This window comes from Triturus cristatus, chromosome 1_2, assembly GCF_964204655.1.
Source record: "Triturus cristatus chromosome 1_2, aTriCri1.1, whole genome shotgun sequence".
In the NCBI taxonomy this organism is placed as follows: domain Eukaryota; kingdom Metazoa; phylum Chordata; class Amphibia; order Caudata; family Salamandridae; genus Triturus; species Triturus cristatus.
In genome coordinates, this window is record NC_140580.1 from 671,610,811 (window position 1) to 671,754,989 (window position 144,179).

Sequence of the window (144,179 nt, forward strand, 5' to 3'; positions counted from 1 at the left end):
CCCATTCACAATGTCTATGTAAGACACTATGCTTATTTGTGTCAAACACTATTTCAGTTCTTTTATTCCTGGCCATCAGTTTTGTTCAGTCTGAATTATTTATAAGCATTTGACCTCAGCTCAATCTGTACTTAGTATGGAATCACAGCACTTTCACTGATCCAGGCTCAGATGTCTTCATCGAAGACTGGAAACCCATTCAGCTTGTGAAAAATACCAATAGTGTGAATGGGTTTTATCCTGTGTTAGATACATAGGTCAGGTTACAGACGTTGAGTACGAATATTCTAGGTGTTTAATGGGTGAGATTTGGAGGGTTATATCGAATCAGTAACACATCCTCATAATATGGTTGAAATGCTCATTGCACTGAAAATATATGTGTGTGTATGTGAGAGCGCGCGTGTGTGTGTGAGAGTGCGCACGTGTGCATGTGTGCATACATGTATAACCCACGCTGAGAGGACTGAATCGGTCCTCATAGCGTGCTTAAACCCTAACAGAACCAGACAAACACTAAATTTGTATGGACTGGTCCCAGTAGTGTGTTTAGGTACTTTCAATTGAGTGTATCAAAAAACCTAAGGGGCAGATTTACAAGAAACTGACGCATCTGTAGAGATGAGTCAGTTTACCTGTGCCTGCGTGATAAACCCTTACGCCCCCATATATACGCCGTATTTACGATATAGCCCACTATGGTGCAAGGATTGACAGATGCGTCAGAAATTCTGACGCATCTGTTGGTGGCAAAGTCACGCATTGCTGGAGTCGTGTCGCAAGCACGACGCAACTCCAGCAATGCGTGTTGCGGCCTATTCCCAATACACTGCATCACTCCTTATGCCAAGCAGGCGTAAAGTTTTGACTCAGTGGAGTCCTAAAAGTCATGTAGATTTCATTGCGTCACTTTTACGAGGATTTCCTGCGAGGGAACGCCTACCCTGCATACATTACACCTGACACAGGTATAATGTCACGCAGGGCTTTACAGCGTGACACATCTACCTAGATGCGTCATGTTGTAAATTTGCTGCAATTTTTACGCCGCCGTTGCACCACAAAAGTGACGCTACGGCAGTGCAAAAGGGCTTGTAAATCTGCCACCAAAAGTGCAGTTCTGTTTTCCTCGGTCAGCTTTATAACCTACTCTACTATCAAAGTGTGCCTGGAGTTACAATAGTAAATACACACTTCATTATGGTCAATGGACCGTCCGCACAGTAATAGGTATGTTTTGTGTGTGTGTGTCTTTCTGTTTCCTCTCAGACTACCATCTTTGCTCACAACCACTCTTTTCTGTTTACCCTCATGCTCCCCATTTGAGATTTCTCTGCATTAAAGCAACCCGGACTGTTCCTGGTTGCAAACTAGGCTTATCAACTGACTACACACGACTCTGAGCTGATAATGTGAAATCACAGGTTTGAGATTACAGAATGTTATGACCAGAGAACCTTGTGTATCATATCGCCATAAAATATAATTAATTTCAGGTTCTCTGACAATGGATAAAAGCCCGTCTCAGGACAGGAATTATGAAGAATGCTCTTCTCCGAAAAGAGACATACTGCTTACCGTCTCAAGATCATCTGGAGACCCCCATTCCACTGTAATCACGCGCAACACCCCTAGGGGGGATGCTTGGGCCGTATCCAAATTTGTTGCCACCCTGACACCACATAACGAAATTAATTTCTGCCTCCGTGAGTGTTTTTAGATTCTCAGTGCAGTGCTAATCATAACTGTATTCCTACCGTGCCATCTCTCTACACTGGACGCATCGCAGAGGGTTTTGCAAGACCTGGGTCAAAACTTCAAGAGAGTGTGGGCACACAGGACAGCACTTGTTTGTGAGTTTGAAAAAACACGTCCTGCAGTGGAAGAGAGGTTATGCTATGTAAGCATCTGGCATCCTTTTGTGGTATTAGCTGCCTCGTCATTAATAAACAGATAAGGCTTTTTAAAAATGAACAAAACCAAATATTGCCAGACGAGCGCGGGGCCTTGAAAAGCCCAGGACCTGAGTAACAATGCCCTCTCTGCCTCTTCCTGTCTGATGGCTCCTGCGAGGCTGTGACACATTCTAATGCCAAGGAGGTCCATGCAGGGTAAGATTTATATCAATGGTGTGTGTGAAAGAAGCCTGTGCTGTCACTGCCTGATCTCTCGGCGCATGGAATAACACCGCTTTTCACTTTCCACTGCTGTCATTCAGGCACTGCAAATGCAGAAATAATTGAATAAATGAAAAAAATCAATATATAAATAATACATAGACATGGGTATTTGGCAGGTTAGTGGGAGGACGAGGAATGTCAAGAACAAGGTTTCTGTGCTAATAGGAAGTGATCATAAGATTGGACGAGAGGTTCTAAATTATATCTCGTTAGTGCTGACAAAGAGCAAGTCTGATTCCATTAGCGGGTTTCCAGCATGCGATTGTTTTTGACTCGACAATTTTTGCTAATCCAATGAGCGGTGTGTAAGTACATGCGGTACTTCATCTCGTGCACAAACTGTGTGTTATCAATGGAAGGGTGCATTCTGTTTGACAAGAGTTTTTTATTACAAATTCAATACAAATGTGCATCGAAAACCGATTTTAGATTTAATGAAGATATTTTTTTATAATAGATTATATTTATGAAGATTTTAGGTGTTAAAGGACTAAATGGTCCAAATAAACTTTTGTTTGAACTGAAAAGCATCGAAGACCGAATTATAGACGTGAGAAATTTCTCACAAACCTTTAAACTTTTCGCTAAAATAACTATGTCAAAGTGAAGACGGTATGCATGAATGGGGTATTGTGATTTCCAGAACGTACTTAACGTTTCTCTGATCTGGGTAGTAAAGTAAGGCAGACATTGAACTGCCTGTTTCCCACCCCCTCCCATTCATTCCTCCCAACTCGTGTCACCTTAAAAAAAGCTAAGCCTGCAACCCTTCTTTTGAACAATTTTCTCGGGTGAAAAACACGATCCCTTTCACATTCAACCTTGAACACAAATAATGACCAGGCAGGATAAATGCTCAGTTGCCATGATGTCCTAGTCTACATTCTAAAATTTACTCTTCTGACACCTCTCTCGAAAAACAGCGGATCCAAAGGTCCTGACTAAACTTCATACCCATTTTCACCGTATCATATCTCAGCAAGACATTGAACAAGCATTAAAAATGCAATAAGTCTCGCCTTTCATTAAGTTAAAGCCATTTGCTTTGCTATACAATACCATTAGCAAAGCAAATGGCTTTAACTTAATCAAAGGCGAGACCTATTGCGTTTTCAATGCTTGTTTAGAAAGTGTCTACACTTGTATATGAATACCCTTGTCTACACTGTGTGCTACAAAGTGTGAAGGGTACAATGGGTAAATGGTACACAACACAGAAGGCGTACCTAATGAAGGTAAGAGCCGTGGGTTAGAGGGAGCTAAATCTTGCAAACCTTTAATGCAGTCTCGAGCTTAGCAACAGTTTCTGAAAGGAAGATTCTAGAGTCCTCACTGTGAGTAATGCCGAGCGCGGACTTCGGAGACACGATCAGTGTTTATTTATTCAACGGTAGCTGCCTTTCATTCAAAGACTGATCATGACGGATTGTACATAGTTTGTACATTACAGTACGTGTCAACTGTGTGTGTGGCATGTACACTACAGTACGTGTCAAGTGTGTGCGTGGTGTGCACACTACAGAATGTGTCAACAGTGCGCCTATGACTACCGATGTTGTTGACACGTTGTAGTTGTGGAACAGCTGCAGGCTTGCATTTAAAACAGAATTATTGTATTTTTTGGTGGTCGGTGCCCCTCCTCACATGCCTGACATACTCAGATTCCTAACGATCACAGCTGTGAGGAAATGAGGCGCCCTCCCTTGTTCACCTCACAGCACTGCGCCTGCTCCTGTAGCATGCGACATAGCGCCAATAGGAGTAAAGAGGAGCTAGACATCCAGGGGAGTTTCAGTACGCTGAGAAAGCGTGTGGCCGGCGACAGAGGAAAGGTACACATAGGAATAGGTGTGTGGCTCTGGAGGAGTACAGAGTCGGAGGCTGCAAGTGAGTGTTACAAAGCTCGGAGGGTGAGCGTCGAAGCACTGCCCTCTGTGGGGACGGCATGTGAAACAGCTGGGAGACACAACCAGTGTTTATTTATTCAATGGTAGCTGCCTTTCATTCAGAAGACTGAGCATGACGGATTGTGCGTAGTTTGTACATTACAGTTCGTGTGAAGTGTGTCTCTCGGGTTTAAACAAGCATCGGCATACAAATAGAACATGGTGACCAGTACGGGGTTGTTTGCTCTCCCCCACGCCCCAGTGACACACTCAGGAGTGACACCCTCAGTAATGACACCCAGTAGTGATACATCCAGGAGTGATAACCTCAGGAGAGACACACAGGACTGACAAACTTAAGAGTGACATGCCCAGGAGTGACACACTCTGGAGTGTAAGTACAGGGGCCCCTGTCCCTGCAGGCTGGACTCATTAAGATGTGGCCTAACTGTAAGAGCGAATGACCTCGAAGCTGGGTTACCAGGTTCGAGTCTCTGCGGCTCAACCTCTTGTGATTCAGGGCAAATCACTTCATCTCCCCACGCCTAACAAAACATGGATGTGCCCGTCTGCAACAGCTGGTGCTCGTGTATAGCGCCATGATACCTCCGGGTTGAGTTCGAGCTCTATAAAATTGCAAGACAAAAAACACGGCTCTGCGGATCTCACACGCCCATACACATGCACTCACTGTCACGTGCCTCAGAGGTACTCTTGTGCTCGTGGGGGATGCACTCTCTCCCCTCCATAAGTGCCTCTCTCTGCCAGAAGATTCACGCACTTCCTGCTGGTTGGCGAAGACTGAGACACAAGTTCTCACGTGACAAGGTCAGGGTATAGCGCCCACCAAGCGCATCTCGGGTTTAAACAAGCATCGGCATACAAATAGAACACGGTGACCAGTACAAGCAGCTAAAGTACACAAGCGCTCGGCATGATGTATTTGCTCGGCTTTTTCTTCCGGCCTCGCCTGCTAAAAGGTAACTTGTCTTTATAGGGCCATGTGTTTGAAACACATGGCCCCATAAAGATAACAAACCTTTTGCGACCAACGTAATTCAGGTGAGCCCGTCCAAGTGGGACGGCTCAAAAAGCCGAGCAAATACGTCATGCACAGCTCTGTTCCAATGGCTAGCCACCGTTTACCATAAACGGTGACGCCAGCCAATGGATCAGAGGAGCGGGACTTAAAGCCCCTTACAGAAAATACCTGTTAACATTAAATCTTGCCAGCGAGATTGCACATGCGTGCAGCCTACGCCAGGCAAGACCTAAAAAGGGGTCATGCAACAACTCCGGAGCATCCAGAACTAAACCACATACAGGTCAACCATTGCACCAGATCCACTCTGGTGAGCAAAAGTGAGGAACTCCTAGGGTCCTTACCTTACATGAAAACAGAATTTCATCTCCCATGCTCTTTAGGAAGCATAGAAAATTATGGCCCACAACCTCCTGTGGAGTGGAATCAAAGATTAGGCTGGATTTGAGATGTCTGCCCTGTAAAGGAGCCAGTCCATCCTTTCATAGTGCAGTCATCTGGTCTATATTTGGTCAACAAAATCCTCCGCTCATCCTGAAACATGCAAAGTAGATAACTGCTCCTCTTTATCAAGACTGGCCATTGATGTGTATAGGCGCCTCCTAAATCAATGTGTTAAACAATCACAGGCAACCCTGCAAATGTAAGCTAATGAGACCTACATTCATTTTCAGCAGAGAGACAAGCCAATGAACCAGGTGCACATCAGTGTTTGCTTGAATAACAATGTCAACCAGATGGAAAAGATTTTCCTGGGCTTAAAAAGCGGAAATGCTGAAGTTCTGAAGCACGGAAAAACAGAAACATAATCAATGGTAGTAGAATGGTGCTCTAGCATTAGTGCTCCACCAAGAAAGACGCCAAAAACAAAGAACATGGCAGTAATATTCAAATTAAAGATATCTTTTATTTTACCAGTAAAGGTGCTGGTCAAAACATAAATCTCCAGCTCTCCCTCGTCTAGGAAGCCGTTGCAATCCTCATTACTGATCTTCAGGAATAGTTAAGGAGAACCTTGGCTATGGCATGGCTTGGTTACTACACAGGGCTAACAAAGAAGCTTAGCTATAGGCGTCAACAGCACCAACATCAGGTGTCCAGTACATTTACAAACATGAATAGAAGCGTACATAACCAAAGTAGTTATAAAATCACCTAATAGGCCAGCAGTTCCCCAGAGAATGTAGTTGAAAGTCCTCTACACCCTCCACAGGTCATATGAGAAAATGAAATAGTAGACCTACAAAAAGTGGCACCCAACTACACATCTAACCATCTTATACACAGCTGAAACAAGGGAGGAGATCATTAGGAGTCCAGATTCTCAGGCTGTAGAGTGTTTTGATTCCAAGCCACAGGGCAGAGAAATGGGTTTTATATAGGGCCTGAAAACTGAACTCTTCTAAGTTGTCTACATAGTGAACTTTTCTCAAATGGCAGCTGTGACTGAAGTATATGAGAGCTAGGTCCTTCTGGTACTGAATGCACTTTTCAGCCACCCCAAAAACCTGACTCTTAATTACAGTTAGAGCACTGAAGTAAGTCTAAGGTGATGTAATGCTCCTTGCAAACGCCCAAATAATTCATACACAGTAGTATTTGTAGCAACCAAACCAGACAGATCTTGAAATAAGTGCAATAGCAAGCAAACCTTAAAATGCTGACAATATTGTGCGAGCTTAGCAATAATGTGCGTATTCACTAGCATTAAGAAAAATAACCATTTTAAGAAGGTTAATTTGATCAGTTGTGTTTTAAACAATTACCATTTTTGCATGTTGGGAATTAAAAATTCCCAGACGGGATTTGAAATAATCACTATGTGTGTGGGCAATAATGTAAATATGATGCAGGCTACAAATACTCTCTAACTCAACCATTAAGGGAAAATTTCAGAATTCAAAAACAAAGTCAGGAAACAGAAGAAAGTATTTGGTAGAATGTAATAATGAAAATTTCAATGGCCTAATCTAAAGATTGGTGGTGGTCCGGCATTTGTCAGGGTGGTGGAGGACATTACATTTTACACTCTGACAGACTACTGCCTGCAACCGCTAGAGATCCCAGCGATGATCTATGTGCGTTCCCAGGATCTACCACCACAACAGCTACAGTGAAAGCACTGAAATGATGTCTTGAAGAGTGCTGCTGTGTTTCAGGTGGCTATTCACCAAACTTTTTTTCCCCAAAAATAAATTACCAAAGCGGGAGCTTTTTTTTGTAAAACAAATACCTAATGACCCTGACACAGGGTGTAGGGTCAATAGAATTTTTTTTTTGTTTGGGACTGATGGAGCGGGTAAAACAAAATGTTGTATACCCCCCCCATTCTGCATGTTCATACTAATTAGAATAATCTATTAATTATAAGAAGTATTAATGTGTTTGTTTGCTATCTAATCAACCCTACCAATGTGTGAATTACACGTGGGATTTGCATTTGCATGGCTAAAATAATTTGTAAACTAATATACGTATGCATGCTAACACTAGAAAATTAGAATATTACATGGTATATGTTGCTTTTGTGTTGTAATTATAAGATGCACCAGATGACATCATTGGGTGAGCATAAAATGCTTTAAATGTCGCCAATATGCTAGATAATTACACACACACAAGGGAATTAGTGAGGGTTAAACATTTTATTCATTATTTCCATGTTTTAATTACTTTTTGTGTTTGTTTTGCTTAAGCTGACCAATTTGGCCTATGATAAAATGGCCGACTCATGGACGCGACGAAACAGCTACCATTCCATGAGGTTTCTGACTAAGTGTGCATGCTCCAGGCTTCTGAACAAGTGGCCTCCAGATGACCCACACAGCCTGTACCCTGGTCATGACTGGACTACTGCCAAGAGCTTTAACAATGGACAATTTTCATAAACCGGATGGATCATGTCTGACAGTGTGACCTCATAGACTTTGGGAAACCGAAACGGATGATCTTAACCATCCAATCAGAAGTGCCTAAAACTGACTTTTGCTACATTTTGTCATTAATTTCATTATAAAAGGAGGTAGACTAGTGTGTTAAAAAATCCCTTTTTCTTTTTCCTGACGTTATGCTGACGGAGAGGACGGTGACACTGCAGGACAGCTGCTTCCCTGAATCTTTGACAGACTAAATTGCTGCCCATTTTCCTGATGAACTGAGGACTCTTAGACTGATGGGCATTGATTGATGCGGACACGTTTATGGTCCAGACCCAATCTTTGGGACTGTAGCGTGCTGCATGACGAATTGATTGACTTAAGAGGACGACTAATAGCCAGAATAGGTAGCTATGATGTTCTGTGGATTGATTCAAATTCTTACTAAAAATTTGCATTTATTAGATAAAAATATTATTGATTAACAAGCAAATGTGTTGGGTTATTTATTATCATCTGAATCTAAATGAAAAGGATTAGAATCACTTTTCCAAATTCAACTAAATTGATCCATCGACTAAGTGGAAGGAATATCTTGAGATTCAGGATCAAGATGTGCTGGATTAAGGATATTTAGTGTATGTTTATGTAAATAGAATTTCATTAGATTATAGGATATTCTTTTCACGCCAGCGTTTGGAACATCTATCGCTCCTGTAAGAACAGAACAAATGAGAGTGTGTGAGTGTTGGTGTTATGGGCCCACCAATGAATGTATTGAGTGAAAGCTTTAGTATGGTATCTGGTTTATGACGAAGGGAGGATAGGAAATTCCACGCCGGAGCAGGACCACCAGGTTTCTCTTGATTGTCTCGAACAGCAAAAATGAAAATCAAACTATCCTCTCTAAATAGAGGGTTGGTCTACTGCCTGCCAAACTTAATCAGGCCACACCTCTAGGTTTTTGATGGAGGGACCAGAGAGGCACCGCCACCGAAAACCTGATGATATGGCTGAATATTACTAGACAGACAGGGTACTCCTCATGTTTGTGTCAGACTACTCTTCTCCCAAACTCTGAATTAAACTCTAAATGATCAAATGATCATTTGAGGCATGGCAAGCAAAATTTAAATCGCATAAGAGTTAAAGTAATGACCATTATTATAATGTAGACCTTATAAAACTGGAAGCACATATACACACACAATCACATACAAAAAAACACACGCACAAGCACATGCCCTTGCACAAATGTAGGCTGATGGAAAAACACAGGCCCAGGCTCACACAGCCTGTACAGATAAAGAACCAAACCCTCTTGAGACCCAGATTGCCCCCCATAGCCACATTCTCCCACAAAGAGGGCAAAAGCTCACATTCTCCCCCATACACACATATAAACATATAATTTGACAATTTTAATAATAAACTGCATGATTACTTAAAATCTTTACAGTATAAGATAAAATAAAAAAAAAAAAAAAGAAAAAGAAGCTTTATGAACGTCCCGACTCACCCCCTCACAAGTCCCATCCACACATAAAAGTGAAAGTCACTTTGGGTTAAATATTAACATATTAGTCCTGATTAGCTGTCCAAAGCAGAGTTCTTTTAAAAGGAGTGATGTTTAGGTTGTACCAGTATTTCCCAACTGATAAGGGGAGGCACATGAAAGTTCGGTAGAGTCAATACATGTACCAAGGGCTGTTGACGAAAGATGGATTCTTCGTGGGTCTTTAAACCAGCCCAGGTTAGATAACTGGGGCGGAAGGCTTCCAGTTACTTTACAGACAATGCCGTTAAGTGGGAGTCGAGTGCCATTTTTACCTGGTGTATAAATTTCGCAACTCTGGCTATCAAACAGGTCGTGGAGACTGAGAGGCACCAGTCCGAAGCCTCTCTGCAAGTTCTATAGTCCGTATTCCGTAAAATCGGAAGCAGCAAGCGATGGCGATCATTGGCCAGCTTTGTGCAGCAGCACAGCAAGTGTAGCCAGGATTCTCTGCGGTAATTGCATAGACGACAGGCCAGGGTGCCATCCGTACGGGCCCATTTGGGGTTGAAGTCCATGATCCTGAGGGCCAAAAGTCGAAAATACAAAATTTTCTTTCTCGCGCAAGTGGATACTGGATCTTGCAGGTAAGGTTGGGGTTTACCTGGAATATATGATTTGTCCAGGGCCTGAGTTAGTGGATTTTGCCGAAGAGATGCAAGGTCAAGTCCAAAGGAGATGATCCGGACTTGGCGCTTAACTGCTTGGGCCCAGGCTGAGAAAGGAATTTCGTGCAGGGGCAAACTCCTTCTTTCGATTTTCAATGCTGCAATAGCTTGTCCTACCTTTGAGTACCAGGGGGAGCCCACCTCATCAAAGATTATTTTAGCCATGCAAATGCAAATCCCACGTGATAAACATATATATCTACCCATGAATAAATAGACTTTGCCATGGAAGCTCCTACAAAGAGAACCTTTATCTCTGTAGTACTCTCTCACATGCATAGTTACCCCCACATCCATGAACCACATGCTGACCTGCACAACACCCATGGATTCCTACAGCAAAAATGCCAATAGAATCCAAATACAAAGAGACCCTCCACACACAAATCAACAACACCCAGGAATGCAGAGATACATACAGAATCAGGAAGATATACACACAAACACAGAGCACCCCAGTAACATTCCCCTTCCCACCTTTTCCAGGGTATTTGCAGTGGTTGTGCTAATTCCAAACCTTGAGAGTTGACACTAGGCAGGAAGGTACAATATATGTGTGCTACATCTGAGGGTGATCCACAAATCTGAAACATGCCATTAGACTATTTCTCCAAAGTAGTGAGGTTAACTGATAAGCTATGCATTCAGGAGATGAACCAGGTGGATTCAGCTCTTGTGTCAGCTCTGGCAAGGGGGTAGATGGGGTGAATGGTGACATGGCATTAATGAAGGATACATCTGTCAAGTGGTAAATGTGGTGTGTGTTGGTGAGGGATCCGTGGTGAAGCACCTCTGGCAAGGGGTCAGATGTGGAGAAGTGCTAGTGTAAGATCAGTCAGTGAAAGAGCTGGCAGAACAGACAAGTGAATTCTGGTGTGGGTTAAATGGTAGGAGATGTAGTTGAGGTAAAGATGAGTGAGTGCTGTTGTGGCATATGGGATGAATGTGCCTAAGAATGATGTGCATTGGATCAGTTGTAGTAGGAGGAGTGGGTAATGAAAGTCTGAGCTTAACCATTCTGCCAGACCATACATTCTTTGCCTAAGGGATGAATGCAGGGGAGCTCTAAAGAAAAACAAGAAATAGAACAATGCAGACCACTGGGTATTGCATAGGACCCAATAAAAAGAAGATACATGTCATGTCTTTTGTAAAGTATGCTAGGGGGTTGAAATTGGCTACAGGTTTTTGCAAGGAGGTGTGTGCTGAGGAATGTGTGTTCATTGATAAATAATGAGGATCAACAGGGTGAAGGGTTCAATATCTGAGAGAGCACTGGCTTGGTGCTGGTGAATTAGAGTTAATTGTGTGAGGAGGTAAATCGCTGTGTGGTACTGTGTAGAGGACGCTATGGTGCCAGAATAGTCTAGTTATGACCACTCGGGTTGCTATGGGTTAGTGTGGTATAGATTTATGGTGTGATGCCTGGACACCACATTGGGGACTGGGTAAGGATGCACTGTTCATCAAATCCATCTAAACTGACATTGGTAGAGATACAGGGCTTCAGAGGGAAAAGCTGTTTTTTTCTTGGTAGAGGTAGAGAATGCTCTCTTGCAATTAGTCATTGGATGCACTGGCAGAATCTGCCTATATGTGTCAGTGGGTTTGACAGCATGCTGGCACTTCTGATTCTCTACTACCTAAAAATTGAATGAATGAATGAATGATATGAGACTTATCAGATCACACCCTTACCTGAAGGCATCAAGGCACTGAAGAGTAGGTAGATCAGATATGTAATGGAAAACATTATTCTGAGATATACCTGCAGGATTGCATAGTGAAGAGCCAAGTTTGTAGTGCTTTCTGAAGGGCACATGGGTCTCCAAGCTAGAGTCCTGCTGAGGAAGAGCACTCTGTAAGTTGACTGTAGCAACTGAGAAGGCTCTGCCTCCCCGTCTGGCCTTCTGAAATTTTGATCTAATTACTAAATTTTGAATTTGCCAAATGCAGATGTCTTGTGGGGAGATACCACTGGAACATAGATCTCATTGCTCCAGGATACGATTTATGTAGACCCTTGTGTGCAAGGCACAAAGCTTTAAAAATAATGAGCTTTGGTACTGGTAACCATTGCAGCTTAATTAGTTTGGCTGTTACTGACCGGTATTTAGAAATGTCTAGAATTAGTCTTTCTCTTGCATTTTGTACTATTTGCAGATTGGTCAAAGCCGACTTGTTGGTACCAAGGTAGAGTGCATTACAGTAGTCAAGCCTGGACAATATGAGTGCCAGCACTACTTGTTTATGTGCCGATATGGGAATGAATGGGAAGACTTTGCGAAGGATTCTAATGATTTAAAAACAGGTGGACACTGTGCAGTTCACCTGCTGTTGGTCAGGAATCAATCTCAATTTCCTGGGATGAGCCAGTGCATGCCCTGACTCATACACCCAGCATAGCAACAATGGAGATAAAAGGCCTGTTGTATGAATTTTCCATTTGCAAAAACTGTCTACAAACTGCCCACCAACATTTTGCAAATGCAATGGAATTTTGCAATCCGACCTATGTAATAATAGGTTGACTCAAAAATTCTGAATTGTTGTGGGTCACAATTCTACCTTCCTCATTAATATGCATGAGGAAGGTCGCAATTGTGACCCACTATAACTGGCTAGAGTCACAGACATGGTGGTTTACCGGGGTCAAACAAAGCAAACACAAAGAGAAAAGCAAACACAAAGAGATAATGGACGAGCGCTGAAACTTTTCAGATACTCACCCCCATTCACAGATCTGGGTTGAATCCATCATCGTTCTTTAGCTCACTGCGCCATCCCAGTTCAGACCCAGCCATATGCAAATCAGTCTTGACCCTGTTCCTCATGGGAACAGTCCAGCCCGAACTGCCAAGCCAGGACTTCGCTGGACTGGAAACAAGCATCCTGGGACCGGTTTCAGTGTAAGACCCCTCATCAGCCATGCTAGCTTGAATCCATTAGCAAAGTGAGCAGGGGACCCACGTCTGGGCATACCCTGCCAAAATAGGGCTAGCAAAGCAAACACAAAGAGATGATGGACGGAGTGCTGAAACTCACCCCCAGTCAACTGATCTGGGTTTAATCCATCATCATTCTTTAGCTCACTCTACCAACCCAGTTCAGACATGGCCATATGCAATCAGTCTGACCGTGTGCATCATGGGAACAGTCCAGCCCAAACTGCCAAGCCATGTGTTCCCTGGACCGGAAACAATCATCCTGCGACTGGTTTAGTGGTTCCACCCCTCATCAGACAGGCTAGCTTGAATCCAGTGGCAAAGTGAGTAAGGGACCCACATCTGGGCATACCCTGCCAACTAAGGGATATTCTTTAGGAGGTTTGTCTGACTCAGGCTTTTTCCTTTCAGTCTGTCTTTCCTCTTGTATAGTGCTATGATTCCTCCTGATCTAATATGCTCTAGAAAGAACAAAAATGTAAATAAATACAAATAGGGAAGGGCACAGGGGGTTAAAAACCTTTACTGTTTAGGGATGAAGGCCTCACCCACCCAGTAGGTAGCATGCTTCATCCTCAGGACCCTCATTTGCACCAGTCCCATGACGTAAGGTGCTAGCTACTACCCCCACCTTACTGGGAACCTTAGGGGGAATTTCATCATGGATATTCTGCTATGCCACAAATTTGGTCAAAAAATGCTTGAGGGTGATGTGCAGAGGGGAGACGGTAATGCCACCTCCTAGGTGGAATACTTAAAATGTATTACGAACATCCTGTGGTAAAAAGGTGGATATTTCTCCCTACTAGCGGAGGTCGACATGATTCTACCTACTCAAAGCTCTAATGCGGTGTCAGCAGCATTCATCAGGACTAAAGTCTCCCTCTCTGTTTGAAAATTGGAAAACAAAACATGTATTCTTACAACCTACATTAGAGGAACTAAAATGATGTCAGGGGTATCCCTCACAAGTACATAGCGACTTGTGACATGAATGTATTTTAATTTAACAATACTGTCATAAGACTCGCATTAGGACTTCTACTATTTTATCATTTCCTCAGAACTTTTGCCTGAGACATGTTTCCTAAAACATAAGTGGTACACACGCTGTAATATCCCTATTTAACTGGGCTAGTGGATAACATCTTGTGAATACATGTCACTGAGACATTACCAAATACTTTGTGCAGGTTTACAATAATACTGATTCTATTGCACAACATGTGGGTCAGAAACAACTGTCATGATCACAGTATCCTGGTAGTAATTACTTCCAACAGAGTCTTGTCGTATATTTTAGCATATCCAGCCTGATTACTCCTTTCATACATGTCTAACAAAGAAAATTGGAATTAATATCTGGATTACGTATAGTTTTGTTATCCGATATTCACAGTTGTAACTAATTTTTTTTGCCTATACATCCTTTCAAAGTTCTGATCTATAAACTCCAGCATTGAGGAAACAATGAATTCAATTAAAACTATTGGTCAGGTACATTAATAAGCATGCATATGTACCACTAGCTTGTAGTGCAGTGTGCATTCACTATCCACCTCATTTTAGTATGCATCACGATGTTTCAGACACAATTTGGTCACACAATGTGTTCACATAGATATACATTGCCGCACTGTATAATATTGAAAGGTGTCAGATGTTCTTTTCGTTTCAAACATACCTATCAGATGACTGAAGGCTATGCCTGACATTATTTATTTAATTAGATGTGAGTTTCATGACTAAGGTGTATATGTACAACAGAAGTGGCAGCGTGAGGTGTTAGCCGTTATGGGTTAACGCCTCACTCCGCCACTTCAGAAATGCAGAGCTGCACCATATTTACAAGGATATGGTGCAGCCTTTCATTTCCCCCTGCGCTGGTGCTACACTTAGCAGTGTTTTACGTCAATCTGTTTACCTCTGACTCCATTGATCACACGTTATTTGATCTGCTAGTCTATTTAATGACTGCGATTAGAAACAATTGTTTTCTATACTTCATCAATTTGTACTGGACGAACACTACTTCATCTCAAATTGCACATTATAAATACAAAAAACAGTGATAAATATTTACATTTGTACAGTGACTTTTTGTACAGTGACTTTTTGACATATCAAACATAACATTGCAGTGAATTTGAAATTAATCGAAAAGTCAATTTTTTTGTGTCAAAACAATCCGAAAATCAATTAAATCATTTGTCCGATATTGGGTTATCTTTTCAAGAACTTTAGCTGGTTGGCTCCTATAGTTCTTACTATAATTGCGGTCCTAAACAGAGTCAAGTTCGAAGCTTTGTAAATTTAAACGAGCAAACTTGGTTGTTTTAATGTGTGTGCTCGGGTGGGCGTTATTTTGCCTTCGTATCTCCCACCATTATTAATGATCTCTGTTTGTTTGCCAAAGCGTTTCGACCTTTGACATTGGACCTATGTCTTAGTTGTTAGGTCGTCTTCAGGGCTGGTGTTTTGTTGGAATCGGACGTCTATCTCTGCAAGGACAAAAAATGTCTGTTTTAATTTTTATGTACAATTGGGGTGTTGTGAGGGCAATGGTTTTGTGCTAACTTACGCTCATTAACGGGTATGGAGACTTTTCTTCTTTTTCTGTAATAAATAAATGAATTGTAAGTGTGGTGGTACTCTTGGTTATCTTGTGGTTATTGAATGGGTATCATAATACGTGTCCTACCTTGCCGTTCTGGTTGTGGGCTGCCGGCTCACGAAGTTAACTTGTTTTTTCAAGTCCGACTGGTTTCTCTCTGGGGGACAAGAAATGAAATGGGTACTAACTTCTACCTGTTACTCGCGCTGTTGCCAATCAAGCCTAAGCTTAGCTGTGGTCGATTAGTCACTACCTCTCTTTTTTTGTGATTGTTTCCATGATGCTATTGATACGTAGATTTCCTTGGTTTACGTGCCTCGAACTCGGTATTCGCGCTTTTAAAGCATAATCAAACAACTTGCATGTCGGTCAAATTGCCCGCATTAGGGAATTTCTTTATCTTATTTCTTTTATCGTTCCTCTTACGCGCGTCTTCTTTAGCGGTGTTCTAATGTCCCTACATTGTGCTTCCTGGCTCGTACCTTTGTTAGTGTTGGTTTTTTCCGGACTTGTTCGATATAGCGTCGTAGCTTCCGCGTCCTCGGCTATTCTCCCATTTCCTGCATGTTCGGAGTGCTTGGAGAACGTTCTTGGCGATTGGTTCGTCTATATCGAGGTTGTTCCGGCGTGATTACGTAGAACGTAGTCATGGTTACGGAGATGTTGTTATGGAAGACGAAATTTTTCTTTTTTTGTTGTTGAATAAAACTTTATTGTTTGGCTGCAGATTCAAAGTTGATTGTACTTCTGTGAGAAAGGACCATTCCTGGTTTTCATTGACCTGTCTTTGTGGATGTTTCTATTTGATATATCTTTTACTCTCTTTCGGTGTCTTAGGCCGCGAAATGGTCGGTGTATTCAATATTGTCTTCTGTTGTTTTTACCCTTCTCGGAGATTTGAGGCGTGTTGGATTTTTGTAGACCTTTTGTCAATCATATTTAGACAAGGGTATCATCTCTTTCACATCGAATGCGCTTTGCCTTTTTGTGGCGAACAAAACATCCACAAAGACAGGTCAATGAAAACCAGGAATGGTCCTTTCTCACAGAAGTACAATCAACTTTGAATCTGCCGAGGACGCGGAAGCTACGACGCTGTATCGAACAAGTCCGGAAAAAACCAACACTAACAAAGGTACGAGCCAGGAAGCACAATGTAGGGACATTAGAACACCGCTAAAGAAGACGCGCGTAAGAGGAACGATAAAAGAAATAAGATAAAGAAATTCCCTAATGCGGGCAATTTGACCGACATGCAAGTTGTTTGATTATGCTTTAAAAGCGTGAATACCGAGTTCGAGGCACGTAAACCAAGGAAAGCTACGTATCAATAGCATCATGGAAACAATCACAAAAAAAGAGAGGTAGTGACTAATCGACCACAGCTAAGCTTAGGCTTGATTGGCAACAGCGCGAGTAACAGGTAGAAGTTAGTACCCATTTCATTTCTTGTCCCCCAGAGAGAAACCAGTCGGACTTGAAAAAACAAGTTAACTTCGTGAGCCGGCAGCCCACAACCAGAACGGCAAGGTAGGACACGTATTATGATACCCATTCAATAACCACAAGATAACCAAGAGTACCACCACACTTACAATTCATTTATTTATTGCAGAAAAAGAAGAAAAGTCTCCATACCCGTTAATGAGCGTAAGTTAGCACAAAACCATTGCCCTCACAACACCCCAATTGTACATAAAAATTAAAACAGACATTTTTTGTCCTTGCAGAGATAGACGTCCGATTCCAACAAAACACCAGCCCTGAAGACGACCTAACAACTAAGACATAGGTCCAATGTCAAAGGTCGAAACGCGTTGGCAAACAAACAGAGATCATTAATAATGGTGGGAGATACGAAGGCAAAATAACGCCCACCCGAGCACACACATTAAAACAACCAAGTTTGCTCGTTTAAATTTACAAAGCTTCGAACTTGACTCTGTTTAGGACCGCAATTATAGTAAGAACTATAGGAGCCAACCAGCTAAAGTTCTTGAAAAGATAACCCAATATCGGACAAATGATTTAATTGATTTTCGGATTGTTTTGACACTAAAAAATTGACTTTTCGATTAATTTCAAATTCACTGCAATGTTATGTTTGATATGTCAAAAAGTCACTGTACAAAAAGTCACTGTACAAATGTAAATATTTATCACTGTTTTTTGTATTTATAATGTGCAATTTGAGATGAAGTAGTGTTCGTCCAGTACAAATTGATGAAGTATAGAAAACAATTGTTTCTAATCGCAGTCATTAAATAGACTAGCAGATCAAATAACGTGTGATCAATGGTGTCAGAGGTAAACAGATTGACGTAAAAATTATTCCAGATTCCAGCCTCTGTTACACCTTATTGAATCTCCCCCATCTTTTCATATCTACACTTAGCAGTGTAGCGCCAGCGCTTAATGCAGCACACATGGAAGTTACAAAATGTCTTTTTTTAAAGGATTGTTTATGTGCAGGAAGGGTCACCTTCCCACACATAAACAATCCAAGGCATTTTGCTTTTTCCATGTGTGCTGCACAAGGCAGCATTCATGGAAAAGGCAAACACGAGGAGAAATAAAGCACTTCTCCTCGCTTCGCCAAGTTAAGATCAGGTTTTCCCTGCTCTTAATTTTTGTGCTGCCTCCTATTTACTCTGCCCTTGTTAATAGGGGGCAGCGTCAAAATCAATAGTTGTTGCGGTGGAACACCCACCGCAACATCCACTGCCAACCCCTTTCACGCTAAGCATAGCGTGAAAGGGGGCTTTATTTACAAGGCGTTAAGCCACGTTAAGTAAATAAGGCAAAGCCCCTATTGCCACGGAAGAGTCACAAGAAGTGGCGTTCCCGTGGCGATAGGGGCTTGTACACATGCCCCTCAGAGGCTTATTTACAAGCTTCTTGCACCACTGGTGCGTCACTTTTAATGTGGGAAAAAGTGACGTACCAGCGGCCCAAGGGGCTTCTAAATACGCCCTGAAGTCTTTTTGTTTACTCTTTTTTAAAAAGATGGTGACTCGAGTCCTGATGAATGCCCCCAACACCTCATTAGAGTGTTGATTGGCAGAAACATTTCGACATGTTGACATGATGACAATTGTACCATCCAATTTTTTGGGGGTGAGGGGCATGTGCAGGTGGCTGACAGTGACAAGATTTTCATTCCAAACACACTCCCATCCACTGCCCACCACTGCCATGCAAAGCACAATGTTCCCTGACCTCGCCCCTATACCCAGGCCCCATAGGTGGACATGGTAAGGCATTTCACCTGATAAATCACAAACGTATGGTGAAGAGGTCTCTTGCCTATTTTAACGGCAAATCAGAAAAGAGCATTAATACTTCTCGCAATCTTACTGTTTCTGGTTTCCAACTGCTGGTACCAAGACCAGTGTTGTTGAAGACCATACTGAGATAACTAAAATTGTTACCTTGAGTGACTTTTGAGTGCAAGGTAAGATTTTTGGGTTTAGTTTTCCGAAGTGGTTTCCCACTGGCCCCACACACCCAGAGAAATATTTTTTGATTTTTAAGAACAAACTACCACTTGGGGAGCCCTATTGGCCTTTTCTGTCATCAATGGACCACCTCAGTAGTGACTTCATTGCATCCAGAGAGCTCCTCAACTGACTGGTGGATTTCTGTAAGCATGCTGAGATGTCCTCCATCAGGAACGTAAGGTGGAGGCGATGGCTTCTGCCGATTCTGCCGATATCGGGGAGAACCCACCATACATTAAATAACCCCCTTAGTCATGAAAGAGCTCTGTCTTTGGCTAGGACACTACATGCCAATAAACATACCTTTTAGTTACGTTATATAAGATAGTCATCACTATTGTAGTAGCAAGAAAACAAACAAGGTAGTCTATTATGCTCTAAATACCTCCTTCTCTTCCAGAAAAAGAGACGGTGAGTAAACTGTAAAGGTGGGTGATAGGCACAACTTAAGAATGATGATTCGATTTAAGTGTAAGGGCCTTAGTTAGGTGAAGGGTTGTGCTATAATGTAATATAAAAATGAATCATACAAATGTAAATCTGAAAATAAGGTCTAAAATTATTCAGAAAACAATAATATTAAACATAGTGAGGTTCCGTGTGAGACGGAACGACACTTTTTGAGTGGTGACGAATATGGATGAGTTTGGTGTCTACGAACCGCAAATGACGAGTATAGTGGGTGTATGCAGTTTCGCTACGCAACCACGTATGGTTCGTCTCATTTTTGGGTTTGTTCATCCGAACCCTCGGGTTCCATTTTAGATACGACATCCATTTTGTTTCTTGCCCTCAAGTAGCCAGCGAACGGACGTTGCCCGCTTCGTGACCCTGGGACTCCCAAGCTTACATGAAGGACACGTGTTTCTTCGAGGGTGACTTTTATGATAAGGGAAATGACACGGCGAAGGCAGATGGCCCCGCTCGGGACTCATCTTGCCGTGCTAGCCTATTGTTTCAGTCATGCATGCATTGGACACGAGGTCTTTGATCCTGTCATCAAGTTTCCTTTATTACTCCCGACACTCTTCTTTAACCTGTTGTGCATCCTTGTCCTTTCTTTGCATCTGTTCTTGTCCTCTCTCCTAATGTGTTTACGGTCAGAATGGAATGTTTTTTATTGCGGGGTAGATATGTTTTTACAGTTGGGAACCGGCAATGCTGTTGTAATTATGTTCCGGCCTCCTGAAACATGAACGCGACTCTTTTGAAGTTTATTGTGGGAACTGAGTTGTAACTTTTGTTCGCCATACTGTGTAATGGCAAAAACGTGTATAAAAGGAGCGATCCACTTTTGCAATTTGAAGCAGTCTCCGAGAACCTACACGTTGTGTACTTCTTGTGATCTCTGTGTCCCTGCAGTAAATAAACGCTGATCTCTGACGTCGCTGGAAGTGTCCCGTGTCTCTGTGTTTCGTACGCCAGAACAGGTAACCCACGAAGGTTTCAGGTGTTGTTCCCTGGCACCGCTGGGTCTTAGAATAACCCAGTCCTTCAATAGAATGTGTTAGAAATTAGGTTTCTGGTTGGCAGAAGTGTGCACCCTGTCCAAGCAGGATCCACAATTCGATTCAGGGTAAGTCAAAACACTCCCTAAATGATCCTGTGCTCACCCTCTGGTAGCTTGGCACAGAGCAGTCAGGCTTAACTTTAGAGGCAATGTGTAAAGTATTTGTGCAACACAAAAAATAGTAGCACATTGAAAACACCATAAAAAGACTCCGGAACGGGACAGAGTCAAGAGTTCAGGCTGAGCATGATAAAGCGCAGGCCAGATACAGGGACCTACTTAGGCTAGCTGAACAAAAGTATCTTGATCTTTGGTTTGAGTGGACAAAGATGCAGAGTGCAGCCAAGTGATTTTTCCCATGTAGTTGGGGTGATGTGCTGGGTTTCTCCATGCAACAGTCATGATGCAAAGTGCGATGCACCAGTTCCAAGGTGCAGAGGTTCCGAATGCGATGCGCCAGGTATTTTCCACGCTGTAGAGGTGATGCATCGATCTTCTCCACCCAGTGGCGGCGATGCATTGGTTCCAAAGCAGAACTTGTGGAGGCGATGCAGCGGTTCCAAAAGCGATGTGCCAATCTAGTTCCCACAATAGCAAAAATGGGTTAATTCTGCTCTTGCAGCAAAGGATGTGTTGGTTTCTCTCGAGCAAATACCTAGGTTCACTTCCAACGGTCCAGGACTGGGGTGGCACCACTTGGCTCGACAGACTCACAAGAAGTAGGGTCTAAGTGTTGAAGCAGGATGGTTGTAAGTCTTTTGCATCCCTAAGACTTAGAAAACAGGAAGCAAGCCAGCAGGCCCTTGCAGTTACCCTGGGTTCAAGTGATGAAGTCCAGTCTTTCTCACCAAGGTAAGAGAGAACAGCAGGTAGCAGGGCAAGACAGCAAGAAAGGAGTTCAGCAAACAGTAGACCCGTAGAGTGGCAGTCCTTGAGCAGCACAGCAGTTCCTCTTCTTCCTGACAGAGGTCCAGAAGTATACTGAAGTTGTGGTGTCAGAGGCCAGTATGTATATTGAGTTGTGCTTTAAAGTGCACAGAAGTCCTCCCTACCTGCCCTGGCTCCATGTTCATTACAGGGGGTATGCAGCCCTTTGTGTGGACAGGACACATCCTATTCATATGTATTTGTGAGTCTATGCCCAGATCATCCCTCCCATCACCCAGGATAGGTCCATCAAGAGACACCTAAGAGTCCTTTGTGTGTGGCTGTCTAGAGGAAATACATAAAGCCCAGCTGTCATCCAGCCCAGGCTGAAGAGAGACAGGCAACAGGCACCAACTGTTACGAGTGTTCTGTCTCATGCCCGTCTTTTTCCCTGTCCGCCCTGAACAAACCCAGTGTAATATGGAGCATAATAACCTTGTACTGCTTTTGGCAACTTTTAAGTTGGATTATGTTCATGTACTTGACTTATGCATCTTGTCATGTATTTTCACCCTATGTAACTCTGTAAAATAAATCAGTGAGACCAACTGTTGATTTGCACTGGCATAAAAATGTGTATTTTAATTTGGAGACCGTTCCAAATTTCCAGGCAACGTGCACTTTATGAATAATAAAAAGATGTGTATCTGAGTTCAGTCACGAGCCCCCGTAGCCAGAAAGACAGTTTGCCTTATGAATATTCATAAACACTCCACACGAGGCAACAGCCGAGGCGCGTGTATGTAAATTGCCGCCAACATGAATGAGAGGGTATTTAAACTGCCTTCATTCACCATTCAGCGCTTGGCCTCATTTCCCTCCAATCACTTACCTGGCTCCAGCTCTCCGGATTGGCTCCGCATCAGTGATTTCAGGCTTCCTGGTTCCAGGTGGTGATCTCCAGTGCGACGGTTTCTCTGACCCTTCTTGACACAGCGCATTCCCGTATTTATTGCAAAAGCAATAATTATTTACAGTCAAAAGATTAAACATTAAAAAATCACCAATTCTGACCATCTGGAGAAAGTTCGACATTGCGTTTCATCAGAAAATTGATTTTTTGGACTGTATAAATAATGATACAAAATGTCTATTGGATCGTGCCTCATGTTGAATAACCAATTTTTAAAGCCTCACAGTGAACAAATTGCCATTTTTACAGACTTTTCCTCCTACTCAGAAGCTTCTATTTTGACCCATTTCGGGCAGGAAAGGCGCATTGAGGTATCTGCAAATCTACAACTCTACTGTGAGTTTTCTTAAAAAAGCAAACTAAAGATATCGAACTACAAATCAGCGTATATCTCAAGAGACATATTTCCCTGAACTTGAGAGGAATCAAGTTCTCGAACACACTGTGCCTAATTACCGTATTTACTGGAGACCACTGACATCACAAAACACAGACTAAAAACTTCTTCATTGTGATATTAAACGAAGGCTGTGTGTGAAACAAAATACCCCGAAGCAAATTCAGCTTCAGGGATATAGTATTGCTGATGTAATTTTCTTGCTGCACTTATTGTTTTGTTAGTATTATTTTTTGTTTTCCTTTTATATATTATTTTATTGTCAGAGTGAAATTAACGTTGTACATGAATCTCTGAAGAATCGTGGCATCTAATCCCAGGAGTGCATAAAAGGATTCAGGTACCAATTTATTAATGGTTGTGAAATAATCAGTTCAATAATTGATTAGATGTGACACAAATTATTAATGATTGCATTGTCTATTCCAGATTGCTCAACTGCTAACTAGATTGTTAAACAAGCAGTAAACCTGTAGCAACCTACATTATTGTAAGGTAAGAATTAATGAAGATTGTGTTCACTATTTGTGATAATTGTTAAGGGACCAATTTAGTGGATTCACCCATTGTTTATTCTCTGTACTCGGTATGTTAGGACTCTAGTGGAAGGCTCAAGATACTATTGAACCCCCAGTCGCATTCCTGTTCATGGTATCCAGTGAACTGTTCAGTCCCGCAGAATACCTATCCCCTCCAGAGAAGATCGCAGGACTCTTCTTGTCTCTTGTCTCTCTTTTCATCCCAAACTCTTTTCCCACTGGAAGCTATCAGATTGACGCTAAGTCACCTACTTTGGTGTCACGCTGCTAGTTTTTAGAGGGCTTGTTTGGGACATTGTTGTCATTCAGAAAGCATCGTCAACAAGGTGAAACAATCTGGAGCACAGGTGAGTGCCTCTTAACAGAAGGCCAAGCCCAACTTGTTTCACCTTGCGAACTGCCTAAGTATGGATGTCCCAGATCAGACCTCGCAACTAACAGATTTCATTAAGAACCTACAAAAAGAAATGCAGAAAATCAAGCAAGAAAATAATAACTGAAGAGAGGAGTTATTACAAAGGTCAGAGTTTACACAATGGAGAGAAACCAAAGGCTCAGACCCTCCCTCATTCTGAAGAACCAGGGCCTTATGGGCCTGGCGGCGCAGGGCACGCCTTAATCTCCTGAGTTCACCTGCTTTGTTGAACAGAGACAAAGGACATTCTGTTGAGCGTAGAAGATCAGGTTTATTAGCTGCAGCTAAGTACAGTTGTCCCAGAAGTACACTCAGTATGTTCTTAGGAGACTGCCACTTTACTCCGTGGCGCACAATCTTTTATAGTGCATAGATTCACTAAGAACACTCCCAATGCATACATGGTTATCCAATGAGAAGAGTTTGAAAACAAGATATAACCAATGAAAAAAATTTGAAAACCAGATATCAAGTAACCCAAATAAACCTCTCTTCCAACTGTTTTTGTCACCCCCCCCCCCACAAGTTAATCAGTGGTAGTGTCTACAACTCAACTTGCAGGTGGCAGGACATATTTGTATGCTTTGGAGGACAGTTGTGAAATGAGAGAATACAAGTAGAGAATAGCGAAGGCCAGAAGATAAGATAAAGTCAGGAAAGAATGGTGTGAACCGACAGACAGTTGAGACAGGGTTTAGTCAAACCAGACGAGGATTAGTGGACTCAGCCAGTCCCTGACATCAGTCTCGTAAACAGAGGCAGAAGGTTATTTGACATGTCGCAGTAAGATCAGCAGAAAAACTTCGTTCATTGTGCTGCCTGAGTGAGGGCAACACAAAATGGCGGTGGAACACAACTGAATACAAGCGAGATTGAAAATCGAATTTCCTCTGACCCTCCTTTTGCCATAACTCAGGCAAAACACACAGATTCACGTTAATCTGAAACAATGTCAACAGCCATGAGGTCGTCCAACTGTTGTTGCAACATAATTTTAATGTTCTCTGTTTTCTGTGACTCAGGTCTTGGGACACACAGAGTGGCACAAAGACCGCAGATGGCGGGGCCACACTGCATACAGAGACAACAGGAAAAATGATGGCCAAAACCACTCCAAGGAAGGTTAGTACCTTCCATCCCCATTTAGATAGTAATCCCCAAAACCATCCTAATAAAGATCAATCTCCTTCGTCTTGATGAATCGATTCGGAGATCATGTGTAATTTGGAGATGGCTTGGTATACCGTAGAGGCGTCGTCAGGTATATAAATACAACAGCTAGATCCGATCAATTTACAGACTCCACCACGATCTGCAAGAATAACATCTAGTGCAATCCGGTTCTGCAAAGTCATGAGACGATCCGCCTGAAGTTCAGCTGTGAGATTACTCAAGGCTCCCACAGTGACATCTATGGTAGTCTCAACAACACGAACCAGCTGTCTCATGTTTCTGCTGTTGGCCATTGGGCCCCAAAAAGGAAGAAATCCTTTGAGGAAATCACTTCCCTCTTGTCCTGCCGTGTCTCTAGAATCAATAATCACTCTGCCACATCTGTTTTTATGATGGACTGAAGCAGCAGTGTATGTAGGAGGGAGGAGAAAAGCTATATAGCATGTTCCTGAAAAATCCGTTGGTAGCCACGTGTAAGCTCTATCGTGGCAGACAAAATATGTGCCCTGGGATGTCACTAACGGCGGTGAATTCTGAGACGTGTAGATATATGTATGGGAATAAAAGCTTTTTCTTTGTCCAGTGTCAGCAGTCTGGCCATTCATTTGTAAACAGAAATTACCTTGATGAGGGACAGTCCAAATTGGTGGAGATTTTCCCTGTTTAGTTTTATCTGTAAGGCTAGTAATGTAACGAGTCACGTTCCAATTAGTATATGTTTGTCTCTCGTCAACAGGAACCTTATTATTCTCCACAATTTTAGTCATAGCCACCATTCCCTTTATCAGAGAATTATGACTAAAATCTGGCTTACTACCATAGGAACCAACTGGACGTCTAAATCAGCACTGATATGCATTTGAAAATATTACAAAATAGGCCCAAGCGGAACCTTCATAAGAAAATGGAAGGACTAAATATGGCATCCCTTTATCTGTGGTATGAGGCATAAGTCCACACACCCAACAGTCGGTTGTGTTGACTACCAATTGGTGTTGGTGCAACAATTGGATAAATGATTTATTAAAATATTCTGTTCACCTGATTAGTTCATGTTGGGGAAGTGTATATAATTGATGTGGGGAGATAGTAGAATGAAGAGGCAAGGAGATAGAATTAGGGACAACTTTTTGCTGCATAGCATGAATAACCCAACCTACACAAGCCAATAAGATACACAAAAATATAGAAACACACAATGTTACGCCACATCGACTGTACAATATTTTACAATATTTCTTTCTCATCTCTTCCTTATTATCCTTCTTTCCTAATTTAACATCCATCCTCTAAAATTGTTGCTCACGGCAATCTTCCTTACTCACTTGGCTGTGATTATTAGCCGTCCTATGACACTGCAAGTCCTGGGGGCCTAGCCATTATGCAGGTCACAAACCAAGACTCCTACCGTGACCCTGCAACCTGGACAGATGATAAATGTAGCAGAAGAGATGGAAATCTCAGGTGTCCTTGACCAATCTAGGTCTTAAATTGTATCTAGTCCTTGTTGGTACAGTTTGGTCTTGAAATAGGGTCTGTGGCTCTGTAGTGTTTAATCAGAGATGGGAAGGTACTGCTTCTTGTAAAATGTCGTCATCTTCTTTCTCCGATCGAGTTCCATCCAGGTGTGCACTACTGAAAGGTATGAATCGGGGGACTTTTTCTCCTTCAGAATCACCTATACCCTTACGAACCCACTGATCAAAAGGCAAGGGCAAGGGCACTTTCTTGCAGTGCACGCCGTGGATCCAGTTCTTTTTCCCTTCGACTTTTACTGCTGTGCGAGTTGTCAGGAGAACTTGTCAAGGCGCCTTCCAGCGAGGTTCCAAATTCTTTGTTCTCTGAAAATTTTTCACACAGACCCTGTCTCCAGGTTCGATAGAATGACCTGGGTCTGTGGAGGCTTCTGGTAAAGCGTTTTGAACCTGTTGGTGAAGAACACGTAATTTAGTGGTGAGGTCATGTAAATAGTCAATCAGCATTGGATACTGTATATCAGAATACTTTCTAGGGCGAGGGACTCCCCATACATTAGCTGGGCGCCCGAAAACAATCTCGTATGGGCTGAGTCCCAAACGAGAATGTACAGCTGTTCTAGTGGACAGGAGAGCCAAAGGTAAAGCATCGGGCCAATTAAGACCTGTGCTGGCTTGTACTTTTGCAAGCTTAAGTTTGAGAGTGCCGTTATAGCACTCTACCAAACCTGTGGACTGAGGATGATTTGCCGCATGAAACTTCTGCCTTATACCAAGACCGGTACACACCTTTTGCATAATTTGGCCTACAAATTCACTTCCATTGTCACTCCAGACAATGCGCGGCAAACCAAACCTAGGGAAGAACTCTTTTAGAAGAACATTGGCAGTGGACAAAGCAGTGTTGTCTTTCAGGGGGTAAGCCTCTATCCATCTGGAAAAGGCACATACCACTAACAGAACATATTTAAGATTGTTACATCGATCCATATGAATGTAGTCGATTTGCAACACCTCAAAAGGATATGTTGGGGGAGCAAAAAAACCTGCTGGAGTTGGGGTCCCCTTTCCCGGATTGTACATCAAGCAAATGATACAATGCTTCACCACATTATCTGCATATTTTGGAATCCCTTCGTTCTGCCACACTGGAGCCAGATGTTTACATATTCCTTTTGCACTGATGTGGGCTGGACCATGCGCCATAGTAACTACAGGCAGTACGTAGGTGTCTGGTAACAGCCAACGCTGGTGTTCTGACAATTCTTTCCATCATCCTGTTGCGTCTAACATTCCTGTACTCTCTTTCCACTTTCTCAACTCTTTCTCTGTAGCATCTCCCTGAATCGATCTCACACTTTCTATTGTGTCCTCACACATCCCTCTTTCCCTGACCCAATTCGCTGGGCCCGCAACATACACGCGACTTGTAGCCTCTCTGGATGTCCTTTTTGCTACCTCATCCGCAAAAGCATTTCCGCGACCAACATCATCAGTAATCTTCTTATGCGCACTACATTTCACAATTGCTATCTGGGTAGGCAAAACAAGTGACTCAAGAAGATCAGTTACCAATTGACCATGCTGTATTTTAATACCGTGGGAGGTAAGGAATCCTCTTTCCTTCCACAAACGACCGAAGCTATGCGCCACACCGAACGCATACTGGCTGTCGGTATACACATTCACTCTCTTTCCTTTAGATAACACACACGCTCTGGTCAAAGCTATCAGTTCAGCTACCTGAGCTGAATTATGTCTGATGCGTGCTGTCTCCACGATTGTATACAAGGTGGTAACAGCATAAGCTGAAGTTGTCTCACCATTTGGGAGTTTGAAACAAGACCCATCCACTCATAGGATCCCATCTGGATCCACTAACGGCGTATCTTTCAAATCAATCCTGCCTTTTGTCTCCTCCTCAGTATGGAGAAAACAATCATGTTGTTTCCGAATATCTTTCTCTTCTGGAAGAGGTAACAGTGTGGCTGGATTTAAAATATTACATCGTTTGATGTGCACATAACTAGCCAAGAGCGTCAGCTCATATCCAGACAATCGAGCACTTGTAAGATGTTGTGTTTTCATCCTATTTAGCAAGGTATCCACTGCATGTGGTACGATAACAATGAGAGTATTATCTAGCACCACTCCAGCAGACTGACAAATAGAAATCGCTGCTGTAGCTTTGAGACAACTAGGCAATGCCTTGGCTACTGGGTCTAACGTAGCTGAAAAATAGGCACATGGCCGCTGTTTGTCTCCAAATCGTTGTGTTTAGACTAACAACGCACAACCCTCTCTTTCATGGACATAGAGCGTGAAAGGCTTACTGTAATCTGGAGTACCCAACACAGGAGCAGAACACAGAGCAGTACGTAAATCAGAAAAACTCTTCTGACATTCGTCAGTCCAAGGAAGGGGTTGGGGTGTGTCTTTCAAAGTGAGTGCTAACAAAGGTTTGGCCAACAGAGAAAAATTCGGAATCCATTGTCTACAATAAGAATTGATGCCCAGAAAGGCGCGCACCTCTCTTTGTATAGATGGCACAGACATTTGCGCAATTGCTTGAATTCGTTCTGGGGTTAATCGCCTTCCCTCCTTTGATAAGAGATGACCCAAATAGGTAACCTCTCGACAGACATATTGTAGTTTAGAAGGCGAAACCTTATGATTAAAATCAGACAAGTGACGTAACAGTGCAACAGTCACATTCTTGCAGACATCCTCTGAATCAGCAGTAATCAACAAATCATCCATATATTGAATAAGAGTAGCACCTGGGAGCAACATCGAGCTGACATTTCAGAGCTTGACTATAAATGGAGGGGCTTTCACAATAGCCTTGGGGTGCGCGCTTGAACCGGAAACTTCGGCCTCCTAGAGAGAAACCAAAAATATCCCTGCTCTCTTTGGCAATGGGAATGCTGAAGAAAGCATTTTTCAGATCAATAACAGAAAACCAAACCGCTGAGGCAGGTATCATAGTTAACAGGGCAGTGATATCTGGAACAACAGGAAACTGTGGTACAACAATTTTATTGACCTCCCGAAGATCAATCACAACACGATAAACAGGAGGCTTAGAAGGATCAGTGCGTTTAAGAACAGGAAGAATAGGACTATTACATACATTTCCTCTCGTTTCCTCAATCACACGCTTCTGAACCAAATCATAAATGATATCCAAAAGCGCTCTTTCACCTTCATTGGAAATTCTGTATTGACGAATGCGTGGCAATTTAGCATTGGGCTTGAGAGTAACAACATAAGGCGGGATCTCAAGACAACCAACATCATTTGGACCCGTGGCCCAGAGCGTTGCAGGAAGAGAGAGCAATTCAGGTGGGAAGTGATCTTTAGACAAATACATTGAAGAAGTAAATTTCTGCCCTAAAGTAAGATGCACACCAGAAGGAGAACAATATATCGTTGCATGCATTTTTTCAATAGATCCAAACCCAACAGATTCTCACCGCAACCAGTCGTTAAAAGAAGAGGAGCTTCCATATCATAAGGGCCAATTGAAATAGGCAAATGACAGGAGACCGGGTTACGAACTGGGGCGCCAGAAAATCCTACCGATACATTTGTTAAGCCAGACAAAGGTGCCCCAGGGAGTTTAGAATGAATGATGGAACTTCTCATCGCACCAGTATCTAAAAGAAATGGCTCAGAAACACCCATTGTAGTGACATTGACATAAGGCCCATCCTGAATTACTGGAATCGATACAACTCCCTCACTTTGTCTATGGCTGTCCTAGTTAGCGTGAAGGCTTTCATTTTCACCTTCAACATGATAATCATCATTGTAATACTGTGTAGACTGAGTATTCTGCTGATCGAAGTAGTTTGTAGAATTTGGAGGGGGTAAGGAACGCTGTTCTTGAGGCATCACAGCTCGACCTCTACCCCTGTATATTATCTGGAAACCACCACGGCCTCATGGAGCAGATAGTTCTCCCTTATGTTGCAATAAAACCGGGCAGCTATTCTTAAAATGACCTTCCTCTCTACAATAGGCACATTGGTTAGGACCTAATAAAGGTCGCAGAATAAAGGGCTCAGGCTTTTGATACACCCTCTGAAACTGTGGAGGTTGTTGAAACTGGCGCTGAGTATAACGAGGAGGATAAGCTTGTTGCAGAAGAACCTTTGTTTTTAATTCTTTCGTCTTCTTCTCTTGCTTATCTTTCTCCTCTTTATCCCTGTTCTCATAATATTGAGCAGTAGCCAATATCTGGGCAGAAGAAGAAACAGCCCATGAACTTTCAGAGTCTTTCAACTTATGTGACAGTTCGGGAAGCAAATTAAATACGAATTTATCTACAAATAATCGCTGTCCACCCTCCGTAGTCATATCCTGACCACTGTGATCAATAAACGTCTCCTCAAAACGAGTGAAGAAATCAGAGACACTCTCATCTTTCTTCTGCTTACACCCAGCTAATTTATCCTAATTAACTTGCAAGGCGGGCATCATCGTTTTCATTAAAGTAATACCTACCAGGGAGTACTGAAATCAAAACATTAGGCTTAGTACCACCCACTTGGGCTGCATTCGCGGCAGTTATAGCAGCCCAATCGCCACCCAATGCTTGGGCGTGATCCTCTCTACGAATCCGAGCCCATAATGCTTGTGGGACTACATTTCCCATCAACATATCAATATCAGCTAAATTCATAATACAGGCATCAACAGTCTGGGACAACTCCTTATAATAGCCAGCAGGGTTTTTACGGGGATCCGGTAGAGACTGTTTAAGAGCCAAAACTTCAGATCTCTTCCAGGGGACATGTACCCATATACGCTGGAAGTGCACGGGAACAGCTGGATTAGCACCTGCTTGTGCAACCGCTTCTCTCCACACTGGAGGAACCTCTCTCATGGGATAATGTTTGGATGCCAGCCTAACAGCAGGATCGGAATCAAAAAAAGTCTGTGAGGAAAATAAGGACCTAAAAGTGACAAGTGTCCTTACGGCATCCTCAACCTTAGAACCCACAATGAGTCCCTTATCGAAATTAGCCTGAACATCTAACAAACCCTGAGGAAGTAAACCCAAATCCATATCCTCCCATTCTTTAGCGAGAGTGTCACACATAACATTAAATACATATCTCTGCGTGGACACCTCCCACTGATGAAAGGTGGTCATGATATCTTTCACACTTTACTGGGGACCCTTCTCGATCCATTTGCGAGCGAGAGAGTCCAATACCACCCGTTCGTCGGAACCTGGGAGTTGACAACGAGACTGTCTTCGAGAAAAAGCCGGAGACATATTCAAAGTCTCAAAGAAAGGAGACAGAAACCCAGAGACAGTATCTGTTATTCGTTTGCGCACAGTAGAAGAATAAGACATAAGAACAGGGGACAAGGTATTAGGTGAACTAACAGAAGAATTAACAGTTATAAGGGGAGCCGAAGGCAAAGGAGATTGATGTTCAGGAAACTGAGGCAAAGAAGTCTTTGGCAGAAGAGGTGGGGGTGGCACTACCAGAAGGGGCAAATGCGGAAGAGTCGGAGCAGGCGGAGGCTCAACTAATGGCTGAACTGGTTGTAACAATGGGGGTGCATTAGCACCTTGTACATAGGGAGGAGACAATCTCAATAAGTGAGACATCAAAGGGTCTTCCTCCGGATCCTTACTTTTATCAGAAGGGGAAATAGGCAACACCGGATAGCATTTATCTATCGCCATACGATGCTGTCTCTCTGAAATTTCCATTTCGTGATTAATCTCATTACCTTTAAACTGCTGGGCAGCCTGTATAATCGTCATACTTTGTGTTTTCTTATCTCGTTTTGCCTGTTTAATTTCTCTCTGTTTGACTTACTTACGCCAGAGGCGGAAAGAGTCAAACATTGCCATCCGGGCTTTTCTTTTAAACAAAATTGCTTCCAAATTATCTAATATATCAGGCTCAAAGCTACCATTCTGTGGCCACTGTAGAACACCATCGTTCTTTGTGTATCGGATCCATGCCTCATTAAAGGCAATGAGGCCAACACCATGTTTAAAAAAAAGCTCATAAGTGGGAGTTCCAACCGGAGGAATTGGACAAGAGTCCTCCAGCCGGGAATCCCTATCACAACCAAAACAACAAAACTTTCTAAACTTACACAGACCAGGCATCATTATTTCACTGGACTGTTCACAAACATCAAGGGGTTAAATCAAATAATATAGCACAAACGTACTCACCCCTCGGCTTCGGCTTTTGCAATAGCCGAATCAAAGACCCAAATCAAAACAAAAATAGTGGGAGCTACCCACCAATACTTAACTAAGTGTCTTCTTACGCCAACAGAGGCCCGTCTAACGTCTCGCGATACCATACATCACCTAAAGGGGCCAAAGCAAGGCGGCAGTCAGGGCAGCAGTCATCAGCAGCCGTCGGGAAGGAGAAACCGCGCTGAAAAAGACCTTCGGACCACCTCGACATTCAGGGGTCGCTTGACGTGGTTCTCGATTCCTCCAGAATTTTCTTGCGGGGTTCCTCACGACCCTCAGGCAAAATCGCTACCTCTGAAGAACCAGGGCCTTATGGGCCTGGCGGCGCAGGGCACGCCTTAATCTCCTGAGTTCACCTGCTTTGTTGAACAGAGACCCAGGACATTCTGTTGAGCGTAGAAGATCAGGTTTATTAGCTGCAGCTAAGAACAGTTGTCCCATAAGTACACTCAGTATGTTCTTAGGAGACTGCCACTTTACCCCGTGGTACACAATCTTTTATAGCGCATAGATTCACCAAGAACACTCCCAATGCATACATGGTTATCCAATGAGAAGAGTTTGGAAACAAGATAAAACCAATGAGAAAAGTTTGAAAACAAGATATCAAGTAACCCAAATAAACCTCTCCTCCAACTGTTTTTGTCACCCCTCCCCACAAGTTAATCCGTGGTAGTGTCTACAACTCAACTTGCAGGTGGCAGGACATATTTGTATGCTTTGGAGGACAGTTGTGAAATGAGAGAATACAAGTAGAGAATAGCGAAGGCCAGAAGATAAGATAAAGTCAGGAAAGAATGGTGTGAACAGACAGACAGTTGAGACAGGGTTTAGTCAAACCAGACGAGGATTAGTGGACTCAGCCAGTCCCTGACATCAGTCTCGTAAACAGAGGCAGAAGGTTATTTGACACGTCGCAGTAAGATCAGCAGAAAAACTTCGTTCATTGTGCTGCCTGAGTGAGGGCAACACAAAATAGCGGTGGAACACAACTGAATACAAGCGAGATCGAAAATCGAATTTCCTCAATTCCATGCACCACCAAAATTTGGTCAAAGTCCTTTCGCAGCTTCAGGTTCTAGTCCCCAACATCCTAATCAAAACTTACAGGTAACAGTGGTTACTCCAAGCCCGTTCCCCCTGGCTAACCCTGAACGCTTTTTAGGTGACAGTTCCCGGTTTGATTCTTAATGAGTCTGTGTCATTTGCATTTTATTTGCAAACCACAGGTCTTCCCCTCTGATACTGAGAAAATTGCATTTATTATTTCAGACTTAGACCGAGTAGCCACAAACTGAACAATTCCCTTGATAGAAAACAATGACTCTCTTCTACACAACTACATTTGTTTTAAAATGCCATGTCTCATCTCTTTGCACATCGTACATTCATTCAAGCTAGTGATAATGAACTCCTAAATTTACGACAGGGTTCTAAGGATCTCATAACATACATGACCCCCTTTTATCATCTCTTGTCTGAAAATCATTGGCCAGAAGAGAAGCACATTTCCCTCTTTTACAGAGGTTTGAGGGATGATCTAAAAGACTCTTTAGCCCACATTGTTGACCGACCTGACGACTACTCTGAATACTTGGATTTGGTTGTGAAATTGGACCACAGTCTTGGAGAAAGGAAGCATGACATACCCAGATTTGACACTAGAATTATTTCACTAAAGTCAGAGAAAAAAGATAATGAACACAAATCTGAACCAATGCAAATAGGAGGACTTAAAGGCCCATTAACCACGGAAGAAAAAGATAGACGAAGAAAAGGAAACCTTTGTCTTTATTGTGGTAAAGCAGGTCACTTTGCCCGAGAGTGCCCAATAAAGCCCAAGAAGAAAAAGACAATAGCTGGTATAACCTTGGATTCAACTGAGTCAGAAAACTAAATTTCTCAAAGGATGAAGAGATCGCTCCTTTGGGAATTAATGACATCAAGATCTCTTACTATGCCGCTAACACTATCAACCTTATTCTTCGCCACATGGCCATACGAATTACTTTTATAATCTCTGATCAACAAAGGTATTGCTTGTGGTGGGCGTGGCTAAGCCAGCAAACATGGCAGACGTGATCGGGTAGAGCTACGCCGTGAGCTCCCTGTTTATGGCCGCAACTATCCATTTCAGCTGCCCTGCAGTAGCTGCTGACGGGCGGAGATACCCCTCGGGACCTGTGGCAGACCCGGGGCAAGTTTCGATCGAGACCGAGGGCCCCGCACCGAACTACGCCGCCTAGACATGTGCCGCGCCGAATGAGCTCTCGCTGCCATCGGGGCTGCTGACCACGCGAGTCCAAGGTTGGGCCCCACCCACTGGGCCCCATCGCATGGCGCAGTTGTTTCTGAGTCACCGTGGCGAGCTGTTTCCAGTGACATTTTCCCTAAAAGTCCTATGAGCAGTGCCCTCAGCCTTTGTACTACTGGGTTGGACCGCTGATGCGCCACGGTATCCGAGGATCATCTTTACCTTCACGCGCCTGGAGCGCGGCCCGTCACCGCACTGCACGGACTGTTCAACCTGTGCACTGGAGCCTGTGCTCTGTGGCCAAGAACCAGGAGGGTTGCACCAACAGCCTGGGGTCACCTGCTTGGCTTCCGGAATCGAGCTAAGGAGAGCCAACGATGGACTGGAGCACCTCCGGCCGGCTTGACTCTGAGGTCGGGCCGGAGGCGGAGGAGGTGGCGCTGCTGAACTGTGCTAGACGGGCACCTCTATTGGTCACAGTACGCTTGTATGCCCTCGAGGCGCTCATTCTCCGCACCCTCCCTCACCCGGATCACTCGACTCACCTCTCCTGCACCGCCCCCTCCCCCCCGGATCTGGGTTTGGGACCGAGACGTGGTGGATCTGGCGGGCGGCATGATGTGAAGTCTGGAGTGCCTGAACATCCCTATCTGTTGCTGGGATGTCCTACCGCCTGACTCTCCTCGGCTATTAAGCACCGCTACCTCGGGACCTCCATTGTGCTGTCCCTTGGCTGTTAGGCGCCACTACCTCGCGACCTTCATTGTTCCTTCACTGTCCTGGGAGAGACTGCCCCTGCTGCTTTGTGCTGAGCTCCCATGTACAAAGGAGCATTCTTCAACCATATTTCACAGATACTAGTGCCCTGGCATGATATCCCTATGTTGATAGTGGGAGATTATAACAGCATGCTAGACACGACGCTAGACCGTTCGTTCCCCCTCTACAAGGCACAGTCACATTCACGCTATGAAAGCATTGAATGACTGGGCGGAGCAATGGAACCTGACAGATGCGTGGAGACACCAGCACCCAACAGATAAGATATATTCTTGTTACTCAGGGGCCCACCGACTATATGTGCGACTGGACCGCTTCATGATCTCCACTATTTTGCTACCCCATGTAACATCCAGGCAATATATGGGGTGGACGCACTCAGACCACAACCCCCACACTTTAGACTTACAATGAGACAACACCAGACCCACGATCCCGACTTGGCAGCTACAGCCTGATGCCTTATTAGACGCGCCCTTCCGCGATTCGCTAGCCACTGTTGTTGCACAATATTTTGAGGATAACGTCGGAACGGCCTCTACGCCCCAAATTGAATGGGACACCTTTAAGGTGGTGGTGAGGGGCCATAGTTTACACACGCAGGCGGGCATGCTGCGAGATTTGCTGCGAGTGGAGCAGCGGCTCGCTGTGGTTGAGTGGGAGGAGACCGGGGATACCGCAGACGCCTTGTCCAGTGTGCGTGCAGAAAACTCCCACCTGCTGGACAGATTACATTGTCTAAATTATGTGGCACACTCTGAAAGGACCCATCACCAGGGCGACAAGGCAGGCAAACTCCTCTTGTGGCTGATCTGACAGGATTCTGTCCCCTCCGGTCACATCCTTATGCACAATGCAGGGGGTTATGGTATACACCCAGAAAGCCATTCACGACGAATTCATATCCCACTATGATGCATTGTATAAGTCCCGCACACAGGTCACGCTCACTGAGGTTCAGACTTTTCTGGCAGACCTCGCTTTGCCATAGCTCACTCCTGCGCAACAAGATGACTTAAACGCTCCCCTCTCGCAAGAGGAAATCAGAGACAGCATTTTTTCATTGTCTGACGGCAAGACACCAGGCCCCAGAATTTTATAATGCGTACTCCGATATCTTGCTTCCGCCGTTATCACATTTATATGCAAAGGAAATAGAAGACTCCTCGCTCACACCCACACAAAACGAGGCAACCCTGATTTCTTTGCTTAAGCCAGGTCACGACCTGCAAATCCTTGGCTCTTACCACCCTCTAGAGCTCCTTAATACCAATTACAAAATATTTGCATCGGTACTAGCTAAGCGCTTGGCCCCATTAGTGAAGACATTAATTCATCCTGACCAGAATGGCTTTTTCCCTGCTAGGAGCACATCCCTTAACCCCTTCGCCACGGCACGAATTTTGCCGCGGCGCTGGGGGGGTTTGGGGGCAGCGCGGCACCCCCATGCTCGTGACGGAACCACTCCATCATGAGTCACGGGCGCGCTGTGCTCATGACGGAGTGGTTCCGTCACGACTCCGCCCACTGCGCTAATCGCCCGCACAGGCGGGGAATTAGCACCGCGTGGGCGGAGCGAACGCCAACGGCCGCAGCATGACGGAACCACTCCGTCATGAGCACACGGAGCCCATGGCTCATGACAGAGTGGTTCCGTCATGAGCAGGGAAGGGGTTAACATACGTAGGCTGTTCCGTGTACACGCTTATGCCCCGAATGACTGGCCACGTTCCGGATGCCTGGTGCTCAATCTGGAGAAGGCGTTTGACTCCCTGGAGTGGTCTTATCTTGCGGCGGTATTACGCAAATTTATTTAGGGGAAAGCTACATCCATATGGTGAGTCTTCTTTATCAGCGCCCTACAGTACGGGTTAAGACAAGAAAGTTGATTTCTGACACCTTGAGAGTAAGACAAGGAACACGGCAGGGCTGTCCGCTGTCTCCCCTACTCTTCTCCCTGGAAATGGAGCCCTTGGCGGTGTTACTTAGAACCAGCGGAAACAATTGGGGCATACCGCTAGGCGACAGCACCCATGTGGTATTGCTCTATGCAGATGATCTACTTCTGTACATCAGAGACCTACAGGCAATGCCTCCGGTCATAGCAGACATTTTCCGACAATTTGAACGTATAGCAGGGCTTAGAGTGAATTGGGCAAAGTCTGGAATATACTCTTTTACTGACACAGTGACCGAAACGGTCATCAGTATTAATGGATCCGGTCTGGCCTGGCACTCCACTATGTTTAGATACTTAGGTGTCCACATTTACAGATCCCCCGCTGATGTATTAGATGGCAACCTAGTGAGAGCCATAACTGCAATCAAAGCTCAGGTGCGTGTTTGGAAAACGCTGCCCTTGAATGTGATGAGTCGCATCACTTTAACTAAAATGATCATCTTACCACGACTGCTATAATATTTTTCAAATCTCCCCGTATACATCCCCATCAGTATTCTTCGCAGCCTAGAAGGCATTCTTCGAGACTTAATCTGGAACAGAGGCACACCACGTATAGAGTTAAGCAAGTTATATGCGCCCACAAGCATTGGAGGCATAGCAGTCCCGAACCTGGAACTCTACTACCTAGCCTTTCAGCTGCAGTGGGTATCAAAGTGGTTGTGTGGGAAGGAACTGGTGGACACTGCGACCGCGGCACCCCCATGGTCGCAGTCCCAGCTACACCACTTCTTTCACCCCATAACTAAACTTCCCTGCCCGTCCCATCTCTATGTAGCATTGGCCCATAAGTGTTATCGGAGAAGCCTCTACCTGACCCGTGACACATATCCTTATGCTCCGCTGATACCGCTAGCAGGGACCCCCAGAGGCAAAGAGAAAATATCCGAAGCTGAGTTAGTGGCGTGGCACGAGGCAGGGCTTGACGCGGTGGGCGACCTGTACGCGGAGGGCACTCTCCTTACATTTGATACACTGTCCGCAGAAAATGATCTTCCTGCAGGTCAGTTCCTTTTTCATGCCGCAATAATACGAACCTTGACTGCAGCCTGGGGAGACATAACGACCGAGCCCCGCACACATACGCTTATCCAATACTTACATGTGATGGGGGAGGGTCGCATGTTGTGCACTGGTTAGTGGAGGCCCTGCTGACACACACACTGACACCGCTAACGAGACTCCGCGAGAGATGGGCTGCGGATAGAGGACGGCCATGGACTGATAAAGAGTGGGATTCACTAATGGCTGGGTTCACATGTATACCATGCAACTCATGATTTAAACTTATCCAGTCTTATATTATACACAGGGCATACCTTTCACCAGACAAAATCAATGATTATTTTCATCTCAACACCTTCGCCTGTCCCCGATGTCAACTGGTTGGCGCGGATCTGCTACAAATGCAATGGTCTTGCACCTCATTGCAGCTATACTGGCATAAACTTGTAGCCACATTAGCAAAATGCTCTCAGGCGCCACTACAGTTTCACTGGGAGACTTGTGTATTGGGACTGTACCCACGGACAAAGAAGAATAGAGTGATATCCAGATTTAGAGATCTGGGTTTGATCACGGCCAAGCGCCTAGTTACGAAGCGTTAGAAGAACGCTGACCCTCCAGCGTCGGCCCATTGGGAGAAATCCCTCACAATCTGGGCACAGGCTGAGAGCGCTACGCTACACAAGGAGGAAACTGCGGGTCTGCACAAATATCCGATTGCGCAAACCTGGGATACTTTTCTTAAAGTGCTCACACAGCCAGACACCGCAACACATCACACGTAGCTCCCCAACGAGGTAATGGAGGTCCCAATACAGCCAAATCCTCCCCCCCCCCCTTTTCTCTCACTTCTCATGATATTATTGGCTAACGCTGAGCATGTTTGAGCCATGTGTAGTAAGTCAACAATGAGACCCCCCCCCCCAAGCACCGTAATATTATCATGGAACTTCACTATTGTTTCTTCTGCCTTTACAGTACATTGGTCCACAGACAACCTGTCACATAGCATGATTTCCACAGGCTGAAAATGGCGATTTTTATTTTATGTTTTGGTTGTTAGTTACAGTTTATTTAGATAAGCATTGCACTTAAACCCTTGACATAGCCATTGTACATAGAGACAAAGTACATCCTTTGCATAACAACCTAGTCAGTGACTGAGCAGTGACACAGGAACTGGGTCACATGTCTGTATGTAATAACTTGCTATTTAATGCATATCTGACCCACAGAGCTCCCAACAATGCTGATGTATAATTGTTGCGATGCACGATTTATTCATATTCCACTGAATGTAATCAATAGAAAATCTCAATAAAAAGATGTTTAAAAAAAAAAAAGGTATTGCTTGTCGGTCTTAATTGACTCAGGTAACTTTTTTGACGTATCCTTGGCCAAAATGTTCAGCATTACTCACGGTCCAAAGGAAGAACCGGAGCCTGTAAGGGCAGTTGATGGCTCGGCTTTGTCATCTGGTCTGATTTGTTTTCACACTCCACCACTAACACTTGACTGGAAGGGTTATGATGCCTCAGAACAATCATGGGAACCCGCTTCTCATGTCCATGCTGATCGCTTAGTCAGGCGGTTTCATGCCATATATCCTGACAAGCCACGTCCAGTAAGGTGGCCTTTGCAGGGGGAACTGTTACGAGTGTTCTGTCTCATGCCCGTCTTCTTCCCTGTCCGCCATGAACAAACCCAGTGTAATATGGAGCAGAATAACCTTGTACTGCTTTTGGCAACTTTTAACTTAGATTATGTTCATGTACTTGACTTATGCATCTTGTTATGTATTTTCACCCTATGTAACTCTGTAAAAGAAATCAATGCGACCAACTGTTGATTTGCACTGGCATACAAATATGTATTTTAATTTGGAGACCATTTCAAATTTCCAGGCAATGTGCACTTCATGAATAATAAAGAGATGAGCACATGAGTTCAGTCACAAGGCCCCAAAGCCAGAAAGACAGTTACTCTACACGAGGCAACAGCCGAGGGGCGTGCATGTAAATTGCCCCCAACGTGAATGAGAGGGTATGTAAACCGCTCTTATTCACCATTCAGAGCTTGGCCTCGTTTCTCTCCAATCACACACCTGGCTCCAGCTCTCCGGATCGGTTTCCCTGCGGTTCCGCATCGGTGATTTCAGGCTTCCTGGTTCCAGGTGGCGATCTCCAGTGCAACGGCTTCTCTGGCCCTTCTTGACACAGCGCATTCCCGTATTTCCTGAAAAAGAAGAACACAAAGAAAATCGCGCATTGAGGTAGTTGCAAATCTACAACTCTACGGTGAGTTTCCTTACAAAAGCAAACTAAAGATATCGAACTACAAACCAGCGTATATCTCAAGAAACATAGGGGCATATCAGCGACACCCGGCGATACTTATCGCTCAGCGCTCTTAGCGTGAGGATAATTATCGCCGGGTAACGTGGATTTTTATTGCTAAAATAGCGTACTATTAGCAACGCTTATCTCCTTAGCGATAAAAATCCTCACGCTAACTGCCTAACGTGAGATTATTGCTGGAAACCCAGCTACTTTTCCTGACGCTATGCTTCATAGCGTGGGGCTTGATGAAAGGAGAAATGTCGCTTAGCGACATTTCTCCTGTCTGTTAGGTCAGGAACGCCCACTTTGCATCTCATTAGAGATGCAAAGATGGGTGTTAGGAATCCCCATGCTAAAGCAAGGTTTCACGCGTTAGCGTGGCCTTGCTAATTAGGCGATAAAATTATCGCCGCTTTTCAGTCGAAAACGGCCGCAAAAGCAGCGATAATGTTTTATCGCCAGCTTGTAAAAATGCCCCATGTTTCCCCCGAACTTGAGAGGAATCAAGTTCTCAAACACTAATGTGCCTAATTACCGTATTACTGGAGACCACTGACATTACAAAACACAGACTGAAAACTTCTTCATTGTGATTTTAAAAGAATGCTGTGTGGAAAACAAAATACCATGAAGCAAATTCAGCTTCAGGGATATAGTATTGCTGATGTAATTTTCTTGCTGCACCTTTTGTTTTATTGGTATTATTTTTTTGTTTTCCTTTTATATATTATTTTATTGTCAGAGTGAAATTAACGTTGTACATGAATCTCTGAAAAATCGTGGCATCTAACCCTTTTAGTGCATAAAAGGATTCAGGTACCAATTTATTAATAGGTTGTGAAAGAATCAGCTCAATAAATGTTTAGATGTGATACAAATTATTAATTATTGCATTGTCTATTCCAGATTGCTCAACAGCTAACTAGACTGTTAAACAAGCAGTAAACCTGTAGCAACCTAAATTATTGTTAGGTAAGAATTAATGAAGATTGTGTTCACTGTTTGTGATAATTGTTAAGAGACCAATTAAGTGGATTCACACATTGTTTATTCTCTGTACTCTGTACGTTAGGACTCTAGTGAAAGGCTCAAGATGCTATTGAACCCCCAGTCACATTCCTGCTCACAGTATCCAGTGCACTGTTCAGTCCCGCAGAATTCCTATACCCTCCAGAGAAGATCGCTGGAGTCTTCTTGTCTCTTGTCTCTCTTTTCATCCCAAACCCCTTTTCCACTGGTCACCTACCTTGGTGTCATGCTGCTAGTTTTTAAAGGGTTTGGGGACATTGTCGTCATTCAGAAAGCATCGTCATCAATGTGAAACAATCTGGAGCACAGGTGATTGCCTCAACACCAAATGGCTAAAATAAGTAAATGTCAACTTTCTAAAAGTGGCATTTGCTAAAGTGTAACTTAAAATCCAACTTCACCATAAGTTGTGATTTTAAATTGTGAGTCCATTGATCCCAAACTTGAGGGTCTAATCTCTTCCCAATTAGAAATGATGCTTATAAAATGTAATAAGGTAATCTCAATATTATCCTATCGGAGAGATAGGTCTTGAAGTAGTGAAAAAGTAATTCAAGTGTTTTTCACTACTAGTACATGTAATACCCTACCTTTTAAATGCACTGCATCCTGCCCTTGGGTTTTCCAGGGCCTGCCTTAGGGTGACTTATGTGTGTTAAAATGGAAGGTTTAGGCCTGGCAAGTGGTTTAACTTGCCAGTTCGACATGGCAGTTTAAAACTGCACACACAGGCTCTGCAGTGGCAGGCTTGAGACATGGTTAATGATGTATTTAAATGGGTGGCACAATCAGTGCTGCAGACCCACTCGTAGCATTTCATTCACAGGCCCTGGGCACATGTAGTGCACTTTACTAGGGATTTATAAGTAAATTAAATATGCCAATTGAATATCAGTCAATGTTACCATGTTTAGTGGGGAGAGCACATGCACTTTAGCACTGGTTAGCAATTATAAAGTAATCAGAGTTCTAAAGCCAACAGAAACTAGGTCAAAAAAAGAGGAGGAGGAAGGCAAAATGTTTGGGGTGACCCTTCAGAGAGGGCAATTTTCCCAACAGGATGCATGATGAATTATTGAGAAATAAATTGTCATAGAATAACCTCAAAGTGTTTTTATCCTGAAAAAAGAACCATAAAAAAGTATGCTTGGTTTCCCACCACTGCCTTTTTCCACAATGTCCCCATCAGTAAAATATAAATATATAATGCCTTGTCTCTAGTCACTTTTCTACAAATTCTTCTCCTTCCGTCTGCAAATTAAAAAACAGAGTCTAACTCACTGCTACCTCCCCACCTCACGTTCTCTAAACTTTCTTAACCAAGATCTGAGTGTTTCTGCTCTCTCAGTCACTATTGTAGACTTCAGATCAACCAGCCAGCCAGACTGATAGAGCCATAGACAGGCATGCCCACCCTTCTTTGGTCTTTACAGAGCTGTGGGAGACAAGAGAAGGAACAGGGGAGGGGATGATGCAGCATAATGTATCTCTCTTTTGGGGGGGCGCAAGAAGGTGTGGGAGGTGGCAACATTCCATCCTTATTTTCCCAGGTCCACTGCAGAACTCATTTTTCCCCCAATTCTCTCATGTTGACAGAGAATGAGGGGCAGGTGGAGGAAGTACTGAGGGCAGCTCAATTCTACAGTTGCCATTTTGTGGCCTATGGGAAGCTGGGTGAGTAGTGAACGGCAGCTACAGACCCTCTGGCATCACGTGATTTCAAAACCAAATAGGTCATCACAACAGTTGACAACATTGATCTATGTTGTTATGTTATGTTATGTTGTGTTATGCTATATGTTATATTTTTTGGTATGTTATGACATGTCATGTTATTTAATGTGTATTTGTATAGTGCACAAATCACCCTGCGGTGTATCCTACAGAAGATATCCACAATGTTCTATTACAACATCAATCGTCAGAGAAACTAAACACCCAATATAGAAGTCTGTTCATTGACTCGAGATTTCTAAAATCTGTTCTGCGTTTGTACTAATCCTCTTTCTTTTTAAGCTTGTGTTATTGATGTGCGAGGTTTTCTGAAGCTGTTTGTCCGCCACATTTGAGCATTATTGCTAACTCTGTCACTGAGAACAAAGTAAACAGAAACTGCAACAGGAAGTTGAATTGCACAAAATTCAGGTGCATATAAACTATTTCTCAAAAATTATCAATTTTAGACAAGAATTTCGATCTTAACTTGGACACAGAAGTGCGATGTGTATCTATAAAATAGCAATGTGTGCAATCATGGTGAAGCAGAAACTGTTCACTAGAGCTGTAACACTAAAGGTTTATGTCATTTGTCAGTCTGACCCTCTTTGCGTTGTTTTCTTGTAGAGTCTTTAGTCACGCAGATGGTTAGTTATCTCCTGTGTTAGATTTAATGAATGGGGTTGAGAAAGATGAAAATTTAAAGTAAAACTAATTAACAAAGCTGACAAGTTGCCTTAGGTAGAATATGGCTCATTACATCACGATGTATTACATCGTGTGCTTTTACAACACGGTCGTTACACCGACGACCCATTTAGTACGCGATGCATCTACATCGCAAGTCATTACAACGACTTGCACTAGGGGGCGCGCTGGATTTAGGATTAGTATTAATTACTATTCGTACTCCAGTTTGAGCAACAGTAGGGAAGGTGTTGGAATTCATTTCAAATACCTCAGCGCCTCCTAGTGCAAGTCGTTGTAATGACTTGCGATGTAAATGCATCGCATACTAACAACGCGGTTGTTGTAATGACCGCGTTGTAATAGTAGCGCGATGTAATGACAGCGTTGTAAATGCTGTTTCCCCTTAGATATTAACGTGAAAACACACTATAAAATGACACGTAGTCGAAATGGGCATTAGGAAGTCAAATTCACTGGTAGACCGCAGTTATAGTTCTCTGCAAAAAATAGAAGCTCTAGAAACTGCTGAACTATGCACAAATGGATTTGATAGCTTGACCTTAATGTGACTTGCTGATCATTTTGTTACAACTGCAAAATGTTCTAGTTTTATAAAAGGTATTATGTTCTTTAAGCTACATGTTCTCCTGTACACCAAGGTTGAAATTTCTATCTATCACATATTTATATAGTACTGTATAGAGAATACATATTTTAAACAATAACTCTCACTTACATGAATTAAAAAAAGCATTACCTAAGTAGAAATCTGCAAGCAATTGTTTCTGTCTTTCGCATAGTTCATTCTCATGCAGTGAAACATTGAATAAATGGTAGAATAGACTCTGCATTAAACTTCCCTGTGAACCAAGGTTATCGCTTCCAGAAACACAAAGGTATAGTAATATCTGTTACATATTTGATAGTGGACTGGTAACTTCATGTGTTTTCAGTCGGAATGGAAGAACGAAGCCTATTCACCATCGTAAGATGGCTATCCATTGGTCTGAAGTGATCAAACCTGCAACAATGTTGAATACATGTGTTCTTGTCTTTTATGTTAGTGTGTGTTTTAGATAGAGGGTTACCACTTTTTTTCTTTGGAGGAGATGTTCCTAGACTCTCTTGGAGACTTTTAACCACCCTTCTTGTCCCTGATGGTTGCAGTTACTGCAGCATCTCTTGCCCCATATTTCCCTGTTGAGGCTTTATTTGTACAGATTTGTATTGCAAGTTCATGCTGATACACTTTGGATATTGAGACTCGACTGAGTGTCATGAACTGCTCTATATGGGGAGCTTGACTACTTAATTTGACTTTGAACGCTATGCTCCTTTGATCTCACTCTTTCTTCTAACTCTTTATGGGTTCTATTAACTTTTGATTCTGAACATTTATTTAGAATAGGGATTATTTCCTTTATGGAATACGCTTGTCATTTTCTGCATTATTAATGACTCCATCCATATTTCTCTTGATAAATTTCTATAATCTGATTTTATCTGACTTGCTAATCGAATAAAAAGATCAAAGATGTTTTCTAATTTCTTTATGAGAATAAAAGTTTTCTAAACCAATCCCAAACACTCATTAGTGACTAAACTTAAGAACCGATACATTTTGATATTGATTAATATGATTTGATGATTTGATGTGGCTTCCATTAATAAACGGTGGCAAAGGTCTGTCACCTAGAAGAAGAATTAGGCACAGAATTGGGGACTATTCTTGTAAGTCACAGGTTGAACTGGTACTAGAAATTAAAATTTGGACTTTTTCTGCGCTACAATTTTCTGGAAGCTGAGTACATTTCACGCGTTGAACAGAGCTATAAAATAAATTCCTAAACTAGAATAAATTACCAGAATTTCAAAATCCAATGCCCAGAACCTGAAGATCTGACAATTCAGTTTTCAAAGGTGGTTACTGTTTTGGAGGTGTGAGTATTAATAGGATGATGCGTACTCTATTGTGATTGTGTGTTGGTTGTTCTTATGGCGATGAATTGTGATTTGGAGTTAAATTACTAGATAGATGGAGATGGATTTTGTGTTATATGTAAAGAGGTTGGAGACTTTCAGACTCCAGTCTAAGATCCTGGAATAAATTGTGAAAAGTGTAGAAGAAATTTGAAAGAGCCATCATCATATGCTATTCCTTGTTTGAACGTTTGAGGAGTAGAGTGTGAGGTACCAACAGCTATTCAATTAAGATAGAGATACTGCAATATTGTTGTGATTGTTTAACATTGATTGATATTAGCAGAAACTAATTGAGCAAAAGGGTTATGCGCCATTGTTTAGAGTGTTTTCATGCAGTTCGAGATTTCACTTGCGGGTTTTTCTTGGATGATTGTAAAACTGTTATTTCTTTAGTTGAGCAAACAAGAATTGATATATGATTTTTGTGTCATTTCAAAGTCTTTTCTGAAGTTTGTGCAAGTACTAAGAAATTCTAAAGGAGGGTACTGGGATTGGTTTGTTTGTGTTCTTTTGCTCTGGGATTGGTTGGTTACCTCAAGGTGCCGCGCTCTAATTGATCAGCAGTTGAGTGAATACTGCATTGATGTTTGCTGACAAAAAGTATAGAGTTTTGATGTATCCGGAACAGAATCAAAATATTGAATTGAAGTTGTTATTGCCTTCTAATTTATTGTGATGATGAAATGCTTTAATGAAATTAAGAATTTGGTGAAGGGAGATGTTACAATTCCAGTACGGGAAGGTGAAGAGGCACCTCCTGAGGGTAGGCCTTCATACAGTATGACAACATAATATGGATAACATACATTTTTTTGGCTTTGTCAATGGTGAAAGATCAGAGAAAAAAGAGGGCCATAAGTTTCCCAAGTTATGGAAATTTCTAAACTAGAATTATTGAAAATCTGAAAGGAAAATGGTATGGGAAAAGGTTACATGAGAAAAAGTGAGGCAAAAATATCAGTGAAGGACAAAGAGATCATTACATATTTATGAAGATGCTCAATGGAATGAAGGACAGCGTAGATGGAGGAAAGCTGTAATTGATGGAACTCGATTATTCTATTACAACAGAAATATCGGTAAAAAGAAATAAGAAAAAAATCAACAAAGCAGGATGAAGAGAAGGAAGAGAAGGAGGATGATGAAACAGATATTGATTCAGTGGATGATATTTTATAAGAGGTGCTAGGTGCCAGATCTTCACCTTTTGCAATCTTGTGGTGCTGTATAATCAGGTGTTGATGTGGGATTCTGTAACCACCACATCATTTCGGGAATGTTGATTGCTGTTGTTGGAGATGGAAGTAGCAGGCCTGTTTTTAACTGCAGGTGTGTTTGGGGACTACGATATTGCACTCTTAATAAAGACAACATGCGGATCATCAACAGCCTCAGGAGCATACTTTTACATTTGGTGACAAGTGGTTTTTCGTTTTAACATGTTTTGAGACTTTAACGGTATTGATCAACAGCTTTGAGGCACTATCTATTCAAGGCCCCAACGCAACCGACAAAACAGCCTGGCCGTACTAGAAAAGGATGGGAAAGGGACTCTTACCACTTATTAAAGGTTTTGGGAGTGTATCGGGTGACAGAACCAGTCAATGGCTTCAAGGCATGTGGGACTGCAGGTGCGGCATGAGGACTTCAAAAACCTGCTCAGGAGAGGTGCTTGATCTTTGTGCACTGATGTCATAAGGCTCTCCCGTGCCTCACTGGCGGTCTGCGTCTTGTCATGTAGCAACGTCAGAGAAAGCAACATGGAACATCGGCATGCATAGCCCAACAATGCATGTTAGCAAGTGGCTGCTTGCCAACCTTGGCTGGAGCTTGGAACGTCTTCAGAAAGTATCAGTTTACCCGGTGTGTTATGTAGCACAAACGCACCTTGGCAAACGGTTGCTTGGCCATCTTGATTGGAGCTTTCAGGAAGTGTCGGTGTGCGTAGCGTTTTGCATCTTAACACCACGCACTGATTATAGATACTTTTCAGCGCGCCTTGTAGCTCAGCATCACATGCGCTCTGGGTGCGTTCCTCCAAAGTTCTTCATCGGTGTGCTGGGTGTGCATGGATTAAAGGAATTCCTGAATCAAGATCACTGTTTTCTTTTTAAGTTCGTTGGTTTTACCTTAGGAAATGCACCATTTTTACCTAACTGGTTGAAGTATTAGCACTCTTCACACCTGAATATCACATACTACAACAGTACATTGTCACAGTGCAAGTTACTAGTACTGCTTCTGGTTCTGGATCATGTGCCAAGTCTGGAGCATTTGTTTTTTTACTTTGACATTGTCTACCACAGCTGGATCAATTGTGATTATACATAAACTATGCACTGCTTATGATCTGTCAGTACTGTGCATGCCTTTGGTGATTTTGACATAAACTTGGGCATTGTGTTGAATGGTGTAAGTTCACTCTAAGTGTACTTTCCACTTCTGTTTGTACTTTTACTTCTTGTGTTATTTTGCTATCATTCCCTTCTGTGAGTCAGGCAGAACGTCACTGCTCCTCCATTATTCCCAGCATCACCTGGTGTACCACCAGTACCATGGCTGTATTGGAAGAAAGTGTTCAGCCACTATGCAAGGGTTTGTGGCATGTCAAGCAGCTCTGAATGTAGAATGTCATTGTTGATGCACTGTGTGGGCATGGAAGGTCAGGAGGTGTTTGAGCATCTTCCTGCCCTGTCAGATGGTGACTCTGCAAATCTCATTGAATATGAAATCTGCCTACAGAAGCTGGACCTGCATTATCTGTCCAAATTGAACACAGTGTTTGAGCACTACCAATTTGGTAAGAGAATGCAATGACATGTGGAATCAATTGAGTAATATGTGTCAGAATTACGCAGGTTGGAGTCAACCTGCAGCTTTGATAGTAATGGTGAAGAGCGACTGTGAGACCAATTTATGTTGGGGTGCTCGTTAGAAAAAGCTCAAGAGAATATGTGGCAGAAGGACAATCCTTCTTTACAAGAAGTGCTCACCATGAAAAAAATGTATGAGACTTCCAAGGCGTTTGTGGAGATTATTCGTGGCAGCGCTATTGGTACAGATAAGGCAGAAAATGTGGCAGTAAAGATAGTGCAAGAAAAATCTTCTAAAGGCAAGTTGACGCAGGAAAAGACAGGTGCCAAAGTCACAAAACATTTGCAGGGAAATGTTTCCATTGGGGTAATGCAGGTCATATAGTTAATATCAAGGATTGTCCTGGGTGGAAGGTGGTGTGCAACAATTGTGGGAGGAAGGGTCACTTTGGGAAGTATTGTAGATCTACTCACAAGAAGAAAAAAGTGAGATAGGTTGAGTATGTTGATGATGGTGAGAATGATAACAGATTGGTTGCGTAGATCACCATAATATGAACAATAGAGAGCTCACCTGATTGTCCTTTTGATACAGTCCAAGTTAATGGTGAATCTGTCAGGATTTTGTTTGATTCATGTGTCAAAATAATGCTTATTCCAAAGACATTTGTTTAAAGAAGTTTGAAGACAAAAGTGAAATTACTGAAACCAGAGGTGAAACAAAAAGGGTATGGTGATGAACTTATTAAATTTCTAGGTTATTTCATGGGAGCCATTGCATTTAAGGATTGCACTGCACCTGGGAAAATGTATGTATCAATCAAAGGGGATTCCCTCATTAGTTGGTTCCACCAATGTGACTTAAATGCATACCTAGATCATAATAAAGATCCACCAGTTAGGTTGAATGATGTTCCCTCTGTGGGGAGGATTGCAACTGGAGGTAATGCATGGTTGGATAAGTTTCCTGATGTCTTCAGCAAGAGTTTGGGATGCCTCAAGGACTACATGCATATGATCAAGCCTAAATCCAATGCTCAACCTAAAGCTGTCAAGTTTGAGGTGTTCCAATGGTGGTAAGAGAAAGTATGAGGACGGAATTGCACCAGTTGATTGACAATAGGATTACTCGGGTAGCTGAAGTTTCTGAGAAGGTTTCACCAGTAGTAACAGCACACAAGGTCAATGGTGAGGCCAGGCTCTGAGTGGACCTTAGGGAACTTAACAAGTCAGTGGTGGTGGAGCATTATCCACTTCTCAACATCAATTAAATGTTATGTTCCCTTAATGATGCTAAGCATTTTTCCTCACTCGACCTGACATCAGCATATCACCAGATCAAGTTGCACCCCTCTTCCCAAAAGTTCACCCCCTTTGTCACTCCCTTCGGCACCTTCACATTTTTCAGAATTGCGTTTGGGTTGATTTCTGCACCATCATTTTTCAGAGGTAAATGGAGATAATTTTGAAAGGTGTCAAAGGGGTGAAGGTTTATTAGGATGATATTTTGGTGTATGGGCTGATGTTGATGAACATGATAAGAGGTTGTGTGAAGTCCTGGGGAGATTGCTGATTGTGGGCTAATATTAAAGTATGAGAAATCAAAATTTAACATGTCTAAAATTGAGTAATAGGTCATATGATTCTAGGAACTGGTATTCAGCCCAAAAGTGGGATGGTGAGCGGCATAAAAAATCTACGACCTCCTCAAGGGAAAGAGGAATTGTCGACATTTCTGGTCATGGCTGAATTTTACAACAAGTTTGTTCCTAGGTTTGCTGAGAGAACTGTGTGCATGAGGGCCTTTCTTAGTAAAAGCAAAGAGTTTGTTTGGTGCAAATCATGTGAAGATGAGTTTGTGGATGTAAAAGAAAGCCTGGGAGGTGCCTCACATTTGGGTAGCTTCAACATCAATGATGAAATGGCGGTAATGACAAATGCATTTCAAACATCTGGGGGCGATTTTGATTCAGAGGTCTGGTGGTCAGAACAGAACGATTTTGCTTGTCTCTAGAGGTTTAAGAGGAGCTGAGCTCAATTACTCCATGTTGGAGAAAGAGGCTTTGGGAGTGTATTGGCCAGTAAGGAAGCTCAGGAAAGTTCTTTAGGGGCACAGGTTTGAGATCACGACTGATCATAGGCCTCTTAAGGTGGTCTTTTCTTAAAAGGCATTGATTTGGTGTCACATTGCATCCTTAAATGGGTAGTTGCACTTCAGAATTTGAATTTATAGTGTCCTATGTTCTTGGGGCATGTGACATACAAGCTGACTGTTTCTTCAGGTTATGCCATGCACATGAGGAAGATAGTTTGGAGGAAGATGACTATTTTGCTGGGGAAGATTATGACGAGGAGGTGAAGGTATGTTTGATAAGTTATGGGGTAATCCAGAATTCGGAGTGGAAGAAAGAGCTTCTGAAAGATGAGGTGTTGCAAAAAGCGGTAGGGATGATTTGGGAGGTTAGTGTACTAAAAACAAGTGTGATCAAGAAATTCTGGGTTACTGACAAGTGAAGAGTGAGTTAGTTGTTGTGAATGGATTGTTGCTGAACAGCAGTACGTTGGTTTTGCTGCATAATATAAGCAAAATATTGGTAGATTATGCCCATGCAAGTTACATGGGCATATCCAAGTCTAAGGAGATGGTCAGAGAGAATTACTTGTGGCCAGCCATGGATTTGTTGATTGGGAGGGAGGTAAGAAACTGTCTAGAACATGTATGGGGCGACAGGGTGCTCAAATGCAGAGCTCAACCCGTGCTGGTGAAAGAGGAGGCTTCTGGGCCTTGGGTAGATATAACACTAAAATGTAAAGGTGAAATCATGTGACAGATATGTTATTGTTTGTATTGACATGTATTTGCAGTTTACAGAGATCAAGATTGTAAATTCAGTAGAGTCTAGGGAGGTCATACTTTAAAAAAAAGGAATTTTGAAGAGGGAAAGGTTTTCTTCCTCTGAGGTTGTGGAAACATTTTTGAAAGATAGAGGGATTAAGCCTAAGAAAGCAGTGATGTACCACCCCAAGTCTAATTGTGTTTTTGAGCCCTTTATCAAGGTACTTGAAGAAAGTCTACAACAGACCCTGGCATGTGAAAATGAAAGAGGAAAAAAGTGTGAGACTACTACGTAACATCGCACTCCATCACTGGAATCTCTACATTTCCATTGTTCAAAGGAAGAGTTCCCAGTTGTGAGACAGTTCCTGGGTGGGTGAATGAAATAAGAAAGGAAGTGGATGACCAGGAGGGAAATGTTGAGGGGTGGAGAGAGAGAGCGTGAGAAGAAGGAGCGTGGAAATAAACTCTATGATATGAGGAAAGCGACAGAAGGAGACATCTGTGCAACTGGTGGACTGGAGAAAAATCTAGTCACCATGGAAGGATGGTAAATATTTCAAATTTAGTCAAACTTTCATGGTACTAAAACTGTTTTAAAATGTTGAGAAAACAAGCGATCCCAGGATCTGGAATCTCAACAGGGTAGCCAGATATTATCCTCTGGAGAGGGAGTTTGGTGGCTAATTGGTGTATCCTAATGTGTGAGGCTGGTGGTGGTTCTTTGGTGGATCCATTAGGGCATCACAATGTGAGACCACAGCGGGATCAGAAAAAGCCTGTTCGCATACAAGACTATGTTTAAAAATATGAGTTCTCCTTGTTATTCAGGATCTTGTTTTATCTTTATTGCCATATCAGTGCATGGTATATTGGGTGAGATGTTAATGTACTTGTACATAATTGTGTTAAGTATCAGTTTAACTTTGTTTATTTAAAAAAAATGTTTTGGAATTGTATTGGGTGAGGGAGGTGATGTGGTGTTCGGTAACCGTGTGCTGATGTGGGATTCTGTAACCACAGCATCATCTCTGTAATGTTGATTGCTGTTGTTGGAGACGGAGGAAGCAGACCTGCTCTTGGATGCTGGTGTGGTTGGGGCCTATGATATTGTACTCATAATAAATACAACGCTTGGTTTATCTACAGCCTTGGGAGCGTACTTTCACAAACCTCTACTGAACAAAGTGAATCAAGTACTTATATGAGTAGCACGTTGGCTACTGCCCCAGTAGAACCCAGTGTAGTACAGATGGAGAGACCTATGCAGATACTTCAATTTGTTCCACCAACTGTAGCTCAACCACAATTTACAGTTCCTACTGTGAACAGTACACCTGTTGTGTACAGTACAGCACAATCTCCTCCAGTACATACACAGACCCTACAGAGACCAGTTACGAATGCCCCACACAATTGGAAATGTGATGCCAGAAGCTCAAGGAGCTGAAGGAGGTCCACCTGCAACAGAATGTATCCCATCTTCACAAAATTCACAGATTGTTGTGTGGAGACCACCACAGACAGTACAAGCACTCATGGATGAAGGAACACCAGTTTTTGGTGTGACCCTAGGACGAATATATTTGATTGGATGGAATTTTTCCACCTTGGTTTGAAGAAGCGGCAGGGATTAAAAAGAGAGAAAGTACGGATTCCCAGGTTAATTTGAATCCTGGAAAAAGAAAGGCGATTAGATGTTACCAAACTAATAGTGGAATTGGAAGAAATAACAGGAGGAAGTTTGGATAGAAAACCCTTAGAACAATATAAAAAAACAAATTAATTTACCTGTGTACGGAAGTTACCAGACAAGCAGCTGTCAGACATGATAGGTAGACAGAGTAAGCTAAGAAGTATGAAATTGATCTTTCCAAAACTTTCCATTTGCAGAAAAGTTACAGGGTTCAAATAGATGATGAAACATATGAAAATATGTGTGCTACAGGAATATGTTTACATAGTATGGAACTGGTGAAGTACATTTGCTAATGGGGGGAAAGAGAACATTTTGAAATTAAGTCGAAAAAGTATCATGAAAAGAAAAAGAGAGAAGCTGAAGTTGTCTGTTCATCCAAGGAAGACACAGTATGAGGAGCGTTTAACACAAAGTATATTGGAGCATAGGAACCCCATGTCAAGAGCACAGACTCCAACTCAATAACTGACTTAGAACCCCGATTCATGTCAAAGAACCCACATTCCACAGGAGACATGACACAGACGGTAAAGGCAGAAGACAGACTAAGACACAGTGTAACAATGAAGTGACAGCAATGAAAAATAAGGGTGAAACAGCAGCATACCCATTAAGAAAAATAATAGGAGGAATGTCCCTTGGAGCACAGGTGATGTCGCAGCATTTACTAATAACTTCCCAAAATTGAGAGACAAACCTGTGCAGTGGTCCTCACAAGGAGAGTGGTTCTCAAAGATTTTGAAGGTGTTGTGGGCTGATTTGGATACATTCTTTGGTGTTACAGTGCCTAATGATTTGCGGAATGAGTATAAGACTGCTGTACAATGGCCACATGAGGAACCAGTGAGAAATGTGAGTACTAATGCACAATCACCTGTGGTTATTGAGAAATATGAAGCAATGATACATTTCCTAAAGGGCAGAGTGCCACCAAATGATTTGGGGGTTTAAAAATAACCAAACGGTGGCGTGGCCACGCAAGATGGCTAATCAGATGTAGCATGCATCGGCTCCGTTGCCTAGTAGGTGTCGTGGGCATCTCTGCAGCCCCAATGTAGCCTAAATCCAGTCACACAAGTGTCCTTAGCTGGGAAGGCAAGGGTGCTCAAGGCGAAACTGGAGGAAAGGCAGCTGCAACCGCAGAGAAGCACGGAGCACTGGGAAGCGCGGTGAGGCCTAAGATGGCAGCGCGCGGCCGCATAGACGGACCCGGAGCGGCATTCCAGACATGAGGATCGCGCCACGTAAACCGTACCGCTCCGCGACCCTCCAATACCTCCACCTGCCACAGCAAAGACGGAGCCAACAAGCGGACACCCGCGGATACGCATATCGTAGGAGGGCGCAACATGGAGGGGTGCGGCGGTGCGCCCTGCGAAGCTCTGGTAGGGAGACGAGACTCCTGATACGCTTTGGAGGTGGGCAGGGGCCTCTGCCTCACAGCACAAGCCCTATTCACCAGCGGGCAAAATTTGGAGGCCCTGGGGGTTTAATAAGTCTGCAGCGGAGCAACGGGGAGCCATTAATTAACAGTGTCTGACTTCAACATGGCGGTCCCATGTACGTGAAGACGTTTGGCTCTGACTGAGGTACTGAAGTGCGCCTAAGCCCTATTGCTCTTTCAGCAGGAGCACAGACATCTATCATGGCAGGGGATCATAGTCCTGTGCACCTCTCCATGGGCACTTTGACTATGCGAAAATATATGCATTAGGGGCCTGGAGGAGGGGGCGGATGGTCCAGACTTAGTGGTGTTTGTGGAAGGCCTTTTCGCAGAGGTACTTGGACATAAACGGCTGAAACTTAAAATCGAAAGGGCGCGCAGGGTGGGCCCAGCCCTGCCGGGAGAGAGACGTCGCACCCGGGACGTCCTTGTCAAACTCCATTCCTACAAAGCTAAAGAGGCTATCTTACAGGAATCCAGAAAGAAGGACACCATCTCATTTCAAGGATTTCGATGTGTACTATTTCAGGACCTGGCGCCAGCAACTCTTCAAAGAAGACAATCCTTCAGACCTCTCACAGAGAAGCTCCGAAATGACCAGATAAGATACTGTTGGACGTACCCCTTTGGACTAGCGTTTGAATATAAAAACAGACAGCGCCATGTCATGGAACTTAGAGAGGGTATGGAGCTCCTCGAGATTCCAATACCTGACGATGAGACAACGAGCTCACGGTCAGGACAGAATGCCCCGTCTCAGTCCAACTCCACAAACTGGGACACAATCACTATGGGGAGGTCATCCAAGCCCTGAACCGCAGATAGAGGATGGACAGAAAATGTTAAATGGACAAAGACGAGCACAAGGTAGCCAGATGTTTCTAAATTTGTGGGAACGGAACCGCGCACCACTTGATGGTCAAAGCATGAGGAGATAGAGGCTCGAGAAAAAGCGGACTCACGTTCGGACACATTGGCAGTTCGGGCTGGACTGTTCCCATGAGGCACAGGGTCAAGACAGATTTGCATATGGCCAGGTCTAAACTGGGGTGGCATGGTGAGCAAAAGAATGATGGATGGATTTAACTGAGATCTCTTGACTGGGGGTGAATGTTTTGATTTGTTCTGCATTCCATCCATCAATTATGTGTCTTTTGCTTTCTCGTCCTAAGTGCGCCAGGTATGCCCAGACGTGGGTCCTGGGCTCACTGTGCCACTGGAATCAAGCTATCCTGGCTGAAGAGGGGTGAAACCCCGAAACCGGTCCTAGGATGCTTGTTTCCGGTCCAGGAAGGACCTGGCTTGGCAGTTCGGGCTGGACTGTTCCCATGAGGCACAGGGTTAGACTGATTTGCATATGACCAGGTGTAAACTGGGGTGGCATGGTGAGCAAAAGAGTGATGGATTTAACCCAGATCTCTTGACTGGGGTGAATGTTTTGATTTGTTCTGCATTCCGTCCATCAATTGTGTGTCTTTTACATTCCAGGGTACAGCAGCCTAGAACAGGTGCCTCGCCCGAGCGAGGCCTACAGGGATACATATGGCATCGGAGAATACGTGAGTCCTCTATGACACAGAACTCTGGAGCTTTCTAAGCTGTTAACATGAGGCGAAGCACAGACCAAGGAGGGGGAACGAGCGAGGGCCCTGGAGAAGAGAACATTATGCTTCACAGCTCTCTGGTGTGGACTTGATATGCACAACAAGGGCCCTCATTCCAATTGCTTTAGGTTATGTTGGACACCGCTACAGCGAGGCGACAGTGCGAGGGCCGGAACCCCAGGTTGCCTCTCTTCACGAGAACTGTCATAACAGCAGGACACGTGAGGCTCCTGCGGACAACTATTGTTATTTGTTTTGGTTATGTGTTAACTTCTAAGGGAGGGTTTAGGTGGGGGGAGGGATTGTGGCGAAGCAGGGAGAGAGGGGGGTGTGACATTGCTACACTATTTGGTGATCTATATGGGCAAAGGAGAACAGACAGGATTGAGAGGTAGTGTACAAGGGGCAAGGTTTGGAGTCCTCAGGGGACACGCAAGGCGAGAGAGCAGGGACGCCACACAGGATGATATCCATCACAACATGGAATGTGAATTCGCCAACCAAGAGGCAAACAATATGGAAATACCTTGAGGACCACCAATTCGATGTGGTGGCGCTCCAAGAGACGCATCTTAAAAGGTCGGAGGAATTGAGGCTTAGACATAGACAATACTTGCCTACATACAGGTCATCCACCAAAACGAAGCATAATGGGATAGCATTAATGTTCCACAATAACATTACATTTCAAACTGGGGCATTCAGACCAATAAAGAAGGGAGAGTGGTAATGGTGAAAGGGAAGCTCAGGGGTAGATCGGTGACATTTGTTTCGGCCTACATCCCCAATTCAGGACAAGCGACCGTTGTTAACACACTTTTGGGCATGGTGGGTGAATTTGCTGAGGGTCACATAATTGTCATGGGGGACTTTTACCTCACCTGGCACCCTACAGATGACAGTTCCCAGGCGCATAGGTACTCGGGAGCCAGATTCCCTAAATCCCTAAAACAAGCTTTTCTGCACCTGAGTTTTTTTGATGCATGGAGATTTCTCAATTCCACCATTAAAGACTACACGTATTATTCTCATGCCCAGCAAACCTACTCGAGACTAGATTACATTTTTCTATCCAGGACCTCCAGGGCACCCTCCAGGGAGCTAAGATCCTTCCCGTCTCTATATCCGACCATAGTCCTGTGTCACTAGGTTTGAACTGGGGTGGAAAAACGCAGAGCTTCCCGAAATGGTATTTCCCCCCTCACTGACGCGAGACAAGTCATGCCGAGATGAGCTACGACTAGCAATTAAGGAATTCTTCCAAACGAATGTCCCGGGTGACACTTCTCCCTGTAACAACTGGGATCTGGGATACTTTTAAGGCGGTCATTAGGGGGAAGTGCATAGCACTAGTGTCTGCACTAAACAAGGAAAGGGCAAAGGAGCGGGAAGACCTGGAAGCAGCACTATCCCAAGTAAAAAAAGAACAATCAATCACGTGTTTGTTAAGCACTACTACTCACCCGTGAGGGTCTCAAGGTGCTGGGGAAGGGGGGTTTTGCAGGTTCCAGTTCATCAAGGAGGGGGTCTGTTGAAGAGCCAGGTTTGAGGTTTCTTGTGAAGATGGGGATAGATGAAGTCTGTCTGAGGTGGAGGGGGAGGGCGTTCCAGGCTCTGGCCGGGAGGAAGGAGAAGGAGCGTCTGCCTGATCTGGTTTTTCTAGTGTGGGGGACCATGGCGTAGGAGAGCTGGGCTGATAGTAGGGTCCTTTGGGGTGCGTGGAATTTGAGTTGGATGTTCAGGTATGCTGGTCCGGTGTCATGGAGGGCCTTGTGAGCGTGGGCGAGCATCTTGAAGGAGACTCTAGCTTCGATGGGGATCCAGTGGAGTGTGTGCAGGTGCTGGGAGATGTGGCAGTGTCTTGGCAGGTTGAGGACCAGTCTTGCGGCGGTGTTCTGGATGTTCTGTAGCTTGCGTGTTGAGTTTTTTGTTTATTTCGGCGTAGAGTGCGTTGCCGTAGTCAAGTCTGCTGGTGACCAGGGCGTGAGTGACTGTCTTTCTGTGTTTGATGGGGATCAATTTGAAGGTCTTGCGTAGGAGGCAGAGGGAGTGGAAGCAGGAGGACGAGACTGCGTTGATCTGGCGGTCCATTTTGAGTTCGGAGTCCAGGATGATTGCCAGGTTGCGTGCGTGGTCCGTGGGGGTGGGCAGACTTCTGAGGGCGGGGGGCCACCAGGTTTCGTTCCAGGCGTCGAAGTGTGGGCCCATGATGAGTACTTCTGTTTTGCTGGTGTTTAGTTGAAGGCAGCTGTTTTCATCCATTCGCCGATGGCTTCCATGCCTTCTCGAAATTTGTGTCTGGTGGTGTTGGGTTCGTTGGATAGGGAGAGGATGAGTTTGGTGTCGTCTGCGTATGACACGATGTTGAGTCCGTAGGTTCTGACGATGGGGGTGAGCGGAGCCATGTAGAAGCTGAAGAGCGTGGGGCTGAGGGATGACCCCTGGGTGACTCTGCAGGTGATTGGTGTGGGGGTCCAAGAGGAAAGGGGGGAGTCTGACCCGCTGCGTTCTGCCGTAGAGGAAGGAGCGGATCCAGTTGAGGGCCTTGTCTTGAATCCCTGCGTCTTGGAGTCTGCGTATTAGGGTGTGGTGAGAGACTGTGTGGAACGCCTGTGAGAGGTCGAGGAGGATGAGGGCTGCTGTTTCTCCTTTGTCCAGTAGGGTGCGGATATCGTCTGTTGCAGTGAGGAGGGCGGTTTCTGTGCTGTGGTTTTTTCTGAAGCCGGATTGGGAGGAGTCGAGGATGTTGTGCTCTTCGATAAATGTGGCGAGTTGGCTGTTGATGGCTTTCTCGATGACTTTCGCCTTTGAAGAGGAGCAGGCAGATGGGTCTGTAGTTTCTGAGGTCAGTGGGGTCTGCCGAGTGTTTCTTGAGGAGGGGGTTGATCTTGGCATGTTTCCATTCATCGGGGAATGATGCGGTTGCAAGGGAGTGATTGATGGTGTGGCAGAGCATGGGTGTGATGGTGTTGGTGGGTCTGTTGAAAATGTGGTGGGGCAGGGGTCCATGGGGGCTCCGGAGTGGATTGACTTCATCGTCTTTAGTGTGTCTTCTGTGGTGAGGGCTGTCCAGTTGTCGATTGCTGGCTACATGGTGTCGGGGGTGGTTGGTGAGGGTTCAGTGTGTTGGTTGTCTTTGTCGAAGTTGTTGTAGATGCTCTTGATTTTGTGGTGGAAAAAGGTGCTGAGTTTGTTGCAGAGGTCTTGAGAGGGTGGGATGCCGGTGAACTTGCTGGTAGGTTGGGCGAAATCCTTGATGATGTTGAAGAGTTCTTTGCTGTTGTGTGTGTGGGTGGAGATTCTGTCTTTGATTGCTTTTGTCCTCGTTTTTCTGATGAGTTGCTGGTGGACTTTGGTGGTGGCTCTGAAGTTGTTGTGGGCTTCTGTGGATGTGGTGTTCCTCCAGTCCTTTTCGAGGTGGCGGCAAGTGCATCTGGACTCTCGAAGTTCGGTGGTAAACCATCTAGCTTTCTTGGCGTGGGTGTTATTGTTTTCCTTGCGGGGGGCTAAGGTGTTGGCGCTGTCGGTGATCCATCTGTGCAGGGTTTGGGCTGCGGTGTTGGGGTCGTAGTTTTCCGCAACGGTAGGGGTGGAGTTGCTGAGTGATGAGGTTAGCTGGTCGTCGGTGATTCTGGTCCAGTTTCTTCGTGGGATCAGGTGCTGGTGTCTGTGGATGGTGGGTGTTCTGAAGGTGAAGTGGACGCATCGATGGTCGGTCGATGTGAGTTCGGTGGTGTGGCTGAAGGTGATGGAGTTTCCTGTTGTGAAGAGGGGGTCGAGGGTGTGTCCTGCTGAATGCATGGGTCCGGTCATGATCTGGCGGAGTCCAATGTTGTGGAGTTTGTCCAGGAGGGATGTGGTGCTGGGGTCCAGTTGGTTGTCAAGGTAGAAGTTGAGGTCTCCCAGCAGGGTGTAGTTGGTGGATGCAATGACCTGCGGGGAGATGATGTCTGGGATGAATTCGGCAAAGGGTCTGCAGGGTCCAGGGGGTCAGTAGATGAGGGTTTCTCAGAGGGTGGTGGTGGGGCTGGTCAGTATCTTGAAGTGAAGGTGTTCCATCAGGTCTGTGGGCTTGTCGGGGAGTGTGCTCAGACGGAGGGTGGATCTGTGGACGATGGCGATTCCTCCTCCCAGGTGGGTGGGTCGGTCCTTTCTGGAGATCTTTTATCCTTGGGGATGGCGATGGCGATGTCCGGTCCCGAGGAGGTGTTTGTCCATGTTTCGGTGATGAACGCTACGTCCATGGTGGTGCTGTCGAGGAGGTCCCAGATTTCGGTGGCGTGTTTGTGGAGGGATTGGACATTGAGGAGGATGCATTGCAGGGTCTTCGGTTCGGTTGTGTTCTTGCGGGTGGGTTGCGCTGGGTCCGTGGTCCTGGTGGTGCCGCAGGTGTGTCGGTAGCAGTGACAGCTGAAGGGTCCGTGGGAGTTGGCTGGTGACGCTAGCTTGCAGTTGTTGTTGCTGCCTGGGTTGAGGGCGTGGAGTGCCACACAAACTAAACCCCACACTTAGCCTAAAGCACCAGCTGGGGACTCTCAAAAGGAAATTGGGAGCAATCTTCACAAACAGATCTGAATTTACTCTACTCCATCTACGACGATGTGCTTACGCGCAGGGGAAAAAGGTTGGCACACCCCTGGCAAGGCATCTCAGGGAAAAAAGGGTGAGGGAGTATATTGGAAGAATTTACAAGGAGGGGGAGTTAGAATTAGATGACAGGGGCAAAGCCTCTCTGTTTGGCGCATTTAACAGGATCTCTATAAAGCAACCCCCCCTGACATCACAGCCCAGACGGCTTACTTAGACTCACTCATGCTCCCTACAATTTCAGAGACTTGGACAGACTAGCTGAATGCCCCAATCTCTGAGGAGGAGATACGCCGTGCAATTGGAGCGCTTAAACCTCATAAGTCCCGGGGAACAGACCGACTGACAGCTCTCTTTTATAAGACGTACATATCAGAATTACTGCCTCACCTGACAATATTATTCAATGACATGGCAACAAGACAGAGAGTCACCCCTACCATGGCAGAGGCACTCATTACAGTAATCCCAAAGCCAGGGAAGAACCCGCAGCATTGGGCCTCGTATAGGCCGATAGCTCCTCTAAATCTAGATGCCAAGCTCTACTCAGCCATCCTAGCCACCCGCTTGGAAAATCTACTCCCCTACAATATTCACCCGGACCAGTCTGGTTTTATAAAAGGAAGGCAGACGCACGATAACATCCGCAGGACGCTTCACCTTATTGAAAAAGCCAATAAGTTCAAATTCCCCACGATAGTCTTGGGACTAGATGTGGAAAAAGCATTTGACAGGGTGGACTGGCACTTCCTATTTCTCACTCTGGAAAAGTTTGGCTTTGGTGACAAGTTCTTACGAATGATACAAGCCAATTACATAAGCCCTCACTCTAGAGTTCAGGTTAATGGTGTGAGTTTGGCATTTTTTGAGCTTGGGGCGAGGAACGAGGCAGGGATGCCCCTTGTCCCCCCCTGCTGTTCACTCTGAGTATCGAGCCACTGGCGGCCAGACTCAGGGCGAACCCAGACATACAAGGGATTAGATTTGGGGGTGCTGAACATAAGGTGTCATTATTTCCGGACGACATTATGTTGACCCTCACGGCTCCTAGAATGTCCCTTCACGCATTACAACCAGAATGAACAATTTTAGAAGGAGTGGCAGGCTTCCGGGTCAATTTCTCTAAATCCTCGATCCTTTACTTAACATTATCAGAGGAGGAGAGGCTTCTAATACAGGAGGAATCTCCATATGCATGGGCCCAGCACAGTTTAACATATTTGAGGATCCAGCTTACCCCGGGTATAGAAGGACTGTTCTGGGCGAACTTCCCTCCCTTACTCAGACAGGTAAAACAGGAACTCCAGCAATGGAAACCCCTGCTTCTTTCATGGTTGGGTAGGATTCATGCAGTTAAAATGTCCCTTCTCCCTAAACTACTCTACCTGTTGCAGGTGCTCCCCATTGAAATAGATAAGGCATATCTAAAAGGAATACAGACTATGATACACTGCTAAATCTGGCAGGACAGTAGAGTGCGGTTGCCTTTCCACGTGTTAAGGAGACCAAGAGAGGAGGGAGGGTTGGCTCTCCCAGACATCGAGCTCTACTACAAGGCAGCACAGTTAAGGGTTACCACAGAATGGTCTATGTGGGAATCGGACAAACACTGGCTGCATAGGGACCGGGCCATCGTGGAGAGGACAATTTGAGATGTGCTATGGAACCTTAAAAAGGACAGACCGGCCAATGCATACCTAAGCACCCCTACCAGGACCAAGCTTAGGACCTGGGACAAGGTGAATGGGAGCAGGGGCTGGGCCTTTTTTCCCGCTCCCTATACCCCTACACCATGGGTACTCACAAACTTTCTCTCGGGGCCAAATTTACAGTGTGGTTTATGGCCGAGGGCTGCACTGGTGGGGGCGGGGGCAGTGGGGGAGGGGGCGGTGCTAAAGCAATAAAAACTATGCTCTCTCTCTCTCGCTCTGTCTCCCTCCCTCTCTCTATCTCTCCATCTTTCCCTCTATCTCTCCCTCCCTCTCTCTGTCTCCCTCCCTCTCTCTATCACTCTCTCTCTCCCTCTCTCCCTTCCTCCCTCTCTCTGTCTCCATCTCACTCACTCTGCTTGTCTCCCTCTCTCTCTTTCTCTCTGTCTCCCTCCCTCTCTCTCTCAGTCTCCCTCTCTCTCTCTGTCTCCCTCTCTCTTGTCCCTCCCTCTCTATCCCTCTGTCTCCCTCTGTCTGTCTCTGTCTCCCTCCCTCTGTCTCCCACCCTCCTCCCTCTTTCTCCTGCTGTCTGTCTCCCTTCCTTTCGCTCCCTCTGGCTCCCTCTGTCTGTCACCCTCCTCCCTCTCTCTATCTCTCCCTCCCTCTATCTCTCCCTCCCTCTCTCTCTCCGTCTCCCTCCCTCTTTCACTCTCTCTCTCCCTCTCTTCCTCCCTCTCTCTCTGTCTCCCTCTGTCTCACTCACTCTGCTTGTCTCCCTCTCTCTCTCTCTCTGTCTTCCTCTCTCTCTCTCTCTCTCTCTGTCTCCCTCCCTCTGTCTCCCCCTCGCTCTCCCTCTCCCTCTGTCTCCCACCCTCTATCTCCCTTCCTCTGTCTGTCTCCCTCCCTCTGTCTCCCTCGGTCTGTCTCCCTCCGTCTCTCTCTATCTGTCTCCCTCCCTCTGTCTGTCACCCTCCTCCCTCTGTCTCCCTCTGTCTGTCTCCCTCCCTCTGTCTCCCTCCCTCTGTCAGTCTCCCTCCCTCTGTCAGCCTCCCTCTCTCTGTCTCCCTCCCTCTGTCAGTCTCCCTCTCTCTGTCTCCTTCCCTATGTTTACCTCCCTCTGTCTCCCTCCCTCTGTCTCCCTCCCTCTGTTGGTCTCCCTCTCTCTCGGTTTCCCTCTCTCTCGGTCTCCCTCTCTCTCGGTCTCGTCTCCCTCTCTATGTCTCCCTCTCTCTGTTCCCCTCTCTCTGTGTCCCCCTCTCTCTCTGTCCCCCTCTCTCTGTCTCCCTCCCTCAGTCTGTATCTGTCTCCCTCCCTCTGTCTCCCTCCCTCCATCTCCCTCTCTCTTTACCCATCTGTCTCCCTCTGTCTGTCTCCCTCTGTCACCTCACCCGCTGCTCTCACTCCCTGCTGCCCTCCGTCACCTCACCCACTTCTGTCAAACGCTGCTGTCCTCGTCACCCTCTGTCACCTCACCCTGCGTGTGTCACCCCGGGCTGAGACTGCTTCCTGGGCACACACACAGCTGCACCCGAGTACTTCACAGGTCTTTAAAAGACCATTTACTTGTTAATGAGACTTTGTTGTTTTTCACCTCTTCTTAGCGCCCCTGCGTCTCCCCTCAATCAGAGGGGAGATGCAGGGGTGCTAAGAAGAGGTGCAATACAACAAAGCCTCATTAACAAGTGAATGGTCTTTAAAAGAATCGCCCGGCCCCCATAGCTCTGCGCTGCTGCAACCGGCGGTGTTTGCGGACACTCTTTTTAAAAAAAAAAAAGCACAGGTACGATGTCTTCAAGGTCCACGGGCCGCCAAGGAAGGCTTGCTGGGCTGCTGGCGGCCCGCGGGCCGTACTATGAGGTCCTGTCCCCTATACACTTCAACCCAGATTTCCCCCAGCGCTCAAAGAGGGGCCATTTGACGCATAGAGAGAAGGAGGATGCAAGGGGATCGCCGATCTCTTTCATAACTATGACATTCTCTCATTTGAAAACTATCAACAGGACTATGGGGTGCCACCATCTGAGCATTTTCACTGCTTGCAACTGAAGCATTGGGTACTACACCCACAAGTCAGCAAGGCGGCAACTAGAGACCTGACTCCGTTAGAAAAACTAGTGAGGAAAGCTAGCTCGACCAAGGGCACGATCTCCTTTCTATATAAGCTATTGGTTTCCACTACGACTGCGCTACAGCCCCGATATAAATCTACATGGGAAAAGACTCTGGGACAGGAGATTACTGAAGGGGAATCTAAACACCTGTGGACAGACATCTCTAAATTTAACCACTCACTTGACTTGAGGGAGGCACACTATAAGATTTTATTCAACAGGTACCTAGTGCCTGCTAAACTTAAGAAGATTTTCCCCCTCACTTTGGATCTCTGCTGGAGAGGGTGCGGGGTCCTCGGGGACTTCCGCCACATTTGGTGGGACTGCCCAACAATCAAACTATCCTAGGAAGAAATTCTGGCCCAAATGAGAGAGATACTAGGATACCCTGTCCCGAATTCCATAGAGAGGATCCTCCTGGGCCTGAGGGATCCCACACTAGAATATCAACCTAAGGCAGACAAGGCAATTATGTGGGCATGTTTGGGAGCAGCTAAAAAGACGATTGCGGCCAAATGGAAGAAAAAAGAGGCACCCATTCTGGCGAAATGGCACTCTCGCTTAAGGAAAATACTCACAATGAAACATACGGCAGACATCTTCAGGGATGACTATAAGAACTTTGAATATAAGTGGGGTCCACTGGTAGCATACCTTACAAAGGGGCTCCCGCTAGCTGTCTGCCCCCCTACACTGAGAGGGCTTCACCTGTTCCAATTTTAGAGTCTGCAATAGGGTTTACACGGATGGCTCTTATCGAGTAAAGGACTGCGCCTATTGAGTCACCACCCAGAACCAATGCACCCCACAGGTCAGACTTAGGTACTAGCACAAGAGAGGGGGGTCGGCTTCTTCACCACGGGGAGGGGTTGGAAGTTGGGGGTTTTAGTTATCTGTATTCTTCTTCTTTGTTTTTTTTGTTGTTTTTTTTCTCTTACTGGTAACCGCCACAGCGATAAGGGCTACTGATGAGCCGCACTAGCTGACCATTTCAAACTGGTACGTAACTGGGACCGAACTAGATATGATCTGCTTTCGGGATGATGTGATGGCTTTAGCCCAGACTATTTGGTTTTGTTCTTATATTAAAATGCCAATAAACAGAAATATTACAACAACAAAAAATAACCGAACGACACAGGAACTGAAAGAATCAGTTCATGAGTTTTATGAAATGCTATTACAGGGGTTCCAACAGCATAGTGGATGAGAATATCCTAAAGAAAAGGATATGGGAATGTTTTGTGTCACAGTTTGTCTTAGGGCAGAGACATGAGATAAGTTTGTACATAATGCAAAGCATGCTCTGCAGATAGAACAAATCACCTAATGAAGTTCTGAGATATGCCAAATACGGTAGTGATGAATTGGAGATGAAGCAGAAAAAGATAAAAGAGAAATTTATGTTGACAAAGACAAGGTTGGCTCAGAAGGGTATTCAGATTCTTTCTAATACAGGGAATCAAGGAGGAATGCAAGGTGGATCACTGACTAAATATCGAAGGTCAAAATATCGACCTACAAAAATATCGAAGGAAATGATGGACGGAGTGTTGAACATTGCAAGCACTCACCCCCAGTCATCTGATCTGGGCTTAATCCATCACCGTTCTTTAGCCCACTCTGCCACCCCAGTTCAGACATGGCCATATGCAAATCAGTCTGACCCTGTGCCTCATGGGAACAGTCCAGCCCGAACTGCCAAGCCATGTCTTCCCTGGACCGGAAACAAGCTTCCTAGGACCGGTTTCTGGCATTTCAGCCGTCTTCAGCAAGGCTTGCGTGAATCCAGTGGCAAAGTGAGCAAGGGACTCACGTCTGAGCATTCCCTGCCAACTTATGGCGAACCAAGCAAAAACCAAAGGAAATGATGGACGGTGTGTTGAACATTGCAAGCACTCACCCCCAGTCAACTGATCTGGGTTTAATCCATCACCGTTCTTTAGCCCACTCTGCCACCCCAGTTCAGACATGGCCATATGCAAATCAGTCTGACCCTGTGCCTCATGGGAACAGTCCAGCCCGAACTGCCAAGCCATGTCTTCCGTGGACCGGAAACAAGCTTCCTAGGACCGGTTTCTGGCATTTCAGCCGTCTTTAGCAAGGCTTGCGTGAATCCAGTGGCAAAGTGAGCAAGGGACTCACGTCTGAGCATTCCCTGCCAACTTATGGCGAACCAAGCAAAAACCAAAGGAAATGATGGACGGAGTGTTGAACATTGCAAGCACTCACCCCCAGTCAACTGATCTGGGTTTAATCCATCACCATTCTTTAGCCCACTCTGCCACCCCAGTTCAGACATGGCCATAGGCAAATCAGTCTGACCCTGTGCCTCATGGGAACAGTCCAGCCCGAACTGCCATGCCAAGTTGGCAGGGTATGCTCAGACGTGAGTCCCTTGCTCACTTTGCCACTTGATTCAAGCAAGCCTGGCTGAAGACAGCTGAAATGCCAGAAACCGGTCCTAGGAAGCTTGTTTCCGGTCCAGGGAAGGCATGGCTTGGCAGTTCGGGCTGGACTGTTCCCATGAGGCACAGGGTCAGACTGATTTGCATATGGCTATGTCTGAACTGGGGTGGCAGAGTGGGCTAAAGAACGGTGATGGATCAAACCCAGATCTGTTGACTGGGTGTGAGTGTTTGATTGGTTCTGATGCTCTGTCCATCGCCACCCCCTTTTGTACTACAAAAATATCACAGCAAAAATATCGAGGACAAGAATATCGACATCCTATCTACATTAAGGTAAGTACAAAAATATCTAAAGAAAATGTCGATGTCAAAAATATTGTTGTTAAAAATATCGTTTTTTATTTAAGTTAAAAAAACAATGTAAAATAAAGTAAATTATAAATATAATTAAAATATACATAGTTAAAAATATTTTAAAATGCTTACAAATATAAGTAATATATATAATTTAAAAATACATTAAACATATACATATAATATGTAATATATATATATATACTTACTTATTAATATGTTTTAATATTTATTTTAATCACTTATAAATGGTTATTTTTTTAACAAATTATAAATACATCTATACACATAAATCAATAATATTAATAACAATTTAAAAACTATATATAACAAATTTAAACAATTTAAATAATTTTTAACATTAATTATACAGTACATTAGCTAAAATAATACAAAAAATATTGGAAAGGGGAAGAAATAAAATTACTATTCCAAACCCAGTAGCTGCAACAGTAGGGAAAGTGTTGGATAGCGTAGGGGTAAAAATTAATATTCCCACTCCAGCGAGTGCAACAGTCAGGAAAGTGTATGATAGCGTAGGGGTAAAAATTACAATTCCCACTCCAGTGAGTGCAACAGTAGGGAATGTGTTGGATAGCGTAGGGGTAAAAATTACTATTCCCACTCCAGTGAGTGTAACAGTAGGAAAAATGTAGGATAGCGTAGGGGTTACATTGACATACTTATAATTTAAAAAAAAAAAAAATAACATTAATAATTATTTACCAAAATAATTATTAATAAATACCTATTAAATTAAATTCATATTTGCTTAAATAACATTAAATTACTTCCCACCCTATTCCCCTATAAACACACAACACGTGACACATAAAAAATAAAACAATTAATTAAATTATCAATTAATCAATTAAAAAAAGTAATTACCAATTAATAATTAACAATACATTAATTAACAATAACAATAAATAAACACATATTAACTAATTAATTATATTAAAATTACTTCCCACCCTATTCCCCTATCAACCCACAACCCGCTACACATTAAAAATAACATCATTAATGTAATTGCTAATTCATCAATTAATTAAAATTAATTACCAATTCATAATTAATTTACAATAAATTAATTAACAATAAAAATAAATCAACACATATTGACTCACTAATTATATTTAAATTACTTACCACCCTATTCCCATATAAACCCACAACCCGATCTGATACTAAAACGCAAAAAAAAAATTTTAAATTACTATTTTCGAAACATTTAATGCACATATTTAAAAATAATGTAAAAATGTTAAAAAAAATGTTAAACATACATATAAAATACATACTAAAATACATAACACTAAAAAACATTGATATTATTTACAACTATATTTTGGCAAACAATATTATTTACTTCGATAATACATACTTCGATATTAAAAAAATTGATATTACTTACCTTAAAGTGGATATTCTGGTCAACGATATTCTTGACTTCGATATTCTGTCCCTACGATAGTTAGAACTTGATATTAGTGTAGGTCGATATTTAAACTTCGATATTTTGGCTGAGCACAATTCAAGGTATCACTGTTCCACAAGTTGGTTTCCAGGGTAACCAAGGAGGGTTTAATTTGCCTCAGGGTAGAGGTGTTCCTTTCAATATGGGTTCAGGAGCAGATGTCGCTTCAATGAAAAAGGTTACTCCTTGTCACATCTGTCAGAATCGGGCATTGGAAGAGGGAGTGTAGATATAATCCTGATAATGTTAATGGACATGTACGAATGCAAACAGGAGTGCTGATACAAAACATGCCCGCAGAGCAAATGCAGGTGCCTACGCAAGGACAAGTTCCAATGATGCTAGTCCCATCAGCTCAAATGATTCCACAAAACATGGGAAATCCTACATTCAATTTAATTCAGATGCCAAAAATGAATACTGTTGAATTCAATGCAAAAAAGTCCTAACTAAAATCAAAACACATCACAGCAGTATCCCTTTATTGAAAATGACGGTTCAGGTTCTGCTGCTTCTCAATGAAGTTGCCTGAGGGGGGAAGAAGATTGCGTACTTAGCCCAGTCTTAGAGGTAGGCCAGAGTGGCCCATTTATAGATGCTGAAGTGTATGGCCACCCTGTTTAATTTCTTATTCAAGACGCCTCTGCTTATGACAAAGAATGCAGACGTCTCCTTGATGATAGAAACAACTATACCCCCCTATCCACTGATCCTTCACTTGAGTTAAAAGCGATGATTCTCAATCTAGTGGAAGACGCAGAGACCAACGGGTACATAAGTAGGCATGAGGCTGATTTTCTCACAAAGAGTGAGGGCACCGTTCCGTATTTCTATATGCTGCCCAAAACCCACAAAAATAAAATTCCACCTCCTGGCCGTCCTATTGTTTCGGGCATCGGCTCTTTGTTGAAACCTCTATCCATCTACTGTGATTTTTTCCTCAAACCACTGATCCAGGCCCCACCCACTTATCTTAAAGATACTAAAAGTCTTCTGGCCCTCCAACAAGATATCACATTGGAAGACGACTCCACTTTTCTGGTTTCTCTAGACATCGAAAGTCTTTACACCAGTATACCTCAGGAAGACACCATCAAGATTATCCATGACACCCTGGAGGCAACCCCCTGGGATTTCCAGACATCTAAACAATTCATCGTAGATTGTGCCACTCTCGCTCTGGAAAAGAATTTCTTTGAATATAAGGGGACCCTCTTTCTTCAGTCCACTGGTACTTCCATGGGGAGTACCTTTGCTCCCAGTGTGGCAGGCCTTTATGTTTATGATTTTGAACAAAAATACATTCTGGCTTCCAACAACCCTTTCTCATCCCATATATCTTTCTGGAAAAGATATATAGACAACATTTTTTTGATCTGGCAAGGACCCGAAAGTCAACTTCGGCATTTTTTTGACTGGATGAATACCTGTGATCCTAGTCTTAAATTTACCAACTCCTATGATCAAAATGAAATAATTTTTTTGGACTTGGTCATTAAAAAATCGGAAGGAAATCTTTTGACAAAAACTTACTACTAACCTACGGCTAAAAACAATTTCTTAGCTTTTTCAAGTTTCCACCCGCGACCTCTAAGAGAAAATCTCCCATTTGGGCAATATCTGTGTATCAGACGCAACTGTAGTCGTATGGAAGACTATCGTTCTCAATCAGCTAGTCTATCTGATAAATTGAAAAAAAGAGGTTACCCTGACAAAATCCTTAAACGTAGCTGCAAGAGGGCAAAAAATCAACATAGACAAGCCCTCCTCGAGGATTCACAAAGACCAGTGGAGGAAGTCCCACTAACGTGTGTGACCACATATAGCACTGCATCTAATGCAGTGACAAAATCCATCCACTAACACTGGTGTATCCTTGTAAGCAACAACTTGAAATGGGAGAAACCCCTTTTTTCCTTTAAAAAAGCAAGAAGCATCAAGGATGCCCTAGTACACACTAGACCAAGGACAGTATTAAATGACAATACTCCTTCTGTGCTTCAATCCTGGGGGCTCCCACAAGTGACAGGCCATTTTCCCTGTGGTTCGTGTAGTGTGTAACCACCAAAACCCTGACCCTTGAACAAGGTAAAGTTTGGACCCAACGTGCACATACAAATTGCAATTTGTCCAATGTAATATACCTGATAACATGTCCTTGTGTTAACAGATATGTTGGGATGACTACACGCAAAATAAAACAACGTATTGGTGAACACAGAAGCAACATCCGTTGTGGGAAAAATATCACCAAATTAACTGATCATTATGCGCGATTGAAACATAACATCAATGACCTCAATTGGACAGTAATTGAGCAAATAAGATCAGGAAACACGTCAGCTAACATCCTATTTGAAAAAGAACAAAGATGGATTTACCGCTTTTCCACTCACACACTGGGATTTAATGATAATTCCATGGGATACGGTCCTCAGACGTTAGGTTACATTTCCCTACCACCTTATGTGTAGTCAATTATGTGTAACCTTTCCACTATACCTTTAGCCCTCTGGTTGTTAAGTGCCCTTTCTTTTATACACATGAATTCTGTATTATAATTACAACTCATTGGGTTTATCTGAAGCAGCTCGTTACGCCTCCTTTTGGGTAAAGATCGCCATATCCTTTCGAATACTATTATTATTATTTTTGCTAGGATCTGGTCCTACTACGGAATCCGATACTAGCTATCGTCCTTTCCTTTACATTTCGTAGGGATAATTTAGCTAGTGCACTGCCCCTTTCCATCCTAGGTGTCTCTTCAAAGTTGACTTATATAGGGATAAGGCAACACCAACTTCCCTTTGATTTCCAGGCCAAAGGTCCTTTGTCACTTAATTTTTTGACCACTGTAATAATTTTTTTGACCACCTAGCAGAGTATGATACACTTTATTAAGGCATTCAACTTTAACGATGCTTTATTGATTCCTTGAGAAGCTACATAGACCGCTCGTCCATTCGGATCTGCGGCCTAGCTATTCTCGTACACTCGTATCTTTACAAATGTAAAACTAACCACACTTGCAAACCTCTTGCTGCTGTGTTTTCATTTGATTCGAATGCTTTCACGTTATGCTGATTAAGTTTTGACTACTAGACCGGCTCTTGTATCTACCTGAGTGGTCTAGTGTTTTTCTGTGCTAAGCGCATCATGTGACTCGCGTGGTGACACAACGTCCTTCCCGAGTAGAGGCCTTCCTATTTTATCCCCGCACGCGAGATTCACGGCAACATACGAGTCCACAGGAGGGACAAGGAGGTTTCCCGCGGGTTGGAGACTTTGGCGTAGTAAGTAGTGGTTACTATCTGGCTCTATTGTTTAGCCATTTCTCCTTAATTTATACTCAATCATGCTACTTCCTTCCCTATTCAGAGTGTGACTATAAGTCTCGCCCCCCTCCACCAGGACTCATGCTGTGACGTTTAACTTAATATCACGTAATCGCCAACTTTCAAAATCATTGTCCTTCTTACGTTTTGATTGGATACAGCATGATAAGCCTTGCGTTCTTTCCATTCATATTTAAGTCTGCTACTCCGCCTCCTTTAGTCAGCCAAATTCTGCTGCTGATTATGGTTCGATGGCCCTTTTTCCTGTTAAGAGCACACGCCATAGGTAATAGACACCTTTGTCGTAATCACCGCCAACTAGAGTGCCGCTCGTATTACACGGTTGCTTCCTTGTAATTTCTAATGGTATTGCCACAATTGCGCCATCACGAATTGATCATACCGGCTTGGACGGATACGAATGTTTTTCCTACACGTCCAGGTGCTATGACAACTTACCATTTAAGTGTGTGGAGAGCATTTACAGATTGGTTTCTTCTCCACGTATTGTTTCTTGTTGATATACATGTATGTTGTGAATCATTGTTTGTTTTGTCTCTTTACTCTTTTTTTTTTCAACAGAGCTCACATAAAGCTATCAGAAATCCTGAAGGCAAGATTTAAACCGTAATTGTCAGCGGTTCTAGACACCACTGGTTAGGGTGCGCCTTAGCGAGCGTACACCGTTGTGGTAGTCCATAACTAGGTCCTGACGAATGCTTCATGTATTATCACTAGAAGCAGAAACATGTTGACCACTTTTACTTTTCACTTTGATTGGGACGTAGCTGGTCTAATAGCCACCAGAGCTTACACGTCCACCTCACCCCTTTTAACCGTGTCCAATTTGCCATTATTAAAGTTATTATTTGGTTATAATTGTGACACCTTTTTTAAAATCACCACTCTCACAACTTGCACAGTCTCTACCAAAAAAAACAGCTCCGCTGTAAACCAGGCGTCGCAGCACACCGAGGAGACATTCGGTCTCTCCGGTGGGAACCCAATGATGAAGCATGTCACCAACTAGGTTGGTGAGTGAGGGTTCTTTTAAAATACAGTGATTCACTTTTTCAACACACTTTTTTATTTCCTCAGTCTTGATGGATACACTCTTCTCTTGTTTAATTATACTAGCCCCGGGGGATTAAGAGTGGCTCCAAAAAATTTCCCTCTCTCTCTTGTTGTTGATTTAGAATTTCTTATTGATACAGGAGCTAATCAATCTACTATTAGAACAGTGGAAGTTCCAGACCTACCCCTCTCGGGAAAAAATTTCCAAGTTGTAGGAGAAACAAATAAACAGATTACAAATCCAGTTTCAGTGAAAGTCACAGTCAAAATAGGATCCTTTGAAGAAAAGCACAAGTTTGTTGTTTGTGATTCAAGTCCCATAAATTTGTTAGGGAGAGATTTGTTGTGCAAGTTAAATTGCACCATTTACTGCACACCAGATGGTGTAGCTTTCCATACCCATGATGCGGATATAAAATTAAAAACAATCCAACAACAGCTACAGGAATGATTCCCCTAATGACAGTTGAAAAATTACTTGCTGATTGGTGAGACACTGTAAATACAGAAGTTTGGGATCTCACTGGAAAAGACATCAGACTACTTAAAGGTGTAGAACCAGTCGAGAGAACTATAAAAGGAAATGCAGTGCATCCGAGGACACCATTGCACCATTTGACCCCAGAAACCATCGCAGGAATAACCCCTACGATAGAGGTATGTTACAAAAATGAATTTTTAGGGAACTGGTTGGGAGTCCATGTAACTCTCCAATTATGGGCTTACAGAAGCCAAATGAAAAATACAGGATAGTTCAGGATCTTAGAAAGATTAATGAAATAGTGGTCCTTTTTCTACCTGTGGTATCGTGCTTTGTTGGCCTGCACATTTAATGGAAATTTCTCATGTGAGTCTGAGGAGTAAACTTCATTCACCTTGTTGATGAAAGGGACTGATACTTGGGATGAATTAAAATGGGTGCAGGAAATTGTTTCGAAAGCAGAGCAGAATAGCTGGATTAAAGCAGGTTGTGAGAAAAATCATAATGACATATGGGTGTCAGCTGATGGGAGACCCGTGTTGCCAGGTAGCTTGTTGTTCCCAAAGACACGGTACTATCATTGATACACACATTTAGGCAGCGATGCAATGGTCAGACATATTCATCAAAACTGGTTTAATCCCAGTTGCAGAATGCTAGCTGAATAAGTTTGCCACAGATATAAATTATTCTGATAAATAACTGCGTGAAAGAAAACACATGTGACACTAAAGCGATCAGGTGGCCCTTTCAATGGAATGCAAATGGATTTTGTCAAGATGCCTGCTTACAATGGGCAGAGATATGTCCTGGTCATAGTATGTGTCTTCTCGAGATGGGTGGAAGCCTGCCCAACCAGAAGAAATGACAGCCTCTTTGTAGCAAAACTGTTATTACGAGAATTGATCCCAAGGTTCGGCATGCTGGTTTCTCTGGAATGAGATGGGGGACCCATTTCAACAATGAGGTCCTGAAGATGATTTGCACAGCACTGCAGACTGAGCAAAGTGTACATTGCAGAACAGACCTGAAGCTTCTGGAATAGTCAAACAGATCAATGGATCAATTAAGTATTGATTAGCAAAGGTTTGTGCTTCAATATCACTGACATTACCTTTGGTACTAAATAGTATTTGGAGTATTCCAGATAGGAAGACTAGTCTATTGATCCATTAAAACCTGATGGGCAGAGCTTTGTGACTGTCTACTGTACCTGCAAATGCACTTTTGAGCATCACAAATGATATGATACTTGATTACTGCAAAATATTGGCTGTTGTGGCCCATTCTGTCTCTTACCAGGTTACAGCTGCCACCAAATATCCTCACCAAGACAGTGGCACAACCTCAATCCTGGTGATTGGGTCGTGATCAAGCAGAACTTTCAGAAGACCTGTTTGGAGCCAAGATGAAAATGCACCTTCCAGGTATTTCTGGTGATGAATACTGCTGTTAAGCGTGCTGGAGTTCCGAATTAGGTGCATGCCTCTCACACCAAGAAGGTGAAAACCCAAGAAGAGGCAATTGTGTTCTTTGACCCTGAATGAAGACCATTGGTGACTGTACCACCACTTGAGAAACCACCAAGACCAGTGGTTGAGTTAACATAACAGTGGCAAGAAGAAGAAAGGGATGAAGATTTGTGAATACAAAAACAGATCCAAGTGCCTGACGTTATACAAAGTGGCATTGAATTGTCTAACAAAATAGAAGCAAAGACTGATCCTCAAAATGAAAACATTACTGATAACTTACCAGTACATCTAGCAGACCCGGGTGAAGAAACAAGCAATGGTGTAAGGAGAGTCACCCACATAGCTGAATGGCCCAAGAGCTATAGACAAGAAAGATAGGAAGAAATATTTCAGTTGATAGAATACCAGCAACAATACCTGAAAAGATAAAATCAAGTGATGAAGTGGCTTAGAACAAAACCAATAATCTCAAAGAAGAAAAAAGAGAGCAAGAGTACCTTGTCAAAGATATTTGGCACCTGAATGGTCATACAACATGGACAGATTACTCAACGTTACATTAGACGAATTGTGTGATGTGAGATCTGAACTGTATGGACCTTCATTAAATAGCATTGAAACAGACATTGGAAAAGTCGAAATTGATAATGGAGAACTATTGAAAGTTGAAAAAGAAAAACAATAACTGACCGATGAACAAGAAATTTGTTATTGTAGTTTCTTATTTTACAGAAGATCAATGAAAGCCTGAGTGTGCTGTAGAAGAGTAAGGATAACGAGCGTGATCCAGAGACAAGATGGCGCCTGTGTGAAGGCCACGCTGGCTGCTCTTGGCTGCTCAGGTCGAAAACAACAGGAATAAAGAGATGTTCCCTTAAAGGGAATACAGATATACATGAGGACTTACTAGAAGCACAGCCCCTGGATCACGGGCAGCTGATGCAGCATTGGTGATGGCAGTGCTCACTGGCGTGCTGGGGTCTTGCCGCATACTGCGGCTTGCACTGCTCTCAGCTTCGGTCTAGGAAGGAGGAGGGGCTGGCAGGACTGGGTGGTTCATGGCCAGCACTTGCACCAACAGAGGGATGCTTCCAAAGGTGAACCGCTCTGCACGAGTGAAGAATAATGATAGCAATACTACCTCTATGACACCAGTATCCCCTAATGGAAACACCATATCCTCGCAGCGCTCCAAGGCAGGAAAGTTAGGAGCTAGTACCAATGCCACAAATGCCATGAATCCCAAAACTTTTTTGAAGGGGAAGCAGAGCCTGGATGCTGTTATAAAGGAAGAAGGAAAGGGAGATGGAAGATTGGAGAAGATCAATGGAGAAACCCAAGACTCCCAGACTGGACAGTCGTCATAATAGCAGTCTCAGCAGCAGCAGAGCATCACAGAATTTTTTCACACCATCACGATCGCTGATGGAGACTCTGGGATTAAAGCAACGGGAGCACCCAGTGGCTGTGACCTGAAGGACTTGCATGGGGATGCTGACAGCCTGGAAGAGATGAAGCCTGGCAAACATGGTCTTGTAAACATGGTTGAAGTGGTGAGTGAAGGACAAACTGGGCCAATTAGTTTTCTGGTAAGCCCTAATTCTGAATTGGCTTCTGGGAGGGGAGTGATAGACATTGATAACCAGAAGCATTTCGTACCCCCTCCTCAAATAGCGCCAACTGAGGGGATGAGGCATCATTGTCCTGCAGATGGGGTATCCCACGTATTGCAAACACAGGCATTGGATAATATGGACAATAGTGTGTCAATTGAGGGGGCTGGAAGATTCCCAGCGGCTGGGTGCCAATTTCTTCTCACTCACAGATGGCTCGGATATTAGCTCTACAGATCCAGAAAAAGATGTAGCGCTCATCTATCCAGCTCAAGCCGTGGTAGCCAGAGGGCAGGACCCGGGACAGTGGTAAGAAGGAAAAGGCTGTCCAGAAGCAGTAGAGACCCCCAGTCACCTGGGTTGACTGCAGATGAATTATCCAAGCATAGTGCAAATTCTGCCCAGAAATGGGACTATTCCACAACACAGAAAGTCTACCCCAAGCCTCTAGTATAGTAGGAAGCCTCTAGTAATAAGAAGACAACGCAAATAGAGGAGCCCACTCTGAAACTGGTTTATGAGTCCATCAAGCAGCTCCAAGAAGAGACCCGACTGGATGGGAAAAAATGGCTGGTAACGAAAAAGCTGCAAGGGGCAGTGTTAGAAATTGGATTTCTGGTTGGCTAGGGCTTGTGCCTCAGCCAGGCAGAAACCACCATACTAGTCAGGGCAAGGGAGTTACACGCTGAAGATAACCCCTGCTCACCAGCTTATTATCTTGGCACGAGCAGTCAGGCTTATCCCAGAGGCAATGTATAAAGCGTTTGCGCAACACGCACACACAGCGGCAACACACTAGGCACACCACAAAAGAAACCCCACACAAGGTTATATAAAAAATAGCCTTTGTATTATCCAAAACACATTAGAATCATAATCACACATATACACTGTGCCAACTGGCACCAGGTAATAATTTACAGGGGATTATATACATGACAGGGCCAATCGGGCAACTGTCAGAACCTTTAGAAAGCACAAGTAGCAAATATAAAACAACCAGTAACTACTGGCAAAATATTGTACTCAGCATTATCACAAGCAACATAAACTCACTATGTCTGAATCCCATTTGGCATAAATCACAATTAGGAGTGCACCTTAGTAATACTCCCAAGGTGTATACATCACCTTTAGCATAAACTCATTATGCATTCCTTTAGGGCCTTGCGCCCTACCAGTACACACAGGTACTCAAAATGACCCCAGGCCAACTGGGCTTCCTTGGGGCCCTTCTGGGCTGTCCCCAATGCATTCTGTCCAAAAGTCAGGGCGCTGTAAACCTATGGCCTTTCACCAGGCCCTCCGGTTGCCAATGCATCCACCACAGATATGTGTAATGCCCGGGGGGCAAGGGTGCTCACCCCTTCCTCTTTAGGAAAAGCAATGCCCCCTCGTTGCAGCTGCTGGCACTGTTGCGTTGCAGCTGATGCAAAATGAGCCTTGGCACTACAGTGCCTTGAGAGCCCCACTCCAGGACTATTACGACCAAATTGCCTCCACGTTGCAGCTGCCCTCTCTCTCACGGTGCAGCTGAGAAGACCAAACCAGCACTAGCATTAACTCTGCCCTGAGAGCCCCGTTCACTGGGATCTGTCTGGTGCACTCACTTGGCACCCATACTGATTCACGACACCAGCCTCACTCACCACGGCAGATCGGTGCTGGCTCCAGGCACTGACAATATGCCTCGGCAGGTCCCCACTCACTGGGACACCTCTCTTCCAGTCGCGGAGTTAGGCGTCACCAACAGAGTGCCCAACGAGCCTCCCTCACCGCTTGTTTGGGGACTGTTGGATGTCAGGAGCAGCCATCCGCTGCAATTGGTGACCCGTAGTCACCGGGGTTGCGCCCTCCTCTCCTTTGGCACACAGGGAGGTGGTAATGGAGCCTGCAAGGCTCCGACTCTTTTTGGCACGCAGGCTTCCCTCACCGATATGGGAGCCCCGCCTCACATCAGGCATTGTGTTGCCTGACTTCCTCTTGGAGGCAGGAAGAGCCCTCGAGGCTCCGTCTCTACTGACGGCCGGCCCGCCCACATCCAAGCAATCCCTGCCTGACCTTCAGCGGCAGCCGCAATGGCCCATGGCTCTTCTCTTACAGCACCAAAATGCGGGGTAGGCTCCCACTGCCCTTCCTGGCACCACCAAAATGTGGGGTAGGCTCCTGCTTCCCAGGAGACCACCACAATGCGAGGTGGGCTCCCGCTCCACCCCAATGCTGGGTAGGCTCCCGCTTGACCTCCCAGCAGCACAGGGGAGTCCCCACGCCAGGATTCACCCTGAAGACCTCGCAGCACTGCGCTGCAGGGAACCAGCACTTCTCTCGTCCTGGAGCAGCTGGGAAAAAGATGTAGCGCCCACGAGGCGCTAGGAGCCAGGAATTTTAGTGGGGCACAGCTGGGCCCAGGCAGGCCAGCTCACAGGGCACTCCAGCAGAGGGGCAGTCCCTCGTGGTGGTTCCTCCTGGGGCCCAGCAAGCAGCAAGCACCCCAAAGCAGTGCACTCACATGGGGTCACAGCCCCAATACTTATAGTACATATTCCCTTTGTTCTGCCCTGGCACAGGTCTTGGGGAACCAGCCCCAACTGGTTCTGGGGGTGCTGAAGCACACTGTTTACCAGGCTTCCACCCTCCTTTGTCAGGTGGGGGCTCGGTCATCAGACACACCACAGGGAATGGAGCCAGCATTCACCCAGGCAGGCACAGACCTATTCAGGGTCAGGGGACTACTCCTCCCACCACTACAGAGCCAGACATGCAATACACATCAGGCAGGCAGACACATAGCACACAGAAATGCCAACTTCTTAAAGTGGCATTTCTAAAATAGTGATAATAAATCTTTGCGCACCATTTATTATTACTATTCCAAACCGCTCCTCTCATATCAGGAAGTACCACTGAAACACTTATCAGGGAATCCCCAATGCATTCCTATGAAAGGGCAGCCTCACATCAGTGAGAAACCAAAATGGCTGTTTGTCACTACCAGGACATGTCACACACTTAAGGTACATATCCTACCTTTTACCTACAATGCACCTTGCCCATTGGGCTAGCTAGAGCCTACCTTAGGGGCGACTAACATGCAGTAAAAGGAGGGTAACAGACGTGGCACACTCTTTAGGTGTGATGTCACAGCGGCAGTAACACTGCGCGCACAGGCCCTGCAGTGGCAGAGGCCTGAGACAGGTTTGAAAGGCTACTTTGGTGGGTGGCGCCATCAGCGCTGCAACCCTACCAGTAGCATTTAATTTACTGGCCCTGGATATCTGAGATACCACTTTACAAGGGACTGACATGTAAATTAAATACGCCAAACAGGTGTAGACCAATCTTACCATGTTTACCACAGAGAGCACACGCACTTTACACTGGACAGCAGTGCTAAAGTGCCCAGAGTCCTAAAACCACCAACACTAGGTCATAAAAAAGACTAGGAGAAGGAAAAAATGTTCAGGGATGACCCTGCAAAAAGGTTAAGTCCAACAGGCAGTAAGAAAGATGGCTAAAGCGTGAATAGATATAAATACCTGGCTGTCGGCTGCAGAAGAATGCACAGCTACTCTAGAAGAGGAAGTGTCTAGAGTTCAAACCCCAGTCAGAGTTGCAGGGGGGCACAGATTGCCGATATCCAATAGAAATTGGAAGACTCTGAAAACAGACAAAGAGGAATAACCTAAGAATCTTAGACATCAAAGAAGGAGTCGCGGGTAATGACATACGGACCTATGTTATGTTGAATTTAATGAAGGTAGCCTTTCAGGAACTTCAACACTTGAACTGGTATTTTGAAATCCAGCCGGTGCATCGCTTCCCATTGACCCTAAAAAGACAGGCCAGTCGCATAATGGTGAAACTCCGAAGCCAAGAGCAGCCATAATTTACTTTGGAAATTATTTACTCAGAGAAGCAGTGCTTTCAAAGGCATGCCCTGATGCCAAACAAATTTATGAAGATCAGAGTTTTTTTGCAAGGCCAGATTTTTGTCACTTTACGGTGGAGATACGCTGGAGACTCAGACAACTTAACCAACCATGCCAGTGTCTGGGGACTGAAGCATATCTGATGAACGCAGCTCATCTGAAAATCATATTTGAAAATATCACAAGTGTCTTTCCCTCTGAAATTCAAGCAACAGAGTACATTGATAAACTGAAATAGTTCAGGCTGAGCAGTCCTTTCTTCTTCAAGTGGTGTTTTTATGGCTCTGTAATCATGGTTTTTATTGTCAGAATAAGAAAGGGAAAGTAAAGGGATATCTTTAAAATAGCTATAAAAAAGTGGCTATTACTCAATCAGTGGCGGGTGGACCCGAGCACAGGTCCGATTACCAAGACACTGGTCTGTTTGTCTCACAGAGTAGGTGGGAAGAGGAGGGTGGGGGAGGCAAGGGCAGGATAGAGGTAGGGTTCTTCACCCAGGGCGATGGAAAATGGGGAAAATAAAGAGGTTGGGGGAGAATGGGAGAAAGTGGTGGAATAGTGTAAAACAGTGCAATTAGAATGCAAATTGCGACAGTAAATATATGTGGGTTGAATGACCAGACAAAGCGATGGAAAATTTGAGAAGACCTGAGAATGCTGAAAGCTGAAATAGTGTGCTTGCAGGAGACACACATTGAGGGAACCAGGAAAAATGTATTAGAGCAGCTGGGATATCAGCTTGTGGCATATACTACGCAAGGAACTAGAATGAGGGGGTGGCTATTTTGGCCCGGAAAGGGGTATAGTATTTAAAGAACAGGTAACCGACAGATTTGGCCTCTGGGCAATCGCGGAATGTCAATATTCAGGGGTTAAATTTACTCTCTGTTCAGTCTATGGCTCTACAGGAGATAATTACCGATATTTAAAAATTCCTTAATTTGAAGCTCACTGAGTGGCCAATACCAATCATATTCTGCGGGGACTTGCATAGCAATGGCTTGGGTGGGCTAAGTGATGGGGACTCTAGTAACTATGTTGGCCCGAAAAGAAAAGTTTAACGAGCCATGACCCAGCTGGTGCAAAATAACAGGCTTACAGATGTTTGGCCATACCTAATGCCACATGAAGGGGGTAGTACATATTTTTCTGCCCCGCATAAGGCAATAGCATGCCTGGATTATTTTTGTCTCGCAGCAACTGCTTACGGCGTGCACCATCAAAATGTTCCCTAGGGTCATGTCAGACCATAACCCTTTGGTCTTAGAAGTAATTAGCACAGGGCTGGAAATACCAGAACGAACCTAGACATTCGAGAGGGGCTTGCTGCAAGATCCGGATTATATTAATCATATGAGCAAATGGTTCGGAGAGTTTCTGGGGTTTAAGAGGGGAAGTGATGGGAGTGGAGTGGTATGGGATGCTCTTAAGGCAGGAGTCAAGGGGGAGAACTTGAGTTTTTCTCTGAATCAGAATAAGTAGCTATCCCAGCGCTTAAGAGAAAGATATGATACAATTGCAGACGTCAAAAAAGAACTATTTAGGGCTATAGTTAATGGCTTAAGTATAGAGGGAATTTTGCTCTAGCAATGACAGCCGCTGGAGAAATCTCAGTAGCAAGCAAAAAAATATATGGCCTGGCGGCAAAATTGCTATGATTATAGTGAGCAAGTGGGGCATTTGTTAGCTATATGAACAAGACAGAAAATAATTAGTGGGGATATCCTGGAGATCAAGAACCCCAAGGGTGAATTAGCGTCCAGCCCTGGGGACACACAGGAGGAATTCCACAGGTTTTATGAGAAGTTATATGGGCAGGAGGGACGTCTGGATATGAGATATATAAAGGGGTACTAAGAGTCTCTTCAGATCAAACAGTTTTCCCAGGCAGATGCAATATCCCTGGATGTGCCATTTCGGGGGAAAAAATACAAAAGGCGGTAAAAGATCTCCCCTCTGGAAAGGCTCTGGGTCCTGATTAAATCCCGCTAGAGTTCTACAATTCTTATTCTACAATTTTATGGGATGACCTCATCTATTTAATGTGTCAAGTACATTAAGGAGAGAACCCATCCGGAGTTGTGGGCTTGGGTTACCATTATTATTTTTTCAAAGAAGGGAACACCTTCAAATGAGACAGGGTTTTATCAACCCATAAGCCTCAAGAATAGTGACACAAAAGTCTCTCTAAGATATTGGCCCATCAGCTGAGCTGTATCATAGGAAAGGTGAAATCCCCCAGGCAACATGGTTTCATCCCAGGCAGGGGCATTGCCGACCATATACGCAGAGGGATTACTTTATTTGATGGTATGTCGGTTCCTGGAGACCCTATGGCACTAATTCTGCTTGACGCTGAGAGGCGTTTGATAGGGTCTCCTGGGAGTACCTTTGGGCCTCTCTCGAGAAGGTGAGAATCGTAAAGGGGTTAATCTAGACTATAAAGGCACTTTGTAGAGACCCTTCATATTACACGGAGGACTAGACAGGGGTGTCCTTGTTCTCCCCTTCTATTTGCATTTTATATAGACACACTGATCCAAAAAATTGAGGCAAATGTGAATATTCAACCTATCCTTCAAGGCCTTGATACTAAAATCTTGGGGTATGCTGATGATCTTGCGGTAGTGACACCTAACCCCTATAAAGCCCTAAGGGATATTGAGGAAGAGGCAGAACATTTCGAGGAGGTTAAGGATACTTGCTTAATTGGGATAAAACGCAAATATTAATTAATAACAGGACCTGCCTATCCAATCCACGGGTGACAAGATCAGCAATTTACTTAGGGGGTCACCAGATCTTCCAAACTGGGGAAATTGTGGAGGAAAATCTGGCCCCGGTAATGCAGAAAGCAAAGAAAGATCTAGACAGGCTAAATAACCTGCATCTCTCAATTGTGGGGCGTTGTAATGTCATCAAAATTATATTTCTCCCAAAGATTCTGTATCTAATTAGAACAACACCATTAGAGAATGAAAGCCATTGGTTTAAGAGGATGAAAATGATGGTCGATAAATTTATATGGGCACACAGGAAGATCAGAAGGGCGCTTAGATTTATGTCCTTTTACAGGGAGGGGGGGTGGGCCGTCCTAGATCTAAGAACGTATTATTGGGCCACAGTAATCCAGTATATACGGGGACTGCTTGGAGGGAAGGTTGTGAATCAGTGGAGAAGAGCTGCCCCCCCAGATATGTACGAAGTGTTATTAGGGAATGAGGCTTCTAATTGGCTTATGAAATATAGCGAACCTAGTTATTATAAAAAAAGTCACATTTAAGACCTTAGGAGCAGAATTTCAGTTTGGACTGTTGTGAGGAAGAAACTAGGGCTAGGGAGGATGAATTTTTACACCCCGATTTGCGGTGAATCCATCATTTGCAGATATATTTCATGATCGGGTGATGTTACACTGGGGTATACTAGGTGTGGAAAAGATAGGGGGTTTGCCTGATGGAAACGGAATAGTGCCATTTGAGAAGGTCCAGCTATCTTTCAATGTTGATCTGAAATATTATTTTTAATACCTACAGGTCCAGAGCTAGATTACTAAAAACAAAAGGTGGGGGAAGTGCCTCAGTAAAGGCCCCATAATGGAGGCTAGCAGGGATCCAGAGGGTTGTACTATCACTCAAACATATGGAGGGCTGAGACGGTTGATGTCCGATGATCTAAAGAAACACTGTGAGAAGTGGACTTGGTATAGATGGTGATGAGTTCTTTGACTTACTCACACTTGGCCACTCCATATTGAGATCAGCTGGGCTTCAAGCACAGCATTATAAAACAATCTTTTTGCTATATTATACCCCAGCCAAGAATGCTCAATGTGGTGGCACAGAAGGAGTTCTCTGCCCTCAATGCCATAGCACAGAGGCTGACATTGCCCATATGTTCTCTACTTGTCAGATTTTAGAGACCCTGAAGACAGCTATAGAACATTTTTTGATGCAGTCTTTGAGGATTAAAATAAAACTTTCTGCAGAATTAATGTTTTTAGGGGTCACGAAGGAATGAGTATCAGAGACACAATGTGACTTTGTGTTTCTGGCTATGGCAGTGGCAAGAATATGTATATCCTCTGCATGGTTGGAACTGTTGCAGCAGTGGCTTTCACAGCTTTTAGCTATTTATAATCTCGAAAAGGGGATATATGAAAGGAAAAGATGGAGGGCTAAAAAACTAGGGAAGCGTATCTGGGCCCCCATCCACAAATGGAAAATTGACAGGGAGGCTAGTTAAGCTATGCTTAAATGATTTGGAATTTTTAATACTGGCAAATAATGCTATTTTACTGTCAGTTATGAAATGCTGAAAATGTATTTTTATTCTCCCTTCCATAACGTATTTATTATTGATAGTGTTTCCTCATGTATGTATATATGTATTTGACTGTATGTAACAGATGGTGGCAAAAAAAAGACAAAAGCGTAAGGACATTACAGAGGAATAATGAGTACGGTTAAGGATTGTCTAATTAGATATTTGAACTGCTGAAAACTATACATTTTAGAAAGCTAACTACAGAATTCTACATTGAACTGTTGGACCTAATTACACCTAGCCTGATTTAAGAGAAATGTGTTGCAATAGAAATAAGTGAATTATGCGCTCATTCTTTGTAATAACAGCAATAATGATTACTATAGTACTGGTAGGGTATAATTTAACCCCCAAAGTAGAACCTAGATCAAAGATTATAACTTAACCACATACATACATTAATGATGATGATCAACTAAGAGCTTCTTTTGTTATTTACAAGAAAGATAATTTCTCCATTAATGTTTACTCTAGACTAGTACAAAAAAAATCATGCTATAGATGTAAAAGACTCTTATGTATGCACTCACTTACCAACATCTGCATAAGAAGAAGTAACTTACTATCATATACAGTTACTATACGCTATACCCTGCAGTATTTTGCTTTCACTTATTTATATGCAAGAACATTTTTAATATTTCTATTCTCATTATGATCCTATAATTTCAAGAGTACCTTTAATAGAAAGCATGAATTTGCACCCATAAGCAAAAAAAATGGACACAGCTTGGTATTACTTCTTTCCCCATAAAATTATAAATAGTGGTAAGGCTTATAACAACTATTTAACCGGCTTTTTGAGACCTTTAGGGAAGATTTAAATAATGGATTTGTAAAAATGAGAATATAACACATGCTGAAGTTAAACTAGTGATGTATTGAAAAATGTTTGCAAGAAAGAAGAAGATGAATTTAGAAAGAAAATGGTTTACCCCAGTTAAGGTTAGATAGTCAACACAAAGGGAAAATTAGCATATACAGAAGGAGAACACCCAAATGAACTAGACATGTAGGGATTAGTAGCTGTGAGCACACATTTGAATTAACAGAAGGTGCACAGCAAATTTTAAAGGGACAAGAATCTGCAATTCCCGGAGTTTATTTATTTGTGGACAAAATGTTTCTTTCTTACTTCCTCCAGACCGGGAGGATATTTGTTAGGCGCATTGATTCATAAAATGTATCATATATAAAGCATAGACGCTCTAATGATGACCCCAGCACACAGACACAAACATAGTACAAAAAATGGAGCTGAATTAGTGGGAGACATATTTGGTGCACTTATTCCACCTGTAGGTGTGATATTAAATGGCAAAAAGATTAGGAAACTGTCAACTGTTGTCGATAAGATGGCAACAAGCACTTCTGGAGCTTTGTCAGTACTGAACACTGAGTAAGTTGATATAGGATAATACAAAGTTAAAGAGAGGGGCTCTATACCACAAAAAGGGGTAGAGCACCAAAAGACACCGAGCTTTGGAGTATCATTTTAACTAACGTTTTTAATGCTAGTGTGGCGAATGGGTTTCCGGAGTCCTGGTCCAAATCGATTATTGTACCTGTTTTTAAGAAGGGAGAGAGGGGGGACCCGAGATGTTACCGGCCCATCTCGCTAATTGACTCAGCAGTGAAAATCCTGGGCAAAGTGATTTTGCACAAAATTTCAGACTGGGTATCGGAGAGGAGGATTTTATCGGAGGCCCAATATGGTTTTAGATCTGGCAGAGGTACCATGGACCAATGTCTTAATTTGTACATGTTAATCAACAAGTACACTAAATCAATTAAAGGTACCATATATTTGGCTTTTATGGATCTGTCCACAGCTTTTGATCTGGTCAACAGATCAAAGCTGTGGACGATCCTGTTGGAAATGGGCATCGATCCTTGCTTGGTCCTTTTTCTTGCGGATTTGCACAGAGACCTACATGCTGCTATAAGGGTGCCTCATGAGGGGAAATGCACACAGCACTTTAAATCATCTAGAGGGGTTCGGCAGGGTTGCATCCTTGCCCCTATACTCTTCACTTTATATATTAACAGATTGGATATTGTTTTAGGTAAGGCCTGCCTGGACACCCCGCGTATAGGGAACAGTGGTTTACCTGTTCTCCTGTACGCGGATGATTCCGTGTTGTTGGCACGTACCCCTCTAGGTTTGCAGCGACTATTGAACTCCTTTGGGGAGTTCATGAACTCTCTCGATTTAGTGGTAAATAGCACTAAGTCACACGTTATGTCCCTGGGTATGTGTAAAAACAGAGGAAAAACCTTTTACTGTAATGGAGTTGAGGTTACAAAGGTAAAGGTAAAGGTATTTACTTACCTGGGGGTCCTGTTTGATGATAGGTGCTCTTGGACCCCCCAGCTTTTAGCTAAGAAGAATAGCGTAGGTAGAGCTTCCTCAGCTATATTAAGTTTTACTCGACGGCTGGGTGGCAAACCATGTGAGGCAGTTCTTGCCATTTATAGGGCGAAATGTCTGGCCTTAGCGACCTATGGAGCTGCTATCTGGGGATATAAAAAAGCAGAGGGCGTACAAACTGTAGAAAATAAATTCCTTCACTCTATTCTCTCCGTCCCCCAGTCTACCCCGACTTTTTCAATCCATCAAGAATTGGGAATGAACTATGTGTCTGATCATATTAGCCTGGCCCCCCTGGTATTCTGGTTGAAAACATGGCTGAACCCCGAACTCTCCCTGAGTCGATTGATTTTAAAAGACTGTATGGGGCTAGATAGAGCTCTAGATATACCGTGGCTCCTGTACATTAAGAAATAATTGTACATCTTAGGGCGCCCTGAGCTCTATGACAATCCAGAAACAATCGCTAAAGGGGATGTTAACCAGATTAAAACCCAATTCCTGACTTTAAGGTCTCTAGAGCGGGAGGGGGTGGAACTCAACAAAGTATCAGTAAGGACACATTTTTTATTAATAACTTCCCCCCAGATTGAGCCCTATCTTAGACTAGTCTCGAATCATTTTCACCGCTGGCTGCTGACAAGATTTCGTTTTAATTTAATACATTTTAATTTAGGTAGTTTTCAAGGTTGGTGCAAACCAGAAGATGCTGCTTTGTGTAATTGCGACGACAGTTCAATTCAGGATACTACGCACTTTATCCTATTCTGTAACCATTACACAGTAATTAGAACAAAGTACATTTTACCTTTGCTACATGGGAGAGGCTTCTACCAAGTAAAACCAGCACTGATGTACCTTCAATTACTTGACTCCCCATGGATAATTTTTAATATTGCTAATTTTTTAGTAACTGCGGTAAGGAAAAGGAAAAAACTTGATGCTCAGTTTGTATATTGTTGTTAGGGGCATATTTAATGGCTTGGTCGACCACGATGTGAACTATTTTTAAATTGTATTTTATAAAGTTTTTATGTGTACGAATTATTGTGATGTACTTTTATGATTTTAATTAATCGATTAAAGTGGTTATGACTGACTGACTGACAATAGTCCAGAGAAAGATTCCCCTTTTTGGCACATATATGAAAAACCTCACAAACTCATACAGGTATCAAAATCAATCAATCACCAGAAAAAGACACCAGAATCTGAACCCAGTCCAAAATTGTTGTGAGTAGAATTTCTGTATTTATTTAAAAACATTGACATAATAACAAAATGTGTGACAGTTACAAAACGTTAAAATCAACGCTTGACGTTCTATTTGTTGTACAGTGAACAAGCAATAAAAAATTACAATAAAAAAGCAAATACAATAAAAAAGCAATTCAAAACATAGGGAGAACACAAGTAAGAAAGATGTTTTCTTATCCAAAATAAAAAGGAAGACAAAGGACCAAAATCAACTGTTCTTCTCAGTGTAAATACTAATATTTAGTTTTTCAGAGAACAGATGTCACTCCAGTCTATAGTCTGCCTTTTCTGACTTGCGTCGACGTGTTTCGGTGGAGGACTAAGGATAGAAGACCACCTTCTTCAGGACAATTTATTATAATCTCCCAAGGTACTATCAATCTAAATGAATCATAAAAATTCAACATTAAAAACATTGGAATTCGTGCATTGTATATACATATCACACATGATATCACTCCTTGCAGTTACTCACAAAATTAATCATTATACGGACAGTTTTATCTAAGTCAATTGGTTCCACCCGAGAATATATCGAGTACCAAAAGGCCATTAGAAGATAAAGCATTGTGGTTCTCCTGGTGATTCGTCATACAAACCATTCATGCCCAACCATTCTCTAGAACACCTGTTCAAATCAAACCATCCTGACACAGTTCTTGTTCTAGTTTATTGAAAACTAAACTATGTTTAATAAGGGTTATTACCTTTTGGGTTGACCAGTACGTCCAAGAGGTAGGTACTAGTGGACTCCTTGCCTTATATTTTTATAGGAGAATGAGCTTAATTGAATGGGAACATATAGGAGAAGGCCTCTTATTCTAGAGAGATTGAAACAGTCATAGTTATTAAACCATCTCTCTTTCTGCTCTGAAATGATGTAGTATACAACTATCTATATTTTTATTTACCTGCCGTCCTACGTTTCCATGTTTGGATACGATCAGGATGCGAAAATTTATGGACAAGTCTTATACTGAAAGAGAAGTCCATGCATGAGTATCATACGGACACACTCACAATTCCAATGGTGGTAATTACACTTAACAAACTTACTTAGAACTAGGAACATTCCCAGATGCAGATCGTCTATGAAGTGAAAATGGTGCTGTATTCTTTTTAGATGACGCCCTGCTGGGGAGCCGTTACTTCAATCCCCAATATCTTCAAAAGATCTCGGTGTTGCATTGATTCTCCAGATTCTTAGATTTCTATAAAGGATGGAGGATCAAATGTGAAGAATTCATGGGGTAAGTATCTATTGCTATATGCCCTTATCACTGATTGTCATTCTTTCTAGTACTGGTGTGGAAACTCTATAACTCACTGGTTGACCCCACTAGCGATAAAGAAGACGAAACTACAATCGAACCTTCGTCACAACTACACCAAAGGCTGAAAAATGGGGAGAACCCCATGTTCAAACCTCGAGCATTAGAGCAAGCTATATTCCCAGGAGAACCTTAACCCTCATGATCTATTTCTCACTGAACACAGCTGCAAGAATGTCCCCAAAAATCTATGTTTTCAGGTAAACTATAATCCTGCTCAAACAACCCACTAGTCGGAAACAACTATGGGGTTCTGGAAAGCATGTTCCCAGAAGCTGAAAAAGGAGGCTAGACCAACCAGAATCTACATAAACTCACCCCGTTCACGAGCGTGGAAACCTCGACCTGATCCCAGGAGCAAAGCGTGTCGACATCTGATGCAAAATGACCCGCCTTATATCCCTTGCTGCTCGCGGGTGAGGCATTAAACAGGCCACAGCTGTAAAGCGTCTGAGCTTGAATCACGTGGATGAACGAAAGAGGCGGCCATCTTGGACTTCCCTGAATAAGCTTTAGACTCGTAAAAAGATAGAGCTGATACAGCTTAAATATGTGCCGACAGAGTATACACAGATCAATAACATGCCCAAACCGAGAAATTAAGGGTTCATTGAAACTCTACCCACGGCTATGGTCCCAATGCAGCCAGCAAAGCAAGCACAGAAAAATCACGATAACGCGGCCATTGCAGACCTCCAAAATACCCTCTAGAGGATAGGGATGTAAAGCAAACAACGCGGCCATATTTGAATGACCGATCGGCAGGTGACGAATCTCACCAAGGCAACAAGTACCCTTGCAGGAAGACACCGCCACAGGCACGTGTCGCGCTCAGGCGGTAGGGGTTGGTAAATACCAAAACCAGAAACCAACCAATTATAATAAAAATGCAGCATTATGGGTATAACCGCTGCAACAAGTACCCTTGCAGCAAAACACCGCCACAGGCACGTAAGAAATGTCGCGCTCAGGCGGCAGAAATTGGAAAATACCAAAACCAGAAACCAGCCAATTACAATAAAAATGCAGCATTATGGGTATAACCGCGGCACAACAGCTCTATAATTGAGGATGGAAGTATGTGAAGCAAAAGTAGATTAGGAGATCTCATCCAAAAACTACATACATAACAGTACCTGATATTTATAGAAAGATAGAGAAACAAAAAAGGAAAAAACAAAACTCAGACCAACCTAGTCTATACACGCGAGGACCTGAGTTCACTAGAATAGAACCGTCCAGAGCACAGAAAGCCAATAGAGCCTGAGGACCATATCCTACTGATAATGAATAGCTCTAAAGCAGATAATCTTGTTATCTGATCAGGCGATCCCATTCCTCCCTAGAGTTGAGACCATTTCTAACTGTGTTAAAGAGCGAGATATACTGAATTGCTTTTTTATTGTATTTTTTTATTGCTTGTTTACTGTACAACAAATAGAACGTCAAGCGTTGATTTTAACGTTTTGTAACTGTCACACATTTTGTTATTATGACAATGTTTTTAATAAAATACAGAAATTCTACTCACAACAATTTTGGACTGGGTTCAGATTCTGGTGTCTTGTTCTGGTGATTGATTGATTTTGATACCTGTATGATTTTGTGAGGTTTTTCATATATGTGCCAAAAAGGGGAATCTTTCTCTGCACTAAGTTGATATAGGTTCAATGTTTTTGCAGAATTGTCAATCATTAGATATATTACTCACAGAGAAAGCCAGAGTCTGCAAAATGATTAAATTAACCCATTGCTGCTCATATTTACCTGACGAAAGTAAGAACATTTAAGGGTTTGCAAAGAACATTTCTGATCTTGAACTTGAGTTAGAAGAGTTGGAAACACCAAGTATCTTTGAAAATGTTGGAAAAGGAGTTTATACAATTGGAAATTGGTTTACAACAACGAGTGGGGGTATTTTGAAGGCTGCTTTTATACCAGTAATAATCATAAGGCTTTGTCTGTTATTTCTTTATGCTTTATTCATGAGTTATAGATCATTTTTTCACAAAGGTAGGGAAAGAGAACAAAGTAAGAGCTTTCAAAAAGAATTAGGACTAAACCGTTTGATGAAAGATTATTGCATTAAATCATGAAATGTTCAAGGATAGAAAAGAAAAAGGGAGACTCAACAGATGATGAAAGTGTTCTCTGAACAAACTCACATGTGAAATGAATTAAGTGTGATGGTAAAGACAAACATTGTACAGGGAATTGAGAGAAATGAAAATGTAAATTAAAACTAATTAATAAAGCTGATAAATTGCCTTAGATATTACTGTGAAAACACACTGTAAAATGACATGTAGTCAAAATGTGCAAAATGCATTAGGCAAACATCTTCACTGATAGGCCACAGTTATCTTTCTCTTTAATAAATAAAATATTTAGAAATTGCTGAACTATGCACAAATGTATTTGATGGGGGGCATGGCCAAGATGGCGCCTAAAGCTGACGCTTTTTGAGAGAGCTCTGTACGGGGCCTACATCTAATCCTGCTTCATTCTAATCAGCCCCACTACTAGAACCCTGCTCTAAGCCTCCTTGTGCCACCCGATCAGAGGGGCTGTTGATTTGGGCTACACCGCACTGGGGAGGAGCATGTCATGGAGAGGAGTCGGGCGGGCTTGCCGGTGCCAAAGGACATACTGAGGGGTGACTAGAACTCTGAATGCTGAGGCATCCTCATCCTGACCCCCTTCTCAGCAGCTTACCTGCATCACGTTGGCTGGAGAAGGAATTAGAGGTGCCTGACAGGAGCAGGCGTGAGTCTTGGCCCGGGTCGAACAGTGGCTTATAACAGCCACTGGCCCGCCCCTCTCCCATTGCTAGACTGGGACCCAGTGTGTGCGGCGCCAGCACGTTGGTTTGTGGTCTGATGCCCTCTCCATGTGCTGGGCTGGGCCCTTGGGGTGACAGGGCAGGGTCCCTGAGGCATCTGAATGATCCTAGTGGTCCAAAACAGGCCTGTTTCACCGACAGAGTCACGCTGGAGGCCTCGCCTCACCTTAAAGAGGGGTCCCGGACTGGTGCACTGGGACTGCATAAACCACCTGGAATTTCCTGGGTGAGGACCAAGAGTGGAAAGAGATGCCCCCCATGGAAAGGGGTTCACTGAGCCATCAGACTGCACCTAGCCCCTTTTAGGTCCTGATTGAGAAGACGGCCCAAATACAAAAGTGGCCTGACTCAATAGAGGTAAGAGGGATGGAACTTGTGGGACGAGAGAATGGCCCATGACAAGGAACCCGAAACCTCTTGTCTAAGCAAACTGGACTGCTACACGAGGATGGTGTCCCCCTGATGGAGGATGCTCCCCTGCGAAACCTGACAACGCTGCCCTCCTCCTTGCTAGCCAGTCATCCCAAAAGGCCCTGAAGAGGAGGGTGAGTGAGGTGTGCTCTGAGGTCTCCCTCCTGCATCAAGACCTCCTAAACAGGCAGAAAGAGTCACGTTTGCAGAAACCAGGATTTCAGAATTGGAAGGCACCATCCAGTGCTTCCACAAAAATGTCACGGAAGCCCAGGCCACAGCCAGAGATGTGGAATGGAGACAAGAAGATGCGGAAAATCATGCCTGAACCAACAACCTCAGGTATGTGGGGTTACCAGAAGGAGTTGAGGGCCAGAATATGCCATGGTTTTACATGAGAGGTTGTGACAGATCCAACCCTGGGGGAAATTCTCCTCCTGCTTTATCATTGAACGGGTGCACCATGCCTTGGGGGCAGACTGCCTTCAGGGGCTCCTCCAAGGCTGATGATAGCAAGCTTCTTGAACTTCCAGGACAGAGATATGATCCTTTCTGAAGTATGCAAGATGGGGGAAGGGGGGCACCTGTCACGCAACCGAGCATTTGAGAGGAGGCCAGACCCAGGGACTGGAAATGGCCCGAAGGACAACTTGCCACTCACAAAAGAAAAGTACAGACACGCCCTGGCACAGCAGAAGTCAGGAAATGAGGCAGCAGGCCTCCTCGGATTCAGAAGAGGGCAGAGTGCCTGTGATAAAAAAGAGCAAAGTTGTTGTTCTAGAGGGGGATCCACACATGGCTATATGGGGGAAGACCAAGGGACAGGTTAGAAGATCCCCCACCCATTTCCGGTTGCTATTGCCAGTTTGGAAAACAAACCAGATACCCCCCATAGATGTCACAGCAGCATCATGATCTGGACTGCCAGCAGCTATATATTTGTGGGGTTAATGACCAAAACTGGGTCCCTGGAGAATGATTCTTCTTGTCCTGTGATGGACAACTCGGCCAGCCGGAGTGAACAACTTTCTGAACACTAGCACAGAACATCTGCTTACAGGAGCAGTAGGTTCTAGTTGTAACTCACTTTGTTAAGAGTTTAGGGATGGGTGGGGGTAATGGGTTACAGACCTCTCAGATTTCCCTGTCGAGTATTTTGCTGTTACGAAATGGGGATATACACTCACATGAGTCCTAGGGGTGTGGGATAGGTCAGATTGAGGTTAAACGGTTAGCAGTTATCATAGTTCAGGGAGGGAAGAAACAGACACCTCAGCAGATGATTGGCCTTGGAGTAGGATACAGCCAATATACTTATCTTACATCGACAGTCTGGCATCCATTCCATTCTCGGCGCTCCCTGCCCTTAGATCTAGAGCCTCCATGGGGGTGCCAATGCTTGAAGGTAGAGCTCTCTCGATCCTAACATGGAATGTGAATAGCCTGGGAGATAAAATTAACAGGGGCTTGGTGACCCAATATAATAAACAAATGCAACATGATATAGTCTGCTTACAAGATATCTTAAGGAGACACAATGCAAATTCCTTGGTGGGGCACCTATACAGTGCTTGTGCACAAAGGATACTCAACAGGGTCTAGGGGAATAGCCATACTAGTTTGAAAAAAAACACCCTTTCATATGATAAAACAGTGGATAGATCGATTTGGTAGATATGTGGGAGTGAAGGTGTTCTGGGGCGTACAGATGTGACAATGCTGTCTATGTGTCCCCTAGAAAGCAGCCCCCTCCCTGGAGAAGTTAACGGCTAACTTGCTGGAGGCAGACTCATCCTTACACATTGTGGGAGGAAATTTTAATGATGTTATGGCCATCGACCAAGACAGATCAGGGACTACGAATACGGTTATACAACTAACCCCACATGTGTACTTTGCTACCTCATTAGGCTCTTTGACCTCTGGAGGTAAGTGCACCCTCTCGGCAGACGATTCTCTTGCTTCTCTGGGGCCCATAGAGTGTTTTCCAGCTGGCGAGGTGGGTACCATACACAAGGCAGATTACTTGGCCCAAGGCCTTTCAGATTATTCCCGATTGTTAGTGAAGCTCGGTAGATGATATAGCAAAGGGATGGGATGGAAACTCAATGTATGGGACTTAAGGGACCGGGCGGTAGCAGTCGGGCTGAGGATGGACTCCAAGCTTTACTTTAAAGAAAATGAAGACTGGGTCACGTCCAAGATAGTGCTTTGGGAGGCTTACGAGACGGTTCTTCGGGACAGAACTCAGAACTTGATAGCCCAGAAGAAAAAGAGGTCGATAGTTACCCTGGAACGACTTGAAGGTAAGTTGCAAGACCTTGAGGGAAACATAGGACTAGACCCTGACCCCCTCAGCCTTAGGAAACTTGACCTCCTGAGGGAAGAATATAAAACTCTGGCACTGGATGGGGTCAAGACCCAAATGTTGGCTACTTTTATGAATCGGGTGATAAGTCTGGGAAGTTCCTTGCCTGGTTGGAGAAAAGAAAGGCGGAATCCAGATGGGTGCATCGAATAGTCGGATCAAGGGGACAATGTGCTGATTCTCCTAAGCCATAGCTAATTCCTTTGTTCACAACTACGAGGATTTTCATAAAGCCTGCCCACTGCAGGAGCTAACCCAAATTGAAACATACTTGGCAGCCATAACTACCCCCAAATCGGATGTGGAGGCAAGTATCCTACTTGACGCCTGCATTACATTGGCAGAAGTCCAAAAGGCCATTGTAAAATTCAATTCTAATAAGACTCCTGGGCTGCATGGAGTCCCGGCAGAATTTTATAAACGCTATATATTGGGATTGGGACCTCATCTACTAAATATGGTTCTGGAAGTTGGTAAACAAGGCATGGTCCTTCCAGATCTCGGGCGGGTGGGCAGTTATACTGGTATTGCACAAAGACAGCTAGCATACAGAGAGATGTAACTCATACTGTCTGATTCACTAAAGACAATATTTTGGCCGCAATACTGACCACTAGGCTACTGCAGGTGGAAAAAGTAACATATGCTAGTAGGGGCTACTCTCGAAAATTCCAAAAGGTGGCGAGGCAAATGGATGCAATTCTATTCTTTAGACATATTGGACGACAGTGGGAGCCAAAGCCAGTGTGTGTCCTGAAGAACGTGAGTGTGATGTGTCCTAGTGTAAAGTTCTCTATAATGTGGTGCTTCCTATTGATGTTACATTGGTCTGAGCCAATGGCTGTCTGGGGGAGGTTGGGCTGTTTATGGTTTATGGAGTTAGGCGCCGGACCAACAGTATTGTGTCAGTACTTGTTATTACTGAAATGTTCTGACAATGTGAATTAAATAAATAATACAAATATATTAAATGTACATATATTTGATAGTTTGACCTTAATGTGACTTGCTTACAATTTTCAACATAACTGCAAAAACGTTCAGTTTTGTGAAATGTATTATGTTCTTTAAGCTACATGTTCTCATTTACACCAAGCTTGAACTTCCTATCTATCTCATGTCATACAATACTGAATAGAGGATGGTATATTTTAACAATGACTCTCACTTACAAGATACAGGAAAAGCATTTGCGTCCATTTTCGGCAAAAAGCGTCGATAATTTCATCGCCTTATCAGCAAAGACACACTGTCGCGTGTTTTGCTGACTTAGCACCAGTCACAACAGCGCCCAGCTTTACATCGCTAATAAGATGCAAAGTGGGCGTTCCTTCCCAAAATAACTGGAGAAATGTCGCTAACCGACATTACTCCAATTATCAATGGGCACGCTAACAAGCATAGTGATAAGAAATTTGCGCGGTTATCACTACTTTCCTTTACGCCTGCTTCTAGTTTGACTTAGCCATGATATCCAATGGAAGGTGGATATCATGGCTGAGTCTGCCCAGCCCTATCAGAAAACTATCGCCAAACGTTGTGCAATTAGCGCTGGATTTCCAGCGATAATCGCACATTTGGCAGCTTGCGCATGGAATTTTATCGCTTTTGAGATAAGCGTTGCTGATAGCACGCTATCTCAGCGATAAAATTCAGCATTAGCCGGCGATAATTATCCTAGCTCTAAGTGCGCTTAGCGATAATTATCGCTGGTTGTTGTTGATATGCCCCGAAGCTTGCTCGCTATCTTAAGATGGCTTTCCAATAGTCCAAAGTGATCTAACCTGCAACAATGTTGCAGTGTATACATGTTTTAGATAGAGGGTTACCGTTTTTTTCTTTGGATGAAATGTTCTTAGACTCTCTTAGAGACTTTTAACCACCCTTCTTGTTCCTGACGGTTGTAGCTACTGCTGCATCTGTTGCCCTATATTTCCCTGTTGAGGTTTTATTTGAACAGATTGCTACTGCAACTGTATGCTGATGCACTTTTGATATTGAGACACTGCTGAGTTTCATGAACTGTCCTTTATGGGGAGTTTGACTACTTAATTTGATTTTGAAGTTCATGGTCCTTTGATCTCACCCTTTTCTCAAACTCTTTATGGGTTCTATTGACTTTTGATGCTGAACCTTTATTTGAATAGGAATTTATTCCTTTATTGAACGCACTTGTTATTTTCTGCATTATTAATGACTCTCACCATATTTCTCTTATAAACTGATTTATTCTGACTTACTAATTGAATAAAAAGATAAAATAATTTGACTAATCTCTTTATGAGAATAAAAGTTTTCTAAACCAATTCAAAACTAATTATTGGCTGAACTTAAGAACTGACACATTTTGATTTCAATTTATATTATTTGATTTAGCTCCTATAAAAAAATGGTAGCAAAGATCTGTCGCCTAGAAGAAGAATTTGATGCAGAATTAGAGCCCTTTCTTGTAAGTCACAGGTTGAAGTGGTACTAGAAATTAAAATGTAGATTCTTTTTGCTCTATCAGAGCCCATGGTATAATGTGTGTGCTTCAAGATGAATGAGCCTTTGCACTGTTTCAGTTCTTCCAGGCGACACTGCAATGCTGGGGAACCCTTATCCCGGTTGCCTTTATGGTAATGCGCGTGGCCATGCCCACTACTCCGTTTGGGACAACCGAAAACAAACTTTCTTTCATCACTTGTTTTCATACTTCTTTGGTGTGCTTTTGCGGGCCTGATGCTGCTCTTCCCTTTGTTTGCCGCAAATGGAGGGGTTAGCTGCTGTGCCTCTATGGTCGGTGTTGGACATGGCTCTTTTTGCAGGGTCATCCCTGGACATTTTGCCTTCCTCCTGTATTTTTTCTGGCCTGTTGTTGGTGTTTTTTTTACCCTGGGAACTTTAGCACTGCTGATCTGTCTAAAACGCATGTGCTCTCTCTTGTAAACTTGATAAGATTGGTCTACACCTGTTTGGCATATTTAATTTACCTATCAGTCCCTTGTACAGTGGTATCCCATATACCTAGGGCCAGTAAATTAAATGCTACTGGTGGGTTTGCCGTGCTGCTTGCGCCACCCACCAAAGTAACCTTTCAAACCTGTCTCAGGCCTCTGCAACTGCAGGGCCTGCACGCGCAGTTTACTGCGGCTGTGACATGACACATAATGTAGTTGCCACGTTGGTAACTCTCCTGTTACTACATACCAGTCACCCCTAAGGTAGGCCCTAGCTAGCCCTATGGGCAGGGTGTGGTGCAGGTAAAAGATAGGACATGTGCCTTAACTGTGTGGCATATCCTGCTAGTGACAAACAGCCTATTTGGTCTCTCACTGCTGTGAGGCTGCCCTCTCATAGGTTTGCATTGGAGATTCCCTGATATGTACTTCAGTGGTAATTCCTGACATGGGAAGGGTAGCGCAACCATGTTTGGTATGTTTAAAATAGTAGTGATACATCCTGCTTATTGGTGGAAGCAGATTTATTATCACTTTTTTAGAAATGCCACTTTTAGAAGTGGGCAGTTCTGTGTGCTATGTGTCTTTATGCCTGCCTGATGTGCATTGACCGTCTGGTTCTGACTGACAGGGGAGAGGGGATGTGCATTCACTCCAGCCAGTCGCTGGGGGTGGGTTTGAAGTGTGTCCTGCCCTGCCTGGGGGACTCAGCACTAGGCTAAATAGGCCTGGTCTGTATATGGGCTGTACCTGCCTTCCATAATGGTGGCTCCGCCCCCCTGTGGTGTGTCTGGAACCAAGGCTTACACTAAGAATGGAGGTTGTTGTGCACTTGTAAAGATATTTTAATAGGCCCCCAGAAATGGTTTGGACTGGGATCAGAGACATGTGCCAGGGGAGAACAAAGACATTGTGACTATAAGTTCTGGGGCTGTGACCCCATATGTTTGAACTGGAACGGAATTGAAACAATGTGTGGACCGCAGTGTCCGAGGAGGAACTGCCACTTGGGACTGACCTGCTGCCTGCTAGGTGGCTGAAAGGACTTCCCCTCTGCTGAGTAACCCTGTGTGCTGGTCTGCCTGTGCCCAGCTCTGCCCTGTATGATTTTGGACTCAACACGTGTTCGGCGCCGGATTTTCACCCTGCTTTCTTCTTAAAAAACAGAGTGCAATTGCTCCAAAAAGAGCCCGGCACGAGAAGAACGCTACCAGTTCCCTGGTTCGTATCTCCAGGGTAGAGACAGGCGGAGCGCTGATTGCCAGTCCCAGCGCTGGTGATCCCCACTGAGAAGTGCATGGTGGGCGCTTCCAAATTTATTTTCCTGAGCCCAAGGAGTGGGCTCAATCCTCCACATATGGTGGGTGTGGAGTGTGTTCGCACCGTGAGGAGGGCCGAAGACTGCAGACCCAATGGAGACTTCTCTCCGTGATCTGCAGCCGAGACGTGAGAAGCCGCCGGAAGTCAGGCGGAGGTGAAGCCTGGATGTGGGCGCGGCCGACGACTGCAGAGCCAGCGGAGGATTCGCTCTGTGCCCTGACGTCCCCTTTCCGCATTGCTGGCTGAGGTTTCGGGCTCCTTGTCGTGGGCCAATCTCTCGTCCCGCAACTGAAGGTTCTACGCAAAATAATATCCGTTACAAAATGTTACAGAATGTCGTCACACACAAACAGGTGTCATGCTCCATCATAGGACAACACATACTCTCCAGAAACCCGGTTTGATGGAGAGCTGGCCTTCACCTAGAATCAGGGAGGCACTTCTATTTAAGAGTGGACCCGTGATCTAGATATATTAAAAACCAAAGTGACATTCTAATTAACTGTTTTATTTTCTAGTGATATCACTTGGTATTAAAACCAAATGTGGGAACAAGGGGAGTTAGTACCCCATCACCACTAAACTGATAACATGTTTTAGCCTGGTGGCTCAAACAAGTCTGTGGCATTCTTCAGGGTAGAAAATTAAAGGGTCCTAGTATGGACAAAATAACTAATATTGCCACTACATACCAAAGGGTGACCTGTGTCAACCTCTTTACAGTTGGCCCATACGTACCTGTACATAGATAAAAACAGTACTTTGAGCTTTGTGGTGTCTAGAAATAGAGATACAAACAATTGTAGATAACTGTATGCATGCAACATTCGCAAGCTCAGTGGTAAATGGCACTGCATATGTGAGGTAAAAAACAATTTGTCTAGTTGTGAGACAATCTCACAGTTTTACCCCACTAGTGGGTCTTCCATGCCCCATGGAGGAAGGGCTCAGGAACCACTGTAGTCACACACTACAAGTAGTAAATCGAAGGAAGTGCAATATTGTGTTGTTATGCTATTATATCCCACTCGTAGTCACCAAACATCCAGGGATTCAGATCTCCACACACAGCAACCCTCCTACTCCCTCAGGTGTGTTCATCACGAGAAGCCTGATCAGGTCTGCTACTTCCTCCTGCCCTGTGCCAGAGGGTGGGCAAGGATGTGTCTTTATAGCGGGATGCCATCTGTATTCAATTCTCCCAGGGTCTAATCACCGGGATAATAGACCACACCTGCTACAATGTTTGTAATTGGAGAATCCACTGTGCTTCCTTGCACTGAGGGATCAATGTATGGGGCGTCATGATGGCGACATCCATGCTGTGTCATTTCCGGTCAGTGGAGAAGGAATCATGGGACAAGCAGATCATATTTCATAGGCCGATGAAGGCTGGTGTGCAAGTGCACTACATATTTCTCTAACGCTGGCCGGACACGTGGAGTGTCTGCAGCTTTGAATATACAAGTCGGGAAACTCTGCTGTCTTACACAAGTGCCTAAGGGCATGGTAGTCCCTGGCTGTGGATTGTTTCCCAGTACTGTTTCCTAAGAAGTTGTACAGAATTTTAAATAATATCATCCTCAGTACTGCATTGTCTAAATGTTGGCTTCTAGTCCAAGGGGACAGACTCCTTAATCACACTAATTATAGAGGTGGGGAGAATTACTGAAATCAAAGCCTTTGTTCTCTCTGGGCATTATATAATCTGTTTGTGTACCTTGCAAAAACCAAAGCATCCAATTATTGCCCTCATAGTCATTTTTATGGAGAGTGGTAATGTAAAGGGTCGAAATGATAATCTCCTTAGTACTTGTGTTATCTACATGGACACTCTTAGCCCTAAGCCACAGACTACGTAATCACACTGATAGTTGGGGTGGAGATAATTACTGATATTAGAGTATTTTACCTCACTAAGCTTAGTATTATCTATATGTGAGCTTTTTAATATTGAAACCAAACTTATCCCATGTTTAGGGTGCGTGTCTTGCTGCGCAAGTACGGTAGTCCTCATAGTCATTTAGTACAGGCTTGTGTATGGTGCAATGCAGCTGAGTGGATCTGGGATACAACAATACTTGTGATCATATGTGAGATATTCCTACTCTGCATGTGGCAAGCTTCTTAGGTCAATTACAGCCATGAGATGTCATCATTTAACCCCTTTTCTCATGTTCTCAATCAGTACACCCATCTTTGTTCCTGTATGAGAATTTTTTCTGAAGATCTGGGGTGTTAGTGTTCATTTTCTCTAGAACTACCCATGTCATATCCACATCTCTATGATTTAGGTCAAGATAGTGGTGTGTGAGTTTGGTAGTATTTATTTTACAACACGTTATGATCCAGTGTTCATTGATGTAAACCTTTATTTTGCAGGTAGTCATTCCAACACTGAACAAGCCATGATGGCATGCGATCAAATACACGACATTCTCACTGTTGCAATTAGTCAGTGATCTTAAAATCAAAGGTCTCTCTGTTTTTATGTACTCTTCCTTGATTGCTTTTGTGAGCCGACAGGAGACACAGTTTACACATGGGTATTGACTCACAGGGGATAGACTGTCCCAGAGTGTTGTCTGTGGGGGATTGTGCCAAGAAGGCTTCTTGGTGTGGACTAGCTCATCCCGCAAATTCATGTTCCATTTGAATGAGAAAAGTGGGGGAGGCCATTGTTTTATTCCACCATTTAGGATCTTCCAGTTCTTTCTGATAATATTCTGAACCTTGTTTGAGATGGGTGTATATGTAGTCATACATACAACTCTATCTTTATCTGGTTTTTGGTAGGTGTCTAGTATGACTTCCCTATTATTGTTTTTGCTCTCTTTTTTGTACCTCTGACAGCTTTCTTTGGGTAATGAAAAGCCAGGAATTTTTTTCCAGTACCTTTACCTGTATCTCAAATGATTCCGATGTGGAACAATTTCATCTTACCAGTAAGAATTGTCCCACAGGTAGATTCTGATGCAAGGCTCTAGGGTGGAGACTCTCGCACAGGAGTAAGCTGTTCTTATCTGTGGTGTTTTTATGGACTCTGATACTGATGCTACCCTGGTCAATTGTGATTACTTGGTCTAGAAACACTGCTTCTTTTTTACACACAGTATCCATGAATCTCAGATGTGTATCATTAGATTAGAGCCATTCGGAAAATTCCATAGAAAGCTATTTATTTCTGTGCCACACTATCGATACTTCATCAATGCGCCACAATTTAATGTGGTCCTTATAGGGATTTTCTTGGGTGAATGTATGATTGCCTCAAACTGATGTACTGATAGGCAGGCCACAATAGGGGTGAAGGTACTCCCATGGAAGTCCTTCGCGCTTGATGATATATCACGCCCTCAAACTCAAAGAAATTCTATTGAGTGCCAATTCTGCACACTCCATGACAATATGTCATGGGGGTCATAAAACCACACTCTTTTTCTGCCAGGATCATTTCTGCTACTTCTAGGGGTTGTCTCTGAGGGATGCTGGTATACAGTGCTATGTCCATTGCTATTATCATATCACCAGGAGTAGTAATCTCCATATCTTGGAGTAGACATAGAACATCTTTTGTGTCACATAAATATAAAATTGATGTTTTTACAATCGGTCTGAGGAACCAATCATAAAATTGTGACGGAGGTTCCAGGAGTGATCTCACCCGTGAGACAATGTATCCCCCACGTGGTGGTATCCAGTTTCTATGTATTATAGGGAGGGTATAAAACCTCTGGGTTCTCAGTTTCTCAGCAATTTGGAGTTAAGCTTCCAGCTTTGTGATGCAATCCTTAATTTGTGCTTCTTCCACCATAGATTTTATTTTGTTAGTAAGTCCCGGTGTGGGGTCAGAGTGAAGGATCTCATTGCTCTCTCCATCTGATAGGAGGCGGAGGCATTTTGAGTCATTCATAGCTCTGTTCATCACCACTATGACTCCCTCTTTGTCTGCTGGCTCTATGACCAGATTAGCGTTCTTTTTTAAGGTCTCTGGGGCATGTTTCTCATCTTTATTGAGATTGTGAAAAACCCTCCGGGTGTGGCACTTGATTCCATCTACTTCTTTAAGGAACACTTGTTCGAACTCCAAAGTTCACATGGTAAAGATTGTGATGGAGGCATGAAGGTAGAGTTTTTCCTAAGCCCTGCGTTTTTGTCTCCTTCTACGGAGCCATCTTGGTTTTCAAAAAAGCATTGTAGCTTGATGCCCCTGAAAAATTGTGCTAGTTCTGTACGTAAAGTAAACAGATCACTTTTTGACGTTGGGACAAACCCCAGCCCTTTGGATAGTACTACCGTTTCCATGTCTGTTAGGGTTGTGGTGCTCAAGTTCACTATACCGGAGGATTCCTGCTCATAGATGGCACTGGTTCCTTCCCTTTGCTCCTCGTAATCCTTTGAGTCAGTTGCTGGTCCTCCCACTGCACCCTGGGGGCATATTGTTGCGATTTTTGTCTCCCTTTTCCTCACCCTCTGCTTCTGTATAAAAAAGGGGGGCCTTGGTGGAAGGGGAACCTCTGTGGTGTAGGCAAAGGAAAGTTGGCTGATGGATCTTGGCAATACATTCTAGGTGGAGCCCTAGGGCAATAGTAGTTATGTTTACTATAAAATGATCCTGTATTTTCCATCCTGAAGAATGCCACAGACTTGTTTGAGCCACCAGTCAGAAACATGTGGACAGTGTAGTGATGATGGGGTACTAACTCTCCTGGTCCCCATTTTTGGTTTTAATACCAAGTGATATTACAAGCAAATAAAAGGGTTATTTAGAACATCACATTGGTTTTTAATATATCTAGATCTCGGGTCTGCTCTTAGAAGTGCTTCCCTGATTTCAGGTGAAGGTCCGCTCTCCATCAAAACAGGTTTTTGAAGAGCGTTGGTTGTCCTATGATGAAGCATGACACCTGATGGGGTGTAAGGACATCCTGTCACATTGTTGTATGTGTCCAATAATGGATATTATTTTGAGTAGAACCCTCAGGTATACATACTTAGAAATTAAATCTCAGGTAGCTCTTGTTCTGTGAAAACTTGAGTTGCTCCAGGCAGATTTTTAGACTACATTGTTCCCACCTCCATTCTCTACAAGAAGTGTGAAAACTTTCATTTGTGGTTTTTCTACTCTTTGCACCTTTTGTGTGTGCTTAAAAGGGGTTGTCATTGGAACCCCTTCGAAGTTGTGCCTACATTTGAATGTTCCCATTATCCAAGCTCTGCTGCAGCCAAATTATATTCACTATTTAGTATAAATTAGATTTGCAGTATTATACAAAGTAGGCAATGGTAAGATTATCAATCCCTCTGAGAACAACAAAAAAAGAATTTATTTACATGAGTAAATAATAACAAATCGTAGGTGTTTCTTTTTAAGCCCAGATGCAATACTTCCTGTACCCTAAATAAATGCTGAAGTATACACTGGGGTTGATCAGAGTGGACTGCATCGCCCTATATTACAATAAGGCAAAACTGCACGCTATTGTCCCTACTGTCTCTCCTCTCAGACGAGAAACATTCTCTAATCACTGAAAGACTTAAACTTACCCAGTATGAAGCACTCATGTCTGCACTTATATTATGTTTGCATGGGAAAAAGCGAGTGCTTCAGTGCCCCACATAGGAACATAGGTGTATAAATGTTGGAATACAATATAGTAAAATACAATACAGTACAATTATTTTCATGAAATACTGTCACCGCCAGCTTTTGAGCCCACCTCCGATGCACAGGTGTGTGTCCTGCCATGCTGAGAACCTAGCTATCCAGATAAATCCACCTTCACAATGGAACTAAGCAAGCTCTCTATGTATACTGAAACAGAGAAAAAGCTAAAGTGAATTCATTTTCCCAGTGTAGGGGACTCTTACTGTGCACATCCTACTATTTTTGTAAGATCCTTTCTTTAACGCATTTCCTCATCCTACATATCTCAAAAAGGGAAACAATGTCTCAGAACTAAAGGAATCATTGTCCACGATTGTATGCTAAGAAGAGATCAGCGTATTAGTCAAGTCTCTTTAACTATGAATATTAAGAAATGTAAGTAAATTAATAGCATGATAATTGAAGGAATTCTTTTGTGATTAGTTTTTTTATGATGGAAGTTCCACCATAGATCTGAACTAGATAGGAACATTGTCAGTCATAAAGGATTGATTTAATGGTTGTGCCAAATCGAAGGGTAGGAGGGAAATAGCTTAAGAGGATGTGCAAGTAAGGAATCAGACGAAAGGCCTTATTCCGAGTTTTGGCAGTCCTGGAGCAGGCGGCACGCCACCACTTCACTCCAGAACCTCCAAAATCACCACTTCCCACCAGATTACAATAATTTTATGGTCAGACAGGTGGGCGGCGTGGCTGTTCCGCAGTGGTGCTGTTTAAAGGTTCATTGTGACCCTTAAACAGCACTGCTGTGGGACTGCCAGTGCACGTTCTTGCACAGGAAGGAATGCACCATATTGTGCATTTCTTCCCATGCAGGAACTGGAGGTGAAAAACTACAGGGTGAGACCACCATAAAAAGGGTGGCAGTGAGGCAACTCAAAACATGTTTGGTGGTTCCGTTGCAGCACTGCCAGCATATTTTGGCCTCGATCCACTGCCAGACCACCGTATCATCCTTGATCCAGTGCGGTAGCAGTGGTTCAGTGGATGTCTGTCATCACACTTCTAATACTGCGGGCGGTCCTGCAGTATGGCGGTAGTCAGACTGCCACCACAACTACAGCGTTCCAATGGACCGCTGTAGACGTAATAAGGTCCTGACTCTCATTTGGGCTTGCACATGCTTTGAAATGAGTAACATAGCTTATGAAAAAGGAGTCAAGTAATTAGAAGTAAGTGAAACAGAAGAAGGTGAAGCAAAATGAAGGGAAAAAGAGAAAAGGGAAATGTTTATTTTTTTCAGACATGAAGCAAGAGGAAACGTTTTGCACAGATGACATGCTTACAAGAACCAGAAGGAGCACTTGGGAGAAGTGCCAGATGATGATTTACAGGGCTGAAGAATATGCCAGAGTTGCTCACCTAGGAAGAGATGAGTGATGTCAGCTATGTTTCCATGTATGTAAATGGCATGTATGTATTTGGTATTTCTATAGCACGAACATAGTCAAAAATGCAGCAGACCAAAGCATAGGGTCAAAGACAAGCATTCAGGTAATGAGTGATAAAAGAGGTAGCAACTTATTGGATTGTTACTCCGTGATTATCTACTGTTCTTTTAAAGAGGTGAGACGTCAACTCTTTCCTAAATTGGAGTCGCCTTTGGGTCTATCCTTACATATATCCTAGGCACATGGATGGTAATGGTCTACTGCCCTGTTTTGTTCTTTGTTACTCTTCTAAAGAATAGATTTAGAGATTGGTGGAGAGAGTTCTCCTTAATAATAAATGTACCGGAGTACTATTTCTGCCAAACCAATAGTCCTTCCCTCCATTAAGGGTGAGGAAGATAGCCAGCTTTCCATCAACAGAGCCCCAATTACCACCTTCGAGGAAAAACTTCCTCTGACAACCCGGCGGAGCATAGGCCATAGGAGGAAGGGCATTACAAGGTGTCCTTTCCAATTTTGGCCTGACAGTGTGATGTCCTTTTTTCAGTCCATCACCACCATATAAAACCTTGCGGTGAGGCACACAGCAAAACAAATAACGATGCCCACACAGAGAGAAAAACTCAGTTTGGGAGTTAGGTTTTGAAAAACAAAAACTTCTGTAAAGTTTGGTGAATAGCCGTCCACCAAGACTTTTGCAGCTTTTTTATAAATTGTATTTATCATTTTAAATATGAGAAGAACACCACATTTAGTGAAAATCGTATAAATTGTAATTGTAACACATTAAGGAAGAATCACATTTATGATGTGCTGTAGAAGCAAGAAGACATGGCATACAGCACAAGCCAAACCAATGTCTGAGAGAAAATGCCCATGTGCCCAACCGATATACAATATCATAGGATGAATTGGGCTGTAGCAACCACGGTGGATCTAGAGGGAGACAAAACTAATCAAAGTTCAATATACAAAACCTTTTGTAGCTTGGCAGGAACCGCCATGACTGCAGTTCCTTTCAAGGTACAGAGATCATCACTGAACCAACAGTGATCTCTAAACTTGTCAGATGGTAGATCATCAGGTTAGCAGATAAAATACCCTTTGCCATCCTGATGGACTGTACTCTGTCTGCCAAACACAAGATCAGGCCCTTAGTCTTTAATCTGATGGTGACCTTGCTGCAGGAGTGTCAAGAACCATCAGAGATGATGGACTTGTCCACAAGCTAAGCGGTGGTTCTGATCTTGATGGGTTTGTAAATGGTGTAGCTGGTTTTGAAGATGGTACAGTTCAGCAAGGAAAGTCAATGGAGTTCCATCAGGATGGGGGTGATGTGACCATATTTTATCCAGCCCCGAAAGAGACAAGCTGTGGCATGAAATGCCATAAAAAAGAATATATGCTATGAGATGACTTTGATAGAGAGAGTATTGTAGCAGGTGATGCTTTCTGTCAACAGTACGTTGCTTGTTGGAGCACTGTACTTTGCTGTAACTGATCAGGGGCCGTATTATGGACTGCAGCATATTTTCCTTGTTAGCGCTGGGCGCACCTTTCAAAAGGTGAACCCTCAGCAAGCAAGGAGAGTGTGCCATATTACACTGAATGTGCTGCTCCCAGGCAGCTACAAACTTGTGCTACCATGGGGGTGGCACATTCAAGTGAAATAGGGAGCGGTTTAGAAGCAGCTGCATCATGTTTCACTGTGCAGGCGGCAACCCGCTTGCACTTTTGAGAGGGATTAGCGATCCCCTTCCAGGTGTGTGCAGTGGGTGACTGTACCCGCCTGCAAGGGGATGTCTGTTGGGTCCATTGGACCCCCTTCGCCCCATCAAGAGGGCTGGTATCAGGGGGCGTTCTAACAGATACCGTTCTGTCATTTTTTAGACTAAAAATAGAGATTTACTTATATGAAATGCACTTTATGCAATTGTCCTGTATTGTATTACTGTTGAAAAAAGTATACACTATTTAAAAGATTTAATAAAACTTTGAAAACTCACACCAAATTTCAATATTGACTCCAAAGAAATGATTCATTGAAATCTGAATGTATAGTTAGAAAGATTTTTGATTAATTCTCGTCTTACTTTTAAGGTCTTTCCGTCTTAGGCCAAGTAATGAGCGGGGATTTTCTTCCAGCTGAACCAAATATTTATGTAAAGTCCCTATTCCACCACTCTAAAGTTTAAATTCAGAAAGAATCCCCTCAGTTAATAAGGATATGCATGGAATTGACAATGTAGGGGGCAGACTTAATGGAGACGACACCAGGGACCTCTTTAAGAGGCCCTACTGGGTGCGTGAGCCCGAAGTGATGAGATGGAAGTTCACTGTCGTCTAGGAGGAGAGGGGGGAGCGGTTCCACTGCATTTTTGACCCCTGACCCAGAAACCCCTGTGACAGTTCTGGTACATCTTTATGAAGACTGCTCCCTTCCTCACCTGTACGACTTTATGTCAGAATTCACTACACTGTGGGTGAAGTTCGTGACATGCTCATTGACGGTCTGTGTTTAATGGTAGCTGGAAATGGACAGAAAGATGATCTCACAAATGGCAATTGTGGAGGCATCTAACTGGTCGCAGAAAACGAGGAGACAAGCTTATAATTGATGGTGATTTGGGATCTAATGAAAACTATGTTTAAAAAGCCATTTGCAAACTTAAAAGTCACAGAAAGATGGGATTATTCCAGCTCGCTTCCCGCTTCCTTACCAGCTGCTCACATTTATCTCAATTTATTCTACAAGACATAGCAGTGTTTAGAAATAGCATAAAATGTCATTGTAATTCACAAAGGATCCTCTCAGTTAATACTTGGTTTCGGAAACATTTTTGTGGCTGCGGAAAATGTGGGCTTCTGCACTCAGTCTTTTTCTGATGCGCAACACAGCTGTCGGCTATGCTCGCGACCTGAGCAAAAATGCTGCATATTCCGGTTAATGTGTTTTGAGTTTTTGTGATCAAGCACTCAGTGGTTTGCACAGACAGTCCAGGTCTAGACAGCTCTCTCTCACAAAGAGCACATATGATATGATAATTTTAAACTCAGAATGATAACCACATTTGCAAGGGAAATTATATTTAGTAGTGTCTCTGAGACAAAAAAGCAAATATGGGGGCTCATTCGTGACAAAGTCATTCAGTGTAGTGCAGCAAGTCACTTGCTGCGCTGCACTGTGTGACAGGGAAAGGGCAGGAATGTAAGGCAGTACGGCGCATTCCGGTCCTTTCCCTTGCGCCCTTTTGGCAGCCTAGCACCAACGCAGGCACCGTTGCACCTTGGTGCAAGGGTGCCTGTGTTGCATGCAGGATTGTTTTGGAACAGGAAGGGGCACCTTCCTGCACAAAAAACAATCCTGGGTGGCATATTCCTCTTTCTATGTGTGCTGCATGCAGCACACATAGAAAGAGGAAGATGCAAGGAGATTATCTCTCCTCATTGTGCCTCCCTTGGAAGGTGTATGTTTTTGGCACCCCCCCCCCAGGTTTACAAGTTCTTGTAAATCTGAGGATGCTTCAAAATCCAGGGGAGTTCCTTGGAAACACCCACGCAATGCCTGTGGAACGCCTACCCAAGGCAGAGTAACGCAACAAAGCTATTTGCACTGCATTGGATCACTCCAATTTTTTTAAGCCACTCAGAACCATGCAGATGGCTTTGTGTGGCTTCAAAAATCTGACTCAGAATTTTGCGTCACATGTGTTCCACTTTGCGTGGTGCAAAAGTGACGCACCCATCTCCCAATTGAGGCCCATATTATTTCACTGATCCTGGAAAGAGGAAAAGCTTAACTTGAAACACTAGGAATGCAACACACACTGCAGGTATTCCCATTGCACTTTGGGCCATATTTAGGATCCCCTTTGTGTCGCTCTTGCACCACGCAAAGTGGAACAAGAGCGATGCAAATAAAAAATTAGATGTATGAAGCCACGCAAGGCCACCTTGCGCTGCCCTGAGTGGCTTCATGAATCTTGAGTATTGCAAAGCTGAGCAAATTGCTGTGTTGCGTTACTCTGCACCAGGGAGGCATTTCCATGTGCGTTGCTTAGGTGTTCCTACACAAAATTCATGGATTTTGATGCATTTCCAGATTTACCACAAGTGGTAGACCTAGTTTTGTGCCAAAAACCTACGCCTCCCTAGGTGAGAGATAACGGGGAGAAATATGTTTATATCTCCTTGTTTTTTTCTCTTTCTATGTGTGATGCATTCTGCAGCACAAATAAAAACATGAAAAAGTCTCAGGGGATTGGGACTTGCTGCGCTGCACTGCGTGACTTGGCCATAAATATGGCCCACTGACCTAATCGAAGAACGCATAAAGCAAAGGGCGTCTTACTTTGAACAATCACTTATGTGGTTTGTCATTTTAATCATACGCATCTTAACCTTTTCCAAACAATACTTTCTAGAAAGTTGAAGCATATTTTTAATCTATTGAATTTCTTTCTCGCATTGAGTCTTTTTCTGAACCCTCTTTTTATAATAATTTCTTCAATATAATTTTTCTTTGTAAATGTTTGCATTGTCGGGCATAGGCTAGTAGATAGGCACCGTACATTCGTCACAAAGCTCAGTTGTCGGACATCTCCTCATATGAATTCCATTCTTGCATTCGCCATTTGTGCAGCAGGTGCAGTCGCGTCGGGCCTCGTGGGTTTGCGGAGCGCTATGCAATCTAATTATGGCTTTCTTTTACAAATAAATCATATTGTGAGGGGGAGGGCATTGCCCTTGTTGGCATCACGGCTCAAGTCACCTTTGTTTCTTCACTGATCAATTCGCTCTATTACGAATTCTGATACACTCTTTGTTAAATACGTGCGATGATCGATAATATACCTTGACAATTTCAAATTTGAAAATGGCTGACAAAGCATTGAGTTTTTTAAATTCAGTAACTTATTATTTGGTAGTAAAATTGTCGGTCTTTAGTAACAAGATGGCAGTAAGTTTATACATGTTTAGGGGAGAAGTGGAGGAGGAGAAATTATGTTAAAAACAGGTCAACAAAGAAGTGAGAGGAAGGAAGAGAATCTAATGACAGAATGCCACTAAAAAAATATTAATATCGCTCTCAAGTGGATTTGTGTCCTTTGAGACACTGTTAGCCAGTCTTGGCATTTTAGTAGCAGCTATTTACAGTCTTGAACTTGTGGTTTAATTCTCCCAGAATGTCTCATCATGCAAAGAGCAGATGGCTTAAGAACCAGGACTGTCTGTAAGTGACACACGTGACACATGCCATTTCTCAAATGTGCAATAAACTAGGACTAGAGGGACTAGGAAACAGAATCTGAGGCCATTCCTGATTTCAAATTCAAATGAACAAGGTTTTGCTTTGTTCAGCCTTCTCCCCAAAACCCAGGCAATGGCAAAGCCGTATACATCCCTAGCTTTTCGAATTAGGGATGGCTAAGCGTGTACCTTAGAGTACATGCTACATGTGGTCACTTGCACTCATTCCTCTCTTGCGTGAGGCTGCTTTAACTTTAATGCATTGTAAAATATGTACATTTGTGCCATGGTATTATAATACTTTAGCTGCCTGTAATATACCAGAAGGTGCTACCATTATGCCAGGAACAGCTCTGTGTTAGAGTGGGCACTACCATGCTGTGCAAGCCTACAATCTACCATGAATTGCAATCATAGTGCAAAGTAGCGGTGTTGGGATGGAAATGCCCCCTGCATCGTGAAGGGGTGTACCCCTTCCCTGAGTGCCCAAGCTGCATGGATATGTGGACCCTTGATCTGATGTTTAGTAATGGGTGGGCACAGATCATGTGTGTGTCCACCATGACATAGGCCTGTCACTATGTAATGTGGTCGTGTTAGACCATGAGGGGTTCACTGATTTGTACTTAACTCTCCATTGGTTTATATGATGACTGTATGTAGTGCCGGGCAGCGCTCCATGCTTGCACATGGTTGCGCTGTGGTTCATATGTGCCTGTACGTGGTACATAACATGCAGGTCTGTGGGTTCAATTTTTAAAGTCCAGGGCCTGCATAGACTAGTTAAAGGTGAGGACAGAAACCTAAGACAGCAGATGTGGATTGCTGACATTCCAGAGTCCTGTGGTTGGAACACCCACACTGGCGGAAGGGGAACAAAGCATCCTCTGTGCACAGCAAAGGTTGCTTTGAATTAAAGAAGAATCACTGGTCTGTAGGGCCTGGGCTCATTGTGAGGCAATATGGTCGGATTGATAAGGTTGACACGGTAGGACCAAAAATAATAGTAGAGGGAAAGACTTAGGCCTTTGAACCTTTGGGAGGTATATTCAAGTGGAGGCTGACAGTCAGGTGTGATCCTAGTCACTCCCTCTACCTGTGTAGTGGGTCAATCGGAATGCAGATACTCCTACTGTCCCTTTAACAAACTATAGGACCAACCAGAGGGCACTTCAAAGGAGTTGACAACCACAACACAAATTTCAAAGGACCAGACACTAAATCACATCTGTCCCTGTGTATGGACTATAAAAGTGAGGGCGTGAGTCCTGTAAGTTGTTCGTCAGTGTGGAAAGAGGATCGCAAAGAGCGCCAAGACTCTGAGCTGCTGCAACTAGGTCTGGATACCAACATTTAGTAGTTTTACTTCTGAGTGACCTAAACACATCGAGGAAGTCAAGATCACATGCCCTGAATCTGGAGCACAAGTTTTCCGTCTGCCTGCCAAGACCAGTGGACTCTGTCTGGAGGAGGAGGAGAGTGCCTAGAGGAAACAAGGCCCAGCAGGGATCCTGTTCAGTGGATCCTGGTGAGCAAAGTGTGATATGCGCAGTCTAGTCATGACAATTGTGAGACAACATACCACCAGTCCTTCTCTTGGAATGTCAGTCACCCATGTATGCCACGTGGAGGCCACTGTGAAGTTTAGGGTCGTGATCCTTGATGTTGAACGCAGGCAACCCCCTCATCAAGAGGAGTGATACCATGAAGTTCAGGGCGGGTTACTATGTTGTTGAAAGTCAGAGGCCTCTGTATGCCAGGTGGGGGCCTCTATGAATGTTAGGGCCATCACCCTTATGGTGGAATAAGTTGGCCACCCCCGTGTTCCAGGTAAGGCTCAACGTGAAGTTTAGGGCCAAATCCCTGAAACATCATGTCTAGAGGTTATCTGATGGGAGATCAACCAAGAGGGAGCCCAGTTGAGACCACTGCCCATGATGGCACTTATCTAAAGCAGGGAAAGCTGTTGAAGAGATGTCTGATACCACAGCATACCATTCAGAGACTTTGGCGGCCAAAACGCATCATCTAGAGAAGACCATGAGATATTGCAGTCCTACGGCATAGCGAGCCTAGAGCTTGAGAAGACGTCCTCTGGACCACACTGAACTCTCTGGCTGCCCCATGTCTGTTATGAATGTTTTAGGTCATCAGGCCTACCTGGGACTTGTGCAACCTTAGCGTGTAATACTTCTCAAATTGAGTCTGAAGGTCAGAAAAAGACTTTGTCACATGGTGACTTTCACGGGCCATGTCTGAAAGTCACGTCCATTATCAAATGGGGAATAGTTAGCCCATTAGAAGGGAAGGAGGGACTTGGCGACATTACCCAGGACAATGCTAGTTCACTGATCTAAAGAGATTGTGGATGTTATATTGTATTGTATTAAATTGTGGATACCACTTTTATGGAAAAAGGGGTATTTGACTGAACAAGCAGCTTATTCAGATTACTGTTCATACTTTGAGTCTTGCATCTCTGGGTGCCTTGCACACTCCCGGCCCTCCCCTCAACCAGTGCTGAGATGCCTTGAGGTGCTTGACCCACTCTACAACTGACAGCAAGTGCTGAAGGGGTAGTACTTGGTCCAGCTGTTCAGGATCCATAGTTGGTCAGGTCCAGGGACACCGGAAGTAAAAGGACACAACCCCCTTAGTTGGACTGAGTAACCCCTGCCAGCACAGTGGCTCTCAGACAGGGGTTCTGACCGGTGGGATTAAAGAAGGTGTGGGTTCCTCGGATACCCGCAATATGTCAAAAATTATGAAAATTGTGCAATGGACCAACCACAATATGTACAGTGGGACTACAATCTCATAGGAACTATCACTGGGCAATGGGTGCTCATAATATGGCAGGAACTACAGCGGTTGTGCTAGGTTTATCAACATACCATGGTCGAGCACCATGGCAAAATGGATGCCCACGATATGCCAAGAACTACCAACATGCTGCTTAGGCCACCATTATCCCATGAATCAGCACCACTGTGTAATAGATATGCACAGTGTGACAAGAATAACTACCACTCTGTCAGGACCAGTCCTATGTCAAAGATAGACACCATAGATGATACCAGTATTGCTGCAATTACCACTATTATGCCAATGTCAGCAAAATACTATTGATGCCCACAAGGTACAAAGAAGTACTACCATTGTGTCAGAGCCAGCCTTTTAACAGGGATGGACGTCACGCCATGGATACCAACAACTTGCCAAGAAATATCACAGTTTCCAGGAATTTTGAAAGTTATGCGAGGGAACCCAAATGTTACCATGTGTGGGCAGGGAGTTCAACATTTACTCACTCCTTATGGATGCACACAGCTTCATAGACATATACCCACAGATACACAGAAGCTGTACAAGCACCTGCACAAACACACACACACATGCAGGCACAGGCTCATGAACACACACAAACATGCACTTACAAATAAAGAATACACAGTAGCAACATAAAAAAAAAACGTACCTTCTATTCAGCACTGTCACCCTGACTCCTGCTGGTGCTCCGAGCTCCGAGTTGCTACTCCTTGCCTTCACGTCTCCGGCATCTGTTCCTGATCAGCACTCCCGAAATGGAAGCGAGGGAGATGGGGCATCTTGTGTGGCCAGGTGGAGGAGCATGCATCGTTGCGTCAAAGTTAAGTAAATCTGGGCCCCAGTGCAGCCGGGGGGTGGTGGGTGTGCTTTCTTGCCCCCGATGGTTGGAAGATTCGTTTTATGCGGCCTTTTTCCTGATAGAAAGGTTGGCAGCAAAACATTTTTTTTTACTTTTTAATATACATATGGATTATTTCTTCCACTTGCAGAGCAACAAAGGAAGGGGTTTTCCTTCGATGGTGTGCCGAATGTCCTTTTGGTAAAACAACAATATATTCACATATCAGCAAGGGCCGGTGATAATTATCGCTCAGCGCTCTTAGCGTGAGGATAATTATCGCCGGCCAACTCTGAATTTTATCGCGGAGATAGCGTGCTATCAGCAACGCTTATTTCCACAGCGATAAAATTCAGAGCGCAAGCTGCCAATTGTGAGATTATCGCTGGAAGTACAGCGATAATCCCACAAGGTTTGGCGATAGCTTGCTGATAAGGATAGACATACTTAGCCATGATATCCACCTTACATAGGATATCATGGCTAAATCAGAAAAATACCAGACGTAAAAAAGCAGCGTTAAACGCGGTTAGCGCTGCTTTTTTTATCTCTAAAAGGGTTAGCGATATCCTTGATAATAGGAGAAATGTCGCTTAGCAACATTTCTCCTATTATTTTACTCTGGAACGCCCCCTTTGCATCTCATTAGAGATGCAAGGGGAAGCGTAGAGTAAAAGGGTGCTAACATGCGAATTTGCGTGTTAGCACCCTGTTGCTGATAGGGCGCTAGTTTTATCTTTGCTTTTTTGGCTTTTAAAGCCAAAAAAGCAGAGATAAAGCCCTTCTTGATATGCCCCTTGGCAACTCAAAGTAGAATACTGATGCAAAAGACATCCAAGCTTTTCAATTCAAGAATTAAGGGGCAATTTATCAAGCACTGCGTTAAAATTATCGCCGCTTTAGCGGCTGAAAACTGCTGCTAAAGCGGCGATAATGGGCTTGATAATATGCCACAGAGAATTCCCATAGAAGCCCATGTTGACATCAGAACATGGGCTTCTATGGGAATTCACAAGGGCATATTATCAAGCCCATTATCGCCGCTTTAGCAGCAGTTTTCAGCCGCTATAGCGGCTATAATTTTAACGCCGTTTCTTGATAATATGCCCCTAAATATCAAACACAGCATTCATGTTTAATGCAATATGCTCTTTCTTGAAATGTTACAGCTGTACCGATCATATCACAGGTCTCCAGTCCTCGAAGTAAGGAGTAAATGTCCAAAGTGTGCTGTAATGAACGAGAAGTATTTTATTTTTGAAAAGTTGGTTTGTTTTTCGAGAAATGGAAACTTTTACAACACCTACTTATATCCCAGAAGAGTTTTAGATTGCATTTCGTTGCCTACTAAACAAATCTTTTTTTCAGGAAACTTTGACCAGCTCGCGATATTCTGCAAACTGGACAACCGTTATAACTTTGAAGTTGTGAAGTTATTATTTCTGCACAACTCTAACAGCCCGAAATATGCACAGTTATCGTGCACACCGAAAAGGTGCTTATTTTACTAATCTCACAAAAATGAGCCATGCTTCAGTCCAAAAGACACCAAGGCAATTGGGGGCATATCAGCAAAGGCCGGCGATAATTATCGCTAAGCGCACTTAGCGCTAGGATAATTATCGCCGGCTATCGTGGAATTTTATCGCTGAGATAGCGTGCTATCAGCAACGCTCATCTCAAAAGCGACAAAATTCCTCACGCTAACAGCCAAAAGTGAGATTATCGCTGGAAATCCAGCGATAATCTCACACATTTTAGTGTTAGCTTGCTGATAAGGCAGGGCATACTTAGCCATTATATTGGATATAATGGCTAAATCAGGGTGAAAGCAGGCGTAAGGAAAGTAGCGTCAACTGTGGTTAGCGCTACTTTTCTTATCACTATGCCTGTTAGCGATTCCCTTGATAATTGGAGAAATGTCAGCTAGCGACATTTCTCCAGTTATTTTGGGACTGAACGCCCACTTTGCATCTCATTAGAGATGCAAAGGTGGGCGTTATGGGAAAGGGAGCTAAAGCAAGGAATCACGCGTTAGCGTGACCTTGCTGAATAAGCGATAATATTATCGCCGCTTTTCGTCTGAAAACGGATGCTAAAGCGGCGATAATTTTTCATCGCCAGCTTGCTGATATGCCCCTTGGTTAGGCAACAGAGAAGTTTGGAGTATAGAGTTAATTTAAGATTAACTGTTCCTCACTGCTTTTTGGCATCAATCTTTCTCACACGAAGGCCAAAGAAGGGGATTTCAACTTTAAATTTCAAAAGATCAACCCAGAAAGTTAGATCTGCTTCAAATGTGCAGTAAATGATAACAAGCTAATGGAGGGTCCTTTGTCATGTCTGTGTAGATGCCATTAACTTCTCCAGGAGTTTAATAGTGCCTTCAAAGGGCGGGGCTTCTTAATGTTCTATATAGACCCCATATAGCACTCCTTCTGTGGTTTTTGAAGGCCTCATGTGGTTGGGAAGTCCTCTACTCCTATGTGGATTCCATAAAGCACCCCCTGGGTGACTTAATATCCTCTCAAAATGTTGGGATTTTCTGAGCGTGATTTATTTAGCAATCGTTTGCTAACAGTGCATCCAAGGGGTTGAGTATTTTGATGCTCCTGGTTGGGCTCCTTATAGAACTCCGTTGATGCTTAGCAGAGCTAACAATAGGTTGGTATTCTGATGCTCCTGGGTGATCTTTTATAAAAGTCCTTGCTATCTTAACAGCGTGCCAATGTGTTAAGCATACTTCATTAATTGTAATATACTTCATTAATTGTATAGTGTGTCAGGAAAGTGTCTTGAGCTTCACTCTTCCAAGAAAACTTTGAAAATAGGATGTCAAAAAGCAGATTTCTCAGCACATTTTCCCTAAAAAATTGCTAAAAAGGTACATGTATTAAAGACAGATAAAATATCTCCATATGCAAAATGACATACCTATTAATTTTCAATATATATACGTTTCATCTTTGTTCACTGAATTCTTCCTTCTTGTCCCTACAAGTAAGTTTCAGCCATCTGTTAAGACAGTGAACCTACTTAGAGGAAACAGGGTGGAAAATCATGTTTAGATATTATTTATGTAAGCAGAAACAGTACAAAAAAAAAGATTACAGGGATTAAACTCCATACTCATTCGCAGTCTGAAAGTCTTGACAATGTTAGGATACCTATCACTGGATCATAGACAAGTTTTTTCCATTTGAATTTTTGAAGGTACCCTTTTCAGTTTAGTAATAAAAAAATCTTTTGACACACATGTCAACAAATTGTTTCCCTTTTTGTGGTTTTGTATATCCCGTTTTCCTAATAGTACCTTATGCTGTAAATTGCCCTCATGAATAGAGAAAACCATTTGCAGTAATATGCCCGGTGGCTACTTTAAAGGTAACCTAATATAGGCCTACCATTGGAGCATTCTTTTTGGGATTGTTAATATTGAATTTAAGTTTGTTCCCAAAATGTATTTTGTTCTCAGTATCATTCATAGCCCCAAGAAAGGGGCAGAAGCCTTAAAATTTGTTTTAGCTGACTGATATGTATTTAATGGAAATTGATTGTAAATAATAAACAAAAGGATAATCCACTGCCTCAGAATACTTCACAACTAATTTTTGTATTTGAGTATTCAAATCTATATTGGAATAAGCATCATTACAATATATTTAATGGAAAGGAGAATTATATAATATAACTATATTCAAAACAATCACAAATCCCTAGTTGTAGATTTAGAATACAAAAGGCTCTCACAAGTCTAAATGATTCTAAGCCATTTTAGAACATTTCGAGTAAGTTCAATGCACTGTGCAAAGAATAGAAAAAAAGGAATGTTAATTGTTTTACAAGCAATATAATTCTATATTGATCTAGATGCTAAAATCAAGTAAAAGGACCAGATAGAGGTATAGAAGTAAAGGTGTGTTCACCATCCCTGAGTCCATATCTTTTTGTAGGCTTGCCTTCTTTGATAGGTCATTTATCCGGTCGGTTACACACAGCATCCACAGTGACTTCCAGTTCGGTAGTATAATTATTTTAGGTATCAAGACTCTTCCCTCTCCAGAAAGTGCAAAATATGTTTGAGTTTCAATTGAGGAGAGGTCATTCATAAACAAAATTGATGGAATTAATTGAATATCTGCATTTGTGAATGTCTTCACTTTGAGAAGAATCTCTCTTCACCAGGGCAGAACAAATTGACATTCAATAAACATATGCACATTTCCATCATTAATCACCAGCATGGCTGTTATCTTTAGGGATTAGTTTATAGAGTTTCACTGTAGTGCGATACGCTCTAGGAATAATTATTTGCTGGATTATACATTTTGGAAGATGTGGGCTAAGTTTGTATGTGAGTTTAGTATATAGTGAGCCAATTTGGTTTTAAAATGTAAATGTCATGTGTCATAGACAGCAGAAGCAGACGAAGCCTGCAGGATTATACAGCAGTGACAAATTACACTGATTGCACATATTCATCCTCCAGGCACCAATAGTGATATTTTTTCGATATAAATATTAAATTGGCTCCACAAAAGGTATGAAATTCCAGCTAAAGAAATAAGTGCATCTCATTCCCTTTAATCATCACATATTAGAGATGAATACCATATGGAATGAAGTTTTATCACTATTTGGCCAGGGATAGCCAAAACAATTACGTGTAGGTACAATACAATATTTCAAGGCTGTTCCACTATTATGCCAGATAAAGTCAGAATAAAGTTAGGATTCAACCAAGTTCCTTATGGGAACAGTCCAGCACGAACTGCCAAGCCAAGTCTTCACATGATTCAAGCTAGCCTGGTTGATGAAGAGTGTTACCCCAAAACTGGTCCCAGGATGCTTGTTATCTGTCCAGGGAAGACCTGGCTTGGCAGTTCAGGCTGGACTATTCCCGTGAGGCACAGGGTCAAGACTGATTTGTATATAGCTGGGTTTAAATTGTGGTGGCGAAGTGAGCTACAGAACGATGATGGATTCAACCCCATCTGTGACTGGGGGTGAGTGTCTGAAAAGTGTCAGCGCTCTATCCATCATCTCCATGTGTTTGATTTGTTCGCCCTAATTTGGCAGGATATTCCCAGACGTGGGTCTCTTGCTCACTTTGCCACTGGATACAAGCTAGCCTAGCTGATAAGGGGAGTTACCCCAAAACCGGTTCCAGGATACTTGTTTCCAGTCCAGGGAATACCTGGCTTGGCAGTTCAGGCTGGACTATTCCCATGAGGCACAGGGTTAAGACTGATTTGCATATAGCTGGGTCTGAACTGGGGTGGCAAAGTGAGCTAAAGAACGATGATGGATTCAACCCAGATCTGTGACTGGGGGTGAGTGTCTGAAAGGTTCAGCACTCCATCCATCATCTCCTTGTGTTTGCTTTGTTCCCCCTACGTTGGCAGGGTATGCCCAGATGTTGATCACTTGCTCACTTTGCCACTGGATTCAAGCTAGCCTGGCTGATAAGGGGTGTTACCCCAAAACCTGTCCCAGAATGCTTGTTTCCAGTCCAGGGTAGACCTAGCTTGGCAGTTCAGGCTGGACTGTTCCCATGAGGCACAGGGTCAAGAATGATTTGCATATAGCTGAGTCTGAACTAGGATGGCAAAGTGAGCTAAAGAACGATGATGGATTCAACCCAGATCTGTGACTGGGGGTGAGTGTCAGAAAAGTTTCAGCGTTCCATCCATCGTCTCCTTATGTTTGCTTTGTTCACCCTAAGTTGGCAGGGTATGCCCAGATGTGGGTCCCTTGCTCACTTTGCCACTGTACTCGCTAGCCTGGCTGATGAGGGGTGTTATCCCAAAACCGGTCCCAGGATGCTTGTTATCGGTCCAGGGAAGACCTGGCTTGGTAGTTCAGGCTGGACTATTCCTGTGAGGCACAGGGTCAAGACTGATTTGTATATAGCTGGGTTTAAATTGGGGTGGCGAAGTGAGCTAAAGAACGATGATGGATTCAACCCCATCTGTGACTGGGGGTGAGTGTCTGAAAAGTGTCAGCGCTCTATCCATCATCTCCATGTGTTTGATTTGTTCGCCCTAATTTGGCAGGATATTCCCAGACGTGGGTCTCTTGCTCACTTTGCCACTGGATACAAGCTAGCCTGGCTGATGAGGGGAGTTACCTCGAAACCGGTTCCAGGATACTTGTTTCCAGTCCAGGGAATACCTAGCTTGGCAGTTTGGGCTGGACTGTTCCCATGAGGCACAGGGTCAAGACTGATTTGCATATAGCTGGGTCTGAACTGGAGTGGCAAACTGAGGTAAAGAACGATGATGGATTCAACCCAGATCTGTGAATGAGGGTGAGTGTCTGAAAAGTGTCAGTGCTCCATCCATTATCTCCTTGTGTTTGCTTTGTTTCTAAGTGGGACAGAAGATGTTGGCACATCTCAATATGAAGGAGAAAAACATTTCCCAGAAAGACCACGGTAGAATCTACAGGGTTGTTTACAGGTTCTCAGCATTCCAAAGTCCAGTCACAACCTACATCCAAGGCATTAAACTTCAGGTATGCTTGCACATCATTTGGATAACGTCTCAATATTGCCTGCCACAGATCAGTATGTTGGCTACAGGAATTCCTCCTTTTCTGACCCTTTTGACTTTGTTGTCAAAAAGAGATTTCTGCAGTTCCTGAGATTATGTGCTTAAATTGCTAAACATAAACATTGGAAAATAAGACTGTCTTTCACCTTGTCTCAACGTCACATTTGAATCATGAGATTTGTTATGTTATGGGAGGTGGATCAAATATAGCACAACCTTTGCTGGTAACAAACCATATGGACTCTGCAGCCTAAAGAGCACTTTCTATTTTCCCACAGATAAAGTAGTTCTTCCTGGATCCAGTCAATTGGCTGACCTAGATAGATTTAAAGTTTTAATCTTTTGCCTTTTGTCACATGGTGTTAAGAACACATGGACAAAGGCATCTTCTACTCCTCTACAAGAATCAGCACTCAGAAGAAATTAGCTGAAATAATATGAGCAAATCATAGCATCGGTGGAGCAATTGTCTTCTCTATTTGACCAGGTGACTCTCAAAGTGCCCTGAAATATATCGACCCACTTGGTTCTCAGCAGATGAAAAGACACACCAAAGACTGTGTGTTGAAGTTCTTTGTTTCAAGATGCTGCTCACAGAGTATCCTGTGAAAGAATCAGCATGCTGTCTTTGACGAAGAAATAAGGACTTTTGTGCCATGATTCAAGAACATAATGTTTTTCAAGTCCATGACTAAAGCCAAATAACAATTAAACATTTGAGTCCACACTAAGAATAATCTAGGTCAGTGGTTCTTAACCTGTGGTCCGATGACCCGAAGGGGTGCCTGAGGCCGACTCTGTGACTAGGGCACAAAATTAAAAGACTAATACAATTAATGTTTTATAATTAATGAAGTATAAGCAACTAAAGAAGCAAAATGTGAAATGTGAAAACCTTTTCTATATTTGAATGTGAATTAAACAAAATATTTCATTATTTGAGTGTTGGGTGTATATACTAAGTTTGTAACTTGTGCATTGTTTTGAGGTTCAAATCATAAAAATTTCTAAGACTGGGGAGCTTAATCAAAATGAATATTTGTTTTACAATACTGTGGTTATTCTTAAATACATGAACATGTTTTGAAGAACGTATTGACTCACAAATATAATGCACATGTTCTGTTGGAATTATTTTTTGTAAGAATTCAGCCAAGGTTCACTGGAGTCTGGTGAAAGGTTAGTTTGCAAGGAAGACAGTTCAGTGTGCCTATTCAAGACTGAAAATAAGGTTAAATGGAACAGCTTGAGAGGAAATGAAAAAACAAACCTGTAGGAAAGGTGATAATATGAGAGGAAATGGGAAATACTCTGTAGAGAAATGTGACATTCACCACTCCCAATAGCACTTGTCAGAACACAAGAACAACGTACATAGAAACTTCTGTTGAGCAACGGGCATGCCAACCATTCTATGAAGATATTCAACAGATTTGTTAAAGCCCTCCAGTTCCTGCATCAAACACAAAGAAAATTGATATCATTCAACCATAAGTTGATGATACTAATGATAGCAGATTGATTTCAGATTCAATTCTGTGTTGTAAACATTGAGACCATTGGGTTAGTCAGCTCTACACAGCCACAAACGATGTGATGCCATACCACAGCAGATTGTGCGCTATACAAATGTTAATAACAAAAATCACACTGAACTGAACTAAATGTTGAAATGTGGTAGCATGACTGGAAATTAGAAAAGCACTCTTGGCCGGTAACATGAATGACCACTGGTTCTTAACCCATGGAGCTCAGCAAGGTCTATTCAGGGGGGTCTGTGACTGTTTAAAGATCGAAATACTATTAAAATCAATCAATTAAAATAATGATGTATTTACAAATAAGTAAGGAACAGTGACAATTGTAAGTTTGTTTTCTAAATGTGATTGTGAATTATAGTACATATTTGAGTATTTGTTTGGTGTATATTTGTTTTTATTTTTTTATATATTGTTTTGCGGTCCAAACCATAAAATATTGCCTAGTCAGGCGCTCCCCTCCTCCTCATAATGCCTCAGTGGGGGTCCTCAGATTATAGTGATGAATTAGTGGGGGACCATGGAACTCAAAGCTCTTCATTTTCTTCAGGGACTCAGTCCTCTTCACAGGCAGCCGGTGATGTGAAGCTATTAGTGACAGCAGACTATGACACAATTCAATCTTGAAAAACCTCAAGCATTAGTCCCAGTCAACATGTTAAATTGATTCCATACTCTCAAACTAGGTTTCCATATCCCATTTTACAATAATAAATGAATGAATTTTATTACAGAATACACTAAAATAAATACTTTATTTTTGCTGTTACTTACACCTCAAAAGTATCTATATAGTCAGGTTTGGTACTGGAAGGTCTGATGCAGGTACCAGTCCTGCAGGACCAAGAAAGCTGGCAGGAGAAAAACCTCTCTCAACCAATCAAAGTTCCTCATTTTTTAAATTTGCTGCACCACAGGACTCCCATAGGATCAATCGTCCAGTTATTACTAAAATTTTAACCCCTTTCATTGCCACCCCAAGCACCCTTTTTTAATGGAAAATTCTCAAAAGCGGCTAAATGGATGTACAACAGATAACAAAAAGCATGCTTTCAGAGTAAAGCTCTAACTCACAATTGTGGAGTAATTACATTCAGCTGCTTTTTCTGTATTCCTAAAATTTGAAATAGGAATTAACATGGGAAAACAATGTATTGGAAAACCAAATAAACTATGCTGCAGGTACGTGAGAGTGGTCACATGAATAATATGCAGTATTTCCCGAAATGGAGAATGAGACTCACGCACTAGCGGGGGTCGTTTTCTATTAATTTATTTCTTTAAAGACGAATACGTTTCAGCAGTTAACATGGCACTGAAAATTTGAAATTGGAAAAAGGCGTAACTGCCGAAAAGCATTCATCTTTAAAGAAACATTTTCATAGAAAAGGACCCCCGCGAGTGCGCGAGTCTCTTTCTCCGTTTTGGGAAATCCTTCATATTGTATTGTATTGTAATTGCATTTATATAGCACCTACTACACCTGACGAGGAATTGAAGTGCTTTTTCAGCGAGTAGCACACTACTTTGGAACCCATAAAGTATTAGTGTTGAATTAGTATAGTGCAATATGAAAGTAATTTGAGTGGTGGTTATGTTAGTCAGTTATTTGGATTCAGAAGGATAGCAGAGGAATAGAGGAGGGGAAAAAGGTTTGCATTTATATAGAGCTTGTTACCCCTGATGGGTGTTGAAGCGCTTTTTTGGCGCGTAGCACGCTACTCCTGAACACATAAAGGATTAGTAGTGAATTAGTATAGTGAAATATGAAAGTAATTTGAGTGGTGGATATCACTCAGTTATTTGGATTTGAGAAGGATAGCGGAGGGACAGAAGAGGGAAAAATGGTTTGCATTTATATAGTGCTTGCTACCTCTGTTGGGTTTTGAAGCACCTTTTTCAGAAAGTAGCACGCTACTCCGGAACCCATAAAGGATTAGTGATGAATTAGTATAGTGAAATAATACAGTAAATTGAGCAGTGGATATGTTAGTAAGTTATTTGGATTGAGAAAGGTAGTGGAGGGATAGAAGAGATAAAAGGTATACATATATATATATATATTCACTGAAAAAACCATAGGTTTCACACACGTTATAGTTAGGAATTAGCATTTAAAAAACCTTGCAAATTCACTGAAAAAACCATAGGTTTCACACATGTTATAGTTAGCTGTACATTTCACTCGTAAAAAACCAATGAAATTCCCCCGTTATAGTTAGTGCAGGCAACTATAACTCACGCGACCGCAATCCTCTGCTGATGCTAATACTGTATTTAGACACTTATTTGCCCATGTCTTCTTCCATTAAATTTTAGCTATACATATATTACAAATATTTTTTTTTCATAAAGACACATATGTCATCAGCAGAAGATTGCGGTCGCGTGAGTTATAGTTGCCTGCACTAACTATAACGGGGGAATTTCATTGGTTTTTTACGAGTGAAATGTACAGCTAACTATAACATGTGTGAAACCTATGGTTTTTTCAGTGAATTTGCAAGGTTTTTTAAATGCAAATTCCTAACTATAACGTGTGTGAAACCTATGTTTTTTTCAGTGAATTTGTACGGTTTTTTAAATGCTAAGTTACTTTACGCCATTCGTGGCGTGCGCGCCCAGTTAACGCAGTTCGTTCCGTGTGCGCACGGTGCGCTTCGCGCACCGTGCGCGCACAGTGAAGCGCACCGCGTGCCCACTTTACGCAGTTAGTGCCGTGCCGTGCACGCAGAGTGGTCACGCGGTGCGCTGCGCGCACCGCGTGCCCACGTAATGCGGGATGGGCCATGTACGCACGATGCGCTTCGCGCACCGTGCGCACATTTGTTAATTTCATAGCTCTTATATGCCATGCACAAATGGTGCCCTTCGGGCACCATTTGCCCCCGGGGTGGGGAGAATGAGGATAATTTTTTTTTTTTTTAATTTTTGGTAAGCGTAATCGTCAATTTTCGGAAAAAAAAAAATTTTTTTTTTTGGGCTTGGGGGTTGTTTGGGGACCCCTATATCAATGCTGGGTGGTTAGGATCTCAAGAAACTGCCTCTTTAGACATTTTTGGGTTTCGTTTTTGCTGCCCAACTCAGAGAGCGAGAGAGAAAATGGCGGCCGTCGCTTCCTGGTTTCGACCAATTCGAATGTTTACTAAGATCTAAGAGCCAATCAAAATCGCGCTCGCGCACGCCACCGTACGCGTACGGTAAGCTTACGGTAAGCGCACCGTAAGCGCACCGTAAGCTGCCACAGATATATATATTGATTTAAAGGCTATTTTCTCAGAATCTACTGAACAGATTTACACCAAACCTACAAAAGGCACTTCCTTGACCTGAGGACTACCTCTCTGCCAAATTTCAAGTAATTCTGTTCAGCCGTTCGGGCTGTAGCTGTGTCTAAAGGTCCTATGGAAAAATGCATGGGAAAAACGCGTTTTGGGACCCCCCTTTTATCTAAGCCCCCGCTTGATGAATCCCCCCGAGACTTTCAGGGTAGGAGCAGAGCGTAGCGCCCCACCTATTTTGAAAAATTCGCGAGGATTCGTCGACCGGCGCCAAAGTTATTCAAAATACAATGTTGCGGATTTCCTATGGAAACGTGGTCCTAACTATAACTACCTACTGGCGACCGCCAGTAGGTAATGTATATATATATATATATATATACACACATATACACACATATACATATATATATATGTATATTGTTTGTATTTACATGCATTGCTATGTACAAATGTAGCGCAATTTAATGGCAGTAACTCTTCCATGTTTACACTTTTTTTGATGGTTTGCACTATTTAAAGGGACATGCCGCCCATGCGCTGTTGTGTGAACAAGGTCGGAGTTTCCCGACCGAAACGCGTCATGGCGACATGGTGGTGAGCTAAATAAAGCATTTTCGACGAATTTGGGTCTGCTCTTGTTTTCCGTCGTCACGAAGGAGTTTAAGCAAGGATCATTGATATATATATATATATATATATATATATATATATATATATATATATATATATATATATTATCTACTGGCGGTCGCCAGTAGATAGTTATAGTTAGGACCTATTTTCCATAGGAAATCCGCAACATTCTATTTGGAATAACGTTGGTACTGGTTGATGAATCCTCGCGAAATTTTCCAAACTTTTGCCCAGCTCCGCTCCACTCCTACCCTCAAAGTTTTGCGGTGATCCGTCAAGCGGGGGCCGAGAAAAAAGGGGGGTCCCAAAACGCGTTTTCCCCATGCAATTTCCCATAGGATCTGTTGTCGCAGCTACAGCCCGAACCGCTGAACGGAATGACAACAAATTTGGCAAAGAGGTAGTCCTCAGTTCGGACTCGTGCCATTTGCATAAATGGTGTGAATCTGTTCAGTAGTTCCTGAGAAAACTAGGGTAAAAAAGTTAGTGATATCTAGGGCCGTGGAGGATCCGCGGACCGTACATGCACCGTACGCGCACCCTCCCCGAACCTAGCGCGCACCCTCCCGATCGCGCGCTGAATGCTAATTGGCTGTCGAGTGTCTCTCTACATTCGAAACCAGGAACTGTTGGTGGCCATTTTCTGCCTCGGTAGAAGCGAGGCTGAAGAAGCAAGGGGAATAAGTGTGTAAAACATATAAAGGGGGCTGAGTGGAAATACTCTGACCCTCTAGAGGTGCTTAGGGGTCCCAGAAGGACCCCCTGGGGTCCCCCTTTAAAAAAAAAAAAACAGCAAAATGCGCGCATGGTGCGCGCATCCTATCGTGTTGGATGCACGGATCCTCTTGCGGTGGGTTCGCGGATCCAAGGGAAAAAAAATGAAATTGTTGGGAGATAAAGATCAAGCTTAAGTGTTTTGTTCTTGAGTGGCTCTAAAAAGAGCCGTTGTGTTCATTGAGAGTTTTTGGTACTTATAAGTAAGTACCTATACAGAGTCTAAAGTTGTTGAGGAAGACTCTGTTTCCTTCATCAGTAAAGTGTACTCCAACTCTCCTATACATCTCTTGCATATGAAAGTGCAGATTGTTAGTGTAAATGGACCCCATTCTGTAGTCTCGGAGAAAAGCAGAAACAGATTTATTCACATGTTTCCTAGCTTTCTCAATCTGTGGACAAAAATGATCGGACCAGTTCCATTTCTGCCTTTGGCATATGTTAGAGTACACAAAGGCAGTTTTAGGGAAAAGTGAAATCAGTTCTGCAAAGGTGTCCTTCATAAGCATTTACAGACCTACCCTAGTCAAAGTGCCTAGGTCATTGCCACCACAGTGCACTATTATGAGGTTAGGGTGTTGGATTTGCATTAATAATTTCACCAATGGCATCAATTGGTGCCACTTTAACCCTCTCTGTCCAATCCATTTAATGTCTACATTTGGCAAACCTAGGTCTTTGTGAATGCCTTTGTTTTCTGCATACCTTTGGCTTCAGAAAATGTAGCTGTGTCCCACAATCCACACTGTAAGCATCTTGTAAGGAGGTCTGAAAACACTCAGATGGTCTCTGTAAATGAAATGGCAGTTTGGAAAGTAAGATGTTTCTAAAATGGTGGCTAAGATGCAATTTTGAAAAAAGACAAGAAATCATTGGTTGTTTAACAACCTTCTACACTGAAAGGTAGGGTGCATATTTCTGTTTTTTAAACGCATGATTCTTATTGGTTAACAAAAACTGATTGTAAGGAACATTATATATGATTAGCTGATATGTTGAGAAGTCAAGCACACTTGCTGTTTTGATTAGCAACATTGTGTGTGCTGAACTTGTGACCTGTGTGCTCAGTACAGTGTTCCATGACCTGTTTCTATGGTAACGGGCAGAAGGCAGATGGGGGAAGGGTTGAAGTTTATGTCATTTGGAAAGGGTTGAAATGTTTAACCAATAGAAATGTGTGTTTGCTTTTGAATTTATGTGGGAAGGAATGTGATTTGATGTTTACATGTATATGTGTGGAAAATGAGAGGGAAACTTTGCCATTCTTTGGTTCTGCTGACAGGTGCACAGTGCAGAGATTCTCTATGAGAAAATCCGGTGTGTGACTGATATCTGGTGTGTGACTGATATACTTCTTAATCTACAAAACATCTTGAAAGGTGAGTTATTTAATTGTGAGGGGATGTATGTAGACTATTTTTATTTTAATCAGACTAATGTATTTCTTCTGCTAAAGTGCAGGGAGTACTTATTTTTCTCTACAATCTTATTGACAGTGTGTGTGCATGTAGAAACCATTTTGTGATAAGGATTTGTTTTTTTCATGTGTTTGTAGACAGATAACTGTGCAGTTATTATATTTTGGTAGAATTAGAAAACAGTCATTGTTTATGAATTTGTGAAATGAGTTATGTTTCTGCAGTAAAATGTAGTACTCCTTGTAGATGAAGAAATGTGTTTTGGTATAGTGCAACGGATAGTGTTGTTTGTCTAGAATCACACAGAGAGCCTGTGTGCATTTGGGAACCACTGTGAGAGAAGCATTTAGTAATATCTTGTACTTGCTGACAGATAACTCCTTTAAAACCTGTCATGTTGTCAAGTTTTAGTAGCATTAGAAGCTAGTCTTTGCTTATGCGTTGATTAAATGAGTCAGGCAATTATACAAAAGTGCACTTTTGAAATATGCACATTGTGTGCAGTTCTCTTACCACTGCCATAGTAGTAAATAAGGTTTGGTAAACTTGTAGGGATAGTGGTTGTTGTCTAGAATCACACTGTGAGTCTGTGTGCATTTGGGAACCAATGTGAGAGAAGCATATGGTAACATTGTTTATTTGCTGACAGATAACTATTTTAAATCCTGTCATGTTGTCAAGTTTTAGTAGCATTAGAAGCCAGTTATTGCTTATGCGTTGATTAAATGAGTCAGGTATTGACACTAAAGTGCAGTCTTGAAATATGTAGATTGTGTGCAGTTCCCTTACCACTTGCACTGTAGTGAATGAGTTTTGGTAAACTCCTAGGGATAGTGGTGCTTGTGTAGAATCACACTGTGAGTCTGTGTGCATTTGGGAACCACTGTGAGAGAAGCGTTCGGTAACATTGTGTATTTGCTGACATATAACTGTTTTAAAACCTGTCATGTTGTCAAGTTTTAGTAGCATTAGAAGCCAGTCTTTGCTTATGCGTTGATTAAAAGAGTCAGGCATTGACACTAAAGTGCCGTCATGAAATGTGTAGTTTGTGTGCAGTTCCCTTACCACTTCCAGTGTAGTGAATGAGTTTTGGTAAACTCCTAGGGATAGTGGTGCTTGTCTAGAATCACACTGTGAGTCTGTGTGCATTTGGGAACGACTGTGAGAGAAGCGTTTGGTAACATTGTGTATTTGCTGACAGATAACTGTTTTAAAACATGTCATGTTGTCAAGTTTTAGCAGCATTAGAAGCCAGTCTTTGCTTATGCATTGATTAAATTAGTCAGGCATTGACATTAAAGTGCAGTCGTGAAATATGTAGATTGTGTGCTGTTCCTTTACCACTTCCACTGTAGTGAATGAGTTTTGGTAAAGTCCTAGGGATAGTGGTGCTTGTCTAGAATCACACTGTGAGTCTGTGTGCATTTGGGAACGACTGTGAGAGAAGCGTTTGGTAACATTGTGTATTTGCTGACAGATAACTGTTTTAATACCTGTCATGTTGTCAAGTTTTAGTAGCATCAGAAGCCAGTCTTTGCTTATGCATTGATTAAATTAGTCAGGCATTGACATTAAAGTGCAGTCGTGAAATATGTAGATTGTGTGCAGTTCCCTTACCACTTCCAGCGTAGTAAGTGAGTTTTGGTAAACTCCTAGGGATAGTGGTGCTTGTCTAGAATCACACTGTGAGTCTGTGTGCATTTGGGAACGACTGTGAGAGAAGCGTTTGGTAACATTGTGTATTTGCTGACAGATAACTGTTTTAATACCTGTTATGTTGTCAAGTTTTAGTAGCATTAGAAGCCAGTCTTTGCTTATGCATTGATTAAATTAGTCAGGCATTGACATTAAAGTGCAGTCCTGAAATATGTAGATTGTGTGCAGTTCCTTTACCACTTCCACTGTAGTGAATGAGTTTTGGTAAAGTCCTAGGGATAGTGGTGCTTGTCTAGAATCACACTGTGAGTCTGTTTGCATTTGGGAACCACTGTGAGAGAAGCGTTTGGTAACATCGTGTATTTGCTGACAGATAACTGTTTTAAAACATGTCATGTTCTCAAGTTTTAGTAGCATTAGAAGCCAGTCTTTGCTTATGTGTTGATTAAATGAGTCAGGCATTGACACTAAAGTGCAGTCGTGAAATATGTAGATTGTGTGCAGTTCCTTCACCACTTCCACTGTAGTGAATGAATTTTGGTAAAGTCCTAGGGATAGTGGTGCTTGTCTAGAATCACACTGTGAGTCTGTGTACATTTGGGAACCACTGTGAGAGAAGCGTTTGGTAACATCGTGTATTTGCTGACAGATAACTGTTTTAAAACAAGTCATGTTCTCAAGTTTTAGTAGCATTAGAAGCCAGTCTTTGCTTATTTGTTGATTAAATGAGTCAGGCATTGACACTAAAGTGCAGTCGTGAAATATGTAGATTGTGTGCAGTTCCCTTATCTCTTCCACTGTAGTGAATGAGTTTTGGTAAACTCCTAGGGATAGTGGTGCTTGTCTAGAATCACACTGTGAGTCTCTGCACATTTGGGAACCACTGTGATAGAAGCGTTTGGTAACATCGTGTATTTGCTGACAGATAACTGTTTTAAAACATGTCATGTTCTCAAGTTTTAGTAGCATTAGAAGACAGTTATGGCTTATGCTTTCATTAAATGAGTCAGGTATTGACAGTAAAGTGTAGTCGTGAAATATGTAGATTGTGTGCAGTTCCCTTACCACTTCCAGAGTAGTAAATGAGTTTTGGTAAACTCCTAGGGATAGTGGTGCTTGTCTAGAATCACACTGTGAGTCTGTGTGCATTTGGGAACGACTGTGAGAGAAGCGTTTGGTAACATTGTGTATTTGCTGACAGATAACTGTTTTAATACCTGTCATGTTGTCAAGTTTTAGTAGCATTAGAAGCCAGTCTTTGCTTATGCATTGATTAAATTAGTCAGGCATTGACATTAAAGTGCAGTCGTGAAATATGTAGATTGTGTGCAGTTCCTTTACCACTTCCACTGTAGTGAATGAGTTTTGGTAAATTCCTAGGGATAGTGGTGCTTGTCTAGAATCACTCTGTGAGTCTGTTTGCATTTGGGAACCACTGTGAGAGAAGCGTTTGGTAACATTGTGTATTTGCTGACAGATAACTGTTTTAAAACCTGTCATGTTGTCAAGTTTTAGTAGCATTAGAATCCAGTCTTTGCTTATGTGTTGATTAAATGAGTCAGGCATTGACACTAAAGTGCAGTCGTGAAATATGTAGATTGTGTGCAGTTCCTTTACCACTTCCACTGTAGTGAATGAATTTTGGTAAAGTCCTAGGGATAGTGGTGCTTGTCTAGAATCACACTGTGAGTCTGTGTACATTTGGGAACCACTGTGAGAGAAGCGTTTGGTAACATCGTGTATTTGCTGACAGATAACTGTTTTAAAACATGTCATGTTCTCAAGTTTTAGTAGCATTAGAAGCCAGTCTTTGCTTATGTGTTGATTAAATGAGTCAGGCATTGACACTAAAGTGCAGTCGTGAAATATGTAGATTGTGTGCAGTTCCCTTATCTCTCCCACTGTAGTGAATGAGTTTTGGTAAACTCCTAGGGATAGTGGTGCTTGTCTAGAATCACACTGTGATTCTGTGTACATTTGGGAACCACTGTGATAGAAGCGTTTGGTAACATCGTGTATTTGCTGACAGATAACTGTTTTAAAACATGTCATGTTCTCAAGTTTTAGTAGCATTAGAAGACAGTTATGGCTTATGCTTTCATTAAATGAGTCAGGTATTGACAGTAAAGTGTAGTCGTGAAATATGTAGATTGTGTGCAGTTCCCTTACCACTTCCAGTGTAGTAAATGAGTTTTGGTAAACTCCTAGGGATAGTGGTGCTGGTCTAGAATCACACTGTGAGTCTGTGTGCATTTGGGAACCACTGTGAGAGAAGCGTTTGGTAACATTGTGTATTTGCTGACAGATAACTGTTTTAAAACCTACCATGTTGTCAACTTTTAGTAGCATTAGAAGCCAGTCTTTGCTTATGTGTTGATTAAATGAGTCAGGCATTGACACTAAAGTGCAGTTGTGAAATATGTAGATTGTGTGCAGTTCCCTTACCTCTTCCACTGTAGTGAATGAGTTTTGGTAATCTCCTAGGGATAGTGGTGCTTGTCTAGAATCACACTGCGAGTCTGTGTACATTTGGGAACCACTGTGAGAGAAGCGTTTGGTAACATCGTGTATTTGCTGACAGATAACTGTTTTAAAACATGTCATGTTCTCAAGTTTTAGTAGCATTAGAAGCCAGTCTTTGCTTATGTGTTGATTAAATGAGTCAGGCATTGACACTAAAGTGCAGTCGTGAAATATGTAGATTGTGTGCAGTTCCCTTATCTCTCCCACTGTAGTGAATGAGTTTTGGTAAACTCCTAGGGATAGTGGTGCTTGTCTAGAATCACACTGTGATTCTGTGTACATTTGGGAACCACTGTGATAGAAGCGTTTGGTAACATCGTGTATTTGCTGACAGATAACTGTTTTAAAACATGTCATGTTCTCAAGTTTTAGTAGCATTAGAAGACAGTTATGGCTTATGCTTTCATTAAATGAGTCAGGTATTGACAGTAAAGTGTAGTGTAGTTGTGAAATATGTAGATTGTGTGCAGTTCCCTTACCACTTCCAGTGTAGTAAATGAGTTTTGGTAAACTCCTAGGGATAGTGGTGCTGGTCTAGAATCACACTGTGAGTCTGTGTGCATTTGGGAACCACTGTGAGAGAAGCGTTTGGTAACATCGTGTATTTGCTGACAGATAACTGTTTTAAAACCTACCATGTTGTCAACTTTTAGTAGCATTAGAAGCCAGTCTTTGCTTATGTGTTGATTAAATGAGTCAGGCATTGACACTAAAGTGCAGTTGTGAAATATGTAGATTGTGTGCAGTTCCCTTACCTCTTCCACTGTAGTGAATGAGTTTTGGTAAACTCCTAGGGATAGTGGTGCTTGTCTAGAATCACACTGCGAGTCTGTGTACATTTGGGAACCACTGTGAGAGAAGCGTTTGGTAACATCGTGTATTTGCTGACAGATAACTGTTTTAAAACATGTCATGTTCTCAAGTTTTAGTAGCATTAGAAGCCAGTCTTTGCTTATGTGTTGATTAAATGAGTCAGGCATTGACACTAAAGTGCAGTCGTGAAATATGTAGATTGTGTGCAGTTCCCTTACCTTTTCCACTGTAGTGAATGAGTTTTGGTAAACTCCTAGGGATAGTGGTGCTTGTCTAGAATCACACTGTGAGTCTGTGTACATTTGGGAACCACTGTGAGAGCAGCGTTTGGTAACATTGTGTATTTGCTGACAGATAACTGTTATAAAACCTGTCATGTTGTCAAGTTTTAGTAGCATTAGAAGCCAGTGTTTTCTTCTGCATTGATAAAATGAGTTATGATTTGACACTAAAGTGCAGTACCATGTAGTATTGTCTTCACTGCACCAGAGCTGAAAATTTAAAATTTGTACCCAGGCACTGTCCTAGAAGTAGTCTGATGATTTAGTCAGTTTCTAAGTACTTATGTTGTGAACCATTCATTACCAAATAGACTGCTTCAAATGTCTATGCAGTATGCATGTAGTTCTCTAACCACCTACACAGTTGTTTTCACACCTTCAATTCCATAGTCAGTATCCATACACTTCTAGGAAACACCCTGTCAGTCCCTTCGCAGTCTTCTAGTGACCCATTCAGCACCATGTAGTAATCCATTCACTGTGCCAAAACCCAAACACTTATAAATTCACTAAGACACTCTCTTTACAGTACTCTAATGATTCAGTCACTGTCTAAGTATTCATGTACTGAGCCAGGCCTTAGCACATGGACTGCTTCAAACCCCTATGCACTATGCATGCAGTCTTCTAACCACCTACAGATTTGTCTTTTACACTTTCAATTCCCTAGTCAGTATCCATATAGTCCAGCAAACATCCTGTCTCTCCCTTTGCGCTCTTCTAGTGACCCATTCAGTACCAAGTACTAATCCATTCCCTGTGCGAAAAGCCTACCACTTATAAGTTCATCCAAGCAGTCTCCTTGCTGTAGTCTAATCATTCAGTCAGTACCCAAGTACTCATGCAGTGAGCCGGGCCTTAGCACATGGACTGCTTTAAATGCCTATCCAGTATGCATTCAGTTCTCTAATCAGCTACACAGTTGTCTTTCGCACCTTCAATTCCCCAGTTAGTATTCATATACTTCTAGCAAACACCCTGTTACTCACCCAGTGTGTCTCCTTTTAGTACTGTAATCATTCAGTCACTTAGCATGTAGTCTTTTAGTGAGGTAGGCTTTAGGGCATGAACTGCTTCAATGTAGTATGCGCTATGTATGTAGTGTTTTAATCATCGTCACACTTGTGGTTCAGGGCTATAGTTTCTTAGTCTGATTTTATATAAAATGTGTTTGTACAGTAATGGAATACTGTAAATTTGAAGTTATTAATATACATTTATTTGTGATTCTTTTTTGCAGATACTGTTTTTCAACATTAAAATCGAGAAATTATGCCAGAAAAAAAAAGAAAAAGAAAAGAAGAGAGACAGGGGGATTATTTGAAGAAACATCAACCACAAGTATTGAATGAACAAGATAATGTGGCTAAAAGGAAAAAAAAATCTGGTAAGATCACGAAGCAATTTATTAAAAATGTTTGTAGGAGCAAACAGAATGTAGAGAATGCTGAAACTTCAGAAAATGTTTTAAGTAAGAAAAAAATCAAAATAAGAGGAAAAGTAAGAAAGCAAATGTTCAGTCAAAGGAGATAAAGTATGGTAAAAGAAGACAAAATCAGTATAAGGAATTACGCAAAAAAATATTTTACAAGAGAGTAGTGCATAATTTGCTGAAAGATGTGAAGAAATATAAAAAGAGAGCTTTATTTTATAAAAAGAAGAAGCATATTGAAAGCATTGTGGAAAAGGCTTTTGAAGTAAAAAGGAGACTTTTTATTTTACTGTTAAACAGAATTCGATCACTAGATAAACCAATATATGTAATGAAGGCCAAAAGTAGGAGGAAAAGAGTTATTAATAAAAAAAAAAATGTGATGTTTTTTGGGGAGAATGGAAACACAGTTCTAGTTCAGAGCCTTTTTTTAATGAAGCGAGTTATTCACTAAGTGAAAAATTATTGTATGCAGTTGACACCAGTGGTAGAGGTTATGAGGTTAGTGATGGTTGTCCAATGGAGAAAGAGAAAATGGTTGAAAGAAATGCAGAAAAAGTGATAGCTGATGAAGTTTTAGGGAGACGTGCTAAAAACCCTGTGTACACTTGGGATTGCAGTAGTGTTTGTAGTGTACGACAGGAATCTATTGAAAAATTATGTAGTTTTTTACGAGTCTATACTAAAAAAAGTGTAAAACAAAAGATTAAGCTGTTGCAAGGACTAGACCCTTGCAGAGTGAGAAAACATACTGGTATGCAAGGTCATTCTCTGGCTTGTCTTTCTAGGAAAGTTTGTGAAAGTGTTTTTCACCATTTCAGAATGCTGGCAGTACATCATACTCAAATGCGGAAGTTAGTGAGAAGGTTGTATTATGCAAAAAGTCCAGCACTAAAGTTAAGTGAGTTGAACAGTGCTCTTTTACGTGGGTCAGTTTCAGATGTGAAGCAGGTCTGTGAGGATATTGAGTTTTGTTACTTTGGGCCTCAGCAAGAGAGTGAAGAAACTGACACATTAGTAGAACAAAATGTTGAAGACAATGTAGAACCTGTAATTACAGAAAAATTTGAGGAGGAAATCACAAAGTTTAAGGTAATTTCAGGTGAAAGCCCAAATGTTTCTTGTATTTGTTGTCGGCGAAGTCACTATAAAAATCAGACTAGGGGTGTCAATCTGTATTTAAAACGTGAAATAGAAGATAATGATAAGTGGATGGAATTTGCAACTTATTTGTTGGTAGAGGATTGTTTTGATTTGGGATGTGAGCAGCGTATTTGCAAATATTGTTATACTAAATTAGATGAGAATAAAATGCCTGCTAGAGCTGTTCATAATAATCTAGAGTTGGTTGCAATTCCTCCAGAGCTGATTGATTTAAATACGTATGAGTCTATTCTGATACAATGTGTTCACCCGTTTCAGGCTATTGTTTGTATGGAGCCCAAAACAAGTTAATTACCTCCAACAGAGTTGCAAAGAGGATTGAAAGGAAGAGTTGTATATTTACCATTAGATTTAAGGAAAATTTTTGAAACTATTGGTGTAGATCATGCAGAAAATGAGCCACTAGTCATTCTAGTTAATGGTGTTCCTACTAAGAATAAGAAAATCTGGCAAGAGTTAGTGGATGTTAGAAAAGTGCAAAAGGTATCACTGTATCTGTTAAAAAATGATGAGTACTATAGAAATGTGTTTGTTGGAGAAGAAGAAATAGATTTAGCAGAAGATAGTGAAACATTAAGTGGACAAATTGAAAAAGTGGACATGTCCAGATGTGAAGATATCTATGAATATTACAGTGTACATCCACTTCATTCCAAAGAGGTGATGGGGAATACAATTGAGTTGTTTCAAATGAAAAAAGCAACAGGAAGTCCCATGAGTGTATGGGAAGAGAGTTTGGAAGCCTGTTGTTTCCCGCAGTTGTTTCCAACAGGAAAAGGTGGACGATATGATGAACGTCCTGTGCAGATTCCTGCATCTGAATATCGGACAACAAGATTATATGCAGAAGATCCAAGATTTCGACAATGTATCCCTTATATGTTTCATCTTCTGTTTGAAAGTGACTTGTCTGGACTTTCATATGCAGTAAATCGCATTTTAAAAACTGGAATGCATCTTCAAAATGTAACTGCAAATGACTTTATGGATAAAGTGCATCAGAGAGATGATCATTTAGAATCTCAGTTGATCAATCTGATAGCATGTCAGCGTGGGACTAATGAATATTGGTACCATCGACATGGAGAACTGAAATGCATGCTATGGAACTTGGGAACTCCTACATGGTTTGTTACACTAAGCTGTGCTGAGTATGCTTGGGATGATTTACTTGAATTTCTTCGAGAGGCAAATTCCAATATAAAAAATATTGAATACAAGACACATGGAGAATTGTGCTCTTTGGATCCTGTCAATGTATGCAGATATTTCAATCATAGATTTGAAGCTGTGATGTCTTTCATCTGCAATAAAAAGAATCCTCCTCTTGGAGAAGTTGTGGATTTCTTTTGGAGAAAGGAGTATCAAGCAAGAGGTGCTCCTCACATACATATGTTGTTATGGGTCAAAGACGCCCCCAAATTTGGAACAGATTCAGATGAAACTGTTTTGTCTTTCATTGAAGATTATGCTACATGTGCTCTTCCAAATAGCAGAGAACACAAAAACTTAAAACAACAAGTTATACGATTTCAAAGCCATAGGTGTGGAAAATACTGTCGACGAAAGTACAAGTCAAAGGATAAGTTCTATAAAAAATGTCGTTTTGGATTTCCACGTCCTCTATTAGCCAAAGGAAGAGTGAACAGTTTTATGTCAGCTGTACGACATACCATCCCAAGAAAGTCTCTGAAAAACACCTACAACTTAAGAAGAAGCGAAGAATCAAAATACATAAATGACTACAATCCAGTTATTGTATCCATGTGGAACGCTAACATGGATATTCAGTATGTTGCGGACAATTTCATTGCTGTTGCTCGATATGTAACGTCTTACATTACTAAAACAGAAAAGACTGAATTGAAAGAAATGTGGGAAGAGATTTCTCACAAGAAGACTCTAAGTAAGAAATTATACAGTTTCAGTTTGAAGATGTTATCGCATCGTGAAATTGGAGCATATGAATGTTCAGATCGGTTATCATCTGCAAGTCTATATTCCAAAAGTAGAAGAATCATTTGGGTGAGTCTAGGTCTTGCAGGAATGCGAAATCGGGTACTGAAATCTGTTCAAGAAATTGAATATTTAGCAGAAAATGAACCTGAAAGTACAGATATTTTGAAAACCAATATGTTGGACACATACTATCCAAAGAGAAGTCATCATCTTGAGAACATGTGTCTCTATGAAGTGCTGCAAAACTACACTTTTAAACAGAATATTACAGAGAACATCAACGATGGAAAATATGGAGTTATTGGTTCTGAAGGATGTCTGGTGAAAGAAAGGAAAGGAAATGTAATTAATCACAGAAAACTGAGTTGCGACACTGCTGACAAAAGGGAATTTTACTATTTAGCCCTTTTGCAAATGTTCAAACCATGGCGTTCTGAACTGGAATTACTTGGAGATTTTCCCAGCTATGAAGATTCATTTAATGCTTGTAAAGATAGCATACAATGCAGTGCTTTCGCAAATTATGTGAAAATGTTGAATGATGAAATTGAACAAGAAGCTACAATTGCAGCAGAGATTGCTAGAGACAGTTCTCAATACAGTCAAAGTTCTGCTGCTCTGAGTAAAGATCCACTAGGACAACCAATTGTTGAAAATGAAGCAGCGATTGCAATGAATGAGGTGGAAACAGCAATGTATCAAGCACAAGAACGTGCAATACAGTTAGGAAACTTGGAAGAGCAACTAAATATTGAACAGAAACAAATATATCACCAAGTGAAAGAGCAGATTGACCATGGATTACTTCATGAAAAGAGAGTGTGCTCATGTACATCCTTTCAACCTATCCGAATGTATGTGAGTGGTCAAGCTGGAACAGGAAAGAGTTTCTTCATTAAAGTAATTACAAGTTATCTGCAAAAAACAACTGAGTTGCATTTGTCTTGTGTTGTCACTGCTCCAACTGGGTTGGCAGCACATAACATTAAAGAAATTACTTTACATTGTTTACTAATGCTGCCAGTAGAGCATGAGAACAAATTGGAATACCACAAGCTATCTGGAGAAGCTTGTTGTGAAGTATCAAGAGTGTTGAAGAAAATGAAACTTCTCATTATTGATGAGGTGAGCATGGTTTCAAACTTGATGCTTGCCTTTGTGCATTTAAGAATGCAGCAAATTCTTAAAACAGAGTATGACGTGTTATTTGGAGGAAAACACATCATAGTTTTTGGAGATCTACTGCAACTGACACCGGTAAAAGGACAACCGGTATTTTTAAAACACTTGCCCATGAAGATACCAGAAAGTCTCTTGGCAGTGTTGGTAATGTGAACATTTGGAGTAATTTTGAATACAAAGAACTGACAACAAATATGCGACAGGGAAATGATGCTGAATATGGAAGTATTCTTCAAGATATAAGAATTGGAATTCTTTCAAAAAAAGGGAAAGAAGCTTTGGAGAATCGATTACTTTGCAATGTCTTTCCAAATGAAAATGCAGTTGCTGCAAAAGTGTACGGGGAAATTGCTAAAAATTAGTCAGTGATTTGCTTAATGCCGACACTGCGTGAGTGTTCAATATTCAACGAAGAATTATTAAAATTGGAAAATGAAGAAATTGTTAAAATGGAAGCCATCGATAAAATACTACATGAAGGAATCACTATTATTTTGACTGGTAAGTTGAGATCAAAACTAGATTGTTTAGAAAAAAAATATCTAGAACTGCTGGTTTGGAAAAGACACTGTATGTGTGTGTGAACTGTCGGGTAATTTTAAGGCGTAATTTGGATGTAGAGAAAGGTTTAGTTAATGGTGCAATGGGTAAAGTGGTGGATTTTGTGAATTATCAGAAAAAAGAAGGAATTTAATTTTTTTAAATTCAATTTGATCAGATTGATGAATTTAAAGAAATTGGTTGTTGTTCAGTTCGTTTTTTGCTTGTTAAAGATTTATATGTCCGTAGGAAACAATTTCCATTTTCTCTGGCATATGCAGTGACTATTCATAAATCTCAAGGATTAAGTGTAGACTGTGCATTGGTGAACATTGGATCTACTGTATTTAAAGAGGGTATGGCATATGTTGCTTTGTTGCGAGTCAGAACATTATCTGGTTTGTTTTTGATTGATTTTGATGAGACAAAGGTTACTGCAGATACAAACTGTGTAAAAGAGTATAATAGGTTAAGAAGGGTGTATGCTCCAAATTTAGGTCAATATCCTGTATTTGAAAAGCGTGTGGTTGGTCGAAAAAGAAGGTTAGAGAATATCTGTACTGAAGATGTCAAGAAGGGAAAAGAACAAGATAATGTTGTGATTGCAGGTAAAAAGAAATTGGACACTATTGAAGAGATTGTTGGTTATCAGTTTGAAAATAGTTCTGCTGTCAACTGCTATGCTAATGTAGTGGTCAACATTATTTTATATCTGGAAGGTTTGCAAGCACAAATTATATTACATCACTCATGACATGGTCAGTGACATCACTGATGACATCACTGATGACATCTCAAATAACATTACTGATTACATCACTGATGACATCATCCATGTGATAAATTACTGCATCTTCTCACACCCTAATTTAACCGTTGATACACAAACTCAAAATTTCAGACGTCCATTCTCAAAACCACAGATACTCCATTACCAATAAATACATACCCACTTATTAACTCTTAGGTCTACATACACCTCCACTCATTCACATGTACAGTCACTCAGACTTACAGTCACTCCGTACAAGACTATCATATGCATTTATACACCTACATAGACACTCACACACCACCAATCATCCATAGAGGTACTGTCACACCTAGTCAGTCATGCAAATAATTAATCACACACCCATTTACTCACCTATGCAGTTATACACACTCAAGTTCACTTACTCATAAAAATAGTACCACATTCTTACGCTCTTATACAATCATTGATACAAGCACACACTCATCCATACAGCCACTCTCACAATCACACACTCTCACATATACCAACTTATATACTCTTACACGCATATATACTGCCTTTCGCATATGTAGTTAGTCAGAAATGTACCACTGAGATATACATTCAATCCCTAACACACCCATACATACACTCACTCAACCATACAGTTCATCACAGATGCACTCTTAAAACCATGCACCCATAGAATCACCCACTCACACATCTATGCACACACAGCCTACCCACACAAACACTCAGGCACCCATACAGATACTCAGACAACCAATCGATAACCCATATAGACACTCATATAGCAATTTACAAAACCATGCAGCCACTTATACACCAACAGACAGAAACATACAGACATTCACACAGTTTACTCACTAGTCTGCAGTAAGATACATTTAATGATTCACTTATAGAGTCAGTTACGCACCTAGAAAATCATCCATTCACACACTTGTACAGCCACTCATTCTTCCACAGGCCTTTCACTACAAATATATAAAACATATTTAAAATTTACACAAACACACAGTC